Consider the following 137588-nt stretch of genomic DNA (forward strand, 5'->3'; position numbering starts at 1 on the left):
CGAGCGGTATCAGGTTTGCAGCACCGACTAATCAACTGGCTCCGGGCTCATGCACACGAATTTGAAGGGCATTCACAGTGGCTTGCTGGCCCTCGTGAAGTGAATACCGGAAGGCGGTGGCATAAACGTGACGCCCGATTCTTGACTTTGCTCCGACCGGTAACACGACGTCGCGGACCCCGGACATTCGTTCCCACCACCACGTTTCTACCAGTGGCAGCAGTTCCCTCGACACACATCGAAATCGACATCGAAAATAGAAGGCTTCGGCCTAACTGCTTCAGCGGACACGCGGTGGTGCAGTAATGATTCAACCAGCGCAACACCCACAATGAAAGACACTCAGTCGCCACTCCCGGCGGCAGTTGACCTTGAGATCGTCAACTGGCAGCCACCGTCATGCGTCTGTCCGTCGCTTGCAGCGCTTCTGTTTGGACTCGTCGTTTCCACTCGGTTTTTCGAAGCCGAAACCACAGTGATCACAAAAGACGACTTCGTTGCCATTGATTCACAGGCTGCTATGGGCCTGCTGCCGCATTGCTATTTCTGCCGCCAGCTGTAAAAAAGTACGAATCGAATAGGAAGCGCTGGCTGATGCGTCATTATCTTACAGACAAATGTCTTCCACTCGTGGTTGAGATGTGCTAATATCATGAAGAGGACGCACCCAGCGTGCACACCATTCACTAACGTTTGATGCAGCGGCGTTATTCGCTACTCTGTGGCCTCTCATCCTTGCGCTCACCAGGACAGCCACGTCTAACCCTTTACTCGCCGGTAGTCACTTAGAGGGTACCACGTGTCATCCCGTGGGTTCTGCGAGGACATGCTTCTGTGGGGGCGTGAGGAAAGCTTACAGCGTTGCCTGCCTTGCTCCCGGGTACAACAGCTAGACCTGCTTCTACGTCCGCCTGTGAGCACCGTGCACAACACAGGCGTCCAGATACGGGGACGCTGAATACAGTTTGGCTAAGACAATCACATCGAAGTAGCTCGTTTACTCTCCCGCCTGTGAGCACCGTGCACAACACAGACGTCCAGAGACAGGGACGCTGAATACAGTTTGGCTAAGACAATCACATCGAAGTAGCTCGTTTACTCTCACCTTGGCCTTGGTGAACTCGTTCATGATCATGTGAATCGTGGCGCGATGGAACAGAGCATCGACACTCCGTGAGCTGCACGATAAAATAAAACACAGTCGCCAGCGTGTCACTTCACCTGCCGCTGCGCAGCAACACGGGTATCCTCCCCCTTCCAACAAGCTGCCCCTGCTTTGTCTAGAGGCAAGCATGTTTCGACTCCATCCTCCCGTCCTCGTGCTGATCGCCTACAGGACAAGGGCGGCGTCGCGTGTCAGTAGACAAAACACTCTTACTCGATAGCAAGAGCCTTGTTGCAATTGTCCAGCGCCTCCTTTAGCAGACCCAAGCGGTAATCCACCGCGCGATCCTCCGCGGCCTCTGCAGTCTGCGCTTTGGACAACTGAATGTAGTTCTGCAGTTGAATTTCGGTCACTGCCGTTCTGTCAATGTCACTGGCACTTCGGATGTTAAAATTAGACAGGTAGTCGAGACTTCGACCCGCCAGGTAAACTGACAGGTTGGTTTGACCACCTACAGGGGAAGTAGCAGACGTACTATCTTTTCAAATATATCCGGAGGATTGGTAAACGGAACGGCCGCGAACAGGCTCTGAAGCAATCTGCCTGCGACACCTATGGGCTCGAAGACTACCGCAGTCAACCGGACATTACGTACCTGCTAATAACCTTGCTGCCTCTTTGGTGTCGTGCTTGGCGCGTTTCACCAAAATGTCATTGGGAAGTTCTGCCCGGCTGTCATGGTCAAGCTGAGCGACAACTATATCCATCAGCTTTCTGGGATCACTTCTGTTTCGCCCCATCCTGGCGGTCCTCTCTGACTCGATTGCTTCAAAGAGTTTTGGCTCGGAATTCATGAAGTAGGAGCGAAAAGCGTTATACTCTTTCCTCACTTTCTCCAACGGGACGTCTTGCAGAGAAGCTGCAGAGGCATGGGCTTCGTTTATCAACTTCTCGGTGTGCGCCGCATTCTGCACCAAATGTATTTTCGTGGTGGCTACCGCCTGGTGCATTTGGAACACGTACGACTCCAGAGCTGCAAGAACGAAGCGTCTCTCCAACTCACGGGCCTCAATCTCCTTGATGCTAGCATCCATTGCGGTCATTGTCTGTAAGGAACGTATTCACAGCAGCAGATCCCCGAGTATGGGGTTTACAGTATTCTGGCACTTACGCCATAACCCGCTACGATCACTCGAGGACAGCAGCCGTCTGGGCACTGACGAAGCCACACGCGACGCTCGGACGAATAGAAAACTGATTATGCCGAGATGTGAGTGCGCTAAGCACACGTCGCTGTGAATGACAGAGACTTCTTCGTACGAGGAAACATGCTGCCCGTGTCTTTTCTTCCCTCCTCACACTCACCAGCAGTTTATCGTTCGAGTACGGGGGATTCTCGTCAACCAGATTCTCGACATATTTCTTGTTTGCCGCCCAGTACGCAGCTCCTAACGCAGCCCCTGCTCCCCCATCTACGACCCAACGAATCCTCTCCAATTGGGCGTTCTGATCCTCGCAATGCATTGCTTTGGCAATCGTAGATCGCATCCAACTCGTCCTAGCGAGGGAATTGAAGACCTCGACAACTGCGACATTCGTGCCAGCGAGCCCTGCCTTAACCAGTGTATCACCAAGGAGAGATTTCAGCTGCGCCTGAACACAGATCCATGCTTGCAAGCCAGCCTTCTTTGGTCACTGTCACTGCACCATCCCATCGCTTCCCCACCAGTAAAATGCATCCTCGCCTCCTTTGAGGCGAAACCACAACATCCATCTTAACACGTGAGAGCTTCAGAGCGGCATTCACATGTTTGATCCACTGAATATGGTGTTACACGATCGTAGCCGCTACACCCCGGCAGGAAGTGATGCCGTAACCACCTGCGTCTACGGGTAAAACGTATAAGCACGCTTACCTGGAGCGGCGCACACAGCTGAGTGAAATGTTCCCTCGATAGTTCGAATCGTACGTCGGCATGCTCGACGACGAAGTTGACGAGATCGATCGAAGCATGCTCTACGTCGCAGAGGGTACGTATTGCCTTGGTGCACTACAACCAACATCCAAAGCATCACGGTAAGAATCGCTGTCGCTTGATTTCCTTGCGGCAGCAGCCTCCACAGCTTCGAAGCTTTGCTTCGACTGGAGCTGCCGGGACCACTCCGAAAAAGCTGAACACGAATGAAGCCGTTTCTTACCCACCAATGCGACCGTTCTGGCGAAAGGTGGCATACTTGCGCTTGTGGCAAATCGTGATTGACGCCCTGCCTGAGCAACATTCCCGGACAATGCCTTGCCGGATTCTGCCTCGCATAAGCCGCAATCACGTTCGACTGTGATACTCGAGAACGAGAAGTGGCAATTACAGTAGTCAACCGGACGCATGAGAGTGCTACAGGCAGGCTGCTCACCGCCAGAGACATTCGCCAGCAATGCGCTGAATTGTCCCGAATATCTTCGTGGTACTTCTTCTTGATATAGTGTCTTAATTTATTGGACAATACATTGACGACCTGTGGAAATGGGGTTGTACCACCACCATCAGCACACGCTTTGGTGTGAGTGAAGCCGTAAGACTACCCGCGCGCATCAAATAACTTGTCGCATGGCTCGGAATAATTTGTCGCACGGCTCGACCCGCACTACTATTGCATGTAGTCGTCACGCTGCGCAGCAGGTGGACCACTCGTCAACGCTACCCAAATGTTCCGCCCTGATCCATGCCTCATCGCTTTCCCTCTCCTGCGTTAGTGCTACAGACGCCTTGATGGTCGGGTTCGCGCACCCACCAACACCTACAAACTCGACCACTCCCCGGCTTTTTTCTACCTATGATTGCCAAGTGCGACACGAAATATCACTACGAACGACATGGCGCGCGCCGCACCCACATCATGATCACAGAATACGACTGTATCCGGATCTGCAAGAGGGAATGCCTACGGAAGGCTTCTTGCGCCCTTACGTCTACAAAGCCGAAGTCACCAGCGGTTGCGGTCGCCAGAAGTTTAACGGAGATCTGCTTCTGTGGCTGGTGTACAACTGCGGGGTCGCCCTCTCCGTCTGCTTTCCTGAGTTCAATTACTGCCATTGAGGTCTCTGAGAAGCCGAAGTCCAATAATGCAACGTGCACCACTCCTGCCTGCGTCAGAGAGAGCCCGGGTGAGGACTGCAGTCGAAGAAGAGCTTCGTATTCAGATGGAAGTTTCTCGCAGCACCACCAGTTGACGAGCGCTGAGATTCTGGAGAGCATTGGCAATGGCATTTTGGCCACACCTTCAGCAGCTGTCAAAATCTGCAGGTCTTTCGGCGAGAGGGAAGATGGGACAACCAATACTCCTGCATGGGGTAGACGAGGATGTTGTGCCATATGGCGCACCAAGTCATAGCCCGACAGGTCCTGGTGCTCTTTTGCGCATGAACTGCCAAGGTGCAGCCCCACCTCCAGAAGACGACCCACAAACCCTCCAACAACTACCGGTAATGGAATCTGCAGGAAAATGCCGGAGATATGGATGAAAGTGTACATGGAACCCAACTCGAAATTACGCTCGACGCTACGGTTATACGGGAGAACTTCGATCACTACATTGTCAAAATGTACTCCTGGATGCTGTACCAACATGATACGCATGAGCAAATCTGAAGCTTGGACCACGTGCCGTCCTTGTGACAGATACAATACACACAGACATCTTGCTAGCACTGCCATCCCGTCGCACTATACCAACATACCGCCATCCCGTCGCACTATACCAACATACCCGCGTTGACACAAGGAGACGTTCGTATTCTCACCTTTAGCTTCTGATTGTCAAAGTCCATATGGAAGAACAGCTCCCCATGACTGTGTAACCCCACTTCAACGGCGGGGCAGAAAGGTAGGCGCGACTCCAGAGTCTTAACCTGGTGTGTACTGTGTATGGGGATCCACATCGGCAGCCGCTGAACAGTGACAAACACGAAAGCGCGAGGAAAGGAACTATCTCAGCACCAGTACCGACGTTGGACATCGCGGTTTTGCCGAAGTGCTTGAACATCGAAAACTACACTCACTGCCCTAATGATGCTGGGGCCACTTGGACTTTCCGCCACCATCCGGCACCTGCGGCCGGTATGCCCTTGTTGGATCACATCAAGCCAGCGCTCGTCACCATTTTCAAGAAAAGGCACTCTCTCACTGACTTGCATCGGTTCTGGCGTGACGGACGTACCATGATTGTATCGCTGGAATTAGCGTTGACTCTCGCTTCCGCTTCTTCGCCAAATAGTCTGCAGGCCATTACCCGTATCAAAAAACTAACGTAAACTTTCCACGCTCCGTACAACGAGAGAGTCTGTTTACGAACTTCCAGTAAACGAGCGCGGAAAACAGCTACACTTGCAAAATAAGTAGTGTAGTACAGAGTGACGGATCCTCCGCTTCCACCGCAAGAAACGGTGGGCGCGTTCCAGGAGGGCTGTACATGTTGCGTGAACGAGTACGGCGCTGTTCTCAATGTTCCACGTCACACATACCACATGATACACAGCGGAGGAGACCTCCTCTAATGGATGGGTGGGGTTTGGAGTGTTGCGTTCTTACGCCGGTAGCAGGGCCTGTATCGCGGTCGGAAGGAAGCCATGGCGGCACCATCCTCGCCACCGGACACAGAACACAGAATCACTCTTGGCCGGATGATATGCTGTCGTTGCATGAAATAGAGCCTGGAGTGATCCCGTACCATGCTTGGCTGGGAGGTTAGTGCGGACACCGGACGCGGCTGCTTACCGAACTCTTCCAGCGTAGGACATAGACGACGGCATGAAATGCACTCGCACGGCCCTGCTTAGACCCCCGTGATTGACCGACTTCTCCGCGTCTTCACGCGTGCCTGTGGCGACGGAACTCATCTGAGCACCCAGCTCCAGACCAAGGAGCACGTCGCCACCTTTGGGAAGAACCGCCATGACTCTGGCCGCCGAACACCGCGTCGTGCTACACGCCTGTGATAGAACTTGTGGAGCCTCTTCGAGAAAATCCGACAGCTACAGCCCACGCCCGTTGCTGGCGAGGAGTAACCCCAAGGCCACACAAATGAAGGGGGACTCTTCCGCACGACCACGCTCGTAACGAGGCAGGAGGAATAGATCTGATGCCCGCACGTAGCGCCCTCATCTAACACAGGGGTAAAGTCACCTGGTAAAGAGACCCCTCAGCAAGGTTGATGTGCTCTTTTTCACCTGATTAAGGCAGACTCGAAGTCGTTACCGACTTCTCTGACGAAGTTCCTGAACCGGAATCAGCTCACAGCGAAAGAGCATGGAGTTAGAGCGCAAAGCTGATGCTCCTTTGCCTCGTTCCTGCATTTCACTCTGTGTAGATAGATGAAACGAATTCCGCAGCAGCTTCTGAATCTAATGCAGAATGGGTCCGGCTGACAAAGTTAGCTAATGCGGAAACAGCACCAGTGGATGGCAGGGCCCGATCCCGTGGCCACTGGTTCCTACAAGGGGTGACCGGCTAGCGACGGGGGTTCGCCGACGGGCGTGGGCCCAGCTTGTCACCGGCGTGGCTGTACCCAGCCGCGTGAAGTCCGCACCAACACCATTCCGGCGTTACATCAGGAGGCAACAAAGTCACGTGCTGTTGAATTCCTCAAGTTGACACTCCGCGTAAATACCTTTCAAGAGTATGCGACGATATAGTTGCCGCACGGGCAGGAAGGGGTTTAACTCGTTGGAAGTCGGAGAAGCCAGCAAAATGTCCGCGATATCATCGCAGAAAACTCGCACACCAGTTTGCCGAATGTGTCTATCGCTAACGCCTACCCTCGTGTGACTGCAGAAGTCTTTCGAGAAAGTTGGCCTCGAGAGTACGCCTGCTAAAACGACACAGGGTTCCACCGAAGCATGGTAGATGACAAACAGGCTGGTACCCTAACAGGACAAAGCGTGATGCCCTCTTGTCAGCCAACCAGTTCGCCAACGCAGTTGGCTGGCAGGTGAAGCAAGTAACGACACGGGGGTACGTGGTTGACAGCAGGATGGCCGGCGAAGCTCGTCCGCAGGTGTTCAACGCGTTGGACTACAGAGGATCTACCTCTCATATGTATGCAGTTGACCATAGGTGGATGGAGACGCAGATCACCCGTTACGACCTGTTCTCCATCGACAGATGGATGCAACGCAACCGTTCCTTTGTGGAAGGGGCGACGGGGAGAGGTTGCTTGTGGTCGACGAGTGCCTCGTGTGCCCCATGCGAAGATTCACTTATAAAAAGAGACATTAAATTCTCTTCGTACGACTCTGATGGCGCTTTGCACGCGAGGCTCTCCTGCCACATCGGGCACAACAAAACTATCCTGGGGAGCACGGGTATGAATCGTTAGAACTCGGGGACGGGGGGGGCTGAATATGTGTACGACAGCCAAAGTGCACCATATATCCTACCCGTGAGCCTGATCGTTTCGATGCAACCACTCGCTCCATTTAAATGCCACCAGGGCGCGCGCCTGGTCGTACTTCTGCTGGCGACGCGAGTGTGGCAAGCGCGACGTGCTTCTGCCCATCCCGTATAATAAGTCTACATCAAATGGGGGAATACACAACTTCATGCTGGCTAGATGAGCAGCCGCTTTCTACGCCTTTCGTATCTACGCTGGTGATAATAATCTGCTAAACTGCAGCCGCAGGTGCCACTCCGACACTCCAGCATAAACGAAATGGGGCCACAGAAGTCCAGCGCCCAAGTGGCGAATAGCTGAGTCACGCAGCTCCGTAGCCACTCTTTTTCACCACAACCTTGCGTCACACCTCGTCCACTCAACAGTTGGCAGAAGCACCTGAAGCCACATCCCCCGTCGGATCGGACTGCAGCCGCCCAGAATGCACACTCGCACGAAAGAGGGGCAAGCAACTCCTGAGCGACCATAATTCACAAACACTCACAGAAACATATCACATGCGTATGTACGAAGAGCGCAGCCACCTCCCAACCCGAAGGCGCCTCTAGCGAGCCGCTCAAAAGATGCATAAACCAACAATAGATGCAACAGTTCCTCCCATGGCTGCGAAACTGGCCACCACCCTCCCGTTCCTGGTGTTGAGGTGGCTATGCGACCAGAAAAAACAGCGCCACATACTCATGTCTGCTATTCTTTGTGGGAGCACGACAGAATCAGATGAGAACAGCCGACAGCTGCACCCATCATGGGATGACACGGAACGGAGCCTTGGTAAAGTGATTGAAGAAGGCGGTTTCGTGCCCGACGTCTTGTATCACGCTGTGCACTTGATGGCAGTGCCGGCCGCTCGCGGTGTGTTTATTTTCATCGACGGAGAATCGACAGCGCGCAGGCCTATAGAATATTTACCCGGCCGCACCGTTTTAATTGTCGGCCCATCTCTAGGCCAGTCCACGGGATCGGATCGACGCTTCTCGGCGAAAATACATTTCATCGGCACATCCATGCTTATGGGCGGATGCGAAGCTTGATCTCTTCTTGGATCTGACACGGGAAAAGGAGCGGAAGTTTATCTTTGGGCATCCATTACATGAAAGTAACATGTGACGAACACCATGGCTGGAACCGGCGCTCGGAACAAAACATGTCTCCGCTTAAAAATATTCTCAATCAAAACCCACATCGCAGAATGCACTCGTGAGAGCGATACCAGCGGTCTTGTCTCCTGGCCCGGTCTTACAACGACAACCGGTGTAGAAAAAACTATCAACGGAAAAGGTACGTACGGCCCATATGAACATGAAAGAATCTGCTTCTACCTGACCTTGAAGATAATGTCCGCTCCGTGGGGGAGCATTCAAGCGACACCTTGGCTATCGACACCATTCAGACAGGTGCCTACCTTTTTCAAGTGGCGGTCAGCCGGCGCTAGAAGTTCACCAGACTTCGCATCTTCCTGATGGCCAGCGCACGCATATTCATGAAGCATCCTACATCCGAAAAGTCACGAATCGTTTGCTCATCTCGAATAAAGATCTTTAAGAGGAAGCTGAGGTTCACCCACGACGCGTTACAGCGCCACTCGAAAAAGCGAGAGTACCACTCCATTTGCCCTGCCCTCCCAGCTCCGCTACGACAGTACAGCTCAATACTTATCTTACCGAAGCCTCTCTATAATCACCCAACTGTAGGTGTGCCCTTGCACGATACAAGTAGGCCTTTTCGCGTTTCGTGCTGTGACAGAAATCGCATGCACGCAGGATCGGCCCGCACAGTGCTCGGTACACGAAGTCGCAGGTGGATACTGAGCATTATGGCACATGCAGGCGGACAAGCTGCCTGACCGGGTACACACAACGGAAGAACACGCGATGGTATAAACCCTCACATCCGAAGACTCTCCTATCTGGCAGCCAAACGAAGTATCGTTCAGCGACCGCCGTAAGACACGAACACGCAGAAAGCTCGTAATACGCAGCGAAACCTGTCTTCCGCTGACGTCGCGCAGAAAATGAGCAAAGCCTCTATCGCAGCGAAGCATGACAAACAGCTCCGGCAGCGCGCTGCCTCCAAACCCTGTCTTTACATATCTGCCCATGCGCCTTACTCCAACTCCAGTGCCTTCGTACAGTTCTCTACTGCGTCACGAAGCAACTGTTCCCGCGCATCAATCGCTCCGTCCTCGTCCGCCTGAAAGCATTCCGACTTGGCTAGTTGGACATAAATTGAAGCTTTGAGCGCTGATATCTCCTTGACATCATCATCTTTTAGATCGCTGGTCTTCACCCGATCGAGAAAGGTCAGACCTCGCTTTAACAGATAGCCGCTCAACTCAAACTGCCCTCCTGCACGAAGACGACCATGACAAGTCAGACATTGGGCATTCGCCCTGCTCTGCTAAATAAAGCATCAGCGTCGAAAAAAGCGCGTCAAGAGCCAAAACACGGGGCCGGAGCTGGTTGTGTGCTGTGAAGTCAGTCCGAATTACACCTGCCATCCTGGGTGCACGAGGAAAACACCGAAATTGGTTATTGGATGCCTAACGGAATACTGTCCCTGCACACGAGCGAACTTATGGCGTAATTAGACGTCTATATGAAAAAGCGGTGAAGCTGCAGAAAGCATCATTTCATGCGGTCAACCACACGATTAAGCTAAATGTCTCAAACCAGTACCTTCGATGAAGTTCAGTGCTTCTCGATAGTCTTGGTGTGCCCGCCTGACACAAAGCGTGTTGCTCAACCTCTTCGCAGCATCTCCTTCAAGCTGGTTTAGAACGTGAATCATGTCACGTTTATCTTGCTTCCCACCTTCTTCGCCTTCCCCTGTTGCCTTTCTTTCCACGATGTTATAGACTCGCGAGTAAGTTCTCTCAAAAAACGACCGAACCCGGTCGTAGATTTTTTTCACCTCCTCATACGGTTCAGTGCTGATATTCGCTAAGAATGCATCCGCGTCCTGGAGCAACTTGCTGCTCTCTTCGTCACGTTCAGTTTCATCCCGCTTCGGGCTGTCCACTACCGCACGCAGCTCATGCACGTACAGCTGTAGCTTCGCTTTCATTGCCCGCCGCCTAAGTTCCTTTGCCTCTATCTCAATCATTTCATCTCTGAGCGCTCGCATCTCCTTAGAACAAGCCACACGGTAAACAGCAACGTCGCATCACTTGCCGCTGCGCATATAATATGCCTGCATGTGCTAGCCGCGATGCCGCCAGTGTGACTCCATTGATCACTTCATGCAACGTAAAATCGTTCCTGAATACGCCAACGATAAATATACCAATCACTCCAAGCAGGTGTGGGAGTGTTTTTCGGCATGATGCAGGCGAAGTTCGGGGACAGGAAATTACGACGAAACCATTTCCCCGTAGTTGAAGCATTCGCTACAGGTGTTTCAGGCCGGCGAATGCGGCATTGTCTTCCCACGGGCCTGCTCACCTCCAGGCAACGCACCCCGTAGTGTTCGAATTTCGCGCGGTACCCACAGTCGACCGGTGGCGGAAGGTGTACCCCCACACACCTTGAATAGTGTTGGAGCACACGACCCAGGAAGCACTTACATCTAGCCGCACCGTGCTCGTGCAAAGTACATACGCGCTTGTACGATGTGAAAGCAGTAGACTTTTAACCGATTCAGAAGCATCCAGAGACTTGTCGCCATTGACATAATATTATCCGCTCACCCGCAGGTCATCGTCGTCATACGGCCCTAGTTGAGTGTTATTGACAAGAGAGGCAACGTATTTCTTTCCTGCACAGAAATATCCGGCGCCGATTGCGGCTGCTGCGGAAGTGTCAATAGTCCGCCGAACCTTGCAGTTGCTCTGGGGGTCGACTCCATCATGCGAACCAAAAAACCGTTCAATAAGATCCGTAAGCCATGGCATTCGAGCAGCGCCGGATACACCAGTGAGGTCGACAGCCACGATATTCTTTGCGTCAATGCCTGCGCTGTAGATCACTCTTTCAAAAAATTTCTTGAACCGCTCCTGTCAGCAAACGCGAAGTTAGACACACGCAAGCTGTGAGAAAAAAGTCGCTCACCACATTATGTGAGCCTCGCACCACGGCTGCTACAGACAGCGTCGAACTAAACGACGCTACGTGAACTGAAACCCGTATCACCCATTGCCTGGAGATACGGCGACGGATGTGACGCCACCGGTGCAGTATACCGTCAGGTGCGGTTTTGGGTAGCGTCACCGATTGTCGTGCATGACCTTGCGATACACCCACAGCTTACTTTCAGTGGCTCGCAGAGACCTTCAAAATGTTTGAGGGTGCAATCCATTCGGAGGTCGGTATTTTCAAGAATGAAGTTTTCCATGTCGATGACAGTCTCTGGCAGGTCGTTGAGCTCCCGGATGGCTCGAATACACTGAGAACGACAGATTGCAGCACGACACCCATAGACCGTTGCGAGCGCGGCCGTCTGGTAGTGAATGTTTGACCAGCTCAAAGAAACTATACCATATTTATCTTTGCAGTATTCCCTGCTGTGTCCTGAAACAGAGGGAAGTGGCGGTGCAAAGCCATAGTGTGTCGTTTGTAACGTGGAGAGCGACTCTTCATTCGCCGTTCCCAGCTTTGGACGGAGGTGTAGTTCAACCAAAGAAGAATGTATCAGTGATTATACAGCAATCAACTCCCTGATACAGCAGGATCAGCGGTGGACTAGGCGACCTGAGAGCCATTGGCACCATGTTATGCAAGTACCCAATCTCTTGCCTACTTTCACATCATCATAAAGCTGGATTCGCATGCCCAAAGCCTTCGCCTGGCACATGCCTCCAGTCATGTGGACAGGCTTGAAAATTTTCTTCATGCCCTCGCACCACCGTAACGACGACACGCTTACCGCGAGGTGCAGTCTCCAGCACTTCTTACTGTGAGACCGTATTTGCGCATTGTACTTTTTCTCCACATGCGCCGCAACATGCGTCGCAACAGCCCGGATGACCTGTGGGACAACAGCACTCTCCACACCTACTGTACTGTCCATCACAGGCCAGTCTCAAAAGCACATCGCACCCCTATCTATTGCTCCCACTCCTGGGGTGAGCCGCTTACCCGCTGGCTCAGCAAATGACTCCCACTCACGAAGGATGTCTAATACGTTGTACTACGCCTCCGCTGCCCTGACTGCCGCTCTGCAGACTTGCGCAGCTCGAATCTACCAGCCATGCTTCAGAAAACCCACGTTATATGTTAGCGCGTGCTAGCTTTGCTGCCGGCCTTTCGGAGAGCCTTCCACTGCAGTTTGTGTTCAACATCGAAAATGCGCTGCCTCCCGTATTTTGAGTGAACGGAGTCACTCGGGCCCGAACAAAAGCAGACTTCTGATTTTTAGCATACCGAAGGAATCGAGCTAGTGTTGTTCAATGCATCTATTACCTCTACAAAACCCAAAGCACGGTCGACGTCGTTAGAGAGGACTTTCAAAAGCACTTCTTTCTGCGGCTGATGTTTTGCCTCCTCAGGTGCAGACTTGGATAACTCTACGACAGCCATGCTTGTCTCCGCAAACCCAATGTCGATAACCGCAAGCCGAACTGCCTGGTCGTCTTGAGCTCCAGTATCAAGCCTTTTTTGAAGATCAACGAGTTTATGGTATTCTTGGGGCAGCTTCTCGCACGCCCAGAAGTTGACTATCGCGTCAATGCGGCGTAACATGGTGACGGTTAGGCCTGCCATTTTAGCCGATACTTCCGCTTCTCTGATCGCCCTGGCATCCACTGAGGACGGGAGGACTATAGCTGCCATCTCGGGTGGGCGGATGATGCCATCGGCTGCATCACGACTGAATATACGGAGACTTCGGCTGAAGCCTCTAACCAACGGTAAGATCTCGTTCTCAGCTGAAGTGCTGCGCGCCGTATTCCCTTTCTCGAGTAGATGCTCCAAGAAAAACCCAATCGCTAGCGGCAGCGGGACCTGCGGAGACAACCCACAAAACAAAGTTGGCTTCCACACGCCGTCAACACCGTGGAGGCGGAGCTGGAAAGCCTCAGAGACTACTCATGCACGTCGTTGTACTACAGATAGCGACGATCGCTGCCCCAGAGAAAAGCAGGGCATCCAGCAAAAAGTATGCTACACGCCAGACCACACACGCCGTAAAAATTTATATTCGACCACCGATCACACGCATACAGGCCCTAAAAACAGACTGTGCAGCCCATGGGTCGACATGGGGTGACAACACGTACGCATCGTCTGCCCAGTGGTAGCTGATTGGTACCCTTCAGGACGAATGACAGGTGGGCCATATTTAACAAAACCTTCGCACATTCAGGGAGCCACAGCAAACGGCTGCGGCCAAAGGAAGAACGCCTCCACATGCACGGCGTGCAACATGAGCCCGAGTTATCCAGCGGCACGCTTACGTGCGTCTCCTTGTCACCAAAGGCCACTCTGAAGAGCACCTTTCCCTGGTCAATAGTCACGTGAGGGTAGGGACAGAAAGCAACCCGGTCTTCCAGCTCGCGAGCCGTTCGAACGTCATGGACCCCGAGCCACATGGGGATATTCTGGAAGGTCGAAGAGACAGAAGAAAATGATGGAACCATATATCTGCTGAAGAAGATTTTGAAGCAGGAAATATCGTTACTGTCACTGTGTATTCACCAAGCTATCGCTAGACTCCCATGTACAGAGCAAAAAAGCTACTGTCTGCCGCTCCGGCTGTGGCACCCGTCACGAGGTACAGAACGTCCTAGCCACCGCAGGACTGTCACTTCAAAATAATAAAACATAACCCACCAGCCAGACCATCCACTCACTACGCCAGGTTTCCTCTCTGCAGACGCAGTGTCCGCGTTGTATTGTTACGGCACGTTCGATCGCAGACGAGGGTATGCGGCACAAATGTGAATACTGATGTACATCGTCGACCATTTTCCAAGCCTCCGGAGCCACGGATTCACGATGACAGCACCTTACCATCACCAGGTTCTTTGGCTCGTAGTTCACTCTAGCTTCTGCCTCTGCGCCGTAAGTTCTGGTAACAGACATGTTGCACAGGACCAGTCATCCCACGCTTCATGGGCGAACCTAGCTTTGCAAAGGCCCTGCTTCAACATGTTTTTCGCAACCATCCGACGATGCTGTAAGCAATATAAAACCCTACAAATACGTGGCAGTGGCCCCACACGTGAACCCGAGAGGAGAGGACCTCTTCAGCGCTCTATTCAAAGAGGAATATTAAAAAAGAGAAGACCGAACGCGTCTCCACAGATGAAATTACTGTCTGGCAAACACAATCGACTGCATCGGAGAGCTCTCAGGATCGCCACCACACCGGTAAGGCTACCTCCTCAAGCCACCACGAAGACGCCGAATTACAGTTATACGGATAGGCGTCAGCCTGCGGATGCCAAAAGTGGCAGTGTTGACCTTTTCTTGGCACTCATTCATCCAGAGATTAGCGTTCCTTCTACACAGAGAGCAACGGAAACGAGAGCTGTCTCTTCATCCGCCCGTCCCTCGTGCTCACATGCAGTATGCACAGTTTTGGGTTACCGCGGAGGCGAGCGCAGAAAACAAAGTATCAACAAAATGGATGCATAGAAGTAAGCATCCATCTGAGTGCCTAATGGTCGTATAGCACCGAGCCTGGGCGCGATCTACCAGCTGTCGCCGTTCCTTACTCTCCTTTCTCCGTCCCTTTGCCTTTTGCTTACAGTATCTTATCATCGAACGAGATACACGACGGAACGTACGCCTTCTTGATCCCTGAATTCGTCTCTGCGCTGTGGGTCTCATCAAAATTTGCAAGCGCCCCGCACGCAAAGACGCTCAAATGAGCGCCAAGGTCGATACCCATCACGGCTTTCGAGTCATCGACCATGGTGGCCGAATGAGCTGGGCTGCCAGAGAGCGCCATCGTGGAACGCCTTCACCGAAACCCCAGATTGTGAGCCTTCTGCAGTGCTTGACACTCCCTTAAGAGAAAGGAGGAGCGGCGGCTATGTTCTGAACGGTATGTGCCTGGTAACAGTAAATAAACATCGCTTCCCAGACTTTGGGTTGAGGCTCGATGACTGTGATGCCTGTAGGGAACACAGAAGAGATCAACCTTCTTTTCAGATATAGGCGAGTGTTTCGTACTTAATGCAGAATGCGACACAATCAAGTAAAGCTGCTACTACGCACATCTGTACTCATAAAGATTCCTGGGCAGCGGGTTAACTTTTGACACCAAGCGACGCATTACAGTCTGGCTCGTTGGGGGGGGGTCATCCAACAAGTCCATGCCAGCCCAGTCGGTGGAGCGCGGCGCGCTGCCGTGGAAGTCGATTTTTTGACAGCTAGCTCACATGCACCGTCGTGGTTGGATCACACTCTCCTGTTCGTTGCTGTTGCTGTTGCTCCGGAGGTAAACGCATTAACGTGATGGTGGCCTGAGGCGCAGGGGGGGGGTAGGAGGACCCCCGTACGGGAAAGGCACCGCAGCCTTCGGATTGGTGTGGCGCGTTCCCCCCCTCTGCGTGCTTGCCGTGGAAACAATCGTTTGCGTTTTGCTCTCGTCTTTTTGTTCGTTCTTCGCCAGCATTGTGGACTCTTTTCTCTTCTTTCTGACCAGACGAGTACACGTTCCAGTTGATTCGACCAGTAAAACACATGCCTAGACGCGTGTCTGCTGCTGGAAGAATCTTACTGGCGCTTTACAGAAAATGCAGGCGAGGGACCAAAATAGTTTGATCAAAAGCATGAATGTAGCCTGCACTACTTAGTACAGAAAAGTTTTGTCATTTAGGTAGCAGGCAGCGTGGTACTCTGGATTATCAATTTGACCATATGTTGTCTCAATGGCCCTCATGAATCAGCTTTGTATGGTGGGTGTGACTCGTACAACTGGTCGTGGGAAGTCTTTGGGAAGTGCGCATGGATTAGAAGAGGGCGCGCAAGCTGCGTTCATCGCTGAAGCGGCCCCGGATGGTGGTTGTTCCAGCACACTGTACACATATAAATATGTGGGACCGAATGGTCATGTGATGGCGGGGAACGGATCGACCCTTTGGTCGACCCGTATCACTATAGCTTCGCTTGGTCCCGGCTTTCCGGTGTGTGTCTGACACACTGTTGTTAGCACGGGTGAACAGAACAGGACACAGCGCGAACCCACCGCACAGTTTGAGCGCACACCTCATTCTGGCAGCGTTCGGCCCGCACAACCCCCCGAGAGAGAGGATGCGTGGATTGACACATGGACGCAGGCCTTGCAGAAATCGGGTCGACCCCGAATGAAGGACAATAGTTGCTTGTGGGGTGTCACTGCCAATAATAGGACCATTTTGTTGTTACGCGTCCTGATCCATCCTCTGACTACATATCTAGCCACAAAATAATGTATCGACACGCTGGTATTCGAAGCTCCAATTTCGGAAAGAGGAAAGCTAGTGAGAGCCCTCACACTATCTACGGTCGCGTGGCGGCTCGCTCCAGGAAGTCCCGATCGGGTTTATCTTTCGACGCATACAAAGCGTACGACAGAATTGTTCAACCGAAGATGACGGCATTTCAGAGCTCATGTCTTATTCGAGCTTCTGCGTACCTACACTGGAGTAACGCTTACTCATGCTACGCGTCCAGTTTTGTTGAATGCAGCGGCCGGTTGCTCGCCGCTCAGGTCCCTGAAACAGACTGAGCGATGTATCTGTCGCAATTCCCTTGTATTGGGGGACCTGAGTATAGGATTCTGCACACTCCGGTTAGATCCGGAAGGACTGAGCGAAGGATAGGCGATCTTCGAAATCTTCTCTTCTTTGTTTCTGTTGAAAGGATCGGTGACCCAGAGGACGGTGAACCCATCGGCCACTTGTTCGGCGCACCGTGTTGCTGCGTCTGCGCACGTATTTGCAACCCAAAAGACCTCACCTATTCCCACATACCGTTATTTTATCCCTCTTCGTAGCACGCAGTCGGATTTCCATGGCCCGCTGAAGGTGCTCGTCCCCTGCATTCATGCGCAGCTCGCCGGGGATATTTTTATTCGACGTTGTTCTATCACAGACCGGGAAGCGAATCGCACGCCGCGCTTTGGCCATGAAATCAAGAAACGCAGTAAGGAAACTGCACTGCTCACGCATGCCCCGTCAATGTGCATGCCACCAGCACACGTTTCATGGAGGGAGATACAGTTCGAACCTCTACAAAAAACCTCAGGGCAAGCCACACCCGGGAAGGACCTTGGCTCGAAGGTTCATACGTGGGTTATGCGCTAGACGTGCGTTGCTGGAGAGTCGGTTCGCCAGCCACGTTCAGGTCAGCCACGTTCAGGTCAGCCACGTTCGGGTCAGCCACGTTCGGGTCAGCCACGTTCGGGTCAGCCACGTTCGGGTCAGCCACGTTCGGGTCAGCCACGTTCGGGTGAGCATCATACTCGAGACTGCTTAATACGAAAACATCTGCGCTACCCCAATACACGCTGCTGAGTACCGGAAAAGCTCAGACTTCCACTTCCGTTACACAATGCCTCTGTAAACGAACACCCGCTAAGAACATGCTACTCGTGCACCGGCGCCGGTCGTACAGCCCTGCCAAAAGAATGCTCTCCGTGGCATGGCATCTGAGCGCGTGTTATGGCGAGCACCTTCCGTCCACCCCGTCCAATGTGATGACGAGGAGCTTCTCCGACGCGAAACCTGAAAACTTGTCTGCCGCTTCTGAGCAATATAATCCGGTACTTCATAAAGTAAAGCGGCCGCCAAAGCGGGTGGTGCCGGCTAAACTCTACCGTATACCCCCATCTGGAGCAATTGAACCAAGAAACTGAACACCGACACGCCAGGAACTCGTAACTGACGAGAAGCACGCTCGCGACCCGTGGCTGTGGATGACGCACTCCCGACCTCGATACAGCTCACTTATACGGAAGGAGCGCTCACTCCGATTTTCTCAGCAGTTCTAACCGAGGCGACATCGCAGTTATCAGCACACCGCGGTGCTTGCACTTGCCGATGTAATAGCATACCCTAGTTCTGGTGTAGCAGCAACCCTGGGAGACCCAGCTTTCAAGCTGCTTTGACCCTTCATGATGCTCACTCCTACGGTATTGTCGCAGTAAACAATTCAACAACTGATCTTGCGGTGGGATTGGGTTCCAGCCGAGCCGTGCATCTCTCTTGAGGACATCTGCACGCCAAAAATGACCGCGCAACTTTTCCCATATGCTGGGAGAGCCGTGACGTAGTGGGGGCAGGAGCCATCCGCTTCAGATGTTGCGGGGGAGAAACGGAGGCAGACGGCCGGTGCAGCTGGCTGGGGTCGGTCCAAACACATCGGTATCGAGTTGCTCACCGGCCACTTGCCATACGCGCGCTACACAACGAGAGGGACAAAGAAGGGTGGCAGCGAAATCCAGACACTGAGGTGGGAAGTGGAAATTAGCTTGTTAGACAAATTTTGTCTGATGAATTTGTTCCTAGTGTGGCAGTGGGGTGAGGAGAGTGAACTGTTCTCCGCTTTTGACAGTGCCTCAGCGTTTGAGAGGCATGCCACGTGAGCTATGTTGCAGTACGGGGATGCTGCGGTCAGGCCACTGGTCGGTGAAGTTACTAGACTCTTGCGAGGTGCTCCCGCTTACACGTGTATAACATCGAACGTTGTATTGTTTGAGTGCTTCAAAGGATCATCTGAGGAGCGCGTCATCTGCTGTAACTACGAAGCCTACGCGCGCCTTGTTCGCTTCGTTAAGTTGGAATACGGCGGAAGAAGTCCTTTCAATAGTTACTGGGCGATATAACTTTAGCGGAGCAACCACGCTGTGAGCGCTTCTTCACTTTTAGAGAGACATTTTTGGCTTTTGCGGGGTACCAGTCAACTCCGAAGACGAACAGCATATCTACGACGAACTAGGGCGTCGCCTTCAAGGGTGGACCGTGATGTCAGCGAGACGGAACAAGCCACCAGTCTGCGGCCAAGGTGAAGCCATGCGTTTCACCACGTCGTCGTACGGTGCATGTTTCAATACTATATGAACTCACGAGCTTTCGATGGCGTTGGGTATCGCTTTCTGTACATACGCCAGCAGATTAGGAGCCCGCCCAGAGAGTGGGTTCGCACACCGTGTGCCCCGCATGCGACAGCGATCCTCGTCAGTCTCGAGCCCCGTGCTGAAAAAGTGTTTTCTTCTAAGAAGCGACGTTTATTTTCGTGAATCAGATATCCGGGTCTGGAGGCCTTGGTGACGTGCGGCAGACTGTTTTGTCGCGTGCTGCAGCGGGGAGTGACGTTTTTTATCGATTGCCGGAGCCGCTGGATCTAGCGGCGTCACACGCTGCCGAGGGGGCGGCTGTGGTCCTAACGACAGTAAGCTGGCGACGAACAGTTTGAAGCGTGCCGCAAACAGCGGTTAGTGCAGTGATTCTGCAGGTGCGTGCGCTTCCGAAATTGCTGAGCTTTCCAGAGTTAACGCCAACCAGCGCACTGGAACCATAGTTAGTGGAACAACATCGCTGCTGGGACGCCGAACACGTGTGATCCTCTGGCAGGTCTAAGGCCCGCTGCAAGCCTCGAGGGAAGGAAGCAGGCGCAAGACCACCCCAGACGTTGGAAGACGTTGTGCGTCCTCCCGTGATGTCCGTCTTCTTGCGTACTTTCTCTTGCAAGGGTGGGAAGATGAGTTGTCGGTAAATAGCTGTTCAATTTACGCAGCCTTGCTGTAACCCGAACTACAAGGTGGGCGCCATTCGAAATTGCTGTGATACACCACGATCATGGAAGTGCCGGGTCGCGGTTCTGCGACGAGACACGGCTACCATAAGGACAGCGCAGTAGACCGTGTGTCCTATCCGTGTCGCGTGTGCATCGCGGCGGAACAGCAAAGCCAGCATGTGCGACGTTTGCTCTCCACTGGCGTGAGTCAGGTTATCGCACTGTCGCGTCACCCCTCTGAGTGCTAAGAACGCGGATGGCAATTTTGTTGAGCTTCGTTCTCAAAATTGCTAGCGGTAGAGGCTGTCCGAATAACTTATGAGGGGATCATTCGTCAGTAAATGTGTGAATGGGCCAAAAGCGCTGTAGATGCCAAATGCAAGGTAACAGCGCCGTTTCGTGACGCCTCCAGTCGGAGACCCTGTTTACATCAGCGACTCTCTCAGTGACGTTTTCCGATTTAGGCGGAAGCGGATAAACGGCTTACGCGGGAAGGTGCAAGAGTGCGTACGTCAGCTGGCGGCTGCTTGTTTCTTTTTGCACGCTCTGGCGGCGACGTGCGCCGTCCAGTCAAGGGGGACGCGAGGTCTTTTGGCGCTGTGCGGGGACACGTGAATAGGTGGATGCTTAGAGGTAGGTGGTCGGGGTATCAGTGCGTCTGTTTGGGGTTTCGTTTGCGGGAGAGCTGCAGCGACGGGACTCCTGTCAGAACTGTGCGTGGGGTGACCGGAATTACCTCACGCCACCGATGCCTTTTCAGTCGCTGGTGTTGTTTGTGTCTATAGCTGCGTTCAGAAGTCTGTGTTGATTGGCGCGGCATGACTGTGTACAGCCAGCGCACACGTGTCCCCTTCACGCACAGGCGGCCTATATTTCATGTGCTCGATTAACTTTACCCCAATAGGGTGGGGCGTAACGCTGCGTCACCGGGGCAGGAGCTTGTGGCAGGGCGAGTTGCTTCTTGATGTGCAGACCTATCCTCTTGCCCTCCTCAGTTCCCACATTTGTGCGGGAAAAGGATACGGGTGCGCACCCACTCTGGCACCCTGCATGGGCAGCGTTTCTTGACAGGAACGGGAGGACGCCGCACCTGCCCACGCGCGTGCGGGGGCTGTTAGTACGGAAGCTGGCAGGCAGTGCTGGACGGTGGGCGGACGTTGTACTTGCCGCGACGTGTTTGGAAGTTGTCCGGAGTAAGGATGCCAGACGCTGAAACGGGCCCCGCGTCTTGGCCAGCTTTGGGCTGGTCCTCGGTGACTAGCTCATCAGTGCGCCTGAAAGACGACAAAAACCGTACCAGGCCTGAAGCAACAATAACTGCGGGAAAGCACATCACGCAGTCCTTGAAAAAACACGCGTGCCGGATTCGGACTTCTGTCTCGAGTGTGGCAACCATCGCCACGGCACGTGTTCCATGGCCAATATCCCGCGTCAGCGGGGGACAAAAGCGCGATGGAACGAGGTGCAGAAAGGGAGGACCGGGATCGGTGGAAGGAGGGCCGGATATATCAAAAGACTGTAGCTCAGTTCGTTCGACGTCATCATCGTCGTGTTTCTCAGGCACGCCTCGCCACGAGCCGTGCGTCGGTGGTACGGCAGGGCTGTTGAGAGGGACCCGCTGTGGGTACGGGGAAGGTCGCTTGCGTAGTAGGCCCTTGCGGAGGCCTGAGGAAAGAAACGTCCGGCGCGATTTGAGTTGCAGCAATAGTGGAACTGATGAGTACAAGCAATCATGCGTTCTTCGTAGACTAGCGGTATCTCGCGCCTCAGAGGCCAGAGAGGGGGCGCGGGGCCGGAGCTCTGAAAGTTTCGGAAGCACGCCGAGCCTAGTATCAAGCTCGTGTCACAACGACAGAGCTTCTGGGCTTCGCATTCGCACCCTTTCGGCTCGGCTCCGAAAGCATGCGGGGAAGCTTCCAGCCATGGCACTTCGCAGACTGGACAGACCGCCTGCAAAGCAGACAGCAGATGGCTCCTGGGCGTCACCGTTAGCCGGCCTGCTGCATTTCAGGAAAGCTGCCTCATCGGGCTTCAGTGCAGCACGCGGGGCGACCGCGCAGGACTCCTCCATTAGTACGAAGTGCATGTCACAAGGAAGGTCACTGGACATGCAAAAGTGCCACGTGTTCCATTCCGTCTCTTCCGGAGAAGCTGCACGTGCCCGTGGCTCGGACACGACAGCGTCATTTGGTGCCACCCAGTGGGGTGTCACCCCGTTGCGAGGGGCATCAGGGTGCGCTTGGAAGAAGACCGGTAGCCAAACCTTTGTCGAGGGCAGCGTCAGTTCCAGAAAAGCCCCGCGTGATGGGGCAGATATCAAGAAGCGGGGAGATCGTGGGCACTATTCAGCTTATGACGGCCCCCGCAAGCGTGAGCTCCCTGAAGCTGCGCCGAGCGATAAAGTTTGGCTGCGCTGCTCGAGAAACGACTGCGACAGTGTGTCAGGGAGCGGTGATGAAGGCAGGGGAAGCTCAGCAGGAGCCATCCGATCTGACGGCAGTTCACCAGTGGCAACGGCAACAGGTGGGGTAGGATACGTTGGTTCCATTCGTGCAGCAGCATCAGAACATCTATCGCTTCTAACGAAATGCCCTCCCTTGTGGCCAGCACTGCTGCGACTGACCAGCAAGCCTCGACAAGACGAGAAGGTCGTATGCCGAGAGCTACAAGTGTTAACTCTACTAAGGCAGGCGGCTAGCAGCATGACCAAAGACGTTGAAGAGCTTCCTCCACTGTGCCGCGCTCACATTCACGTTGCCCACTTTATGGAGGACGACGTGCTGGTAGCTCTGGCCCAACATCCTCTCCAGGATGAGGTAGGTGGCCATGACAAGAAGATAACATAAAGACGCTCACGGAAGTTGGTACGAGGGAGGAACCGTGCAGACCTTCTATTTGTGCTCACACGTTCGAGTGTATGTTGTAGCTCGTGCCACTGACGCTTTACAGCCTCCGTTTGCATTGGCGTTACTACACCTGCGCTCTACCAGTTTACGTCGTTTGCGGGCTGTTCCACTGGCGCCTACGTTGGCCCACACTCTTGTCCACGCAGGCACTGCATCTGAAATGGCGAGGCATAGCGACGCGTCCGCTGTTAGTCCATGCGAGCTTGGAGATAACCAATGATGACGTTTGCGGATCGGTAGCTGGCCGCGGAGCGTCTCTCAAGGTACGATACGAGAGCAGAAAGGCTCATGGTGAAGTGAAGTGGACAACTGCGTTGCTGAGTCCATGCATAGACAGCTATGCCACATGCCCTGTAACGGGGCAGGAAAAGCGATTGTTACGAGCTGGGTAACGTCGAGCCCTTCAGGCCCTCGTGCTACGGAGGACAAAGCTGCGCACCCGTGCGGAAGGCTTCTTGATGCGTGCGTTTCGCTCGACACGCTCAACTTATCTGTGTGTAGTGCGGCGGGGGTGGACTGTCATCATTCAGGTGTACGACATTGCTCTCGCGGTCACAGGCTCATTTGCAGCCTTGCGGTTGAAATGCGCAGAAGGATGGATCACTGCAGAATGCGTTGACATGTCCGCCTGGCAAGGCTGTTGCCAGTGTCGCCGTCGCAACTTCTGTCACATGTGGACCCGGGAAATAGAGTGGGAGCGGAGGGACGAAGAATGCTGCAAACCGTTGTGGGGGAGCAGGATTCGTGCGTCTCGGGGACCAAGACGAGTCCCCCATACTACAGTAGCGGCGAAATCGTGTCATAGAAAGCAACCACCTGGAGCAGCCGACGCCGTTGACGTGGCTCGTCGGGAAGCATCTGGTCGCCGGAACGACGCCACACGTAAAAGCGGGCCGCGGGCCATGTTAACAGCTGTTGGGGTAGACTTCGAGGGAAGCGTCGAAGCCGATGAGGAAGACCGTACAGAGAAGGAGTGTGGACGACAGCTGCTGGTTGGTGCGCAAAGGAGGACACACAGAAAAGCCGTAGGCAGCTTTTTGAGGCTCAGATCAGGAACCAGAAAAAGTTTGAGTGTCAGCAGCGATAGTGAAACCGCACGCAACAGAAGATCTCGAACTCTCCCCGACGGGCACGGGCACGAGAAGCCCGAAACGGTTGGCCGCGTGAGAGATAACTGGGATGACGGCAGTCCCCAAAAGTTTCGCCAGACAAGCGAAGACGAGGAAAGAGAATGCAGCGAAACAGCCGCATCGTCGCGGAGACTCGTTTCACAGCTTCTCGGATGCGGGGCCGCATGCTCTGTGGCCTTGGGTGTTCCAACGGGGGGGCGGTTGAGCGGATGCCGTATTTTCAACCGTCGCCGGCGATCCGTATCCACTGTCAGACGGAGAGAATCATCCAACCCTGTCCAGGCCATCAGAGTCAAAGAGCGGAAGTGCAGTTCGTCGTCCATTAGAAGTGAGACAGCCAGCGAGAGAGGATGCGTTGCGGGATTCGCTCGGAAAGGCCGGCGTTGTGGCCAACCTCCGACAAGACATAGGGATGCCGGCAGTGTGGGTGTCAGAGACATCCGCCGACTACGCAAAACGTGTGGTCAAAAAGGTGGTCTGCATGGTGCCTGTCGCCTTTTAACTCGGGAAGTGGTTCAGGTTTGGGCGAGAGCGGAGGAAGGCTGGTACCGTACGGACGATGAGGCACGCGTGCAGTTTCCCAATGGGCAGCCTGAATGGTGGAAAGACGCCGGCATCTGGGGTAATTACCGACGTCACAACAGCTCATGCTACTTGCACGACTGTGAGGGCTCCCAGGAAATTACCCTGGGAAACTCTTCGGGCGCGTCCTCCCAGAGCAGCGAACAACAGTGTTGGTGTCATCGCCGATGCTCGCGACTGGTGGAACGATGGTGTCGCGGTCCTACCAAGAGGACATTGAACAGCTGCTCGGCGTTTGATGCGGCGCCTTACAACAGAAGACAAATGTGTAAGCAGGGGCGAATCAGACGCTTTACCTGTGGAAATGAGCCATTGCCTAGTCTCCACGGTGACTCCAGCGGAGAACAGGAGGGGCACGAGATCTCAACTTCTTCGACCACTACGGCTGCTTTAGGCAGAGGACTAATGAGTGATGACGAGGTGCGAGACCTTTCGCGTAGTCAGCAATCCAGCAGTGGTGTTGGCAATCGCTCGAACCACCGATCGCCGGGGAAGATTGGAGTCACGCTACCAGCAGGAAACGCGGGGGGCATTACGCCGTGGTTACCAGCAGTATCGGATGGACTACGAGGAGATCCAGGCGCAAGCGTAAAGGCTTCAACTCTTGGGACGCATCGACAGGGCGAGGAGGCGCCACGTCCGTTCAGACAGAGATGGTTGTTGTACCGTGTCTGTGGGCGCAACACCGTTCCAGTCGGGTGCGTGACTCTGTCGAACTACAGAGTCCCGATTCTATAGCAGTGGAAAACGTTTCCTTACGTAATAACAACATGTAGTGCCGAGCAGTTATCAACAGAATGTTTTGCGGCGCACAAACACATGCATGCCCATTGTGATAAGACAAGTCTTCTGCCAGCGCTGCATCGGTCCCTACCATGGCTTCCAGCACCTCCGTGACGGGGCATTCATATGTATGCATGGGCAATTCGTCTTGCCACTGCACAGCATCGCATGCCGAAATGCGTCGCCGGTTCAGTGTGAGTGTCGGCAGCGACCTGTTTCATCGCAGCTACCGCCGCACGAATGCTTCGAAGTAGATTATCCTGTTGTCCAGACCACTAGGCGCAGTGCACTGTCCTGAGGAATTGCTGTTTGCGATCGATGATGTATGCATGTGTGAATTCAGGGCATCGATCTCCCCGTTCTCGCCGACCATAGGCTTCTTGAACCCTGGACAGGTCGTCCCCATTTTCGATGCGGCATTGGCGGTTAGATTCTGCTGTCGTGATTCCCCTTCCTTTCACAAAGAAAGTGCAGACTCTGGGCGATGTTGCAGTTGCTGCAACAGGCGACAGAGGCGTGGCGCACATGAAAGGATCCGAAGGGGAAAGCTGAGTTTTCAGGCGGCATGTTCTAGACGTCCACGGTCAAGGCTCATAGGCGGTGTCCAGTGGCAACGGGTCTGCGGCGCCGAACAGCCCTACCATTTGGAGTATCGCACTGGTGCTTCGCGATTGGCCGCATTTGGCAGCGTGCTCAGTAGGCACGATAGAGAAAAACATGTGGAAAAGGACGGTCGCAGGAATGCGCCACAATTAGGAGCCGTGCTGCGCGCTGCACAGTGCTTCTCGTTCTACAGTAGGACAAGCACTTCCACGGCACAGGCACTGACGGCAAGTGAGCAGAAAGGAGATGCAAGTGAAAGCGGCACACCGAGCAGCCCCGGCTGTCGCAGCACAGACAGCAGCCTACCAGCTCCTCTGAAGAGATCCACGGAACGAGGCGAGGCCGAGCCTTGCCCCCCCAGGCGTGCTCCCCGTCAGGGGGCCTCGACTATGCGACGAAGCGCAATTCATCTTGAAATGCGAGACACAGATTCCGGGGTGGATGAATCGCCAGAGATGACGGGGAGAAGTTTGGCCTGCCCTCATTCGGAAAAGCGTAGCAGAGAAGGATCGAGTACCCATGTGAGCAGTTGCGTCGGGACAGGAGGGAGTTGCGCCTGCTGTTCGACCTCTTGCCGGATGATTGTGTTAAGGCTCAGAACGACCATCGGTTGGGTGAGTATGCGTCGTCTCAGCCAGGATGGTAGAGAGAGAGAAATTCAGTTGGAAAAAGTCGACGAGGCAGAGGAGATCTTCAAAACTCCGCAACTGTATCAGGTCATCGGTAGGTCCTTCACTACGTGTGTGACGTATTGCTTGTTACTTGTGGCGTACTGCGATGCTTGACCTTCATTCTCACAGTGTTCCGCGCGTGTACACCTGATTTGTACCAGATCGCACCGCACCGCAGGCTCGTTATTCATAGAAGATGGTAACACATGCTATCGACACTACCGATATGGACGTTGAAGGCGCTCGTGTGTGCGTTTGCTCTTTTGAGATCGAACCTGCAGCTGCGATTGACTGTGACACTCTAGCTGGCTGCACACCGCTCTCAAACAGATACCGAGCTGCTGCTGACAACTAACTTCTCGATCACGTAGTAGTAGCAACTTAGTGTATGGACTGACCCCAAACTGGAACGCGTGAGAACAATTCCGCTGCAACCAGAACCGCGCAGCAAAAGGAGCGGCAAGATTCGTCTAAGGGAGACGGCGGGTGAAAGTGCTTGCACGTTTTTCGTGAATGACTCCGAGGTTACCAGATTCCTGTTGTTTTTGACCGCAGCCGACGGTTATTTGCTGAACGTGCGCCAGGGACTCGAAATCGAAGGACCGGTTGTCCGCACGCTCCCACCAGCTACTCAAGTGGAGGTGTTCGAGCGGCGCATGAATAACGAGGGGCTGATGCGGCTCAGGTAAGCGAACCCTCTCAATGATACCGGGCAGTACAAGTGCCAAGGGATCGAGTGTCTCGTGCGAAACATTTTGCACTAACTAGAGAATGCGCTCCGCGGGACCGTGAACCTTTCTTGCGGTGCGGCTTGTACGGTGTGCGTTTTGCTTTATTGCTTCTGTAGACTAAGCGATGGGTGGATCAGCGAGCGCCGCCGAGACCCTGATACGCCTGTTCACACATTTACGAGCGCCCTCGCTAAGCGCTTTTCGGCCAGCTTATTCGGTGCTTCATCGTTCAGCTCATGCGGTGCCGGCGTTGGCGGTAGCGGAGCAGATGCAGGCGGGAGAGGAGGGAGTGTCGTGCCGACCGGAACTGGCCGCCTGTTCGCTGTGCGGGTTCGCGATACCCGCGAGATTACTCGGAAGCGGCAGCTTCTGGCAGCTCTTGCCGCCGTAGGAACCTCCAGTGTCGAGTGCTCAGCTCGACACGTTGAGCTCTCACATTTTCTTAGCTCGTGCTCTGCAACGTTCCCATCATCGGCCGTTCTGTCCGTGCCACTCGATCTCTCCGCATCTGTGGCAACGCAGGATGGAGCGCGCCAGCGGTGGCGGGAGAGTCATTCACCGTGGTGCCGCGTCAACAGCCTTTTCCAAGTGGAGGAAGTAGGGGAAGGAATCGGAGAGCTGTGCGAAATACGTATCCCGCGAAATCTCACCTGTGGGGGGTGCGAAAACTCCGCTGGTCTCGACAGTAGGACACTCCCACGCCGCAACAACGGCGACAGATTCGCGGACAAGATAGGGTCACACCGTGCTGAGCCGACAGAAGAGTCACAGTCCTCAGGTTATGGGAATTCCTCGGAACATGGCACGTGGGGCCGCAGAAGTGCGCTGGTCAGCGGGTACAAGAGGTTTTGCAACCACGTTACTCCTGACACGGCGGGCTGCTGTTCACCGCGTCAGGAAGAGCCCGCTGTCCGGCAGAGAACGCTGAAGTCGAGCAAGGCGCACATCAGTGTGGACAGGAAGCGTCAGATGGCCAGTCACGACCGGTCCACCCACCGGAGCATTGGGGAGAAGCGGAGCGCCAGCGACGAGTGTAGGCGAGACATGCGCTGCTGCACGAAGTATCCTGGCAAGCCTGAAGCCTGTGGAAGAATTCTCGCCACCTCGCTTTCGTCACAAGGGCGGCGATCGTGGTCACGCGCAGAGAAACGTGGCATCGCGTGTCCATGCTCTCTCGTTGCTGGCGACGGTGCACCAGGATTCCAACCTCACGACGACGTCATGGCCTCAACTACTAGTCAGAGCCTGAGAGGGAGTTACATCGACTTCGGTGAGGGAAGCTGCAACATCTTGGATGTATGCTTCCAAGATGCTTCGTGTGCGGAGACTGCTCCAGACTCAAACAGGTTCTCGTCCGTGACCCGGCGAGTAGCTCCAATGCAAGCGTATTCCAAATGTGCAATCAGCAACGGAGCAACCGGTTGTGGACAATCACTGATAGTCACAGACAACGAAAGGGATGGGCCAGTGCTGCATGGCTTATGTTACACTCCCATACAACCGTACGCGGCCCGCGATTCGGCCGACACTCTCGCGTCGGCGTTCGTGGTGAACTCTGTCCAGGATTCCGTCCGAGGCGAACAGCTACCGGAAGCGCAGCGAAATCTGGAAACTGCTTGTACGGGAAGGCAGCATGGAGAGCGGACACAGAGATCGAAGAACATCCTTCTCAACGGACGCAGCCGGGGCAGTGGTGATGTCGAAAGTTTGCCTGTTGTTCCTGTGGCATCGGATGATCCCGGGGTCCAACTGGGCAATCGGGGCTGGGAGGTCACACAGGGGACAGACACGGAACGAAGGGCGATGTTGTGTGGGCGGTGCCACTGGACAGTTCCGGTTGCAGGATTGAGCACGGTATCAGGGGAGACACAGTTTGGCTGGGACCCTAGGGAAATGAAAGAAAATGGAGGTGGCGATGCAAACTGCAGCCCTCAGCAAGAACGAACGAACGGCTCACAAAGCTCGCATGCGCACGGTGGCGTCTGGCATACTGACGATGACGGCGCAGTGAACTCGTCATCCTCCCTGGCACAAGCACTTCGCACTCTCTTTTCTCCGCTGGCCTTTATATCTCTGTCTGGTCGTATTCACCGAACGCCCAATACTCGTGTTGCTGTCGTTGCGGGGATGAACATCACGCGAAGTGGCGATTCAGGCCATTGCCACGGCATGCGCCGGCAAGAGCACGCAGGTCTACCCCACCACAACCTCAGGACTTATAAAAGCCAGATAGGCATTCAGACTGACTGTAGAATTGGAGAGTCAGAAAGGATTGTGGGCGTAGTGAATGGAGGTACGCCACTGGCTTCAGACACCGTCCGCGTCGTGGACGGAACTGAGGGGTTTCTGGAGCGCCCCAACGATACCGGGAAAAGAAGCTTGTTTGCTTCTGAGGTGTCAGAGATCTTTGGAGGCTGCGCAGGAATTTCTGACGCTGAGGAAGAGGTACCCTTTGGGCTATGCGCGTGGGCCGGTTCAGGTGTTGGGTCGCCTGCGGAAAACCCCATTTTCCGTGATGGGAGTGTGAGAGCTATGACCACACGTGTTATTGGGCCAGCGCCTCGCGATCGTTTTTGCCATAACACAGGCAATCGATTGGCTGCGGAAGCGGCTTTCAATTTCCTCTCGGGGGCCGGAACGAGGCGCCGGCTTCAGTCTGTTGGTGGCAGCCGTACTACACCAGCCGTGTCGCTAACTCGAGCGTTTTTTGACCATGAGGATACTACAAGCAGTCCGCACGGGATGAGGCACCCCAGTCAAAGAAGATGCCGGAGTTGCGCGTCGCACGCTGCTCTTCCGTGTCCCTCGGGAGGAAGTGGAGACGTGACCTCTCGCCTCGAGGCCTCTGATGTTGTTGCTGGGGAAGACGCTGATGATAATAATCGGACAACGCCGTCTGGTGCAGCTGTGGGTAACCGACAGGATTGCTGCCGGTCAGCTGCGCGCTCGCTCAGAGAGCCAACGGAGACACAAGCGTCATGCGGTACTAGAAACTATGGTGAACACCCTTATACATACACGGATTCGTGTGATAGCAGACCAGTCACTGCGGAAAGGAGGTTGCATGGGCCGGCCCGCATACGAAGAACAGCACGCGAGGAATCTGACATCGGCGGTGGTGCGAGCCAAGAGGAGCCAAGCACCTCAGAAGAGAGAGAAGATACCCCGCGTGGAAGCGTGGAAGCCCATGGGGGTATCTCTATAAGCTGTCAGGATGACGGGAGGCTGGCGGGGAGTGGAGACGCCACTGGAGATGCAGGCGCGTGGGCGGAGAGAGCACTGACGGGGGTCAGTCACTTCGACAGACATGCATGGCATGAAAGGCTGAGTTTGATTGCATGTGGGGGCGAATCTTGTGGCACGATTCGCGCAGGGATACCGACGCACTGCAGGGCTCTTATCGGATGCGGCTGCGCAAAGGGAACTAGCATTTTTTGCCGTGTCGTGCGCGGGGATCCACTCAGGAGCAACGAGACAAGCACACACACCTGCGCATCGAGAACGCAGTTGGAACGCGCATAATCTTACAGTGAATCGGTCGTCAAACGCGAACCTCCGCAGAGCAGGGATCGTAGTCAGCTCAGGGCAGGTGTCCATATATTGCATTTGGTCGCGTTACCTTCTTGTTACATGTGTGTGTGCCTTTCAGGATTTTAGTTGCTCCACAGAGACGCCTTCGGAATTCAAGTCGTATGTGTCATACGCACGAATGCCGAGACCCCTTGTGACTACGGTTAGGCATTCGTGTTTTTGCGACACCTCTGCCGCATCCTCCATGATCGGCGCAGCAGACGGCTGCCGATGCTCGTGTAGTGTGCAAGGAAGCAGCTCATCCTGCATCCATTCTGGCCCACAATCGGTCTGTGGGGCGACCGGTTATCCTGCGTGTCGGCTTGGTGGATCATTGTGCACCAGTTCACACAGTACCTGCGGTGGGCGGGCGACAGATCAGGCTGTTTTTCTCGGCCGGGAGGCAGCGGCGTCGGTAAAATTGTTGACAGAAGTCGCCTCAGCGCTCCCGCATTATCCTCGCCACGGGCACGCGCTGGCCGAGCAGCAGCTTTTGCTACTGGAGCGGCAACAACGATTCAGATGTGCAGAACATGAATCGGAGGAGGCTGGCAGCGGAAGTGGAGACGGGAAGTGGTGCGTGGGAGCTGGCGCATCACCTGGATGGCGAGGAGGCGGAGGAATGTGCTCAAACACAGCGCTGTCGGGGGTCGCGCGTGGGATGGATAAATGGGGTTGCAGCGAACGAGCCGGGTCGTTAGGAAGAGCGTCTGGTGAGAGTCCGGGGCCTGCTGCTATACAGCAAACAGGGGGAATAGAGAGGACAGCCGGTAATGATGCAGGCGTGAACCAGTCAGAACGTGGGCGTCTCGTAGGAGGAATGTGCGGTTCTCTTGGATCTCTCGCCACCAACCTCGGGGTGTACAGAGAGGTGCTTAAACCTGGCGACAGCCACTACAGTTTCTGCCTTGTTGCCGTAAGTCGACATGAGCGACACTCTGATCAGCAGGCCAGTGGCGGTAATGTACGAGGGACGGCTGCCGCGGAAGCGGTCAACTGGGCCGCTCACCGCGGTCACACATGCCTGTGGGCGTCATCCGATCCCAACTTTATTTCAGGAGTCGCGTGTCCTTTCCGGACAAAAGTAAGATGTGGTCATTCTGTTGTACGGTTATTCGCTTCTCCTAAGCATGAAGCACTACATGTGGTTGGCGGCCGGGTCGAGGGCTTCGAGCACAAGTTGCCACATGAACGCGTAATATATGTCTTTCTGTACAGCTACTTTCCTCTCTCGCGTCCCATCGAGACGCTGCGTGGACGCGTCCCGCCGGAAGTGCAAACTCGGCAGGTGCGTCTTCCAGGTGCCCTGCACCTTCCATGAGCGCCTCGACTCCAGGACCGTTACCCGCTTACGGACCGGGGAGTATCGGCACATTCCCTCTTAATAGAAGCAAGGGCGGTGCCTTCGTCTTCCACCCTCCCCCGATGCTCAGGGTAAGAGTGCACTAGTATCTTGGCTTGGGTCGTAACGGAGAGTTATGCACTGGCTTCGTGGTGCCCCGAGCTGGGGTAACTTTACAGTTCAGACTGCCACGTATTCCTTTGGCAACGCTGCTTGGCAATTGTATGCCCGTCGCTATTCGTGTCTAAGACACCCGCTATTTTCTTGCGAAACAGACGCCAAAGCGCGTAATTTCCTGGCTGTACTCAGGTGTGCAAAATAGAGCGTCTACACAACCCACTGCTTCTCCAGCGGTACCTTCACGAGAGGGAGTCGATGATGCTGTTCAAGGGAAATCGCGACTGCGCCAGTGTGGATGACGTTATTGGCAACCCGATTTTGCGCGTCCAGCCGGAGCACGCGGGAACGGTGCGATACCAGATAATGACCAGTCTCAGTGCAGGCAGAATGTGACACGTGGGGGTTTGGATTGGATGTTAACAACGTCTTATCATAGCATCAGTACGTGAAACAATCGGGAGACCGAGGGAGAAGAGGCGCTGCGATTTCGTTAGAGCCGCGTGCTTTATACATGCACACACGGTAACCGGTTGACAGAAGGTCATATGATTCGCACATCTGCACGTTTCACACCTCTACTAACTAACTGTGGTGCAATGCGTCTCACAGGAGTGGATGCATTGGTTCCTGCTGCAGGTTAATCTGAACGAGTTTTTTCTGTTCCATGGATGCAAAGCCAACCGCGCTAAACTGATTGCGGTTTCGGGTTTCGACTGCCGCCGGGCTGGCGAGAATCGTGGTGAGTAGGGAGCGGAGGCGCAGTTGTTTTCGAGACAGGCGAGCGCCATTTAGCGAGGCTCGAAGTCAAACGAGATACGAGGGTGAACCTCTGAACAAATGTTTCCGTGCTGTGTAGCATTTTGATTCCTAGTCGGTCATGGTGCGTACGGTTTGCAGGCAAGCTCTTCGGCGTCGGCACGTACTTCTCTCCCTTGGCAAGCAAGGCAGATCTGTACTCACGGTCTCCACAGGACTCCTCAGCTCCTCCAATTACTTCGCCCAAACCGCCACACTGTGGGGGGTCTGCTGGAGCAGCAGGATACAGCTCTTTTGCTTCGCCGTCGAGAGCAGGCGGTGTCACGAGCTGGGGCAGTGGGGGTGGTGCAGCGGCCTTTCAAAGGAAAAGAAACGCTTTATCCGGCGCGAGCGGACACGTGGCGTCCGGATCGACGAGTATGGGAATTGGACGTCGAGCACCGAAGACGCCAAAGAACGACAAGCGAAGGAGCAGCGTGCGAGGACCCGGCGTTCTTGGGTTTGCGTCGTGTGCCTTGCAGAAGGCCGGTTCAACAGGAAAGGCCAAGGAGAGTGACCCGCGCCAGCTTGAGTGCTTTTACCCTACCATGTGTAGCCGTCCAGTTGCCGGGCGGGGCGAATGCATGGCGTGCATGAGGTCGTTTGCATCAGTGGCAAGTGGAAACTCTGCAGGATTCGACTCGTGCGGAGGCGTCTTGGGGGACTTAAGTGAAAGCTCAGGGGACGATTCTCGAAATGAATCTCGCGGCCGTGCACATGCAGACGAAAGAGATCTCAGATCGGGTGGTGGACATCTCCAGACCGCAAGCGACACCAGCGTAGATGGAGGTAAACACGGTCGTGACAGAACCCAGGAACAACCGAAGACGGTTGTTCGAACGCTTGTTCTCAGTCGGGTTTGCCTCGGCGAAGTTTACAAGGCTACCCGAGCGATGCCAGAAGCACGCATGCCTCCAGCAATGGCAGACCCTGGTCTTGACTCCTGCTCGGGGGCGGGAGGAAAAGGACCAGCGTACATGTTAGGAGGTGGCGGTTGTGGAGCGGCAGCAGCGTCATGCACTCCGGGGGATGTGGCGGGTAGCACTGGAATACCTGGGGTCCCGCTCAGGCAAGAGCCACAGCTGGTACCTTATGATTCCGGTAGGTTGAATTGAGGCATGTGTCGCGTTGCTAGTATTGCCAGATGTTGCCAAGTAAGCCGGTCGTTCGGCAACCATGACGTGTGCTTAGTCGTTTGCCAATCGCCGCAGTCTTAACGTAAGCATGATTTGAAATTGCATAGGAGAACTGTTATGTATAATTCAAACCCCTCGGTTTCAAGGGTGTATAGGCTCGTGTTTGATTGTTGTGCTTTTTGCAAGGAGAAAGGGCCTCAGGTGGCACATGCCGATAGCACGCGGGACGTGCAGATCCGGGTCGCACGTACACTGGAGTTATTTAGCTGTCCTGTCTTAAGTGTGTCATTGCAGCGCCGCAGGCGCGTAGCGCGAGTACCAGACACGGTTCATTGCACTAAGCGTTCCACGTTTTGTTTGAGGACGTTGCATGTGCTCGATCTCAGAGTCGGGCCGAGACTCAGCACGGCCGCTTTGGAGTCTGCACTGGGGTTGCAGCCCCTGATGGTGATCATCTGAGTGCTGCGTTGTTGTTTTGTCATTGCGCAGTGATGGCGGAAAGCAGAACAAAAGGCGGCGTGGTCGACAGCGTTGAATTTGTTGTTTTCGAACGAGGTCAGGCCTTGCCCTTGTACTGCATCACATACACTCACGACCCCGCCTGCTGCTGCGCGTCCTGCTATCGGTGCGAGTGAACGCTGGACTTCCCAAGGGAGACAGCCACGTGCTGCAACGGAGACCGGTGTGTGGCGGAGTTATGCGGGATATACGGGCTCGGGGCGTCGCCTCTACAGATCTTTTGTTAAAGCTTGAGCTGTATGACAGAGAAATCAGAGTCTGTGCTGAGTTACCCATCGCTCGGCAGATATTGGAACTCCACCGTCTCATGATACACAGTTTCCTCTGTAGCATGTGATGCACGTGCGTGTTGGCGAGGAGGGCTGCGCCAGGCAGCTCGAACTAAATGGGTATTTTTAGACCTGCGTGCTTCAGTTCGACGGGAGGGCTCGAGTGAAACTCCTTTACATGCTGAAGTCCAAAATTCACGGCGCGTCACGTGGCGTTTTCAGTGGCTAAATGGAATGACGTTTGCAGGGCGCGGTCACTTAGTCGTCGGTCGAGGAAACACTGTTCTTGGTGGCACCGAAGCTTGAAAGGGCTCTGCTGGAGCACAGGAACATGCCCATAGGGGCTCCAATTTATCTGCCAACATACCAAACTGTCACGCTGCTGTGCTCAGCAGCAAGACTCGCAGTGGTCAAAAAGTAGTCCAACCGTGAGTGACTTCCCCAGACACACTGCACAGCCTCCTCCTCCGCGAATGCATCACGTATCGCCGTGGTCTGAATACGGCGTTGGGACGCTTTTGGATTGTCTGCAGTGCCGTGGAATGAGGTCCACCTCTTAACGGGTATAGTCTTGTCTCGATGCGGATGCCGCTGCCGGCATAACATCGCACGCGCCTGGGATATGAGCATGAGTGACGTGCGCACCCTCTCTTCTGTGAATTGGCGGACTACACGAAGACAGACTGTGCCAGTAATTGATTCGCATCCATACCGTATGGTGAGCGGTGATGGAAGGCATGCGCGCCACACACGCGACTGAAGTGCATCTATTCATTTCCCTTTGCCGGTGCTAAACATGGACAGTGGTAGTTTCAAGGGCGGACGGTCGACCCCGCATCTCTATCTCTTTGTCCGAAGGCTGCACCGTGCCTCCGGCTCAGGCCATAACATGACCTGGATTTACACTAGTAGGAAACGACAAACTGAGTGACGAAAATCATATGCTATAGAAAGAGCGTGCTCGCACAACTTGCACTCAAATGGCGGGCGACCAGATACAGCCCACGCCAGAGGCGAGCGGGTCCGCAATCTCTGCAGAAATCAGATGCGGTTTGGAGGTTGAGAAGGCTGCCTTTGTTAGGGGGACTGTCCGGATTGCGACATGTGTTGGGCGACCCGTTGCGCGTCGTCTGTCTTCGACCTGTGGTCGCACAGTGAAAGATACGGATGGATGGCCCTCCTAGGACCAACGCACGGATTAGACGTTTAGTAGAGTTTGCTGCCACTGGGCGTCAAGAAGTGGACAACTTTACAAGTGACATTAGGCAGCTTTCACGAAGATGACTGAGGAAAACACACCCAATGGAATGCTTGTATACCTGAACTTGGACTCACGCATCCACGGCCATACACGCATGGTTCATACATTTGTTTCGAACCCAAGCGGTTCTCGGTTCGTACCTGGAGACCTCATGCGCGGCACCACTAGGTGACAATCGCTGTGCCGCGCGCGACCCGCGCAACTTCTGTTGCTGCATGCCTAGCCGACGGCTTCCGTCAATTTTTAATGCGTATCGCAACTCAGCTGCACTCAGCCGTCCCAGGAGAAGTGGTCAGCGATTGTCAAATGGAGCCTTTTCATAGATTCCGGTACTTCCAATACACCTCCCCATGCGATCACACACTGTAGCCAGATACGATGTGTGATGTGGATTCCCGTGTTTAACAAATATTCACTTCGTCGAAATAAGCACGAACCGTTGTGCCGCTCTGCGATTTGCTTCAACGTCTTGAACATCTGCACCACATCAAGAAGAAAAAAACCCGTGCAACCCATTCGAGTTTGACACGCTTCCAGGCAGCCTCACGACACAGCAGCACATCACTGTCGCCTCCACTCGTGCATCATAGACGCAGGAGTTGCCTGCCATCCGCACACAGGACAACGGCTCGGAATAGGAAGAGGGCTTCTCACCGTGTCAGATGTGCGTACGACCAAAGACGTTACTCGGTCTACCATGGATCTAGGCATCATTCCGGTGTCCCTCCAGAATGAGGGTAGCATAAAAATTATGAACTACAATCCGCGTTTCAACGCAAGGTGCTTCAGCACGACCATAGTGGGTTTTGGTTCAAGCCTCACGCTGAACCCGAGTTCTTGTCACTCTCCGAGCATGGTGCAGATATAGTAGCTGCAACCACATCAACTATACCTACAGGCGCGTCGGTGGGGCTGACTCTACATGGTAAACCGCCATCCACCCCTATCAGTCAGCGTTAACGACCTCACTAGCTTCGACCTACCTGCTGAAGGAGCGCGCAAACCGCGCCTACATCGAGCTCGTCCACTGGCTGCTGCCACACGATCTCGTCTCGATTCACAGTGACCCGCTGCCGGTACTCCCAAATGAAGTCCGCTAGGTTGATCTCAGCCGAAGTCGCCTTCCCAATGGAATCTCCTTTGGACCTGTGATACAAGCACAAAGGTGTTAGAACGTTTTCACTGACAACCGACATTCAAAGAACTCGAGAGGAGAGGCTGCAACCCTGGATTTTCGCAGACTGGATACAATAAGAAACTGAAACTCTCTCCACTGCCAGGCATGGAGGGAGGCCAGAATACTGCGTAGCGAACAATGACCACAGTGCGTACATGAGCAAGGAAATGTCAGTGCACATTGTCTACCCCCCATCTAGCAGCATAAGCAACCGGTCATTAGGGCCAGCAGCAGAGCGCCACGAACAGCCGAATTGTCCGAGAACGCCGCCATGACTGGAGGTGCTGAAACGAGCTAGTATCGATGAATGCAGTCAGGCTGCTCTGTGCGGTCATACTGCGACGTGGGCGTCACTACTAACGCGAACACCATTGTGAAGAGTATTGACTCTCGTGTAGCATGCTTCCGTAACTCACTGGCTCTTTTTCCAAAGATGGGGCAAGGGCTTTTCGGCTTCCCTGAGGCTGATCATATCGTGCGGAAGTCGATCAAGTGATACGAACAGAGAACTCCGCATGGCGTCTGGGGTGACGGGAACCATCCACTCAGCGGCTTTCAGCGCGTTCACTGTCAGGCCATACCGCAGGCGATTCAGTGGTGAGAGGCGGGCGGCCACGCGGCAGAAGAAACTGACTATTTGATAGACTGGAGAGGGCAGAGAGAAAGAGAACATACCATTTTACAGGCAATTTCACATTTCACGGTAAGATCTGCGCTCTTCAAAAAAAGAAGTCTGTCCTGCGTCAGGGATCCCCCCTAAGGGATACACTCATCACCCCTTTCGCTAATGACAGTAAAAACAACACTGTCACGCTAGTTTCGACAGTTATAGATTTCACAGCTTAATTACACGTACACCGAACACACGAAGAAATGAATACCGTTGTAACCATCCACACAAATGACTTACAGTATCCAATGTCTGTCCGCTCCTGCTGAGCCTGTAGGGGAAGGCGGTAAAGCCGCTTGGCAAGATCCATTTCAACGGCGCGATATGTGAGCTTGCTGCACTCGCGAAAGCGTACGTAACTCGTGGAATCAAAGAATCCAAACATGTACGAGAGAACGCGGTGGTGGCTGAAGATGTCCCCTTCTTTCTCCATTGGAAGCAGGATGTCGGCCAGCCAGCAGGTACCTTTTGGAATTGTCAGCTCTGAAGGAAAGGTGGAAATTGTAAATTCAAAGAAATGACAAGCATGTCGACGGCAGTCTTCTACAAATACCTCGCTGCTGAGGCAAACGCACACGAGAGGCTTGTCCCGCTGCGAACACGTGGTGGAGCGATGATGATTGTCGGATGCGCACTATACGTGTGCGTATTGCTGGTGTCCCGTCTGCACGACTGTTTAAACTACGGGGAACATGCGTTCTCGGGGCTTATGGCATATTTGCCATTGCCTCCCAGAGCGAGGCCGAAGCTCCTGCTCCATCACGGCAAGCCGCTATTTTCCGTGGCACCTGAACAGACCTCGCAGCCCCACGTGCACCCGCCACGTGCCTGTGAGCGGTTCCCGCGATAAAAACAGTATATAGCTCACGGATGACGACGATCATAACGCGCCGGGAGTTTCATTCACCATCATGTTGAGGCGGCTCTGCAAAACACGAAATGTGAATAGATCTCGCTCATATCATTTTGTACTCTCTCACTTACGTGTTTCCAGCTCGTGAGCGGCACCGGCGAGAATCGCGTAGCTATACTTGTCTCCCAAGGCCGCTGCGATCTTTGACATTGCATCGGTAAACAGCTTATCCCCGTGTGCTTTCAGGGACTCGGGTGTATCTGCACGACGGGCTCCAAGCCCCTGGCGCTTCGCGACGAATCCGCGGAAACCCATGAAGGCTGGCCCTGCAGCACCCACGCCCGCAGGCGCAGCTCCCGCGGCTACGGTTCGTGCCCCGGCGCCGCCACCTGCAAATGCCCTGGTGGTGGAAGCGGCTGTAGGCTTCGCTGCTGTTGCTTTTGGCTTCTCTTTAAACTTCGGAGCGTCTATGATGGCTCTGGATACCTCCGGCTCGTTCTCGAGATACGTACGCAGATCTGCCACAGCTTGGTGGTGCGCTGCACGAAGCACACCCGGGTGACATGCGACAAACAAGTAAACAAGCAAGACCAGCAAACACCTCGCTGAGGGGCAGGAATCCGAGAACAAAGGTGCTCAATCAAGCCATATTACTTTAGATTGCATGACCCCACATCACGCGGGCACCCAAGTCCGTCGGAGGCCGGCAGAGCCGCCCCAGAGCGGGTTCCGGCGTCTAAGCCCGAGGTCCAGCATAAAGTGTGCGGAGCCACTGTGTATTCTAGAGGCAACAGCACGAGCAGAGTCGGAGGCAGGAGAGGACAAACCGTTTCTCGAGAGTTTCTATCCCGACTTCCCTCTGGAAACGTCCCTAGACGCCAACTCTCTGCGTGGCACACGCTGCACCTCCATATACGCGGTCGGGCGAAAGTTCCAGATATCCAGCGTATACTGACACCCTTACCGGCGACTGACTGGAGCTCAATCAGAAGGTTCCGGGAAGACAGTGCGGCTGTCTCTTGCTTGGCTTGAATCGAACTGATGATAGGGTTTGCCAGGGATCCAAATTTCGCGGCATCCCCGAAAGGCCCCGCTATAAGATCTTTGTACGCGATTGCCTTGTCGTTCTTCAGACTCTCAAGAGCGTTGTGAACGGCGACAGCACTTGCTATAAACATGCACACAAAACCCGAGGAGAACGAGCAACAAACTTGGACTTGTGCCCCTGGACCATCAAAAACACCCCTCGTGGCGTCCCGAAACTCCAAACACACATTGCAACGGTGAAGACGGGCAGCGACGGGACCAATATCCGAAACCCGGCACAGTACAGGTCCCAAGGCCCCGCGCGACGAGATGCGCGTGGACACACGCCGTTTCGACCGATGCGGCGCGTCTATGCCGGCAACAAACTCGGTTCTCCTTTGCAACGCACGGACCCTTGTGAGTCTGCCGAAAACGAATAGCAATGCGCAATTACCTTTTATGTCTTGCGCGAGAGCGATCCAGTCTCGAGCTTCCAGGACTTTCGGGTTATCCTTCAGTACTTCTTTGGCAACTGGCTCTGGCCCCAGCTTGCCTTCAATCAACTCTGCTCGACTTCCGGTCCACCGGGCATTAAGGAAATCTCTCAGACGTCGTGACGCGATGTCGCAGTCTGAGAAAGCATCAGTGGCAAGCCAGAAACATGACAGAAGACAGTGAACCAGGCCGAGGGTGACCCATGCTGTGCGCCAGACGCCCAAAAATCCTCGTGGGGATGGATTTACGCAGGGGCAAGGCGGTGAGGCTATGGCTCGCACAGATATATCATAAAAGAGATGAACGGGAAACGAGGCGTTGCTGAACGTCCCGCGTAGGTGCGCCTGAATAATACGTATCCTTAGTCTGGACTTCTAGTCGATGGACTGACGCGTATATGTGTCTTACTGAAGGCGAGCTTGATTGCCTTCTTCACAGCTTCTTGATCCGATGGGGACGCCCCCACAGCCTGCGTAACCTGCGTGATCAAATTCTGAGAAACCTCGGCCGCTTTCAATGTTTCGTCATCTTGTGGAATACTTTCGGGGTTCTGCTCGAAGTAGGATTTTACTTTGACAGAAAGAGAATCGTCTATGGGCGAATCATCCCCGGATGGAGCCTTGGCTGCCGTTTGACCCAAGAGCTCCGCAAGGGTGCGCTTCGGTGCCGGCCCTGCCTTGAGCCCGTCCCCTCGCTGCTTCAAGAGGCCTGGAACGGAAGGGCGCTTGCCTTCCTCCTTCGCCTGTCCGTCCCCCTTCGGTGCGAGCGACTTCTTTGCGACAAGCGATTTCTTCTCCGCTGGCTCAGGCTTGGGCGCAGGAGCTGCAGCGGGCTTCTTAAGACTTTCTGAGCGGAAGGGTGTGGATAGGGGAAAAGACACCACATGAAAACCAATGCTAGTGAACCAAGGAGAAGCGCTCCACTGAATGAAGTAGGCTATAGCGTCACAACTAAGGCGGTAGGCTACCCGAAAACAGATGCTGGACGGACTCCGGATAGCGGGAATCGGCGGTCGTACTGGTCTTGCAGTCAACTGCAGCTCGTAGGAGCCGAGCCATCCCGTTCACAGCAGGAGTAAGTGCACAGCAGAATGCGACACGGTTAAGGAGAATCCGCAGGTAATGTGGACGCCTGAGAGATCCAGCACATCCATACATCATGCGGCCAAGGCAGAGAGGCCGACCACTGCCGGTATTCCTCCGTGTTGCAGAGCACACGAAATCACCACACGTTCAAACAGGACAGCACTGCATAGTGTGTGGGTCCGTCGGTCCACGCCGCTTCGCTCCTGAACGGTTCTTCAGGTCAAACGGCATCTCTCAGTGTTCATCTTTCTTTGCGAAAAAAGGTTTTCAAACCGCAGTGCTGTGCTTACCTGCTGCCTCATCTGGAGCAGCAAGCGGTTTCTTGGGCACAATTTCAACTTTTTTGACTTCAATTTTCTTGTCCAAAAGCGGTGCCCCAGGAAGCTTCTTCGGCTGGATTGTCGGAAGCGGCTTTTTCGGTGCAAGTGCAAGGACGGCGGGCCCTTTTGCAGGAACTGCAGCCTCACTAGCGGGCTTCTTGAGCGGCGGCAGCCCAGCAAGAACTTTCGGAGCCGCAGGGGGGGAGGCTGCCACCTCTGATGCTTTCTTTAGTGGGGGGGTTGTGCCAGTCTTGGGCAGCTCCTTGGCTGCCGGACTCGGCGACGGTGCCGGCCCCTGGCCAAACCGCGGCTGAAACTTTGAGTCTCCCGCACCAGCCGGCCCAAATTTCTTTCCGACCATTTTCCGAGGTTTTACAGCTTCGAACTTGGGAGGAGGTTTTTTCTCTGCAGATTTGGCAGTCTCGACCGGCCTTTGCGGTTTCCGCCGAAAGAGACGTGAAAAGAAACCCCAGCCGCTGGAGCCCTTCGCGGATGCGGCCTCTTTCTTGTCCGAAGCTCCCGCCTTCGCCTTTGGGTCAGCGGCCTTTTTCGCAACTGTTTTCGCTCCTGCGACGCCTTTCGGGGCAGCAGGATTCGCCTCCTTGCCCACAGAATTGGGCAGGTTGTCCTTCTTCGCCGAAACTTTTCCACCATATACGCCCTTTTTCGGCGCCGCGGCTGCTGCCCCGGCCTTCCCTAGGGCGACTGGCTTCGGAGCTGGTTTGACGAAATCTTTCTTTGCTGCGGGGCCGGGATCTTCACCCGGGAGCTTCTTCGACAGCGGTATCGGCTTCGGCGGCTTCATCGCACCGCCATCTCCTGGTTTCTTTGGATAGATGGCCGCCCCCGGTTTCTTGACACCCGCTGCCGGCGAAACAGGTATCAACGGTTTCTTGACCGCGATATCCGGTTTCTTTATCACTGGTGGTGGGATGACCACCTTTTTCCCAACTGCCGCCATGTTGTTTGAGGGCGCCGAAGTCACAAAACGAGTACTGAGTGGAGTTCAGAGATCCCTTTGGATCCTTGGGGCGTCCACTTCGAGCGGATCCACAAGACACAAGCTCCAGCTGCAAAAATGACCGTCCAGCAGGTCACAAGGAACTCAGTGTCCGTGTGTCCATGGTCTCAAGCTTTGTCCTACTGAGAAGTAACCTCTCGCATCCCCTCAGCGCTAGCTCCAGGTTAGACAGTATCGAGGTTGCAGCACGAAATCAAAGCTACTCACAGGCGACACGTGGTTAAACGTTTCGCCGGTAGAAGCGCCGATTAGTATACTCCCTGTCTCCGAGGTGCTTCACCCTATGCAAAGGATACCAGGGCGATGCATGCCCTCCAGCAATCACGTGGAAGCAGTAGTCTGACTCCAATTATTGAGGAGTGCGTCGCGAGTCTAGTCGTGGGCCACCGTGGCAGATCTCGACACACGAGGCTTGCAGATGGCGGGACCTGCCTTGTGGTGCCGAGGATGAATCGGAGAGACAACCATGAAGTAATGATGGAGACCGAAGACGTTTGCTCAGCATGACAACGGCAGAGAGAGCGGGATGAAGGCGGCGCCCTTGATGCAACATTGCCACCGTCCAATGGCTAGGACGCGAGACATCCCCCCGGACGCTAAGCTCAAACGTCAGACGCCATACGCGGTGAGTCCGTCTGATTTTTGAGACTAGAGCCTCAGGTGTGCCTTAGAAGAACTGGAACAGAAAAGCACAGGATGATGAGCGCGAATCCGGCCCGAACTAGTGGCATGCAGCTACTGAAGAGCAATCCCAAGACGACAGCGGTACAGAAAAACAGATGCCAGAACTTTAGCATCTCCTGTGCACATGCTGAACCATGTGCAGTGATTTTCCAAGAAAGAAATCGACTGCTAATTCTTACTTGTATGGCAAGGGGATCTCTTTCGATCACCAAGAGAAGCTACGAGGTTGGTCTCTCAGAACTTCATGTCTGGTAGGCACGGCTGGGTCAACAAGACGCAGCAGACGGCAGAGTTGGTAAGTGCTGGACAGGTACAGTCTCTACCATGCTCCAAAGTAAAATCGTATCTATAACAAAGGAACTGGCCAGTTCTACTTTTGATCTGTTCCTGTGCCTAGACTCCGATCGCTTGAAAAGTGTTTCCGTACCGTACGCGGTTTGTGTCCGGCACGGTGTCCTCAGCGGCTAACTGGCGGGATAGCCTCGAGCGACCCATGCCATTTCCCGAATACAAGCCGCGCTCGCGACTGCGTTTCTGTGTGCGTGGGCGACCGCCTGTGCAGATCGAGATGACTCCATGAGTTCTCTCACAGATTACGATGTGAAGATGACGTAATGGTATTTTGACTCGCTGCGACATTGCATTTTTGCGTCCTTTTCAACGCAAGACCACAGGCGAACGCACATAATGAATCCAAGGATATGCAACCTGCCCGTCTCCCAGCCCCAAGCCGGTTTTGAGTGACCCAAAACTTGAGCTTGCCGACCGCAACCCCTCCCCTTCGCTTGTGCCCGGGTCTCCAGGAGCCTAGCCGCTCGACCGCCCGTGCCTCGCAAATTTGGAATCTGCAGCGAGCATGCCAAACCCTCCGCAACCCCAAACAGTGTAGATGCTCGTTGCTTCTGAGTGAATAAAGCACCAACTGAACGAGCATCATCTATACGTTTTTGAACAAGTTCTTCCCTGCATTATCTTTGCGTATGGCCGCTCCGTCCTCGTAACCGACGGCGATGCGCGGCGTTTCTTCACGCACGCCCCGTGCCGGCTAGAGCATGCGTGGTGCATAGTTGTACAGGTTCTCCGTTCTGACCAACTTCTCAAAGGTAGTTAAAACTACGACTAGGTCTTCAATATTCTAGTGGCGAGTCAACTGTGACTCCCAAAAATCGACTCGTAGCAGCGCCATCGGTATACAAGTCGTCGGCGCTGCGCCTCCTCTCGTTCCCCAACCGCCCGATATTCGACATGGCGCCAGCGCTCGCCCATGTTCGCCGCAGGCACAAAGTTGCTCTAGCCACCTTGGCTTCTATCGTGTCTGTTATTTCTCCTGGCGGGAATCTTATTTTTGAAGCAGGTGTCGGTCCACTAACTTCTCCTCAACCGGGCCACCCACTGTGTTCACGTATTTGCGGAGCAGAAGGGGCTCCTTTACAGAGTGTGGAAAAGAAAGTCGTCGAGCAAGAGGACGAAGCAGACATTGAAGACGACGAAGATGACGATTACGAAGACAGGGAGACTCTCCGGCTCTCGAGAAGGCCGAAGCGGAGTGTCCGAAGCCTGAAAACCACCGCCCGGCGCAACGTTTTGCAGCATCCGGCTGCGGCGGCAGCCCTGGGGCTTACGCTGATGCTGGTTGGGGTGTCTGTTGGAGCAGGGGTAATGTCTGTTTTGCAGCGCCGCCAGCAGAAAGAGAAGCCAGTGGTGGACCCAAACATCAAAGAAGCGGTGAAGGTGCTGGACCCCGCCCAGATGCAGAAGGTGGTCGTGGACAAAGGTGCAATTCAAGAGGGCGACTCGCTGCGCCAGCTTAAGGCAGCTCTGAATATCGTTGCTGGTACGCTGGTCAGTGGCTTCGTCTTGCGTCTCATGTCCGCTTACAAGGCTCCCTTCATGTACACCAGCATGCTCGACGCCGGCACGCGTGCTGTCCTCCAGAACCTCACTGCAAGTTCACCGCTGATGACGACCGTGCAGCATGCTCTCCTGGCCATGGGTTCGTCGGCGCTGACACAGTATTTCGGTATCATGTATTTTCTCGCGGTGCCGCTGGCGCTCATTGCGATGCAGCAGCTTGGTACCCGCTGGTTCAAAGCAGTGCCCACGAAGGACCGAGAGAAACTTGGCGATCTGTTCGTGTTCACCGCCCATCACATGAAGCATGCCTTGCAGCGTGAAGCTAAAGACGACATCGAGGGTAAAGAAGCGGTAGTCAAACGGTACTTCAGAACGATGAAGAAAGAAGCGATTCAGAGGAAGTTGTACGACCGTGGAGCAGAGAAGGCGCTTCTTAGAGCACAGGCAGATCTCATATCCGAGATCAAGAAAAAAAAGGAGGTCGAGGACTGCCTCGAGTATGCACAAATGCAATTTATGAATTACATAGGGGTTAAATTCAGTTCGAAACAAAGCCTTCCGTGAGCGCGCCTGCCGGATGCAGATGCCATTTAATCTCACAGCAACCAATATCTGGCCTCACGGCTCCGTCATAGTTGAGTGTTTTGCCGACGGAGCTCGACATGAGCAGCATAGCCGACGATCTGCCAGCAAGGAAAGAGGGACCCCCGCGGATGCGTAGAGATCGAACGGGCGAGTAACGACCTTCGCAGGTCGCTTACAATCGTCCTGCTCGGAGACCGGCCTCGATTTATGCAGTATGCGGTTCGTGTGTAGCGTTTTGCACTTGCATTCCGCGTGTGAACATGTTTCAAGTGGTCAAGCAGGCCTTTTCTCGGATGGCGAGTTTTTTTTGCCCTGCATTTTACTTCCCGTACGTCTAACACTGCTCAACTTGTAGTTTGTAAAACACATCGTGAAATGCGTCTGCTTCGGTAGGTGCATAATCGTCAGGCCTTCTGCGCGCTCGTCGTACCTTTGTGAGTCTGCACTAAAGCACATGGAATGCTGGGCGAAGTCTCTGGGTGACACCCCATTTGTGCTGCCATTGTGGCGAGCCACCGTATCAGGTACAAGCTTGCACCACCTGGTAGAAGTGGAGAGGGTAGAGTCGAAGAGACAACAGAGTAGCGACGGATTTAAGTAACCACCTTAGCAACCGTGAGAAAAAAGTTTTCGGTGCGAGTCGGTAGCAATTAGCGGCGCTGCGCAAAGGCTATACCAAGGAAATGCCCATTCAGCAAAGCGTAGTGAGCGGTGGCAAAAATGGCGCGGTGTCTTCAATTGATTGAGAAAAGGAACACCTGTGGCTGAAAAATTCTTTTACTGAAGACTCGCCGCTCGTATTCTACCGACCTGGATTTGACAATCTTCAGGTTAGTACGGCAGATAAAGAACAGCCGACACCTTGTGAGAGCCGGCACCGTCAGCACAAGGTTCGGGACCGCTACACTGGAGACCTTAATCGTAAGTATTTTGCCGCATGAGGGGGGGACGGTGTTTTTGCTTGCCAGCCACAGTGAAAAAAACCTGGGACGCTGATGTTTGTAGAGTTGGACCAACTTGTCGAAGAAAAACCTGGAATGCTGATGTTTGTAGAGTTGGACCCACTTGTCAACGCGTAATCCACCAGCGCAACCACTACAGAAAAGACGCTGACGAATCGAAAGCGAGATATAAGCGCGGTTACGACACAGCTCCGCCACTTGCCTGAAACTTGCTTGAATTTGGCGCCGCGGTTGCACCACACGGGGCCAGCTGTTCAGTATTCACATCAGTAGTAGGGCTGTAAACCCACTCAGACTCCTCGTTGAATAGCCGCTTTCATATCGGTTTTACTGTGTGGAGGGTGCCCAGCTGAAGGGCGATCGTGCTCCGTGCAATGCCGCATGTATCATGTCATATTCTGAATAGAGCTGATGCAGCTTCTAAGGCACCGGGGTCTGAACACCCCAGCCGTTGGCTTTATAACAGTTGGGTGAACGGGCACAGGCGTACGCACAAGCTTACAATATCAGCACGACAGTAGATCGGCAGGTGAACGTCCGGGTGACTACGTGGGATGACAAGCCCCCAACAGTGTCTCAACATACAAGTACTGGAAAACAATACACTTTTACATTTTTCATGCATTTCGAGAGAGGTTGCCATACAGAGAGTGCTGCCACACTCTGCAGGTATACGCTCGTCTCGCTCGACCCGCATGAAAAGTATAGTGCTTCCGAGTAGTTAAGTGTTGAAACGCGCTTAAGCTCCTACGGTTACTGATGTGATGTGCTTCGGAGGGATCTTTACCAACGGTACAGCCACTGAAAACAAAAACAGCCAGATGATTCTGCGGGCACCGGTTTGTGTTACGTGCAGCAGACTGAGAAACGACTACTAATCGTTTTGGTACAATTATGGGGACACATATGCGGAGTACGATCGTCTCTATCTTTACAGAACATCGTTGAAGGCCAAGACGGCTATGTGAAAATTCTCCTGTGAGACGATGAAAGCCTTCTTGCGCGCGCATTTTACCGCGGTGCAATTATCAGAGAGGAAGCTGCATGAGCGATACCAGCACTCCAAGCTCTCGACGAAAACTCGGTCGAAGGGACGTTGTCCTCGCAGTTGTGCTATTGCTGGTGAACCTGGCCGCCTGTGTTGTGACGGTGTCTACACAGTTCAGAATTCATCTGTATTGGCGGGCTACTCCGAAAAAGGTGCTACACCCCCTTCTGCCTACTAGTTCCCCTCCGGTTGGAAAACGACCGAAAACGCCACCGTCAGATTAATACTCCTCAAATTTTTTTAGCCTCCGGTGGGCGCTTGCAGACCTTCCGAGTTGTGCGGGCCCAATTCAAAACATCTCACTGCCAGGCAGACGCTATGTCATGCTGATTCGAGGTATAGTATTGCATGATATACTGGTTATGATAGAGCGGCATCACGGCGAGACGGTGGATACAGGACGACGAAACATTAAATACGCTTATTGCCCCATCCTCGTAGTGACCACCCATACAGAGATATATTCTTTGCGCTGCTGTTGCTGAACCACATGTCCTTCTCGATCGGTAGGATCACACGTGTGCACAGAACGACAAAACAGCGTGAGAGTGACTTTCGAAAACCTGGTTCATTTGTGTGCCCATGCTCACCTGATACTGAAAATGGCGTCTTGGCCACGCCCAGCATATAATGGCACCTCCGCACATACTATTAGGCTATCAAGCGTAAGCAGGACCTAAGATTCCACCGGAAGATCGAGGCTCCCAACTTCTATTGGGTACCAATACGCGAGTTGCGGTATGCGTGGTAGTTCCATCCTGTGCTAGCGGTCCGCAGATGTTCCTCGCAATAACATGCGCTTGCACGTGACGACGCTGTGACACCTTTTCTGTAGGCTGTCCCCTTTTAGAGAGCTTGCGCATCAGCCTATAGAAATTGCCTCTTCGGGCGCACCGAAACACCGGACACTTGCCCAAGCACAGGTCTGGCTAGGCCTAAGAGACCATTTCTTCTACCTTGCCACATCTAATCCGGGAGACAGGACGATTCTGACTGGGTATCCTGCAGTGCTCCTCATCATAAGTGGAGAGTTGGAAATTCTCAATTAGGGTGCACATGCGATGCTGGAGACACACCAGTCCCGAGTATGATGTAGTTCGGAATCAATCACGCAGGGACGCCGGGCGAATAGCAGCCCGGCGTTTGGATATAACGAAACAACTCTCTGAACACCATCGAAAGATATTCTACAAGTAACTTCACAAAATCCATTACCTTCTACTGCAGCGGGAATGTTTCTCGAACGAAGTAGTCATACACACAGTCCTCTACCTAGGGTGACTCGAGCCGGGGGAACACAGCGTGGAGAGACCTGCGTTTCGCGCGGACGGCGGGTGGCATGCGGACAATTGTTTCACTCGAGACAGCAAACCGCCGTTTCTCTATCTATTTATCGGCTTACGGAGCATTTTCTTCAACTACACACACATCAATGGGGAACTGGAACTTCTCTGCTTGTGTGGTGCTCTCATGAGTCGTTTTTCTTGTGCCTGTAAATACGATTACTGACTTTTCACCGACACGCTAGCTCCTCTGGCGCTTCTGAGAGGCATGCAAAGCTGGCAAATGCTTGTGCATTCCTCGCGCCAAGTCAACTATGCCTTTTCCGTTTTTTTCAGTTGCTTTGCGAAGGTACAGCAGTCGAAAGTCTTTCTTTTTCGGAGGCCACTGCCATCTTTACCGCACTTCCGTGTCTCGGTGGAGCCGTCTCTCTGCCCTCTCCCAGGTCATAAGCCCCTGCATGTCTTGCACTTGACGTGTGCCAAAAGCTTCATTTCTGCGGCACGTAGCGCCGCGTCTTGTCTCTTCCTCCTGATCTCTTTCCACTGCTTTTAGCGTTTTTCTCGCTGGCTCTGAGACTGCTGCCTGCGAAGCGGCTCTGGCTCTGGTGCTCAAGAACTCACCTTCCACCGCTTGAAAAGAGGCCTCGTTGTTTCGGCGTCTCAAAAGGCGACGATCACGGTAACGCCGATTCGCTCAAGAGAACTGCCCCGTACCCACGTAGACAAAGAGGTCAGATGAGGAGGAATATGACCTTTGCGGTCGTAGGGAGCAAGCCAGAACCACCACACTGGGCAACGAAAAACCCGTCTTGCGTTGCGGAAAAGCATCGATCTGACTGGATTTTTCCTCTCTTTCAACCAGGGCATGACGCATGGGGGCAGCTGAGCAGTCAAGCGTCTGCTTTCGAGCACCAATTTCTGTGCGGATGCAGCAAAGGCAACGCTAGCAAGGACTAGGGCTTGTTCCATGGGCAGGGCACCTCTCTGAGCACGGTATTCTCATGCTCGCATTTCACGGCAGGCGCATGCCTTATGTGGTTCTGAGCGTTGCTAGCTTGGTTTCGACGCCCGAAATTCGGCGGTAGAGTTGGGGGCGGGCTGGAGACAAGGCGCCGAGGGAGGCGTTTCAGCGACCGCGGAGAGAACTACTGGGGACTTCCACGCGACGCAGAATGCGCTGACGGCTGCCGCCGCGCTTCAGCAAAGCCATGGAAGAGCCTCGCTTCCACGCGTCGGCCGTCGAGGCGGTAGAGGGACGTGGCAGGGCCGGTCGCCGAGCCGAAGGAGACGGACGAGCCCAGCCGGCAGAGTCGCCGCGGCCAGCCCACGTTGGAGGCGCCGAGAGGCGAAGTCACAGGAAAGAAGAAGCAGAGCTGGTTCACCTTGACGGAGAGGCCGCGCAGAGCGGAGATACAGTCGAGGACTTTCCGGTGAATGCCACACATGAAGGCGAGCGCGCAGAGGACGGGGAGGCGGCTGCCGCGACCGCGGAGGTGCCGGTCGGTGGAGACCTCGGCGTGCTTCCGGCGCCAGATGACGAGGCTTTTAATGACTTCAACGTGGAGGCCTTTCCGCCGACGCCTCGGGCAGGCGAAGCTGAACACGCAGACGCGCAGGCTCCTGCGGCGTGCGACTCGGCGCCGCTTCGCAGACGGGACCCGAGCGGGGCGGATGCGCTACGCGAGCGCAAGAGTCCCGCGCGGCACGTCGGAGGAAGCGCCGACGAGCGGAGACAGGTGACGCACGAGGTAGATCCCAGGAAGAGAAGCGTGACCGTTCCTGAGACGGTAGAGGACGCTACGGAGACGGCCTGGGCGGCAGATGCGACTCCGACAGCGCGGCCGCTCGCCGCAGCCGTGGAGAGCCGCGAGTCTCGTCCTACGGAGCGGCCAGAGTTCTGCATCGAAACGAGCGAGTCTGAGTCACTCGCTTCCGTTCTTGCAGACACTCAACGCCATTCTTCAGCTTCAGCCCCTGCCCCAGGCGAGGCGCAGCGGAGTCCACTTGCCGAGGCCTGCCAGGAAGGCTTGGCTGAGAGTGTTCCTGCGGGCTCCGCCGCACGCGTCCCCAGTTTGGACTCGCCGGCTTCGAGTCTCGCGTCGGAGCCGCTTTTTCCTGACTCCTGTCGTTGTCCTCCTTTCGCTTTCCTGAAGCCGTTCCATGCACCACGTTCGCCCTCCGGGGCCTCTGGCGCCTCTTATGTTTCCTCTCCTTCGTGCTGGGCGCGTCCCGCTTTCGCCGCCTCGTCCCCAGCGCTGCCCACACCCGCGCCCGCGCGGCGTGCCTCGCTTTCGAGCTCCTCAAGCTCGCCTTCGCGCTTGGGTTCGCCTGTCTCTTCCTCCGACTCTTCTTCCGCCTCGTCTCCGCGTCGCCGCGACTCGCCGCGGACCCGCCCCTGCAGCGCGGCCGCGCGTCTCTCTCGCGTCAGTCCAGACTTGTGCCCCTTCCTGTTGGAGCACGAGGGCGCGCGCGTGACGGCAGTCCTGTTGAACTGCCTCTCGCTGGCCCAGTTCGAGTTGGCGCGGGCGATTTTGCGGCAGCTCGTCAGCACGGATCCCCGCCACGCCGTCGCCCTCACTGCCACGCTCGTCCTCCACGGGCCGCCGCCCTCGTGGCTCTGCTCGCCCAGTGTGCCCAGCAGCGCCCACCTCGCCTGGCTCTGCGCACACGAGCTGCTGGCCGCCTGCGAGCGACAGCGGCGCACGCCGGCGTTCCCTCACGACCGCCGTGGACCGCCCAGTCGCAGGCCTCTCTCTCAGAGTGCGCGGCGTTTCCAGGCGTCTGTCTCGGCGCCGCTTCCCTCCGCCGCTGTGTCTGCCGCGGCGCGGGCCGCTTTGGGGCCGCAGGCGGCGCTGCCCGCGAACCGCCTTCCATTCTGCCCTGCGTTCCCGCTTCCGCTGCTCGCGATTTTCCCGGCGTGGCTCCTTCGCCGTCTGCACATGGACCTGCTTCTCGCGCAGGCGCTGCTAGACTCTGCGGCGCATGGCACGCCGGTTTTCTCGGCCGAGGTCGCCACGGAGCTGCGCACGCTCCACGCGGTGCTGCTGGGGATCCCCCTCGAGGTAGCTGAGCAGGGCGATGCGCGGGAAGCCGGCGGCGCGGTTGGCGCCAGAGCGGGAGGAGTCCAGCAGCTGGAGGCCCAGAGCGAGCGCCCAGGCGAGTGGCGGGTGTCGGAGGTCGGCCGAGGCCTATCTGCCTGTGAAAGGGCGGCGAGGGGCCCTCGCGAGCAGCTCGAGGGCGTCGAGGCGAACCGCGGAGCTGGGGAGATACCGCAGGAGCAGACAAGCCTCCCCTCAAGAGAGGGGAGGAGGCCTGCGGACGGCAGTCGCCCCCCGCCGGTCAGGAACGTCGATGAAGGCGCACGCGAAGGCGAACGCCAGGGCGCAGGGACGCGCTTCCATCCGACGCCTTCTGGCGTGTCCTCGTCTTCCGCGTCTGGAGCCCAGTCTCCGTTCTCGTGCGAGTGCCCAGAAATTATTCACCTGCCGTCGCTGCTGCTGCTGCCTCTTCCACACACCTTGCCGGCGTCGCTCTCGCGCCTGCCAGGGTGCGTCGTCCCTCGGAAGGCGCGCCTCGCGAGCTACCTCCAGGGGACAGCACTTCTCTCGCTCGAGGCAGTGAAGCAGCTGTCGAGCTTTCTCAAGTCGCATCCTGCGGCTGCGGCCGCACTCTTCGAGGCGCTTGGATACGCGCCTGCGACGGGCTGGGGACTGGAGGTGGGGACGGGTCGAGTTCCGCTGACGCCGCTCTCGCCGCATGCGGTGCGAGGCTGCGAAGCAAGCCAAGCACGTGGCCGCGCCTCGTCGTCGATCGCGCCGCCCGCTGCGCAAACAGCAAGGCGAGAAGGGCCGCCGCCGCGAGACTTGGAGGCGCGTGGCCTGGAGGCTGAGGACGAGGAAGGGCTACGACAACGGGCGGCGTGGGCGTGCAAGCTCGCCGTGGCGAGCGTACGGTGGGAGGGGTGTCGGGGGTCCGGGGAAGCGCGATTTCTCGTCGATATGTCTTTTCTGCTGCGCGTGTTTTCATCGCATGCCGACGCCGCGTTCCTCCGCGTCGCCTACTCCGTCCCACGAGTCTTGACGCCTCTTTACAACCCGGCCTCGCTCTTTAGGAGCTTCACGAACCTCCGGCGCAGCCGTGAGTCTGCCGTCCCCTCGCTCGCGCTTTCTGCAGCTCCTCCGCGTGCGGACGACCTGCCGCCGGAGGCCTGCGAGGAAGACGAGTGGGTGATAGCCGAGTCTGATGCGCCGCCGAGCCCTTCCTCGCCCCGCCCGCGGCTGGACTGCGGCGTCTCCGCGTCGTCGAGGCCGCTTGCGTTTTTCCTCTCCTTCCGAAGCGGCGGGACAGCTAGCTTCCAGAGCGAGCCAGGCACCTGTGTCCCTGTGTCTAGCCTGAAGGCGCTCCGCCCCGCCACGGTCGAGGCATTGACCGGCGCGGTGCGGCTCCAAGTGGTCAGGAGACTGCAAGCTTTGCACATCGGCGTGGCCTCGGAGTCCCTTCTGCGGATGCGCCGGGAACGCGAGCCGTTTTTCGCCTCGCTCGGCGGCGTGTCAGACCGAAACTCTCTGCAGCTTGCCAGCCGGCTCCGACCTCCCGTCGACCAGCCCTGTCTCTTTTCAGGACTCGAATCTCTCTGTGCGCTCGCTCCTGGCGACCGCGCCTTGGGGCTGGCGAGCAGGCGGAGGAGGCTGCGGCAGCGTTTCGTCGCTGACGCCTACTGCCACCTGCGGTTTCTTGACCCCTCCGCGGGCCTCCTCGCTCTCCTCTCGTCGCTGCTGCAGCCGCAGCTCCAGCAGAGCTACGCCGCGGCCGTTGCGCAGGCTCTGTGCGCCATTCGCGAGCTTTGGCAGAGGGCGCGTCGCCCCGGGACCGACGGCAGAGGGAGAACTCGCGATCCTGCGGCGGAGGCGGGGGACGACAGCGAACGAGAGGCGCGCGAGCCACACGGTCTGCAGTCACCCGCCCCGAAGGCCTTGAGGGCAGCCAGCGTAGAAGGTGCCGCCGCCAGCGGGTCGGGAGCAGGCAAAACAGGGCTGCGGCCGGCTGAAGCGAAGGGAGGAGGGGCCCGCGGCGATGCAGCAGTCGGAACCGGGATGCGAGCACAGGGTGACGCGCCTCCTGATGACGACGTTCAAAAGGAGAAGAGCTGCACTCTGTGCGCCGCTGCGGACTGTCCCCTCCAGATGGTGACTGTCGTAGATCGTCTAGGGCCAGTCCGGCGTGAGCTTCTTCGCGAAGGGCGGAGTGCGCTTTTTCTTCTTATCAGCCTTTTTGTCGCGTTCCACGATGATGCCGACGCAGCAGCGCTCCTTTTGCCCGCGCTGCGGCGATTCCTCGCCGAACTCGCCACGCAGGCGACCGCGTCTCCGGTCGTCCTCGCGGGCCCGCTCGCGCCCGCTGAGGCCGCCCCCGCGCCGGGCGGGCGCGGCTCGACGCTGGCGCAGTCTCCGTCCCCTTCGCCTCCCTCGGCGTCTTTACCCTCTTCGTCTTCGGCTTCTGGCGCTTCGGCGGCGTGCTCCCCGCGGCAAGCTGCGGCCGCGGGTTCGTTCTCGTCGGTGTCCGCCTCCGCTTCGCGTCCCGAGGAGGGAGGAGAGGCTGCCGGTAGAGAAGATTCCGCGCTGGAGCAGGCGTGGGCTGGGCGAGGAGTTCTGGAGAAGTGCGTGTGGCTCGACTTGAAGGAGGGCCGGCGGTGCTTAGAGAGGATCTTCGAAGCGTCCCTGGTTCCTCTGCTGCAGGCTGCAGGCAACGAGTTTCTCAGCAATTCGCGGTCGAGGGCGTCGGCTCCTTCGTCGTCAGCCTTCCCTCTCGCGTGGACAGGGCCGCACAGAGCTGCAGCTGGAGGACTGGGGTCATTGCGAAGCGGCGCTGGAGGCGATTCCCACGTAGACGGCCAGCGACTCGTGGTCTCGAGCCGATGCGCCTCTGCCTTGCAGAGAACTGCCGGCTTTGTTGGATCTGTGTCTTCTCCGGTGTCAGAGACTGGCTTCGGAGACGGAAACGCAGCGTTGGGCGACGGGCGACGAGCTGCCGCCGCCCGCAGAGACGGACTTGAAGCCGTGGACGCGAATGACGGCGACGTGTCTAGACACCACAAACCCGCGTCGGCAACTGCTTCGCGGTTTTTCTCGAAATTCCTCAACCAGCTCACCTCAGCGTCGACTGCCGGCGAAGGTGCCGCGGCCCGCGACGGAGGAGGGAGAGTCTCGCCGGCACTGATGGCTGAGCAGAGTCAGCGCCGGATGAGCGTCGACGCACGGGGCCGCGAAGGCGCAGAGCAGGAAGGAAGCGACCCGCCGCATGGTGCGCGCAGGCCGGCGCGCGATGCGCACAAAAGTGAGACCATCTCGTCGCCGCGTACGAGTGTCTCGAGGGAGCGACGCCCGGCGGAAGAGCTACCGGCGCGCCCAGGCTCTCTCGCCCTCTTGCGCGCCGAGTGTCGGCCCTCTGAGGTATCTCAGGATGCGCGGCCGTACCCGCGGGCCTCCCCGCCGGGTCAGGAGACCCGCGAGGAGACCCGCCGTCGGGGGGGGGCGTCTCGGCGGAGGCTCACGCAGGGAGCGGAAGGGGGCACTGAGGAAGCCGGGCTGCAGTGTGCGAGCTCGCCTCGAACTAAGGACGCGCGTGAGAAAGAGGAGAGGGGTGGAGGCGAGCGACCTCGCCAGCGGCCGCCCAGCAAGCAGACAAGGCAAAGCGTAGGGCACTCTCCGTCCTGGGCACCTGACAGCCGCGCGCTGTCTCGCGCTCGCGAGTCTTCCCCTGAGGCCGAGGCGCCACACCCGAGCACCGCCTCGCGGCTGCAGCGGGTGGGCAACGATGGGGAAGACGCAGAAGAGGCACAGGAAGAGGCGAACAGAGGCCGCCGCCACGCACTTTGCAGGGATTCTGCCCATGACCAGGAGGACAGTGACACAGAGGAGGGGGCAGAAAGCCGCGGCGCTGCGCCCTCCGAGGCAGAGGCCCGAGGGCGGGAGCGAGGCGGCCGAGGGCGGGCGCGGCTGCGCGCCGAATCCCAGGAGGAGGAAGTCAAAGAGGCATACAGAGCTGGAAGCCATTTGACGCCGCAAGAGGCTCGCGAGGGGGCCTGCGAGAACAATCTGAGACGGAGGAAGAAGCTCTGGGATGACAGCCGCATAGGCGTTTACGGGGAGTGCCCCTCCAGGTACGCTGAGAGGTTAAAAACACGCGCCAACGTCTGCACGTAGTAGGCGAGTCGGCAGGCTCAAGGATATCGGATATCTGCGTCAGTATCTCCGCAGCGCAGAGACCCCCAACAGCAGCCCTGCGGCTTCCTGCATGTGGCTCTCTGCAGCTGTTTCCACCGCTCTGCCCGCGATGAGCCGACCTTGGTAGCCGTGGCAGTCTGGTTCCAGTCGACACGCATATGCACATGCATGCATGCGCCAACGCCCAGAATGCAATCAATGCTTCACGTTCGTCGCTCTTCGGCGCGGGCGGTTGTTCGTTTCGGTTCGTGTCTGTCGTCTTCCCGTCCTTCCGTGATTCTCTCTGCGTGCGCTCCAAGCGCACTGGCTCGCTGGCTTCCGTCCGCTTAGGTTCCCATTCTGCGCTTTTTCCTGCCTTTCGCGCAGGAGCGTCTTGTCGCGCTTGCCCGTCTATGAGGCCTTCCTCTCCCATGCGCCGCTCACAGCCTCCGAGCCGCTTGTGGCGCCTCCCGTTCCCTCCCTCGCGTTGGCGCGGGGGCTCTTCGGCGGCGACGCGAGGGAGGGAACGGCGGAGCGCTCTGCATTCGCGTCTGCGTCACTCCTCGCACCTTCTCCGCCCGTCTCGACAGAGCCTGAGTGCTCGCCCGCGGAGCCGGCTGCGGCTCCAGTCGCTTCGCAGTTTGCCGCGCGAGCTCCGGGCGAGAATTTTCTGACACTGCAGCTCTACGGTCACTTGGACGACCACTGGGTCCGGCTGAAGATGGCCCACTTGGCGTTGCCGCCGGCGTTCGATTTGATTTCGTTTTCTGCTGTTTCGACGGGCGCGGCCGACTGTGTTGAGTCGCCGCGGGTGCGCGAAGCGCGCAGAGCGTATTTCCAGCGAGCTGCGTCCCTCCGCAGCGCCGGGTCGCCCCCCGCGTCCTCGCCGGCTGCCTCCTGCGGTTTCTTCGAAGACTCCAGCCACACTCCGCATAGTCTGCCTCGCGGGCAGCGCGGACGCGGCGACCCTCGCCCGCCGCGGGGACTCGAAGCGGGGCGAGGAGGCGCCGGCTTGGGCGCCGCGGCCGGGGGCGCCGAAGCGGATTCCGACCGCGCTCTGGCGTGCATGAACCTCGACGAGGCCTCCGCAGTCGCTGCGGAGGATGAAATGGCCTTTTCGAAAGCCGCAGGCATTCCGCTTCCCGCCTTCTGGGACAGCTACTACGCCTGCTTGCGCGTCGCGCAGGAGCACTGCGTCGAGTTTCCGCTGAGGAAAGCCGTCGAGCTCGTGCTGCAGAGGTACGCAGGTCGCGAGAGGGATTCGGGCTCGAATCCGTTCGAGTCACGCAGAGTGCAGCCAGCGAAAAGCGCTCGGATGCGAGTGAGATACGCAGCATCGTAGCTGAAGTGAGCCGCTCTGAGGCAGGTGTGTCTAGAGGCGACGTCTGGGGAACATATCCCGCGAGTTGAAATACTGAACTAATTGTGTAGCTATTGCAGTGAGCTGCGCATCACGAGTAAACGTATTGACGGCGTCCTCACTGGGAGAGCGCCGCGGCGCAGCGAGACGGACTGCGCTGCGCGTCGCGGCCGCAGGTCTCCATCGCGTCTCGGATTTGGCGCCGCACTCCGTGAACGCCCATCTATGCAGGTTGTCGCCTGCCTCTCTATGAGCGTCTGTTTTTAAGCTGTCTGCGTCTCCCCTTCATTGCGCCTGCCTCTGCTTGAGTCTCACGTGGACGTTCCTCTCGGCGCTTCGGCGCCTCTCTCGCCTGGAAGGTCTTCAGCTGCATGCGCTTGTTCACTGCGCAGCCTGCGTCCTTTACTCAGTACGAATGCGACCGGAATGCCAGTCTCGTCGTAAGCTTAAGCGTAAAAACGCCTCAGTGTCTATCGATATGCCTCTTGGGCAGAGCGCCGCTTCTGCGTCGCTGAGTGCGTCGGCGGCTGCGGCGTTGTGGCTCATCACCCTCTCCTTCCTGGCTGCCTGTGTCGGTGCGTCTCGCTCAGGCAGTTTGCACTCGCCTCGCGGCTGCTGGCGCCCTTCCCCCAGCTGCGTGCGCTCGTGGCGCTGCTCTGCTGGGGCGCTTTTGCGGGGCAGATGCGCTCCCGCCAGCGGCTGCTGGACAGCGTCTGGCGCGGGTTCGACGATAAAAATGGCGGACGTGCATCGCCAGCAGAGCCCGCAGACCTCGCTGACGGGCTCACTCCGCGCAGCTGCAGAGACGCCCCGCCGCGGCCCTGTGAAAGAGCCACCCGCGCGCAGGGGCGAGGCGCAGGAGGCAGCCTCGACTGGAAAGAGACCGCCGCGCCCGGCCTGAGGCCGCGCGACGGAGACATCATAGTTCAGCAGCACGTGCAGGTCGGACGACGTAGAAACGAATCTGAACGCGCCGCGGAGGTCTGCAGCCCCGACGCGACCCGCCAGCGGCAGCCAGGCGGCGGAGACGCCGGCAGGGCATTTGCATTCGAGATTCATTCTCCATCGTGCATCGGATGCCTAGGCCTTTAGGCCCAGACTACCAAGTGTCCATGAGTCTATGCCGGGCACACTTCGTCTTTTGTCGGTGTGCGCTCAATCAACATTCATATACTAACTCTGGTTTCTTAGTTGCAATTGCATTTGTACTCGAAATCATTGCGGGTAATATTAATTACTTGCGAGTCACCGCAGGCTCGCTCACTCACTGCAGGCGGTGTCAAACGCACTCTGGGCTCGACTGTGGAATGCGTGGCTGCGTTTCGTAGGTCCTCGACTATAAGACGCGCGCGAGCTGGTGGCTGGCGGCGCTGCTGCTGTCACACGGCGCGGAGTCTGAGTCTGCGTCTCCCTCCCGACTCTCGTCTTTGCCAGGGCCGCAAACGGCCGCCGCAGAGGCCTCACCCGTCGTCCTGAGCTCCGAGAGGTCGGCGCTGTTTCGGCGCTTGTCCGCCAGGCAGGCGGAGTGCGCAGCCCGTCGCCTGCGCGAGGTTGCCCGGCGCTCCCACCGGCCGGGGACTCCATTTTCCTTCGCTTCTCGTGGAGAGCGTGCGACTGCGGAGGCCCTCGGAGACTCGCCGCAGGGGCCGCGGGACGGTGGCGACTGCTGCGAGACCGCGAGCAAGCAGCGGGGGGCAGGGCGCGGCGCCGCAGAGACCCTCGAGGGTGAAGGGGCGCGCGAAGGCGACGCAGATTCGAGTGCCTCGCGCGCGCCTGCCGCGTCCGCCGCACCAGTCGGCGCAGGCCGAGACGAAGAGGGCAGTGACCGACTCGTGCTGGACGAGATGGAGCCCGAAGACCGACTCGCGGCTCTGGCGGCGGAGGTGTTCGATGAGCTGCAGACACACTCCGCCCTCTTCGTGGTGAGCTGCCGCGCCCCCATCTTTGCTTGCTGACTCCCAAACGAAACAGACAGTGCTGACAAATCCGCCTCAGGTGGGAGTCAGTTTGTCAGCGGTCGAGCACCTACTCCGCTTTCCGGTTCGACTTGTATTTGTAAGCATGCATTTGCGCATCTATCTGTCTATCTGTTGGTCTATCTGCATTCGTGACAGCTGTCCGTGGAGGGGAGCGGAGTCGGGCAGCAAAGCCTCGCGGCACGCAGCCCCCAGTCTGCAGCGAGCTGTTCATCCATCCGCGCGGCCGGGTCTGTTAGACTTGCACTGCGTCGCGAGCTCACGCGCCACCGCGATTTGCTGTCGCAGCGAGCAAGGAGTCGCTGCGCACGATTCTCTTTGCAGCGCATTGAGACCGCGCCCGCCGTCGGCTCTCCAGCGCCGCTGAAGTTTGGTTGTCGCCCCCGTGTGGACATGCTTTTCCGCTGTTCAGCTGCGCGCGCGCGGGTGCCTGCCGCGCATCTCGCCTTCGACGTTCTTCGCAGGGCTGTCGAAGCTGCCGCCGACGGCGCGGCGCGCGACGACGGCCGAGCGCGAGCACGACGCGGATGTGGCGTACCTTTACTTCGCGCTGCGCGCCGCCATTCACCTGGTTGAAGCGAGCTCCGCAGCCCCCGCAGCCTTCGCACCGCTGGTATTGCCCGCTCCGCAGCTCCCTGGCTGGCCGCGCCTGCGTTCGAGGCAGCGGCTGCCGGTGCCTGGGGGGCCCGCTGACGCGGGCGCCGCGTGGGCGCGCGGGAAAGAGAGAGAAGGCGGCGTGCAGCTTCGAAGCAGGGAGCGCGCGACCCACCAGAAGCACCTTGCGGGCACCGCGGACGACGCGTTCGAACGCGACCCCCGGCTCGGTCCCGGCCGTCGCGCGAGTGCCCTGTCCGCGCGACAGCGACAGGCAGATGGCGGCGCCTACGCCGCGAAGAGAGGCAGAAGCTCCTCACGCGGCGAGCGAGAAGCCGCAGCTTCCGCGGAGCAGACTGGTAGTTTGCGAGAGGATGCGGAGAGCGGGCGCTCGTGGAAGGGCAAGGCGCATCCGTGGGAGACGTGCGAAAGGCACGACGAAGAGGAGGCCTCGGGAGCGTCGTGTGCAGACAGAAGAAAAGGCGCTCGACCGCGAACTGTGTCCAAGCACAGAGCCGACCTGCAAGCGACCGCTGACTCTACAGAGGCGAGGATGCAGCCCCCTGAGGCGGCGCACGCGTCTGTGCCCTTTGCGTCCGTGGAGCCCAGCGCCGCGCAGACCGGGCGCTGGGTCTGGGGCCGCTTCGCTCGCCCTGGAGACAACGCGGACTTGGCTGTGGCCGCGCGCAAAGCCGGACGACAGGCAGACGTCTTCCTTCTCCTCGACTCTGAGGCGCCCAGGCATTCGCGGCGGGAGCTTTCTCCTCTCCAGGCGGACAGCGTCGCCTACGTGTCCGCGTCTCCGGCGCAGGCCGCCGGCGCGCTCAAGAGCCCAGAGGCGAAGAAGGCCGAACGTGCCGGCGAGGTCGCCAGCTACGCCGAGGCTGGAAAGCTCCCGGCGCCCGCCGGGTCGCAAGCCTCCGCGCAGCGGCTTGAAGCCCTGCTTCCGCATCTCAGCGACTTGATCGGGGCTGTCCGCCGGCCTTCGTACCGCGTCGCGCTGCTCCTTCACCTCTGCAGTCTCTGCTTCACAGCTGTCGCCGACGGCGGCCTCTCGCAAACGCCGGAAGAGATCCGCGACGCCCGCGCGATGGAGAGGAGACGCTTCATCGTGCCGCCCAACGTGCTGCTGTCTCTAGTCATGCTCATCAGGTGGGCGACAGGCGACAAAGGAAACGCGTTGCGCATGCCGACCGAGGCAGGGACCTTCCGCTCGCAGACGACTGCCGGATGCCGCCTGTGGTTGTTTATATTTGCCTTTCTATCTACCCCTCTCTATGGATCTATCCATCTACGTATCTATATGCATGCACGTAGACTGGCCACATGCTCTGTATTTTTCTGGATTTCGCACGCGCGTCCGGCGCTTCACAGCGTCATGCCGTCGCCAGGGCTGTGAGGCTGCCAGCCCTATGCATATATACTTCCTCAGTGCCTGGATTGCTCGCTTCGGCGCGTTTCTCTCCGCATTTGCCTCCCCTTGTGTCTCCGCCTGTGTCGCAGAGCTCACCTGGAGCAGCTGAGCGAAGAAGTCGTCGGAGAGGCAGAGTGGGAGGGCGAGTATGGGCGGTCAGACGAAGACCGCGAGGAGTCGACTGGAGAAGAGAAAGAAGACTGGAAGGAGGAACGGTTCGCAGGAAGTCGGCGAGAGGCGGCAAGTAGAGGCCAGCGGCCTGCGGGATGTCGAGGGGAAGCCAGGCAGAAGGCGGAAGGAGAGAAACACTCGGGCGAGGAAAGAGCGCACAATGGCGTGCTGCTTTTCATTCGCGCTCTCGACTGCTTCACTCAAGTGAGCAACCTTCTTCGGCTGGCAGCGAAAAACGGAGCTGGAATGGAGATAAATAACGGAGGAATCAAAATCATGTGCCGCTTCGGGTTTTCTGCACTCCCCGGTCCACAACATAGACATTTATATGTTTACATATGTATCTGTTGATGTATGGCAATCTATGTAGCAGGTGTGTTAAAGATGCTCGCCAGCAGACGTCTGCCGAGGTCAACGACGGAAACGCAGACACATTGACGCGTCTACATTCATGCGCGATAGCTCAGAGAGAATGCAGCTTTCTATCTGTACACTAGCCGTTTTGTGAACTACTTTATTTTCCTGTCTTAACGGCGAGCGAACGCTGCTTCTCAGACGAAAGTGTGGGCAGCGGCAAGGCACTCACCCTGTTGCAAGCGTCAGCAGAAGCTTTGCCTCAGATATCAAGCGACAGACGCCTCAAATTCGTACGCCGCGGCCCGCCACGGAGGACGGAGTGGCGTGCCTGTATCACGCGTTGATCTGCGAGTTTGTGTGTGTTTGCGTCTTTCAGGAACTCTTGTGGAGAGGTCAGCTCTGTCTGGAGCAGTTTTTCGACGGCGTCGCGTTGTCGGCGGCCCCCCATGCTGGGAGTGCATGGCCGCACACGACGGCTGAGCCTGGCGGTGACAGCCGCCCGCGCGTGGCTGAGAGCCTCGGCTCTCCGTCTCCCTCGCTCGCGCGCTCTCCGTTGCCCATCTTCCTCGTCGACGCGTCAGCGCCGCGTTTTGCCGCGCGTGCCAGGCAACGAGGCGAGCGACAGAGGCGGCCGTGCGAAGAAGGACAGTCCCCGAGAGGGGCGGCCGCCCTTACGCCCAACCAGGACGCAAGCTCCTCGGGGGGGCCTTCCCTGGCGGCGCGTTCCTCCTCGTCAGACACCGAGCCGCGGGCGCCGCGGAGCGGGCGGCCGCGTGCGCTCGCGTCTGTCGTGTTGATGCCGCAGTGGCTGCAGCGCTGCCGAGAAATCGGCGCAGTGCCCACGCTGCCAGCCGCGGCCTTCCAGTCTACGGCTGGCGCCGCATTACTGGACAGCGGCAGCGACGCGGAGGGCGTCGGGGGGAGAGGCCGAGAGAGCGGCGGAGAGAGGAGAAGAGACGCGGCGGCGGAGGCCGCGAGGGCGCCGGGTGATGCCGGCGGACGCACGCGTTTGCAGTTGGCGAGACGAAGCGAAGGGACGACGGGTTCGCCGAGCCGGGCGGGGCGAAGGCTAAGCCCTGCGGCGAGCGACGGGAGTCAGGTTACCTCCAGAAGCCTCGGGCAGACGCGCGTAGGCAAGGCGCTGAAGCGGTTCACGACGCCGGTCGCCGGACAACGCAACGGCGAAGGCAGACTCTCCCTCCGCGCGAATGCATTCAGCTTCCACCTTCTCTCTTCGCCTTCCCTCCTCGTCGCCCGCACGCTGCAGCTCAACGACTTTGCCTTTTGCGCGTAAGTGGCTTCCACGTAGCGAGTCTGCAGTACAGGCTTCTGCGTGCCGCGTGGCGCGTTCACTGTGAAGAAAGACGCGCGAGCCTAGTCTCCAGAGTGCACCACATTAGCGTGCGCGTAGGGTCGTCCAAGTCAACGTAGACAGACGGCCGCTGAGGATCCGCGTCGCTTGCTCAGCTGCTGGATGGAGATGGCGACGCCGCCCGCGAGCGCCTGGGGAGATGCGAGCTTCTCCCGTTTCTCCTATTTTTAGTATTGTCAGTGAACTCTTTGGGTCTGATTCTAGGTGCGCAGTGAGCTCTCTGCATGAGCGGCAGGAGGCGCGCGAAGAAGTCCGCAGGCGCCGGTCTGCGACTTGACTGGCGGTGTGCAGGCTTGTGCATGGATGTCGTTTCCTGGTCGACGAGAGTGTGAACTGAGTCTGATTTCCCCCTCCTCCCACACTCGTGGAGGGATTTTACCAGATTGCGAAAGAAGCTCGCAGAATCCAATCGAGCGCGCGCGAGGTTCCGGTTGTCTGTTCGCTGCGTTGCCGCCCCAGGCGCTTGCTACGCTACTTCGACTTGCCGCAGAGTCTGAACGCCACGGTCGCCGTGGCGCGGGCCTTCGCAGAGCTGCGGCGCGCCCTCGGGAGAGAGGCCGCCCTCGAGAAGAGCCCCGCAAAACGGGCGCGAGCCGCAGGTGCGCTGCTGGAGAGCGCGCCTGCGGAAATTCAAGTGGCGGCAGAAGAGGCCGTGATCGCCATGACCAGGTGCGCTGAAGCTATTCGAGAGCTGAGGTTCCTCTAGAGAGGCTGAAAAACCTCACACATGCCCCGCGGGCACCACCCGTGTGTGTGCTTCCAAGCAAACATGGTCACCGTGATATCGAAACCCGACAGTTTCTGCTGTCTCAAGCGGGTGTCCACATTGGCGTCCGCAAGAGTCTACGACGCCGGTGTTTTGTAGAAGACTCTGGGAGGACCAAGCCGCGAAACGCTATTTTCTACATATATATATTTGTCTATATATGTGTGTATGCAGAGGCTGATGTGAATGTATCTGTATCGCGCGCGTGTCTCGCGCGAGGTGAGGAGTCTGTTGTCTGTGCAGGGGACATCGGGAGCGCGGGCTCTGGCGTTACTGGAGGCGCTCGCAGGCTTTTTCTTCTTTGAACGGCGTCTGGTTCAGATCTTTTCCTCTGCCCTCTGCGTGGGGTGGTGCAGGGCTTTTCCCGCGGCCTCTTCGCTCGCGCCGGTTGCGGCGTGGCCGCTGGCGCTTGCGCGCGGCGCGTCCTCTGCTGGGGCTGCGGGACCGCTGGGCGCTGCAGCCGTGTCGTTCTCCGCCGCGTTGGTGGATTGGGCTTTCCTGCTGCTCATCCAGTGGCCCCAGCTGCTGGCGCTCTACGCACACGTGGATGCGGCCGTCTCGTGCGCAGCTTCGCCACCCGCGTGCGCGCTGCTTCTTCGGCGCGCACTCGACGCCCTCGAAGGCTCGAGTCCCCTCGCGCCCATTGGCGAGCGACGCGCGGGTGAGGGCGCGGAGGGCGAGGCCGAGCCGGCCGCGGCCCTGGAGGGCGGAAACGCGTCGCTTCCAAGCGCGCTTTCATCCTTCTTCAAAACTTTCGTAGACAGGTAGGGAAGGGAAGGGGAAGAGGCGGCGAGTTCGGAACAGGCGGAAGGGGTGACCAGTGACCGCAGAAACGGCGAGAAAGAGCTTAAGACGCGTCCGCTTGCGGGCCTGTTCGTTGTCGAGCGGCCTGCGGGTCTCGACGAGAGGTGTTTTGCTGCTATAGCAGATGCAGGGGGAGGTGGACGAGAATGAGAAGGAAGGGAGCGAGGTCACACTCTGCGTATGCCAGTTTTTCTCTTCGTTCTGCCTTCAGACTGTCGGTCCTTCTGGAGGCGCGGAACCCCATGCCGACCTCCTGGCGGCCACTCGCCGGCCTGCTGCTCGACGTCGAGGCGCTGCCGACCGAGCCCGCGCTGCTGCGCTCTCATCTCTACTCGCTGCAGAAGCAGAAAACAGCTGTGGCGTCGCTCGTGGAGACGCTGCAGTTCATCAAGGAGGGCAAGCGGGCGCTGCGGTCGATGCATGCGGCGCGACTCTACCTCGCCACCGCCGTCACGATTCTCAGCTCGGAGCTCGGCATAAAGTCGCGGAAGCCGGACGCGAGTCTCGCGGGCGACGGCAAAGCACTCGCCACAGGCGGGGCATGCAGTGGAGACAGCGCCCGGGATCCACGCCACTCCGATGCGGGCGCCACGAACGTCTCTCTCGCGGCTCCTTCTGATTCAGCCGCGGTCTCGTCTGCCTCTGGGGCAGGCGCAGAAGCAGAGCCCGGTGTGCGACGCACTCACGGCGCCGGCGAGGAGAAGGAAGCGACTCTGAGCTCTCAGCAGCTGACCGCGGTGGGGGACGTGGCCAGCGCAGATGCGCCTGCCGGCGACGCGGCGGAGCCCGGCGGCCGCGCGTCTGCGCAGTATCTCTTGCATTTTCTTCAGTACTTGAGTCGCATCGTGGAGCTAACTGAGGCGGCTACCCACAAATTTCAGAAGAAATCGAGCGCTGCGCAATCCTCGAAAGGCACTTCGAACGCGTGCGCCTGCTGCGGTCTCACTGATGGATGCTTCTACACAGCGTGGGGCTCGCCGCCCCCGCCCTCGGCCTGCCCGGTGGGATCCGCGGACCCAGGGCCCCTCAGGGCGCTCGCGGACGCCGAGGCGGCCGCGAGCCCTGCTTCAATGCCTTTGTCTGGCGAGCCTGCGACTTCCGGCGCTGCGGCCCGCGGCAGCCTGGCGGTCGGGGGGCCTTCCCGCGCCCCTACCTTCGACTTGTTTGCGGTCCTGTTCAGCCGGCCGGAGGCCACGATCGCGCGCGTCCTCTTCGAGCTTCGCGGGCGCGCCGAGGCACAGAAGCTCGCTGGGCTCATGGACGTTGACCTCGTTAGTGTTTTGATCCAAGCTGCGACGCCCCTCCAGCTCTTCCTTCTCCGCGGCTTCGAGGCGACCGGACGCGCGGATGCGCGCCGAGGAGAAGCAGACTCCGCGCCTGAAGTCCCGGCGGAGCGGTGTCGCACCCTTCAAGCTGAGAGGTCTCTACAAGCCGGACCCGGCGACGTCTCTTCAGTCCCCTCCCTCGGCGGTCGCTCCGGCTCCGCGCCCGCCTCCGCGACCCAGGGCTTCGCGAGTTCGCGCGCGTGGCGCGCAGGGGGCAGCCCGCCGGCGGCGCTCGGCGCCTCGCCGTATGTGCTGTCGATGCGGACCGGCCTGCTGCTAGCGCAGCTCGAGCAACCCCTGAAAAACGCGCGCGCCAGAGACACCTGTCTCCTCGCGGCGCTCGCCTGCCTGGAGCGGCTGCCTGAGCGCTGGCCATCGCGGAGCTTCTACCAAGCGAGTCTCGCGCTGATTGGCGACGACCTGCGCCCGCTGCAGCGCTGGATAGAAGAGCGCATCTGGTACTGGGAAGCACTCCGGCAAGGCGCAGGCCCAGGCGCAGGCGCGCAGGCCTGCACACGCGAGGCAGACTGTCTCGCCTGCGATGGAGCGGAAGAATCCGAACGCGCCACACAGAACGGCGACGCGAGGCTGCCCGAGCCGGAAGCAGCCGCCGACTCCGCAACGGCGGCGGCCACGCGCGAGAGGAGAGAGGGGCGCGGAGAATCCGAAGTCGAAGCGGATCTGCTAAGTAGAATCGAAACGCAAGGATGGACGCCCGACCAGCTCGCGGCGCTGCCGCCACATCTTCGTGTAAGCTATTCGCTCCTCTAGAGGAGGGCCTTCGCAAGCAGGGCGAGAAAGTCAATCAGCTGAGCCCTCGAAGCTTGATTGCAGAAGCTTGACTATGCGCGCCTCCGTATGAGTGTCTGTGCATGGGGACTGCGTTCGTACACCGAGAGCTATGCGTGATTCGGACTGTTGCGTGGGAGCGGCCTCGAAGGGGGGGGGGGGGGGGGGGAGAATGTCTCGGCTTGTTGTCCTAAGCCGAAAACGCTAAACGTGTTTTGATCTCGAGGTCCTTCTGCACGGACGACCGCTTTGTTGCGGCCCTCTAAGGCTTGTCTTTCGTATCTTTTTGGCTGTTCGCAGGGGCTGCTTCTCGCAGTTGCGGACGACCTGGAGGTGAGCACGGAGGCGTGTGCGCGGCGGCAAGCGACGGGGCTGATGCGCCGTGGAGAGCTGCAGTCCGCGCTTCGCCTAATCGACCGCACTCTGCCAGGAGGAAGTCCGCTGCAGAGACGCATTTTGCGTCGTCTTCTGCGCAGCCACATGCGCAGTGCAAAGCACAGTCCCGCCTCCTCGCCAGCAGGCGCGAGCGGCCTTCTTGAGCGGCCGCCGGCGCCCGCCGCAGAGGCTGAGCGCGCCTTCGAGGGCGGGGAGCGATCGGCGCCTGATGTCCAGCTAGCAGCAGCCGACCCGGCGGGCTCGACGCACGCGGGCACGGGCGGGCGGGTATCGCGAAGTCCCGAGGAGGCCCAGGGGGACTCCTGCGGAGACGACCTGCCGCTTCCGGGCTGCATCGCGCGTGAGGAAGACGCCCTCCGGGCGACGGAGGCTGCGCTCGCGCTCTACCGATTATGGGACGTGCGGACTGTGCAAGAAACGCTCACCTGCTGCCTGCGCCGCCTCCGCGCAGAGGCGCACGCCGCGGCGGCGACCTGCGCAGAGGAAGACGCTGACACGGAGACCTCCTCGGACGCAGAGAGAGACAGCACCTGCACCACGAGCAGCGCGGAAGAAGAGGAAGAAGACCTGCGCGAAGAAGGAGAAGGGACGGCAGCGAAGACCAGTTTGAAACGCCGCGTTCCCCCTGCGACAGCGCCTGTCTCACACGCCCCGCAGGCTGAGGCGACCTGCGAAGAACGATCTGAGCAGGAAGCGAGCGAAGACGGTCAGAGGCCGCGCGACGCGCAGTCGTGGGCCTGCTGCGAGGTCTCCTCTCTCCTGCCGTCGACCGGGGAGCCAAGTGATTCAAGTCTCGCCCTAGACCGGGAAACGACTCCGAGAGAGAAACCGACGCGGCGCGAGCGACGCGAAGGCCTTATCGCTCGCGTTGAGCAGGTGCTCACGCAGGTGAAGACCTTCAGCCGCGCAGTGGAGCTCTGCGGAGAAATCTGGACAGTCTGGCATGGCGTGGAGGCGGCCTGCCAAACGGCTGAGGGCGTCAGCGAAGTCGTTCACGTGCTCCTGAGCCACAATGGCCACGAACTCGCCAGAGAAATCACCGAGGTAAGGCTGAGTCGTAAAGGGCAATGCAGAGATGGAGGCGCGGTCTTGCCTTCCGTGCCGCTCCGCAGCATCCAGCCTGGCCGGTTAAGATTAGGGCTTGTGTTTTAAGACTATTTTATTGCTGGCCTCCTTGTCTGTCTATGCCTCAAGGTATCTGTAGATCTTTACATATATATATATATATATAGTCGCGTAGTTACGCATGAACGCGAACGTATGCACGCAGGTATAGACGGCGAAGGACTACGCTTCGAGGCCGCGACTCGACAGGGGCGGGGGGCGGCGGAGAGTTGAGGCGTTGAAGGCCGCCCTGCGGGAGCCCGCGCCGGTCTCCTCCGTGCGCGGAGGCTGTTTGGCATTTCATCAATTCCTTTGTCGCTCCCTTTGCTCAATGCGTTGATTTGTTCAGCTCTATACCCCTGCGGCGGCGGCGCTTCTTCCGACGGTCCACCTCTCTCATCTGCTGCACCTGTTCACTGTCTGCGACGACAAGACGAATGCGGTCAAGGCGCTGCTGGCCAACGCACCGCGCGACGCGGTCGCCCTCGGGTTTCAGATGCTGCCACGCTCGCACAAGATCTCGGATCGGCTGCTTCTCTGCAGCGTGATGCTGTCCCCCCCGCTCGGCGCGGCCTTGACGGCGGCGGAGCGCGCTCGCGTCTCGACGCTCTCGGCCTCGCTCCAGCTGCTCGAAACCGTCTCAGCGTGCGTGGAGCCGCCTCACGAGGACCTGCTCCTTCATCCGCACCTGCTGGCTGAGTCGCTGCTCATGAACGCGCGCAGCGACGTCCTCGCCCCCTTCTTCCAGCGGTGGCCCGAGCTGCGCGACGACGACCTCATCCTGCAGTACGCGCGGAAGGCGCTCTGTCTTCCGCACGCGGCGCGTGTCTCCGCCTCGCCAGCCGCTGCGCTGCCGTCCGCCTCTCTGCCGTCCCGCACGGCGCGCGAGCTGCGCCTCCCGCACGGCATCGGGGGAAGGTGGAGCCTGACGGGCGACGCTTCGCAAGATGCTTGCATTCGGCGGATGCATGCGTTCGGCGTTTTCCCCTCGCTGGACATCGCGCTCCAGCTGCTACACTTGTGTCTGCCGTCCTCCGTGCGCAACGCAGAGGCCTGTCTCCGCATCTGCGACGACCTGTCTCTTCGCCTTTACGCGTCAGTTCCTGTGCACCCTGTCGCGGCGCACCAGTCTCCTGCGTGCTTCCTGTCGTCTTCTCCGCTGCTGGCTTCCCTGCCCGGAGCTCCACCGTCGGGTGTCTCGGCCTCGTCTCCCTCGCTGGACACGCCCCGCTCGGCGCTGCCTGCGCCAGCCGAGCTGCCGCACGCTTCGCCTCCCGCGGCTGCTCCATTGGCGACTCTGGCGGGGGGCTGCGCCGCAGACGCCAAGTCGTCATCAGCTCCACATCAGCTCGTCTTCGTCCCAGCGCCTCTCGAGCCGCCGGGCGGCCAAACCCTAAACCCCGCTGGGGCGCGGCGGGCGCCCTCCGCGCCGACGAAGCGCCTCCAAGGGACTAAGGGGGGGCAGGCCGCCGCCGCGAGCCTGGCGCTGGTCGCGCAGCCTCCGCGCGCGAACACCGCGGGCGTTTCGCCGCACGCGCTGTCGCCCTTCAACTGCTTCGGGGCTGTGCATCCCTCGCGCTCGACCTTCAAGGCCGTTCAGGCCATCACGAGCCGCGCGGGGTCGGTCCGGTATGTCTCCTGCTTGCCGCTGCGTCTTCTGCTGCCCTCACGAGCTGAGGCGCTCCACGCGACGCCGGCGCTCTCCGAGTCCGACGACGCATGCGACAGATGGGGCGTCGGGCGGCAGCCTCGCCTCCTCGCGACTGGATCTCGGTTTGCGCCTTCGGTTGCCAGCGGGGGGGACGGACGAGGCGAGGTCGCTGGGAGGGCTGCGTCGCCAGACACCGCGTTCCAGTCGTCGGCTTGGTGGCTCTCTCCCTCCTCTTCTTCCTCTGGCTCCAGCTGCTGGTCTACATCGCCGTCTGCGCTGAGTGCGCAGCCGCTGGTGTGTATGATTCTGCAGCTGCTGCATTTTTGCCGCGCCCACTTCGCGGCCTCGGTGCCTGGCGTGAGTGCGGCAGTGCTTCTCGGACAGGAGCTGCTGCCTTTCCTCGTGCACCTCCGCGAGCGCACCGGCCGTCGTTACTCGCTGCTGAGTCTGATGGCGCTGGACGAGGGAAAGCATTTGCGGGACTCGCTTATCCGCGCTGATCACCTCGCGCTCGCCGCAGACCTCTGCGGCTGCTACCAGCGCGCTGCGGAGAACCTCCGCGATACTGCCCTCGCTGAGGCGCTCGCGACGCTGCGAGTGCAGCACGACCGACTCGCGCCCGCCGGCAAAGACGGCCGCCGCGCTCGACGACAGGACCCGGTCCGCGAGCGAGGGGGGGGTGAAGCCACGCGGCGGGACGCCAGCCCCGCCGGTGAGCGAGGCGGAGAAGGCGCCGAGGCGCGCGGCAGTGCGACGCAGAGACAAGGCAGGCACCGCGAGGCTTCGGCTGACAGGCACTCGCGCGTCTCTTCGTACTACTATTCGCCCTCGCGCGTCCTGCGGCGCGACGAGGAGGCGCCGCGGCCCCCCGGCCTCGCTTCAGCCGGCTCGCGGGGGAACATCACCAGCTGCAGAGAGAAGGGTGAAGCAGACGCGGAGTCCTATGCTTCGCTTCAAATCGGCGCGCTGCGCTCCCTTGCGCCTCTTCCGCTTTCCGCCGCCTCATCGCCGCAGGACGTCTACGCCTCCGGCGCGCACGCCGTGGGATGCCGTGTGGGCGACGCCCCTTCCTCAATTCTGACGGCCCTCAGCGCAAATCCGAACGTTGTACTCAGGGCGTATCCTGTCGGAGAAGTGAAGACTGTCACCCTCCTTCGCATGGGCGACTATGAGAAAGCCGGGCGCGAGATGGAGGAGGCTCTCGCCGTCAACCAAGTTCAGCTGGACATACAGCGCGAGCTTCAGTGGCTTCTGCACTTTGCATCCTTCTTGAAGAAGCGAGAAACAATCTCTGGAAAAGCCGCCTCGCGAGATGACTCAAAGAGGGAGACACAGCTCTTCCAGCAGCTCTATCCTCGCCTCGTCGCCCTCCAAAACGCCGCCTCGCCCCGGGCTGCACTGCGCACTCGGCCTTCGTCGGTCTCGCTGCGGTCGGCGGGGTCTCCTGGCCCCGCTGGGCCTCCCGCGGCGCCCGCCGGCGGCGCCGCGAAGGGCGTCTCTTCGACCGCAGTTGGCGGCGAAGGCACTTCTGACAGCAGCAAGGGGGCAGAGGCGCAAGCCGTAAAGGAGGGCGGAGCGCCGACGAACGATCCTTCCGCGGCGCCGTCATCGCGAGCTGGGGCAGCCTGCCACCCGTCTGCGTCGACGTCACCGACCACCGCAAACCGCGACCCTGGAGACTCCAAGCTCGAGGCCGAGGAGACATTTTTAATGTACCAGACTGCTGCGCGCTCGTGGCGAGCCTCAGCTGTCATCCGCCGCACACGCGAGTCGAGACAGAAAGCGGGAAAGCCGCGCCGGGAAGACGCAGGTGCCTCCGCTTCTGCACCGAGAGCTTCGCAGACCAGCAAGGACGAGCAGGGCGTGGGTGCAGGAGATCTTGGCAGCGAGGAACTGACGCAGCAGGACAGAGAGGAGGCAAGCGAAGTAGGGGCGAGCAGACGGAAGCAGGCAGGCGACGTGGGAACGGCGGACGCCACAGGGCCTTCACACGTTCCCGCGAGGGCGCGCGCAGAAGGCCAGGTTCGACTAGCTGTCAAGACATCGAGCTGGATAGCGCGGCTAGCCGCAATCAAACGCCAAAGTCCCGACGGCGAAGGCCTCTCTCTGCGACGAGTCACGGAGATGCTCGACAGCGAACGGAGACGAGTGAGAGGTGAGTCGCAGGAGGCAGAGAGAAGCGAAGGAGGAGACCGCGCCGCCGGGAAAGCAGGTGGGAGCACGGCATTGGTTGGCGGCGCGGATGAAGGAAACCGGGGCGAGGCGAGAAGACTGACCTCGAAGAACGCAGACGAAGACCCTCGATCGACCGCATCTGGTCGTGCAACAAAGAACGATGTATTCACAGGGGCCGCTCATTTCTCCTCGGCGTTCTCAGCGGTACAGTCTGAGCAGACGGCAGGCGACGCGTCGGCCGCGTTGCCAATGAGGCAGAGGAATTATCCTGTGGAGTCGTCTCCATCCTCGTCTTCGTCCTGCCCCGTGGCTTCGGCGAGCGGGAATCCCCCGCGGGCATCGCCCTTTTTGCGTGGCGTCCCCGCGGGGTCCGCTACGGGGGCGGGGGCCCTGGGACGTGACGCCCGTCAGAACGTGCATCTTTCTGCGCGGACGCTCTCCGCCTTGGAGGCGGGCATCAAGCATGTGCCTCTCTTTTCGCTCCCGACGCTTCAGGCGTTCAGCAAGCGCGTCTCCGCTGATGTTCTCCATCGGCGTCTGTACGGGCTTCCGCCACGCGTCCCGAATCTCAGCACGTTGCTCTACTCGCCGCTCGTGGAGAGGGTGGACGCATCTCCGGCTCCGCGCGCCGACCGTCTCTCGTCGAGCCCGGTCGAGTCGGCCGCGTCGTGGCTGTGCGCCTCCAGTCCCATATGCGCCGATTCGCTTCGCCGTCTCCTGCCGCCGGTGTCCGGGCCCTTCCTGCAGGCCTTCCCGCCTCTGCCCCGTCTGCCTCACGAGGCCGCCGCCCGCGCCCACCTCGCAGACGTGCGACAGGCCCGTCTGGAGTATCTCGCACAGCTGCCCTGCGTCGCCCAGGCGGTCGCTGGAGACCCCACACGCGCCCCTGCTGCCGGTCTGGCTGCGGTGGTCGGGCCCTCAGCCACGGCGACAGTTTCGGGCTCGCCTAGCCACGCCTCCAGCGGGGCGCTGTGGTCTGTGACCCCCGCAGACGCCTCTTTCACAAACTCGACCTTGGCGCCGCTCGGTCGGGCCGGCTCGAATAGGCAGATGTCGCCCGCGGGTCTGCTCGCGCAGTCGGCTCTGAGGGGCTCCGCCGTGTTTTGTGCCGGGGCGCCGGCGGTGTCTCCGCCGGTGGCAACCGGCGCCCACGCCACCAAAGCCGCGGGGGCGAAGCGTTACGCATCCCTCTCGTCCCCTGCAGGAGCGGCGAGGCCGGCGGGCCTGCACCCGGGCGATGGCCAGGAGGCGCACGAGAGAGCGGCCGCGCTGAAGCCGCGCGTAGCAGGCGCGAGCGACAGCACACCCTCGGCCCCGGAGGAGGGCGCGAACGTGCCTGCGGGGGATGCGTCGGCGGGGCCCGTGGGTGTCTCCTCGGCGCCCGTCGAGGCCTCATCTGTGGAGACATGGCCCGATATCGAGACGCTGCCAGAGGTCGCTGCGCAGATTCTGTCGACGTATGTGTTCAAATGGAACGTGCAAGCCCTCGAGCGCCGGGTGTTCCCTGGGGCGGTCGCGCCCTTCAGTCGAGGAGTCCCTTGTGGGAGCCTGCCCGCCCGCTGGGGCGAGGGCGACCGTTGCAGTCCGCGAGGAGGGGACGGCTGGGCGTTTGATGCTCCTGGCGGCTCGCTGCAGCGCCGAGACAGTGTAGGGGGGCTGCCAGTGGGCACTGACGAGCAGAGGAGCTTCGCTGCGGGGAACTCGACCCTCGCGGCGTCGTGGGCCTCGCGTCAGTCGGACCGCGCGTCCGCCGGCGGCACCTCTGTCGCGCTTCCGCCCTCTCCAGCTTTCTTCGCCTTCCCCCCGAAGGCGACGCAGAAGGCCCGCCCGCGGCCGCGAGCCACCAGCAGGTCAGGTGGCAAGAGGACATGGGCGCGCGCACGTGGCTGCCGCGCCCCTTCTCCGCGGGACACATGATTCGCGCCGTCTGCTCGTTCTGCCTCGCCGAAGCGCTGCCCTCGTGCGCCGACGTCCTCCTCGCGCAGGGCGCCGTTACCGCAGGCGTGCAGAACCCCTTGCCAGGTAGGAATCGCCCCGCGGCCTCTGTTCAGGTCTTACGCACAACGCAGCTGCAGAGGTCGCGGAGTCCAAGTTGCCTTTCGAGGCCCTTGCTTCAAGGTGTGTGTTTAGGTAATCGTAGTAGGCAGTAGAGGCAAGCGGCGGGGAAGGGAGGGATGAACGGCCGCTGCAATCACCCCGCAGGGCTCCCCGCGCAGGTGAGACAGTGAGCGAGGAAATGAGGCAGCCAAGCCTCACAAGAAGACGGTCAGCTAGCAAAGGCAGCGACGCATACAAAACTGGTGTAACCGTCATACGCATACATAGATGCCTTTGTCTCGTCACCGTGTGCTTTCGCGGTACGTAGACGCAATGCTCGCCCCGTGTGCGAGTGTGCGCAGAGGTCGAAGGCATCCTTCTGTACTATCACGAGCGCTACGGGGCGCTCCGTTCTGTGCTGAAGCTTCTTCTCGACTTCGGAGACTACGCGCGGGCGTTTCAGCTGCTGCTCGACGCGCCGTCGTCGGGCGGCGTGTCGTCTGTGCGGCTCTCGCGCCGCGTGTCGCCCTCGGGCGTGGTCCCCGTCCCCGCCCCCTTGCCTCCACAGAAGGCCTCCGCCTCGGGGCCAGCCGCAGCGGGCGCGCGCGCGCTGCCGGTCGCTGCGCAGTCCGCACGCAAGGCGCCTGCGAAGAGAGGCGCCACGGTGCTCGCGCGGGCGTTGCCTGCAGCAGCGGCGGCCTCGGCCTCCGCGGCCGCCGAGGGGGCCGGGGGTCTCTCCCGCGTCGCCATTCTCAAGAGTTTCTGCGACAGAGTCTTCGGGGCGCTCGCGACGCCGAGCTTGGCGCCGGCGGGGCTCGGAAGGAGCGCCTCGCCGACGGGCCCCTTCGGCGCGGTCGCGGCCGCCAGCATGCTGATTGAGAGCTTCGTCGCTCACTCCGTCGCCCTTCAGCGTCTGCCCGACGTGCTCAGGAGCCTCGCGCGCGCCGGGAAGGGCAGCCGTGGCGAGGCCTTCATCGAGGTACGACCCCCCCCTCCCAGGCAGCTCGCCGACGACCACACGAAACGCCCGAGGACTGTGCGCGGAAACCCTAGACCCTAAACAGAGCCGCAGGTTCTGCACGCGTGTGTGGAGGAGCGTAGAGCCTCCTAGGCTTGCGCGGCTGCCGCCTGCTGTTGCCGCAGGCGCAGCTGTCGCCTTTTCCAGGGAATGCGAATGCGCATGCATATCACAATGCCTTTCCCCCTCAGAGCATCGTCTGAAAGAGGTTCACAAATGTGTCGATTCGCTGCGGTTGGTCCTCCAGGCCGTCAAGCTTTGCCTGCGAAAACGCCGCGCACTCCAGACTCTCTACGCTATGCACGTGAGCTTCTGATCTGTGGGGGGCCTCCGCAGTCACGCGGACAGGAAAAACCGGGCTCAAATGTGACTAACAGGGGCCGCGCCAGGCAGCTCTGCGAGCTTAGATATTAAGCGTAGCAGCCTCAAGAATGGGCAGCTTTTTGCTTTCAGTGGTTGCTATCGTGGCTTGGCCTCCGATCTACGAGGTGTCTGCAAAGCATCCGTTGTAAGGTTTAAACACTAACTGCTCGGCTAGATTTGAATCATCAAACTCGTGCCTCAGATGCATTTTGAGTTTCACGAAGAAGACGCACCAGCACGCACATGCGCACACATGGACTGAGAGATCGATAATTTCAAATGTGATGAATATCCACTATAACCATGCGTGCACGCCCATCTGTCTACGTCGTTTCTCTGTGAGCTTCTGTGGGAGGTGCTTCGGCCTGGTGTGGCTACTTTCTTTGATTGACGTGGAAGCCTTGCTCTTGCTGCCTCGTGTCGCATGCCTGTAGACGATGACGCACGACTTCCTGAACGCGGGCATTCTCGCAGTTATTCTCTCTCTCGCTGCGAGCGCACGCGTCTCGCCGTCTCCTGTCTCTGCTCCCGGCGAGCGGCCGCGCGACTTCCGTGCTGTCTCCACGCCCGCCGTGCCGCGGCTCGCAAGCAGGACCGCGTCGGGCTCGTCGGCCGAACGCAGTCGGAGTCGGACGGCAGAGGGGACAGGGCCCGCGCCGCAAGGTTTCGCCGACAAGAGCCTCGCCGTTTTCGACGCCGCCTCCGCGGCAGGTCCGCCGCGGTGCTGGGATCAGCAGATGGGCTACCTGCAGGAGGGCGTACGGCTTCTCGGAGGCGTCTTGGCGGAGGTCAAGAAACGCGACAGGTACGCGCGAATCCATCCCAAAAATGGGCTTCAACTGTTTTACAAATATCAACATTTGATTTAGGAAATAATTGGATTTGTTTTAAAAATTTACTGAGAACGCATCAATGCCGACGACTGCATCACCTGCGAGGCTTGCATTCGCTGCGTGTCGCTCGTGCTCGTTTCTGCACTCTTCGGACCGCCTTTCGCATGCGCTTCGCTGAGTGTCTCTCTGCATCTCCTCAGGAGCCACGGGCCCTCGTCGCTAAGCAAAGAGGCCGGCTCGCTTCCCGCCACCCAGCGGCACAGCGCGAACCCTTTCGGGGGGCGGCCGAGCGCTTCTGCGTCTTCTGTTGCGTCCCACCGCTCGTTGCAGAGCCCCTCGCCAAGCGGCTCAAGTCGTTCTTCTCGCTCGTCTTCGCCATTCGCGCCGTCTGTCGCCTCCGCCGCGAGCTCCTCCGCGCTCGCCGAGGGGGCCGCCCCGCTTCTGGCGGTCGAGGCGCGAGTGGAGGGCGCTGACGCTGTCGCCGGCAGCGTTCCGTCCGCCGACCCCGCGGGGCGGAAGGCGCTCGTCTCGGCTTCGGAAGAGCGTGATCTCTCGCCATCTCTTTCTTCGGAAGAGAAGAAAGAGATGGCGAGAGATAACGCGCTCGACGGAGGAAAACATCCTGGAGGGGAGCGGGACTTTCAATGGGGGAGGCCTGACGCCCGCGACAGCGAGTGCAGAAAGACGATCTGCGGCGACGAAGTCGGCGACGGACGCGACGGCAGCGCCGCGGCGCCCCTCCACGGGGTATGCGAGGGCTCTGGAGACCAGGATAAAAGCCGATCCTCTCAGGGGAAAGAGGGGGCCGCGGGCGGGGATGTCCAGGGGAGACTGTCTGCAGGGCTGAAGGAGGCGAGCGACGTTTCGACGAGCGAGGACGCTTCGCTCTCTCGGTCTCCAGGAGACAGGGAGGGTGTGGCGACCAGTGCGGCGGAGAAGGACAGCGAGACTGATGGAAGGAAGAAGGAAGGAGAGGATTCCTCCAAAGAGGCAAAAAAGGCGGCAGAAGCCGCTCCATCGGGTGCCCCGGCCTCTCAGTGCGAGCTCCTCGATTTAGGCGATCAGCGAGATATCTCGATGGATGAGGTGAGCGAGGCTTTTCCTGTGTTCTTGTGTGTTTAGCGTCAGGTCTGCGCTTGGTTCCCCTCTCTCTTCCCTCATCCGTCTTTCTTTCCTGTGGTTTCTTGTGGATTGTCGTTCCTTTCTCTCTGTTTGCTCTTCCCACTTACCTTTCAGCCTCCCTCGCTTGCATGTGGTCGATTCAGTCGCGTACATTTTCTTCACGTTGGGGGTTTGCGATTTCCACCTTTGCCGCACCTTTTCGCTTTCGTGGGTCCTCTCTCTCTGCCCCTGCTCTCCGCAACTGCGGCTTCTGGGGATCCGTCGTTTCGGGTGTGCGCGTGCCGATGCCTTCGCTTCTTGCATAGTCCGCCGTGTCCGCTTTTCGGTCCCGGTTCCTTTCTCGGTCTTTCAGGTAGACGCGGAGTCGCTGGCGACGCTGCTTGAGCTGCTGACGCTGCAGCTGGAGTGCCTCGAAGCCTTCCCCTCGCTGCCACCGTCACTGTCGCTCTTGACGCCCCAGCAGGAGCACCGCGTGCGACTCTGCGCCTGCTTGCTCTTTTACGGAAAGTTCAACTGGGCTCTCAAGGCTCTTCGGCTCTGCAAACTGAACCGCGTCGAGGTCTTCCTCCAGGCCGCCACGCTGATCGCAAGCAAAACAAACAAAATCCAACGGGTGAGAGACACGTCCGCACCTGCGTCCGCATCCGCCAGTGCGACGTCTGTCGCTCTCTAGCCCTCCTAACGCAGCAACGTCATCTCCGGCAGACTCCGTGCTTTCAAGTTGAGACCAACACATGCATATATATTCGCGGTACAAGTATTCGGCTGAGTTCTACCTATAAAGGATGAACGAGACAGCGACTACGAGGCAGGGGCATTCGTGTGCCTGAGATAGCCCGATGAGAATTGCCCCTCTGCTCCAGTCCTCATATGCACACACGTATGGATACATCTATGCATTCATCCATGTGTATGTGTATTTAAGAGTGCATGCATATACGCATATATAATTGGCGCATTCGTACGGGCGCGTGCTTCCGCACACATACGTGGATGTGGCGGGGGTCGCTGGCAGCTGTGTGGTCGTTGGGAGCTTTTTTATGAGTTTGGAGTCCTGGCACGCGTTCGCTCGGCGTCTCTGCGGAGGCAAGCGCGTCTGCGGCGTCTGCGGCTGCATGTACGTATCTCGGGTGGCAGCGTTTCTGTTTCCGCTGCAGACGCACGAGTTTCTCACCAAGGTGACGGCGTACCTGAGTGCGGAGGATATGGACATGCTGGCGTCGAGCGCAGTGAACGTCTGGGCAGTAGAGCATAGCGCAGACCCCAGCCAGTGCCAACAGGCGATGTACCTGATTCCCTTCCTCTCCTCGCCCTACCGGCGCTTCGAGGCACACCTGCTGCTCTCGTCGCTCGCCTCGTACGCGCCGAACCTCGCGGGCGCCGACGGCTCCACGCTCGCCTCCGCCTCCAGCGTCTTCTGCTCGGGCGAGCACCCCGACGGGTCCGACGCCCTGTCCCCCCCGCCGCCAGTCGGAGGCGGCGGAGACAGGGCCCACGCCGGCGCGGCGGGGCTTCTCCACGGCGAAGGCGCGGCCGCGGGCGTGCCCTCGTCCTTCTCGTCGACTGCTTCGGCCTCTGCCTTCGCCTGCCAGCAGCTGCAGCAGTGCATGCAACTCGCCGCGCGCCTCGCGTCCCCCCAGCTGCTGCAGGCCTCGCTCGAGGCCGCGCAGGGCCAGGGGCACTCACAGCTTGTGCAGCAAATCCAAACGCTGATGCGCCAGCAGGAAAAACGAGCCAAGCGGCGCGCCGAGTAGCCGCAAGAACGCAGCGCATGCACCGCGCAAAGTGCATGATTATATATATACATATTTATACATATATAGTACAGATGTGAGTTGGCTGATAGATATGCCTGCTGCTATGTTTGCTTAAAAGCTAGCGCAAACGTCAATATAGTATCTGTCTTGCCTGGCCGCCGTAGGAAGTGGGCTGAGGCCACTCCACCGGCGCAGGGAGTTCCGAGCACATGTATGTGTGTGTTTGTGCTGCACGGGGATAAAAGAATTTGTATTTAGGCACCGGGTGGCTGTCTGCAGCCTTGTGTATCGAGCCACTCCGCGGTGGTGAACGTCTCGTCCTTCAGGGACGCTGGAAGTTTCAACGAGATCCAGTTTTCGCGAAATTCAGATGCGCGTGTGGGGCCCTCAGGTCCAGAATGTAAAGCTGGTGTATCTGTATGTGTGTCCCGTAAACCCGTTTCTGTTCTTGGTTCTCCACGAGAGCGCTTCACGAGGTGCTGTGGGCGTCTCATCCCATACCGTAGGGATAAACGATGCCTAGAGGGCTGCAACTAAAGGCTCACGCGACTCTCAGGTTTCGATGTGCGCGGCAGTGGCGCAGTCTGTTCCATGTGCGTGGCTCGGATGAGATACGAAAGCGTCGGGCAGGCCTTCCGCCATTCCACAGCAGACAGAAGGTGTTTGGAGCAGCGCGAGCGGAAGGGCTCAAGCGCGGAAAAAAACAACATTCCCGGCTGAAAATGGAGCCGCGTCCGCTCTCTTCGCGTCCCACAGCGTCGTATACGCTGAGGAGCCGAATCGAAAATTAAACCTGACCATGTGTTTCTGCGCACTTACATATATATATATATATATGCAACTACCCCAACGCATGCAACCACAAGCTGGCAAGCCGGGTCTACGCAGAACAGCGGTCAGGAGTGCTCCCAGGACATGTGCCGCACATACACGTGTACTTCTATGCTCGAACACATATCCATGCGCACAGATATATGTGTAGGAGACCTGGAAACAGTCCGAGCCCGGTTGCGAAGTTGAGGGCACTCCGTAGCTGCGCGGCAGCGCGTCATGCTGTCTTTGCCTCTTACTGGTATCAGGAAATCGCCCGTTTTTGCGGTCGCTAAGGCGGCGAAAACTGCAGCCTCTCATCGGCGTCCGCCGGAACTGCGTCTCCAGGAGAGACGGCGGCTGGCGAGTAGCTGTTCTGAGTCCGCAATAACAGAAACGCAGCAACAAAAAAGAGACAAGGCTCTTGCAGACTGCGCCTCCTCCGGTGCCCCCATGACGCGCTGCATGTCTCCAGTCGATCCGGCGGCGCTATTGCACGCGCCGGTAGAAGTATACAGAAACCGGTAGATACCATGCATGCCGCAAAGAAGCCAGAACGAACGCAGGTATGCAACCACAAACGAGAGAGAAACGACGGGCAGGCGGACCCAGACGGCACGTGAAAGGTGAAAGCGAGGCAGACAGAAAGGAGCGTGCATGCTGCGGATAGTCCGACGCTTCCAGAGGGGCGGCGTATGCGTCTCTCAGCGCGCCTGCATACTCACATGGGTACATGCCCATATACTATAGACTATGCTAGATAGGCAAATGGAGAGGGTTCAAGGAGCAAAGCGCCTTAGCACGCGTTGCTTTTTTTCGTGGAGCGTACGCGGATCTGTTTGACGAGGGTGTGCTTGCCCTCCACGTCGAGCGCGTCCCATTCACTCTGGCAGACTACCTCTACCCTCCAGCCGAGTCTGCGCAGGAGCCGATTCTGCATCATGTGGCCGCCGAGGAGACCGGGCTGAATCGCGGGCGTCAGGTCTCGCGGCTGCCGTGCCAAGTCAATCAAAACGACGCAGACGCGCGAGGCGCTCGAGGCTGTCGCGGACGTTTTGGGGGCCGCTGACGAGGGAGGGGGAGGACTCGGCGCGGCGCCGTCGCCCTTCAGGTCGACTAGGTGCAGGCAAGAGACGCCGCGCCGGTTGAGGAAGGAAAAGCGGATCTCATTCCTGAATAGAAAGCACGATCCACCGGGGCAGTACGACGATTTAACTTCGTGGGGTTTCAGAGAGGGTCGCCGCTCTGCACCTCCAGCTGCGCTGCTTAGCACTGAAGAATAAACGCTTCTGAAACGACAGCCGTAGGTTGGTAGCCGAGTCTGACGGCCCCCTCTCACCCGTCCCTGCGCCGGCTCTCATGAGTATCTGGCATACGCGTAGCCACGGCGAAGCACATACACACACGCATGTGTATGCAAACGTGTATGTACCTATACAGAGGTTGTAAATGTGTATATGTGTTGCAGCGCACGCGCCCGCTGGATGGAGATGGAGCAGTGCGCGGATAGCTCTGGCCGATACCGAGCCAAAAGGAAGGAGCCGTCAGGAGTGTGAGCCGCGGCTTACAGGCTGAGGAAGCGCTCGAACTCGCCGCGGAAGTGGGGGTGAGGCGACAAGAAATTCGAAGCCCAGGCGGGGCAGGACGGCCTCACGCAAGTCAAAATATCCTCCAGAATCTCTGTGCTGGTCGCAGAGAGACAGCTCCGCACCAGCGCGCCGTTCTCGCGCTGTCCAAACATGATCGCCTCCGCAACCTGCGCGGCAGGAAGGGAACCGAAAAACAGCGAGAAAAATGGGTGCACCGCGACCGCCGGCAAATCGACGCGAGGCCATCGGGCGCGACAATCATACGCGCCATACTGTCTCTACGCATGCGTACATGTATATATTATATATATGGAACAGCCTCGAGTGCTCCAGCAGGTGATAACGCAACTCGCACAAAACGCGGCAGCTACGCAGTGATACATAAAATAAAAATGTATATGCATTGAGGCTTATGTCGACACACCGCTACATCCCTACTACAGCTTGGTAGGTCGTCGCAGCATCCCAAGGCCAAACCCTCGCGGCTATTTTGTATCCGGACAGCTAGATCGCCAGCCGAGCAGAGAATGAGACAGATAAAGGGGGCGCCGCGACGGACGGGCAGGCACAGATGGACGGATCGAGAAAGAAAGGGGACATGCACACAGACAGATACACGTGTTGGCAGACAACCAAAGCGATGCATGAGTGGGCCGGCAGCGATTTACCTGGAAAGGTACGAAGGCAGGCGAGGAGAAGTTGAGAAGGTACTGTGCAGCGTAGTCAAGTCTTCCGTGCCTGCATGCGGCGTGGAGGACCTGCGGGAAGTCTTCGTGCAGATGAAGGTTGTAGAAGCACAGCGACCAAATGTACTGAAGCAGCCGGCAGCTGTGGCGCTCAGCCTGGCAGACAAAGAGCGTGCGGAAGGCTGCGTCGCTCGCGACCTTCTTCGCCGCCTCCACCACGCGATCAAAAATCTGAAAAATAAAAGAAGAAGGAAGCGCAGTCCGCATGGCAAATGGAACCTCCGTCGGCAACGCAGAGCGCAACGCCGAGATCTCGCAGGCGCGCGCCTCGCAGTTGCCGCGAAAAGGGCACACTTTGTGCGGAAAAAACCCAGTTCAAATGCCGATGATGGCGCGGCCTCTCCCGCAAATGGTAGTATCTTCTCGCCGCCCTCGAGGGCCGGCTTCCCCAGCCACCGTCTCGTCACGGGCCGCTGGGCCCCCACATGCAGGGACACATATACATCGACACACATGCATGAAAAAATATATATCTATTCATTTATTACACATTTAGGTTGATCACTGTCCACGTAAGCCTGTGCATGAGCGCATGGGGTTGTGTTTTCAGGCTTCCGATCTGTCTCTGCGGAGCACCGAGCAGTGTCTCACAATTTGGAGCGCGGGGTGAAAGCGAATCCCCATGGAGGCAGCGCCCGCCGCGGTGCGCGTCGCGTTGGCCAGCCACTGCGCTTCGTCTCCTGGGCAGTAGCGAGACAGGCGGTCGTCCGCCTCGCCGTCCGCGGGCGCCGCATCGCCTTCAGCTCCCTCCGCTTCCAGGACCCACGCGCTGCTGCCCGCAGGCTGTCGCGCGGGCTTCAGCTCAACCGAGGCGGACGCAGCGAAAAAAAACGGCGACGTGCGCGGATCAATCGAGAGAGTGAGGTCTAGAACCGCATGCCAAACTCCTGAAGCGCGAACGCACAGGCCGCCAGCGCCGAAAACATCAAACGGCAGGGCTCTTCGCTTCTCTGGGATCAAAACAGATCCCCTGCATGCAGATCCAGGCGTGTTTACACATATATATCTATATCTAAAATTTATATGAATATCCATAAATATATATATATGAACATGTTTCGCTCATCCATACACCGAGACATCGAGGGGAGGAGATCGGTAGATCTCGCGTGCTGAATGGCGCATCGCCCGCAGTGGTGGATTGATGCCCTGTATGTGCTATTTCGTACGCAGCCGCATCTATATGTGCGCAGTCATGCACATTCATGCGTAGTAGACCGCGGCGACTGTATGTGCTCCAGCTGTGCATGCACTTCTTTATCGTGTACTTCCACCCGTTTTCGCTTTAGCGTGGCTGCCGACCTACCGACGACTCCACACCGCTCTGCGATGAGGACTCTGGAAATGAACACGACAAGCGGGGGCGAGATTTTGACAGGCTCGCGGGCTTCGCCGGGCTTCCCGGACATCGGCTGCAGCGTCCTCTGCGCCCACTCCGAATATAAGCCGCCCGTGGGCAGCCGCAGCAGGCAGCAGTTATAGAGGAAGAGCAGCAGCGCGTTTCCCAGGTCGTGGCTCTCGAGGAATTCTCTCTTGCGGTCCTGTAGACGCAGGCAGCAGGGGCAAGCAAACGACGCATACGTCCAGGGCATAATAATCTTATTTTCGCGCAGAGCCGCAGCCGCGTGCGGCGCTGCCGGGATGTCAGTCCTCCGCACGGTTTTCTTCCAGTGAACGTCGGCGGCCACGGCGAACGCGCCTCTGCACATGCTGAAAATCGCCTTTCTTCTTTGCGAATCCAGTTCCAGCGAGTCAAGCCTCCTCCCTACGCCTCACCATTATCGACGCGTGAACGCGTTTGATCAGCACGTCGGGAACTGCGCCCTCGCCGTGACCTGTGTCGCAGAGGTCTCGAAAGTACCGCACCAGCGTACTCGTGCGAACGCCTCCAACCATGTCCTGAGCAGCAGAGCAAAAGGCTTTCTTTCAACGAGTTCGCACCCTAGCGTGGACGCACAAGCAGCTGCGTGCATCGAGAGATACCAGGGGTGAAAAGTAAACTGCAAAGAAGCGAATACGCAGATCCACACAATCACAAAAGTCGAAGAGATAGAGGCTAGGCAGGGAGACAGAAGCCCATACACAGACGTGGACGCGGCGCGCGCTGTCCGGTGCCGGGCGGCGCTTGCACGTCGATGAGGAGGCCTCGCGCGGGAGTGGGAGCCAGCCCGCAGACTCCGAGGGGGCATCTCTCTCCAGATTCGCTGTGTGGATGCACCAGTCCATCATCAGACGCCGGTACAGACTGGAGGCGAACTGCTGCTTTCGCGAGTCTTCGGAGCCTTAGCTGGGCTGAAGCACGGTGTGTCAGCTCGCTGTCTCCGACGCGGCTTGGCGAGCGGGAAAAATGCCTTACCCGTCTGTACAGCTCCTCCAGGAGCGGCAGAAGCAGATGGCGGTGAACCACCAGTTTCTGCCTCATCAGCAGTGCCTCCACGTGGCCGCGGAGCTCCAGCAGCTGCACCGACAAGCTCATAAAACACGCCACCCAACAGCAGTGAACTCCAGAGGGCGACGCCTACGCATGCGCGGCGACGCTGTAGGAAGTCGGTAGATGCGTGAGCACCAAGACATGTAGGATGGCAGCCAGTGAGATATATTCCAGACACATGCGCAAACACGCCCGCAACTATGCGTGTTCACCGACGAGCTCTGGGGCTTCACATTTCGCAGGCCTCACCTCCTCCTCTGTCGCCGCGTGAACGTGAGCAGCGATTTTCTTGTGGATGTCGAAGATGTCTGATTGACACTTCTCCATTTTCCGCATCCTCTCTGACAAGTCTCCCGACTCGCCCTCCTTGCACACCTCGAAAGCCTCTACAAGCTCGACGGCCTCCTCCAGCAGTCTCCCCACAACGGTTTTTACTTTTTCCCGCCGTTCTTTCACGTCCCGTAGCCTTGGCCGCGCTGCCTCGAGGCCCTCCTGCTGCCAGTGTCTCTCTTGTCTCCGTTCAGCGTCTCGTCGCCGCCTCTCGAGCCGCGGCCGTCTGTCGTGAGCACGCGGATCCCTCTCTGGAGCGCGTGGCACTTCTGTCGCCAACCGGTCGCTGTTGGGCTGCCTCAAGCCACTCGGGGGAGCGAAGGCGGCGAGAGTGTGGTTGGTTTCGCCGCGAGAATCTTCCGCCTCCGGCTCGCCCCACGGGCTTGTAGACAGCGCCGGCGCGCCGGCCGTTCGCCTGTTTCCTGTCCCCGCAGAGACACCTCGAGACTCCACATCCCTTGATCCCGCCGCGCTGTAGGCTCCACCACCCGCCCACGGAGATGCCGGAGGCTCCGAAGGCGCGGCAGCCAGAGACGACAGAGGAAAACTTGCGTGAAACTCGGGACGCGCCGAGCGCACAGCTGACGATACATAGGAGCCAGGAGAAGAGGACGGCGAAGTGGGAGAGACGTCAGGCAAGCGCAACCCGTATCGACAGAGCGACGCGACTGGAAGAGACGCAGGAGAGGCCCGAACGCCTTCTTGCGGCCGGGAGGGACAGTTTCGATTCACCTCCTGTTGGCGAGGCATCCGCCGGTCCGCGCCAGCGCCAAAATTGGGAGGAACGGGCTCTCGTTCGGCCTCTCTGCCCCCGCTAGATTGACGAGAAGTTGCTGTTTTTTCTCCTAGGCTAGATGGCGTCGGCGGAGTCCAGGAGAAGGGGAGATGCGGTGCGGAACGTCGGAGGTGTTGAGGCGGGTAGGAGGATGACAATCTTGTTTCCTCCCCTGGTCTGTCAGCCTGTGCACAATTGGCGGGTCTATCTGCCTCAACAGCGCTGCAGGACGAAGAGGTCGGAGACAGCGAGGACGGAAAAGAGGGAGTCGAAAATCGCCTTGACTCCCTTTCAGGTGGATTCGGCGGCTGTCGGTGCCCATGTTGCTGGGATGCGCAGCCGGGGTCGCCTTCCTTCCCGCCCCCGCCCGCCGAAGTGTACACACACCGGAATGCCCTCTGTCCGGACTGCAGGGGAGTGGTGCTCGTACAGATGCTTAGTGCGGACAGCTTGCGGATGCCTGGTGCGGCGGATCTGTCTTCTGAAGAGTGATGAAAAAAACGGACAGAGCGCTGAGGCGAATACGAAGGAAAGCAGTAATACGCAGCGACAACCGAAGAGAATGGAGAAATGGAAGGAGGAACGACGAATGAGCTAGAGGAAAAAGGGTAGTCGATGGGAAATACATAGGACACGGATTGTGGCGAGGCCCGTGACCGGAAGCGACGAGAAACGAGCGGCAGTCGTCGCCGTGCAACGGAAGAGTGTGTCGATGTCTTCGTGCAAAGGCGAACCGGCGCCGCCGGTTCAGAGGAAGGAGGGGGAGACGAAGAAGCGGACAACAAATCAGAGGCAGCCAGAGAAAGACTTCGCGCTCGAGGCGGCCGCAGCGGAGAGCAAGATGACATAGCAGAGGAGCTGGCAGAAGGAGAAGACGACCAACGAGGAGGCGCCGCATAGGGGGAAAGTTGACAAACCGGAGTACGAAGAGCAGGTGCCAACAGAGGAGGCGCGAGCGGCGGGGAAGACAGAGAAACGGGAGTAGGCCGCGACAGGGAAAAGAGAAGACGAGACCGAGACGGGACGCGAGGGCGACGCGTCACCTCGACGGCCTTACGGCCCTCCTCGAAAGCAAGTCCCCCACGTAGCCCCCTAAAGGCTCCCATGGTTATTCCTGGAAAGGCGAATCATCGAACTCGGACGGGAGCAACGTGGAAACGCCTGAACTTGCGTGCAAATCAGGCGCACTCGTCCATCGATGCGCGCATGCATGCAAGAGACGGTGTCTCGACGGACGATTAAGGAGAAACGGGAACAGGTCTCCCTGATCTTCGTGCCCAGATAACGTCCATCCTGCAACTTCCTTCGAAGCTAATGAGCTTCTTATGCCGATGGCGTGGAGTTTAGAACACGTCGGTTCTGGATGGCACGGACCAGCGTGTGACATTACACAGGTAGCGCGGCTGGACACCCGCGCAGAATCTAATCGTCGAAAAGGCTTCGACAAAATTGCACGGTCAACTGGGTTGAGGCCCATCCAGAGTCCGACGGGAGAAAGAAAGTGTTTTCTGCGTGGCCTTCCGCGAGAGCGAGTTCTGATATGCTCGGTGTACATAAACTTGCCTCATGAATAACGGAGACAGGACATCGATCAGCAGCATGCGCAAATGACCTAGCGAATCTGGTATGTTGACTAAAAGCGGCGCCATGCGATACACAGAGGATTTTTTCTCGATATTTGACCTCGCCGAAAGCGGAACGAGATGCCTCAATATGACTCGGATGCAATTATCATTTTTCCAGGTCTCGAGCAGCTTGCATGTGAATGACACAGGGGCAAAGCTCAGCTGCGAAAAGGAGCTGATGCCCGGACACGCTCGCCAGACATGTGTGACTCGTCCTGATATTCTCAGAATTGATGTATGCGGTAGAAGTGGAGACCCGCAGCATTTTTGGTGGCTAGTAATTCCGATGGATCGCGAAACAATCTTCTGCATGTTTGCATGTGCTTGCGTGACGATCAGGATTGCCACAGTCACCTTTGGGGTTGTACGCGTCGAGCACGGTTGCGCGACTCTCTTCTTGACTCGATACCCATGAACTAATGAGCATTTCTTCGAAATAAATTATGTATGATGACTCTCTAGGATCTGCTTAGAACAGTGTGGCTGTATCAGAAGTCCTGTGGGCAGCAGCGTTGTTGCCGGAAACGCCGGCGTGGTGGGGCCTCTACTCTTTCGCTGCTGAACCTGGAAACTCTGTCTCCACATCTGACACACCTGCGCAAATCTCCAATACCACACAACTGCCATGCTCCCCACTAGACTCAAACACTGAAGACATGAGTTTAAGGAGCAACGATGGAACCGCAGCAAGGCAACTGTTAACACGGCAAAACCCAGACTTAGCAAGTCTATGATTTTCTCTGTCCGTTCCGCGTGTGGCTGGCAGAACAGTTCTGCGCAGCTGTGGACAATTTTTGAACGCGTGTTTCTTCAACGATCAGATGTGTTGCGGGCGGGGTGTGTGGTGGTTTTTTTCTCACATTCGTCTCGCAGTGCTCCCTTTCAGCACACCGTAGATACACAAAACGCAGTGTTAAGGCAGTCATCCATGAGGCAAAGCAGCACCTGAGCTTTCGAGCATCCTAAAGGGCCTCTCCGCTTTAGTGTGGAATCTCAACCAAAAGCTATCTCTCCGCAACGCACTGCAACCGAGCCCTTTCAGGGCTCTCGATGAGTTAGCGGGACGCAGGACTGTCTTCCCTGGCGATTCCTGCGGATTCAGGCTGCTGTTCAGAGTATCGTCTCCCCTTCTAACATTGATGTGAAAATGTCTGCACAAAACAGATGACTTGCACACAGGTAAGTCTTTTCCACCAATTGTATGAGTCGGTTATATCTGCGCGAATAGGGGCCATGCTAGTACAAGCCATTGGTTCGTTACGCTAGCGCTGATGTAGGGGGTGTAAAATATCCCGTGGCGAAGTGTGAGGACAGCACTGACGCCAGTGCATCTCAATTATGCACATGTCCCGGACGTTCGCTCAGGGTCAAGTGACGATGCACTCAAGTCGTGCGCGAAACCTTAGGCGTGACGGAAAGAAGCAGCTTCACATCACGATGGCGTTTTTTGACTGCGCGGTAAAACCCGTGTCAGTATTCCGCGTGTTTTCCCGCTGGGTGTCCCAAACGCCTTCATGCCGAAAGTCCGTATCGAGGTGCCCCGGCGCCGAAGTGCGCCTGCCACTTTTTTCTGGAGGAACACTGTATCGTGGTTCGCTGCGCGTCGAGTCACTTCTTAGGTTTTGTCAATAAGTCCCAGCGTCTTTGTCTTTGGCCGTCCGTAACGAATTGACATTTGGCCACAGTCCCACACACCCTCGTGCAATAGTGCCAATGGGCCTGCCGTGTTCATTTCTGCAATCTAAAAACCAGCCGCAGGCTGCCACGTGAGCAACACGTTCCGTTCCCCACGTGCTAGGACTTATCTCCCCTTCACGGAGTCCTTGTTTCTCAGTTCTACATCATGGTGCCGAAGGCTTTCTCTCTTCTTGTCTTTACGGTCATCATGTCGCTGGTGGCGATGGCGACTGTCGCCGATCCACTTGCCCGGCCAGAGGGAGATGACGCCTCGTCAGATAAGGAGGTGCCTCAGAACGAAGCGATCTCCGAACGAACAGAAAGCGCCGAGGAAGCCGCAACGCAAGCGGAGTTACCCCCTCGCAGAGATCACGCGCAGGGTCACTCGCCAGCATTCCACGAGTCTGAAGGCGAGATGCCGATTGATACCGGGAGAATGGAGGCGACGGAAGGGGCTACGCAGCAAGGCGATGTTTCGGATGGAAGCAAAATCGTGGAGCCCGAGATCGAAGGCGCATCAGCAAGTACTTTTGTTAGTGCAATCTTGAACAGGGTGCGCGACGACACGGCAGCCATGCAGAACATTATGTTGAGGGAAATGGAGGACATTCGGCGGATGATGAATTACGACAGTGCTCTGGCGTCACGCATAATGCAACTGTTACCTGCTCTCGATTTACAAGGCACTCTTGACGCCATGCGAGCTGCTGTAACCAGACAAATTGCTCTACTCCAGGCTGTTGTGGGGAGCGGAGAAAATCTACCGAACAGTATCATATAGAGGACTGTGACGCGCTTTTCGGGTGCGCCTTGTTTTGTCTGGTCCCTTCATTTCGTACACGTCCCCACAGGAAAACGCAAGACGTTCCTGTCTATAATGTGTCGATGTCACCCCAGTTTGGGACCAAATCGGACTCATATATCAAACTCTGTCGGTACCGGTGTGTCTTTTCTTTCTGTTGCATTGGGCTGCATAGTACAGAAAGCATCCAGTTGTCTCAGCTTCCCCAGAGGCATTGTGAAAGGGCATACCAACGTATGCAAGAGTGAAACTCAAAGGAATTGACGGGGGCTCGTACAAGCGGTGGAGCATGTGATTTAATTCGATGTAACGCGATAAACCTTACCAGAACCGTGTAGTTTGTGTAGGCGCCTAGAGACACTGCGTCAGAAACAGCATCGTGCTTTCGACGCAGGCACACGTTGTTATCAGTTTAGGAGGCGGGACGTGCATGCCGTTGAAGTGGCAGTTCCTATTCTTCCAGTGGAATTAGTGTCAGCCACCCCAGCAAAAGATACCACCATTCGGTGAACTTCGTGGGCGGTGGATGGGCGATAGTATGTTATGAAGTAATAGCGACTGGATCGCTCTAATACACACCAGAGCGTTCCAGTCACTTTGCCCGACGCTATAGGAAAAAAGCAGGCAAGCTGACTGAGCAGGGCAGACACAGATTCCACAATCTTTTGCATCAGATAACAAACTGATAGCCCGAGAGTGATTATTGTTTCGGGCCGCCGAGCAGGAAGATGACTGTCGCGGCACGAATGCATAAGTTGAAAACCAAGACAAAGCGAATTAATGGGATTTGGTTGGTTGAGCGCCTACGCTGTACCTGTCAATCGTATCGAGTCGTGCTTCAGCCCTCTGTCACTACAGAGGTTCCGGCTTTAGTACCTACCTAAAGTGCAGCAGAGTTAAATGTGCCCTCGCTGAGTCACACAGTAGCCTCCACACAACACTGTGGACCCTGGACTGTTCCAAATGCATATATGTATATAGGAGCTCGGTGTATCAACTGGTGGTGGTGTACGTAGTGGTTACTTAGCCTCACAGCATATTCGCCCATTACTGCCCGCGGTCGGTATTCTTGCAGGTAATACATCAGCGTGGAGAGTTTGCTGCTGTCGCCTGAGATCTACGCAAGGGCTCCTCCGTCAGACGTTCCAGTCACTACCGACTTCCTTTCGGATTTCTCCGAGGGCGTGACTCCCTCGTCGAGGATTAAATAAGCTCGACGACTGTTAGGATAAAGTATTCACGCCCTTGAGTTACATCAGTCTTCGTAGCTCAGTTTGTCCCTGGGTTAGACACCATGAACGTGATTGCTAAGCGAGTTTTCCGTATTTTCTGACGTTTGCTATTCCCCGCACAAGTCTGTTATGTTGCGGAGGTGACTGATCGGTGTATGTCATTGCGATAACCGGAACAAAACGTTGCCGTCGTCGTAGCAGATCTCGTCAAATATGTTTGTCAGCTACACACCGCGGGTTTTCACTGACATGATGTGGTGGTATCACTGTCTGTCTACCTCTGCGACTCGCGTCCGAGAGTAACTCACCGCTCCTCAGGGTGCGGCCTGCTTGTGGCGAGACGACACAACCAAAGACAACTGTATAGTTCTGCTACAGTTCTTTTATTTTGGCGCTATCTTTTTTCCGGCGAAAGTGCCGCAGCAGGTTGTTGAACGGGCCCTCACCCTCCGACCAATTCCTCCTACAGCAATCTTCACGTAGAAACAATGACATCCTCCCGGCAATTCCTCTTCTGTTGTCTCGCGCTTTCAACATTGACCGGTGGAGCCTTTGGCGCCTTCCCTGAAAAGCTTCTGGGACGCGAAGCCAGGCCGGGAATCAAGGTGGAGGAACCCATGGAAGCAATGAGTGAAATGATGAAGGGTATGATGGAGTTTCAGCGAATGATCGAGAAAGATTCCATGGTCAACGCGAAAGCGCTTGAGGCCCTTCCCTCCGTTGACATGTCAAGCTTCCTCGACACTCTGCGCTCTCTAATTACGGCGAAGTTCGAGTTGCTCTCTGGACTCATTGGGGGTATCGGAAGCGGTTCCGATCTGGGAAGCATACTGCCTGGTCTTTTAGGTGGTTCTTTGCTTCCTAGCCTGCCCGAGCTCAGCTTTCCAGGTCTGCCTTCTTTGACACCGGGGGCTCAGACAGCTTGATTGAACATCAATGTTGTCTCCTCGGTGTGTGCTTGCCTCCATGCGGTTGAGGGTTCGTCCGTGCCTTTGTTCCAGTGATCTTGCCGTTCTGTCCTTGGCAATTGTTTGACTACCACAGACACTGTCAAAGCGTTACCATTTGGCGGACAATTCGCACTTCTGTGCGATTGAGCGGCATTGTCGCTGTACAACACAACGCGTTAGATTGCGTTTCAGCTTCCGGCCTACTGTATGCCTGTGCAGCCGTTTCTGGCTGGTCGTCTTTTGCTGACGACGGAAACATACGTCCCTCCTTGAGGCATCTTAGTTCGGTACATCCTGCTCCAGAAGAGGGGTCCCTTTACAGTAGTGTAAGCGGGGGAAACGCTTCAGGCCTATTCGGGCTATGACTCATTCATGGAACTGCAAGAAGCATTAGCTACCACGATAGGCAGAGTTGCGCAGTCGCTTTGTTGTGCGCCTGTCTGCCGTAGAAACAATACGTCCTCATGGCACTGAACTAATGATGGCCACGGACACATGGTGACAAATGCACGCAATCCAGTTTCGTTCTGTAATGGAGGCGACGAAATTATCGTGGCCGTAAGGCGCGGTGTTGCCTTCCCTCCGGTGACGGGGGGCTCCAGGCCGACTCATGTTTCTTTTTGCCTCTCAGAAGGCACCGTAATCTGCCGCCTCTTTCTCATGCTCCGTTGCTGGAATGGCTCGCTTGATGAAGATGCTGTGCGCACTCTTTATCCGCGTCTAACACAGGCATGGTGCTTCGAGCACCGAGGTGTGGCGGCACAAAGACGCACCAGGAATAGGGGAAATTCAAGCGTTGTACCTGCCACGGGTTCTGCAGAATCATGGCTATGCTAGTGGCGCCCACCACTCTTGGACACACTTTCAAAATCTACTATTGATTTCCAGAGTGGCCGTGCCCAGGACATCTGTCTGCGCTAGCAATTTTCCATTGAAACAGCTTTGACAGGTTAAACCGGAGAGAAGGCATGGCTGAAGACTGGATGTTTTGCATCCTGTATTTGGAGCCGTCCCACAAGTGCGGACGATGAAGTGTTTCTTTTGCGAGAAGAGGCCTCTGAAGCCATTCTGGGACGCCCCCAAGCGGCGGAAGCCGTTGGTACGTGTGCTTGATGAGTTGTCTGGTTCCGGCGGTTCTTCTCGCCAGCACGACCAGGACGAGCATTCCAGTTCTTGGAGAACCGTTAGCTGCAACAGAGACTCTTCCGTGTCACAGAGCAACTGTTTACAAACGCAGCACGGAAGATAACGGTGTGCGTCTGCGCACGGGCGTCGTGCGGTTTCGTGTGCTTTCTTGGGTTCACTGCCGCTGGGCCCCAAGTGTGAAACAACTCAAAGTGGCAATTAACGCATGTACATCCACACTGATGGGATGGATTACGCTTTCAAGTGACAGACGGGATGGGAGCACACGGGGAGTACCCCGTCACTGACAGCGGGAGCGGTTGTGAGATGTTGAGTAAAAGCCGTGTTTAGCTCTCAGCGCCGCTCGTTCTCCGTGGTCTTCGGGTTCCGAGGACGAACCGGGTTGCCCAGCGATGATGCAGGATTCAAGTCATCAGAACATCTTTTTTGATCTTTTTCCTCCGCCGTTGAGAACCTCCCGCGGATCATCTTGTCCTACGCTCATGTGAACGGTGAAGTTTGCTGACATCTGCGTCGCACGTACCACGACAAAGGCGAAAACCGCCAAGGGAGCTAGATTGACGCAGAGCATTTTGCCGTCTGACAACATGACGGGAAAGAACGCAGTTTTGCTGGCCGTGCTGTTGTCACTGGTGGTGGTTTCCGCCTCCGCGCAGGCAGAGGACAAACAAGGTCCGAAAGTTCAGGCCACCCGCCAACACATCGACGAAACTATGGACGCCCAGACCGACGCGGTGACGCCCCCATACGACGCGTTGGAAGAGTTCATTCAGGCCTTCCGGGAGGTGAAGAAAGCGGTTGAACAAGATGTGGCTGTGAACAAGGAGGCGATGCAGCGCGTAGCGGATTTCGACTTGGTGTCCCTCTTGGATGTGATACGAGAGGCCGCACAAGCGAAATTTACACTTCTCGGGCGCCTAATTGGAGATATTGCCAGCGGGATCGGCAACGGAGCCCTGGCTCTGATGGGCGACGAAGCCGCCTTTATCCAGCCGAAGAAACAGGGTCTTAAAAGAACAACTACGACGACCAGCACGACCCCCACGACTACCACCTCTACAACGTCCACTACAACTACCTCTACTTCCACGACGAGTACAACAAGTACAACAACCTCAACGACTACAACGACGACCACTTCTAGCTCGACTACTACGACTACCGCGGGATAGGCCAATGCACCTTGTCTGAAGTTGTGATGGTGGATGAGAGTGTGTAGGGCGCTGGTTCCCTCCTGCGTACACGGTTGGTGGTTTTCGCACGGTGTGCGATGCCTGTCTGCTGAAGTCAAAGTTGTCCGCGCAATAGGTCCCCGGAGAAAAAGACTTGTCTTCCCCAACATTGGCAAACATTGTTTGGCACCGTGAATTCAAGTGAATGGCGCTCCCTTGACCGGAGGTGACTCACCACGCACACGTGGCATTCGGTCAGTATTCCTGCCCGGATGTTTGCACGGGAAAGGCAACGATATCTCACCATCTCGGATCTGAAGGTCCACCGGAAGCAAATCGCTTTTCTTCAGAACTCAGCAGACTGCCTCGAATAGCGTGCGGATCCAAGCTCACTTAGCACTACCCTTCAACAGCGAATCCTCTCCTTTGTTAGTCGAGGAGTAGTAACGGGGAAGCTCCTCAGATATCTAAGTGTGAGTCGTAGGGTTGATACTGAAGCCCTTGTCTGACTGCTGCAGTCATACGCGTGACACACTTTATCCCGAGCACGGACCCTTCACGTATTGCGGATCTGGGCTGCCTGAACGGTAGAGATTGCAGCCAGTATCTCCTGATTTCCTATAAGCGCTAGCGTCTTCCTCCACGAGATTGCGACACACTGGAGCACCTCGGACGGCTAAATTGATCGGGCGTAGGAGCGAGGAAGATGTCAGTCGTTCTCGGGACGCTAAACGCCCGGCGGATAAGCATGGATCGGTCATGGAGACCTTTGCTTCGAGCCAGGACGCGCGTATACAGTAAACTACTTAGTCCTGCGGGTCACCCCGGCATAGCTTGACACGCTCTAAAACTAAGACGTGCTACCTGTTCGCGGCCGTGCTCGACGGAAGACTTCGTGCGGCCGGGTCAAGAGGGCTTTCAAGAGTTTAGACTCTGACAGATTAGGGGATTTGGGCACTTGCTTTGTGAGCATACACCTTTTTAGAAAAACTGGAGTCTGCAGGATGAAGCCACTGCAGTGTAGGGTGCTCTGCTGTATCCCTTTTGTCCTACTCCGGACTCACTCCCCTGACGGGCATCGACGCTTTCCCCGCGAGAACTGATGAACGACAGGCGCCCTGCTGCTGCGGCCGCTAGGTCAGGTCCACGCGGAGTGCTACTGTGCTTGATCCACTTTTTCCTCTGTTTTGCCCCGTTCTCAGGAATTGCGGAACGACCACAGCGCCAGCGATATGGACTGCTTCTTCCATACTTATTGGGGTTGCCACGTGAGCTGCATGCGCTTGGCAAGCGGCGAACGCGCTGACTGGCTCCATTGGCGCGCTTACCCGTTTCTCCCGCGTAGTTTGTGTTCTTCTTCATTTCTTAGTCGTTTTTTCCGGTTTTCACTTGCTAGTACCCCGCCCGCACACGCCACCATGTTTTCTTCGCGATCGTTTGAGTTGAGAGAAGGATTCCACAGAGGTTGGTGAGTCGCCTGGTCTTGTTCATGCCTCACGTATGGTGTGTCTAGGGACGTCCTCAGGGGGGTGGCGGCAGCAGTCGACTTGCCGGTTCTCGATTGTGCTGACTGCGAGCCTCGTGTGTTAGAGGGTGCAAGACAAGGAAGGGCTTTTACCAGTTCTGGCAGACATCTCCGCGCATGGTCTCAGCTGTCGGATTCTTCGCTCCTTATCTCGAGCGACTGACCTCGACTATCGGCATTCCGTCTTCTCGAAAAGCTTTGTGGCTTGGCAAGGCCGCGAGGTATTGTCCGCTGGAGGTCAGCCTGCACGGTTTTCATCCGGTATTTCTGTCTGCGAAAAGGGTCACCTCTCCTTTGTGGAAGACCGTTTCGGAGGGAAGTCTTGTGTTATTCCTTGGATTCTGTCACTGTGAATTCCGTTTTCCCTTGCGCGTGCGGTCCAGCTACCAAGCTGGCGTCTTTGGCAGGATAGTCGCCCGTGTGCCCGTTTTTATCTTTTTTTTCGCCCGTCCTTTTTTGGGAAAGCCGCCGAGCCTCGAAGGTTCATTGGAGGTTTCTCAGATTCGCCCGTCGTTCCGGCCGCGCGGTTGATAAGGCGTCCTCCTCTTCCGCTCGGCCTAGCCCTTCTCGTCGCTCCCCTGTCGCCGCTCTCATGGGGCACGGGACTCTTCCAACTCCCTGCGAGGGTTACCGCTCTCCCTCGAATTATTCTTCCTCTCGTCGTGTTTCTGAAGTACATGCGTCATGCTCTCTTGTTCCAGAGTCCTCTGCTCACGCTCCCCTGCACCCACCACTCCCTCTGCCTGCGGAAGTCGCCGACGGACTCTCCGTCGAGAGCTCCGCATGTGATGAAAGCGCGAGCAGACCTGCGCCTGGGGGCGAAGCCAACGGAGAGGATTTTCGGGACGTCTACGCCCCCGCGAAGGCAGACGAGCCGGCGGAATCTCTGCCTGCCGAGGGCGTAGACGCGCCAAACGGCTCGGATCCTCCCCCCTGCCCGAGCTGTACGTACACTCGCCCTCGTCGTCTCTCGTCCGCTGAACAGCTCTCTGAGCTCCTGCCTGCGGAGACGCCCAAGTCTCCCAGCTACTACAGGGAGATTCAGCTTCATCCTCTCTCTCCCCGCGCTTCTCCGTCTGCGTCCGCTTGCGTCTCCTCTGCGGATGCGCTGCTGTCTGTCTCCTTCGCCTCTGCGCCTTCACGCGTTTCCGTGGACGCCCTGCGAGCGTCGCCCGCTGCGTCCCTCACGCCTCTCGGCCAGCGTCTTGATCCCGCGGGAGAGATGCATGAGCGCTCCACGGCCGCCTTCGGGGCCAGGAACTGCGTCCTGCGGCCGCCGGCGCACCTGTCCCGTGGCGTGTTGAAGGCCGACGAACACGCCGAGCAAACCGACGCGCGCCGTCCCCCACCCGGCGTGGAGCATCCTGCCGACGATGAAGGCCACGAGGCATCTGAGCGCAGGCGCAATGAACGAGAGGGCCATGGACGAGGCGCCGCACCCCGCCCGCTGTCCCCGTCGCGCGTCGCCACGCTCGTCTCGCCGGCCGCCGCGACCGCATGCAGCCCGACGCCCTCAGGCGCGGGGCCTCGCGAGGAAGGCACGGACTCGCAGATTCAGACGCAGACAGGATGGAGAGAGCAGGCGCCTCCGCTCTTCCGCGAAGAATACCTCCACACCGCGCCCGCCCGATGTACGCGCGGGGGGAAAAGATGGGCGGGCGCGAGGGGGCGGGATGGGAGGCAGGGACAGCTTTCGTGCCTCAGGGCGACCTCGCGAGAGGAGGCTTCGCGCGCTTCTGACGTCTTGGCGTATTGGGATTGAGTGAAATTGTGGAAAAACACTCACTTTCTAGATTAATTCACACTGGTGTATGAGAGTGCTAGTGAACATGTGAGCATCAGTCTGGCCATCGTGTCTCGCGTTGCCCTCGATGCTCAGCTGCGCCGCTCAGCTGCGCCGCTCATGCCGCCACGCCTGCGCGAGACATTCTGTGCACGGTCACATTTCTTTCTGGCGTCCACCGTCCTCACCTGCGAGCCTGAAAAGCGCAGACCCCCTTGGACGCGTGTCTCTTCTCTGCTTGTACGCTGCTGTATTTTTCTTTGTTTTCTCTGTTGCGCTCTTTCCAGTTGACGACGAAGAAGTAGTGTTGAGGAAGGCCGAACGGGTCATAATGCAGCAGCGCAGCCGCCTGGAGCAGCTCTCTTCGCTTTTGCTTCGCAGTGAAAACGAGAAAGTCGCCGCGCACCGCGCTGCCCAGGAGGAAATTGGCAGGTCCGTCGCCCCCCAGCACCCTTGCATCGACGCGCCTTCTCTCACATCTACCGATTGACACGCATATACGCATATACGTGCATACACACATGGGTATATAGCTTCGCATGAATGCTTGCCGGCACACCTGTTGCGTCTCCGTATGTGGGTCTAGGGTCTGTAGAAATGCGCATGTCTCGTCTTTGAAAGTTCTGGTTTGTGCCTCGGAGACAGCCGCACGCATCTGGGCCTCTTCATCGCTTCTGCGAAGACGCGGATCGATCCGAGGCGCTCGGACGGTGTAGCAACACCTTGTTGGGCGGTGTTAGGCGCGTGTTCAGGTACGTGGAGGAGAACCGCAAGCTCCGTCTGCACCTGGATGCGGCGAACGGCGAAGTCGCTGCGATGGGCACTGTCACGGCCAAGCACGAAAAGATGCTTGACCAGCTCACCACGACGCTGGCCGCTGCGGAGAAAGGCATCAGCGACAGGGACCGGCTCCTCGTCTTGGCGCAGGTAGGGCGTCGCGCTGCCGCCTTTCTTCTCTTTCTTTTCTGCGTGTCTTCCGCGCGCCGCGCCAGGCTTCGCTCGAGGGCCTCTGCGACGGTCGCCCCTCGACTGGAGCGCCGCCGCGGCCAGTTTTGGGGCGGCGGCGTTTTTTCGGTCTTCACCCAAGTCGAGCGCGAAGGGCGAGGTGCTGACCAGCGCTGGCGGCCTGCGCGTCTTGCCTCCTCAGGCGGGGGAGGGGGAGGGGGGGCTGCTGTGGAGACTTCACTCGTTGTTGGTGCTGTCTTTCACGCTCTGTGTCTCTCCTTAGGAGCGCGACAAAACGACGGAAAATGAGCACCTGAAGGAGGAGATCCAACAAATGCGGTGCAAGATCGAAAAGCTGACGCGCGGCACAGCAGGCAGCCTCGCCGACGCGAGCAGCTCAGGCCCGAGGAGCGCAAACGACGTGAGAAGGGGAGAAGCGGGAAACTGGGGAATTCTGGGGGGGCGGGACTTTTCAGAAGTGTAGAAAATCAAATCGCAAAGCGTTTCCGGGGTCGCCTGTGGGAGTAGCGTGCGGAAAGGCGCCTCGCTTTCAACAGCGAGCTCATCATCCATAAAGCGTGAGTGGAGGCCGAAGGTGTTAGGCTTCACTTGCTTTGAAGAAAATAACCCGATTTTTTGAGGAAACGCAAGCGCCTGCGAAGCGCCATCCGCAGCCTCGGGTTTGAGACCGAGATTTATCTTGGACTTTCGCGCTATTTTTCGCAATTCTCTCAGGTCGCTGACCAGCTCGCGAAGGTCCAGCGTGAAATCGACCGCCACCGCGCCATGGGGCGGCAGCTTGGCAACACGACGCAAGGTACAACATGATATTATGAAAATAAAAGCTTTTCACAAACCTACACGCCACTTCGAGCGGATAGACTGCAGAGACGTGTCCATATGCCGCAGTTTCCAACAATGTATGTATGTATCTATATATGTATGTATATACTGATATGTGCATATCTGCAATTTGCTTGCGAGTGCTTTCGGGGCTCAGAACTCGCATTCGCTGCCTCGTAGCATTCTCGAATGTGTCCTATTCCACTGTGATTTCCTCATTATCATGCCGTGTGGCGCGGAGTCCATTCTCAGTTGGCGTTTTTTCCGTCGGGTTTCATCTGGCAAATTGGCGGCGTCTTTGCGAAACTCGACGAGGAAGTCTGTTGCGTTTTCCACCTTCTCTCGCGTGCACATGTCCACCCGTACTTTGAACGCGCCAGGTTCATATATCGGAAATGCTTACATATATATATGCATATACTTTATTTGAGTTTGCATAAATGCAAAGCTGCATAACTACGTTAATGCCATCTGGTTACGTGGCTCTGAATGCCTGTGCCGATTTGTGAATCGCGTGCTTCGTTTTGTTTTCAGAGCTCCGCGTCTCGCGCATGTCTTTGATGCAGTCTCAATCGTAAGTTGCAACCCGGATGCGGCGGCAGCTTCAAGTTTTGTAATGCCGCAGAAGTCGTTTCGAGTCACGTTTCTGGTGTATCCAAGTTCATAACCCTGTCTAATCGTAGTCTTGCTCGCCTTCGTTCCAGTTGACGTTTAGCGCTTTGCCTTTTAAGGGCAGTCGACCCGCGCTCTCGCCTTGGGTCGAGGCCTTTTCATTTTCAGCGGCGGCTCCGCGGCACAGTCTTCTGTTGCGAGTTCCTGCGCGTGCGTTCGCGCTGGAATTCCTGAGCTGCGGCGTGCAACGTGTCGTGCCACATGCGTGCAAAGAGACATCCGCTTAGATATCCATATCGTCGCGAGTGTTGACCAGCGGGTGATCGCCTGTCTTCGCATATGAAGTGCATACCTGCGTACCTTCGAGGCGTGTCGAGTTATGTGTATCGACTCCGGCGAAGCAACTCTGGCGGTTCCCTGACGAGCTGGGCGTGCGTGTAGTTTCAAGCAGATAAGATTTATCGCCGTTTTTTCTCTTTCTTTTCTTCCAGGCACCTTTTGGAGTCCCAGAAGCTCGTGGAGGAGCAGCGCGTCGAGATTCAGCGACTTTACAAAGTTGTGGGGCTCATTCGCCTGCTTTTCGCCTGGACAGTCGCATGCCCTTCCCACGCATGGGGGTTGAGACAGACTCCATCTCATTTTCAGCTTGTTTGTATCTCCATGCATGCAGTGTTTTTGTGAACGTGGAGCCCGGAAGGGCGTCTCTTCTAGATGCGCGCGCGCATGCCTTGTATAGCTCCTACGCGTCCAGATTCTCTCTATCGCATGCTCCACACTCAGCCGTACAGATATATATATATATATATATATATATATATATATATATATATATATATATATATATATATAGGGTTTAGGGTTTTATATATATATATATATATATATATATATGGTTATTGGTGAGCGTCTGCGTGCATGTTTACATATATATATGTATGTAAGCCTATAACGGTTTTTCTGTGGAGGAGGCGCGGGGTGAGTCATGTATTTTTTTGGTTTTTTCTTTGGTTTGTTTTAGATTGAGGCGCTGAATCGCGAGAAGTCCCTCGTGCCACCCGTCGTCGTCGCGCCGGCGAACGCGCTGGCAGTACGACGCACTCAGGAGCAACTTGATTCGCTGTCTACTCAGGTTCAGATGATTCTTGCGAGGACTGAGCAAGCAGGATCAGGTCAGTTTGCTTCTTTTCGCTGCCCCCGCGTTTCATCTGCCCTTTCTTCACCGGCTTTTCGCACGCAGCTGGAGCGACAGCCGCAGCGCCACCCGCTCTCGAGACGCCCGACGTCGTCTCGCAAAGTCTGCTTTTATTTCATCGCCAGCGGCGTGTTTTTGCCTCGTTAGACGTCTGCAGTCGACGCCTCTCATATCTGCGTAAGGAGCGACAGGCGTAGAGCGAAGCCTTCTCGATTAGGCGGGCGTGTGAGTGAGAATGCCTTTCGGGGTCGCATGACCCGGCGCTGTGAGGCTGCGTTTCGTTTTTCCTTCTCAGTTGCAGACAAATCGAAAAGCCGAGGCTCGAGCGCGGTCAGCCTCCGCATGTTTGAAGAACAGAAAACGCTGCTGGCCAAGTGAGACGGGACGGACGAATCTACCGCCGCACTCAGAGCACTTCCTATAAGCAAACGGTTGTCGGTGTACCTGCTTTGTACGCAAAACGCTCTTATCGCTATACATATATGTATATATATAAATATAGCTATCAGGCAAGCATTTTGTATATATATTTATATGTATAAGCGTAGGTGTCGGACCACGTACATCAAATGCGGTCTCGACCTTTGATATACATATGTATATATATATATATATATGCATGCTTGTAGAATAGAAAGCGCCTGTAGCTATATGAGCAGATGCACTGTGAGTGAGGGTGTCTGAATAACAACGAGTTTCATTTCTGGCGCAGGCGCGTCGTAGAGGCTCGGAGGCACGCGCGGGCCCCGCGGACGCTCAGGCAGCCCTGTGTCGCCTTGCTTCGGCGGGCAGGCGTTTCGAGTTCCGCGGTGCCGCTGCGTGGACATCCACATCTGTTTCGTTCTCGAGAATTTATCGAACGTTTTTCAGTAAAGCTTGTAACTGGCTGTCCTAGATATATTGGTTTGTTTCGTGAACGTATTGTGAACATTCACTTTCTTGAAAATGTACATGTAGAATCAATTTACACTTCACATCTGGCGCCTGGCGCACTATCTGGGCCTGCAGGGTGTTGGAGGCTCTCGAACAACTCGCATCGACGCGCCTCGCGGAGGAGAAGTCGGTAGGCTTTTCGGAGGCAGTTTCCTTTTGCAGTCGCACCACGCAGAGAGGAGTTTTCGTTGAAGCAGGCGAAAGCTAGAGGCGCGACTGTCTTCTGTCGCATTCCTCCACTCGAAATCTGTCAACTTATTCTCCTCTGTCTCTTCACAGAAACGCTGGGACTTGGAAAAGAACGTTTTCTTCGCAGGTAAGCCGCAGGTCTCGCGGGGCGGATTCTCTCCTCGCTCGCGGGATTCGGAGGTAGCTGACGGGATCATCGAAGGCCTGGCAGTACTAGGCGTAAGGCAATGAATGGTTCATTATATAGCTGTACAGCGTGGACTTTGTTTACAGCGTGCACCGTTACTTTTACGAGCATACCGTTAAATTTGATGATCTCATGTGTGCACACAAATTGAATAGAGAAGGCTTTTTGATTATCATTGGTAGGGCAGTGCATATGTCCATTTGTGTATAAGCCGTGCACAGATAAGCTGCGTGGGCGCGCGTTGTGTCGGTGAGGAGTCTTTCGGGTAGGTGCGTAGAGGCGACGCGCGTGGACGCGCACTTGTTTTTGCTGGCTGCTTCTCGCCAAAATTCAGACGCACGCATGAGTGGATATATGTCTGAGGCCTTCGGCGTCGCGTTCCACAGGCTCGAGCTCGGCATGCGTCTTTTTCTTTTCTCTTGGCGTGCTGCAGCCATGGTATTGCACGCGCAGACTGAGGAGCCTGAGGACTTTCCTCTGTACAGAGAGAGGTGAGGTGTTTGACGAGAGGCACAAAGAGACAACCGTGTTTTTTGTGCCTGCTTAAATTTCTTTTTCTGCCGTCTTCTCTGTCACCCTCGCTCCCTCAGGTCGATGTTTCGAAGGGGTTTCGTGGGTTCTGTTGCGTGCCTCTCGCAGGCCGCGCGAGTCGTTTGTCTTCTCTCGACCGTCGCTGCCGGCGTGCCTGTCTTCTTCCATGTGGGAATGCTTTCCCATGAGTTAGCTGCGTGTTTGTTATCGGACCGTTTTTTCTTCTTTTCGCTTTGCAGACTCGTGGCTGTGAAGGCAGCGACGCTCGCGATTTTCGAAGATCCTGCGGTGAGTCCGCGAACAGCTCCAAGCGCCGCCGCCTGCGTCTGGGCACTTTGGAGCGACCGGCAACCGCTTCAAAGCCTCGCTGCCGATCTCTCGTTGCGTATGTAGGGAACTTGTTTTTCTCGATGTGTGCGTGTATGTGCGTTGCCTTGCGCTGCTGTGCGGTGCATGCGTTCGCCGCGCGACGCACGTAGAGCTGTTTTCTGTGGTGCGTCGGGTTTGCCGCAGCTTTTCCTCTTGCTGTAGCTCTGAGTACGGCCTCTCAGTCAATACCGAAGTTGTTCGCGAGAGCCTGAATCTGTCCGCTCGCGACGGGATCTTAAGCGCTTTTAGGGATGCGTTTTCTTTCCTTTTTGAGCGCCTTTAGGTGTTTCCTCATCTTAAGCGCATTTACGGTGTGGTTTTTTTTTTCTTTTGCGGCGTGCCTCTGCAGGACGAGGAGCCACTGGTGGTGCTGCGCTCGCACAAGGTGTTGAACGTCCGCCAGGACACCGACGATTTAGTCTTCGAGATCGAGTACGAGGTGCAGCAGGGCATCGTCGAATACCACTACCTGCGCTGCGAAGAGGACGAAGACATGGAAAAGTAAACCCGCAGTCCGGTCTCGCCGCGAAAAATACGCAGCGACGCATCGAGAGACGCGCGCGAGCCCGAAACCGCGAGTCTCTTCGCACCTCGTGAACGCCTCTCGGCCCAGAAAGACTATAAAGTGCTTACCTACACACGTATCCTATATAGGCATATGCATTCATTCATGCATACGTGACATACCGTATATACAGACATCCATCCATCTGTCCATACATACATATTTTTACATACATATCTTTACATTTGCATCATGCATATATATATATATATATATATATATATGCATCATATATGCATATATTTACACGGACCCATATATATATATATATATATATATATATATATATTTGTATTCGCACAAGTGCTCTTGTTACTGAGGGCTGTCCCTGCTTTCTGCGGCTCACGCGACCTGGCGACGCGAAACACTGGCGGCTCAAATTCGAATGCTGGCGCTGCTGAATGGGGGTCGTGGAGACTGAATCCGTGAGCGTGGACAATGGATGTCGCCATGGTCATAGTACGGTACAAACATGGGATATCGCGTGTACCGTGACCTCTTCGTAAATCAGCTGCAGTAGGTTTGCGCGATGGGTTTTCGCTGCGTTGGCGCGCAGGTGGCTGTACGCGTTGCTCTACGCGGGCGTCATGAAGAAGAATTTGGTCGACGGCGTGGGGGGGCCTGCGCATGCGGAAGTCGTCGACACCGAGAACACAGTCACCTACATCGCTCCCTCGGGAAAGGCCCCCGGCGGCAAAGACATCCCGTTCGCCCAGCAACACGCGTAGGACTCTGCATGCACACGCAAAGAACAGAGAACGCCGCCACCCCTGTTAGCGGCTTACCAGTCGAGCCGAGAATCTTTCCCAGAGAGCGTCAAAGGCGACCTGCGAGACCAACTCCCGTGCACATAGCCGCTTCGTTATCCGTTGTTGCATTTACAACGCACTCAGGCAGTCAAATTTTAAATTTCGAAACATCTCTGTCTAAGTGACTGGGGCTGAGAAGGACTCTGCACTTGCACGATTCACGCGAATCTGCGCGGAGTTACATGCAACGGGAGAGTCCTGTGCCTCACGCGGCTCGCGCGGCCTGTGTGCGGCGCAACGATATGCGAAATCGAGTGAACTTTCTTTTTGTCTTCAGTGTCCTCGAGTACGACGCGGAGCTCAACATGATCACCTGCGAAGTTAAAGACGTAAGTCCTCCGGCGTTTGAATTCGTCATTTTGAGGCTCTGCGCAAGTCCCGCGCGCCGATGAGGTTTTTAGAACACGATGTCTACGTGGTCCAAGTCGCGAGCTTGAAATTCTCAGCGGGCGGTCGCGCGGTGCGTAGGCGGAGAGAGAGGCGTGTTTGCATTCGCGTACGCGGCGATTCTGCGTGTTTTTTCTTCGTTTTTCTGCGTGCTTGAGTGAGAGCTGACGTGTGAGTTGTGAATCTGTGTTGTGTTTGTTGTCTGTGTGCGTCTCTTTAGAACCCTGACGCGAGGCTGCGCATTCCGTGCAGCAACGTGACGTATTGCGAAGACCCCGAAAAACTGGCTTTTTCCTTCCGAGTGGAGCCGGTGAGTTCGCCTGCCGCGTGGGAGTGCTGGCGGCCTCGGAGGTTTGAATTCGCTCTTTGCGACGCGCGTTTGCCTTCGGTTTCGCCACAAAAAACGCCTATTGTTTGTCCGCACCGACGCTCTCTCTTTGTCTGCTGCAGGAGGGGAAGGACGTTTACATCATTCAAGCGCGAGAAGACAACTTTGATCAGTAAGCGTGAGCTGACATTCGAGCTTCGAGTACCTGAATGTCGATATGACAGCGTTTTATGACTTGAAATGTAGTCAGTAAATGAGTCATCATTTGGATCACACGCTCTCCGTTCACTCGCTAGCGCCTCTGTTTCTCAAGACACGCCTGAGAAACAGACACAAAGCCACGGCGCCCGCAGGGGTCGCTGATGGCTCCGCTTACGGGGCTTGTCGCAGCGTTCACTCACCCCTGCTCACTGGATGTGTATGTTCATGCTTGTTTCATAGGTAAGCGTTTCCGTATGCGTCTGCATGCGCGGCTACAAGCCCAGGACTGCCCGTCCCCCGGCACGATATGAAAACCATTTCTACTTACATGCATATATATATATATATATTTATGTACATACATACGTACATACATGTTTTCAGATATTATAACAGTATCACATATATATGTACAAGCATATATACAAATATTTACAAATATATATATATATATATATATTGAATGTATATGCATGAATATGTAGGCGTTGCGTGTTTTTTTTTCGTGTTTAGCATTGCCGAGGTGATTCAGCAGGGAGACTACTGCAAGGCGCCTAAGGTGCCTGCGTCTCCGTCGAAGAAGGCCGTGACGGAGAAGCGCGCGGGTCCAGGGGCGCCGAAGAAGAAAGCCGCGCCGCCTGCCGCGAAGCCGAAAGGCGCGCCGCCGCCTGAAGAGGAGAACGAGTGAGTCTCCCGAGTCTCCTCACGGCGCCGCGCGACGATCGCCTTCCCGAGAGGGGGTAGGAGAAGGGGGACGCCAGCGCTGATTGGAAGTGGCTTCGTGCATGTCCAACGCGGGCGCAGGAGGTTTCAGCGTCTCCTCGCGCGTGGGCGAGACCGGCGGGCACGTTAGAAACCCTAAATCCGCGCGAGATTACAGAGCGCGAGGCGCGAATTTGCGTGTGTGTTTGCAGGCAATTCATCGTGCGCGACGGGTACCTGATGCTCTTCCAAGCCGGCGAGAAGACGCCTCTTCTGAAGCTGTTCCATCAGGACTGCATCACGATTCCGAATGACTCCGAACGTGAATTCGTCATCCGCCACATGGTGAGTCTCGTGACGCCACATCCGCGGGAGCGCCGCGAATCCAGCGAGGAAGGAGTGAAAGAGAAAAGAGAAAGAAGAAACGCGATAAAGAGAAAGGGAGGAGAGGACAGGCGGCGACGCGGCCCTCTTCCCACATACGCACAGATGCAGAGGAATATGTACGCGGATGCGCTGCAGAGACGTGCGCATGCGTATTTATGTGGCTCCAAACTCTTGCGGTGGAGAGACGGGAAGTCAGGCGTCTCTCGAACGATTTCTAAAACTCCAGCTAGAATCGACGCGCGGTGCGTGCACGAGGGCGCGCGCATTCTTCCGGTTTTTTTAGTGTTTTTTCCCCTCAGCTCTCTCTTGTTCTTCTCGCATGTCTTACCCCTTCTTCGATTTTTTGTCGCGTATCCTGCCTTGCTCCCACCACCGGCTGCGCCTCATATATATATATATATATATATATATATATATACTAAACCCTAAACCCTATATATATATATATATATATATATATATATATATATATATATATATATGAGTGTGCGTACACCAAAATATGTATCGAGAGTTTTTGTATTTTTGGGATTTTTAATGGAATGTGTCTGTGTAATCGGATAGATGCATGCCTTTGCTAGGTATGGGTACAGAGGCAGATGCGTTGAGGTTTTCTCTTGTGTGCTTTTTCGTAGCCTGGAACGCCCGATGAGGAGACTTACGTCTTTGGATTCTTGACCGACGAGATTTACAAAGGGTGAGTGAAGGAAGAAGCCGGGAGCGTTGTATCGTGGGTGTCGCAACCGCGGAGGGTGGAGCGGCGGATCCTCTATCGTGGTGCGCGGAGTTGTCTTCTTTTTTCCAGGTGGTATCAGAAGCTGAAAGACAACGGCTTCCTGGATCGCAAGGAGGACGGCTCCGTGCAAATGAACCAGTAAGATCCCCAAGAGACGCCTTGATGCGGTCGAACCGAGATCAAAAGGAATCCTCCGTAGCGAACATTCCTCTTGATCTCTGATCAGACTGCCTCGCTCTCACTGCCTTCGGAGCGCGTGCACGCCCTGCAGAGTCATATATGCAGTCCTGTATGCTTAGGCATGCATATATATATATATTTCTATGCGCGGAAATATGTGTCTTCATTTCTGAAGTCTGTGCTCCTAGCCTCGAGCAAGCGCATGTTTCTGCGTTTTTCGCCTCTTGCAGCCGCACAGCAGCAAGAGGCTCCCCTCGTCACACACAAATGAGTATTTATATAGATGTGTGTAGGAGTTGATGGAAATCTGCGTGTGGGTGGCGCGTGTGTCTCTGGTAGTGGGTGCGTGTGGCGGGTTTCGAGATTCGTCTGTCTGCAGAGTCGGAGTCGTTTCGAAGAACGTGCTGGAGCTGTATCGCTACTACGGGACGCCGGGAGCGAAACCCGTACTCGAGATGCGCGCCGACCGCTGCAAGGCGACGGCGAGCCGAGAGAGAAGAGAAATTCTCATCATCCACACGGTGAGCGCCCTCTGGGATTCCGTGCAGGTTGGGCAGCTGCGTATCCCTGCCTTCGCACGAATTAAAATTTCATTCCTGAACGCGCTGCGTCTACCCCAAACGCATGCGGCCGGTCGCCGTCTCTCGCGCGGACAGCTTGCCAAAGGTCTTCATTCAGCGGCACTCAAAAGTATAAATTCTTATACATATATGTAGTGATGTATATATATATGTATACATATATATGTATATGTATATATGTGTATGTATATGTATAGATGTATGTATGTATTTTTGTATTCGTATCTATCTGTATATGTAAGTATAGCTTTATATGTACATATCCGTAACCTGTGTGAGTTTTCTGTTTTCAGACACCGTCAGGGAAGCGCGAGCGTATCACTCTCGATTGCGCGACTGTGGCTGAATTCGATCGGTAGGTCTGTCTCCATCAAAGCGGACTCTCCTCTTGATAAAATGACGCATTTATCTTCATAAACGCGCAGATATATCTTTGTGAAGGTTCTGGTACTCACAAAATATTTCTGCATGTATAGGTTCACTGGTTGGGGCGTTCGCTAGATATATGCGCGTAGATGTAATTCTGTCTAGAACTATATTTCGTGCTGCCTCTGAGTTAACAGCGACTAACTTTCAGCCTGTCAATAAAGAGAAAGACAGATAGATGTAGATAGATATATGTAGGTAGATATAGGGAGATAGACGATTCTTGTCTGCTTGCGTGCGCGTGTTTCGCGTTGCACGCTTAGTTTTATCAATGCGTACTGCGTGTCGTGATGTCGCGCACTCCTTTCTGTGGAGGTCTTGAGAGCACCCTCAAACCGAAGCATCGTCGCATCGAGTCTTTTTCTATAGATGATTTTGGGTCTGCGGAAAAGTCTGCATACCAAGCTTCGGCGGTTCACCGGAGGGCTCGATGCATCTCGCGCTGTGTCGCACAGGCGTCTGCCTTGTCTACGCACAGTTTTTCGAGGTCACCCGTTTCCAAAAGAATTTTAACTTTTTTTGCGAGTTTTCCTCAGGTGGAATGTCGCCTTGGAGTTCGGCGGGTTCCTCCAGGGACAGGGCGACGCAAACCCGAAGCGCAACTTCGCGAACCTCAGCAAGTGCGGAAACACGGCGTTTGAATCTTGGAAATCGGGGGGAAATTTCGGAAATAATCATGCGATAAACAATTTGCGAATTTCATCTTTCCTGTGCGAACTGCGTCCGTCGAACTTGCATGCAGAAGCATCCTTCGGGGCGTCTCCTGCATTGTTCCCGTTCGCTTTTTCCTGCTGTCTCCAACTTGTCGGCCTCTTCTCATGCGCGAGTGTGCTGTCGGGTTTTTCCGCCTGAATTGGGTTTCGCGTTGCGGCGGTCTGCTCCCAGTTCTGGTTGCGCTGTCTCCTCCCTCTCCCGTACGTTTGCGCCAACATTTGTCGAGTTTAGGTGTCTCCGCGCGGCGTGTAGACGCGTGCCCAGCCAGTGTAGTTTCCGTGTGCTGCCGTTTTCTTTCTTTGCAGATACGTCTTTCCCGTCAATCTGTTCGAAGACGATACCGGCGAGCGGCGGATGGCGCTTGTCATCAAGAGTCGGGTGATTCAGCTTTTCCCTTCGCCGGACGTGAGCATCAAACGACACAATGCGAAAAAAAGCGACAAGAGAAACCGCTTCGCGTGTGCTTTGTGGTGGTCTACCGAGGTAGCCATATGTTGGCATGGGGATGTATCTACAGGACTCCGCCTTGTCTCTAGATACGCGCGCGTGAAAATACTCTTCAACCTTTGTATAATTTTGCGTATCTGTTGCGTTTTTTTTTTCTTTGAGATTCGGTTGGTGAACGGCGTCTTTTTGATTTTTCTTTTTTAGGCGCAAGAGCCGATCATGAGCATTCCGGCGGACATCGCTCAGGTGCAGAATTTCATCGCGCAACGAAAGCTCCGCATTTACGTCAATGTAAGCCCCGGAATTGAGAGGAATTCTTTCATATTCTCTCACGCAGTTGAAAGCCAAAGATCCGTATGCATGCACTTCCGAATGCCGAGACGCATGCGGAGGGAAACTATGCTAACCGATGCGGCTATGAGCGCCATCTCTCTCGGCATGGAGCGCAAAAGAAGACGTGTTGCAGTCTACCTGCGCGTCTGGTTGACGCAGCTGGGCGCCGTCGCGTCCGCGCCGCTCGTATCTCTTGCGCGATTCTGAGCGTGGCCGAGAGACGTTTGTATTAGTCTGCATGCTTCATTTCTCAGCGCGACACAGACCGCGAAGAGCGCGTGGATTTCATTCTTTCTCTCGCGAAAGACTACGATCGGTAAGAGTCGCGTGGAGCATCAGGAGTGGAATGATTCGCAGCTTTGGCTTCTGCGAAGAGCGGCTCGAGTCGGCTTAGCCCATACGTACCAATCTCTGAAGTTTCGCCGCGAGGGACGCGGCGACCCTCGCAGCTGCAGCGGTGCTGCTCCCCCCCCCCCCCCCCCCCCTTTCACTCTTGCAGTTGTCTCCTGCCTCTTCGAAAGCTTTTTTCTTAGTATGCGGCGTGGATGCGGTCGCGTCGAGTTGACCTGGAGCCCAGCGATTTTTTTTTCTGTTTTTTTCCTTTTCCAGATACGCGTCAGAATTGTCGCGGCAGCAGTTTCCAGTTGCAGCGGATAAATCCAGAGGGGGGAGCAGGAAACCGTAAGTCCTCTCGCGGGGCGTTTTCTGCTGGCGCCGCGGATCCGCTAGAGACTGCAGACTCGCCACGAAACGCGTTTGTGCTCTCCTCGGCGGGGTCTCGCGGGCGCCACTGTCCTTCGTTGCGCTGCGTTTTGCGGAAACATCGCTGGGCTGGAGAGCTGGGGCGCAGTGATGCTCCCGGCGCACGCCCTCTGGACGCATGCAGCCAGCGCTGCGCGTCACAGGAACGAGATCGCACCTAAGTATCTCGCCAGGCGACCTGTCCGTTGTATCCTCTCCGCATGTGTCTAGATATATGCATATATGCAAACCTATATGTATATGTATATATATATATATACGTGTATGTGGATGTTGCATCCGCGACGCACACTGCGTATAAGCCCCGATGAGAAGTGAGACGCGTCTCCTGCGCCTTTACCATGCACTCCTGCTACGAGCGTACCTGTCTGCGCCGTCAGGTTTATCCTCTCGAAAAAGTCGCTTCTGGCTCTATACAAAAACAAATACGTAAGCTGGGGGTAGAACAGGACGAATCGTGATAAATCTATGCATATATATATGAGAGTGAAACCAGCACCAGGGCTCATGCCCTACACATGTATATGTATCTATATCTATCTAAATATTTATAGATATGCAGGTATATATGTCATTTGCGTGTTTGCATGTGCAAGCGCATGCGATGCATGCAACCCTAAACGAGCATGGAAACTCGGAGGATTCTTTATCGTGTTCGTCTGAAGAATTTTTCGAGACGCGTGTTTGCGTCTCTTCACGTGGATGCGCAGTGTGCAACGCGAATTCACATGTGCGCGTATCCTCCATGCAGATGCATGCTTGGGCGGATGCCCCAGATAGTCGTCGGCGCAGTTGCGTGTTTCATCAGCTGAACGCGTGAATGAATATGTATATATATACACATGTATGTATGTAATGTATGTATGTATGTATGTATGTATGTATGTATGTATGTATGTATGTATGTATGTATGTATGTATGTATGTATGTATGGCTCAAGCGTGTAAGTACAGGCATATATGCATGTGTAAAGGTTGAGTATGTCCGGAGGACATGTACCTGGAGGTGTAGGTGGCGTGTATTTGTGTGAATTTTCTTTTCGCAGCAAAAATCGCCCGAGTTTGTGATTGAGAAAGACATGTATGAAGCGGATATCTCTTCGCGCGTCATCATCTTCAAGCCCTCCTCAAGCGTGCCGGCAGCGAAGGTGAGGAGCGACGGGACTTCGCCGCCCGCAAATGCTCGTGCCGCGATCCGAGGAAACGGCTTTGCATGCGTACCAGCGCAGAGGGCGTTGTCAATCACACCGTAAAGTCCAGCGTTTTGGGGAACGTATACATGTGTATGTGTTCTAGATGTATTTTTCTATTTGCGGTGTCCTACATGCGACGGACGGGAGGGATGTAGAGCGCGGGGGTGTGCGTCCTGCATTCTTGCGCCCAGCATGTTCAATCGAAATAAGCATATATATGTGTGTTTACATGTATTGTTGGATATACATACGTATATATATGTTTTCTTTCGTGTGTGTGAATGTGTGCATTGCTTGGAGTTGGCGGGACGGCCGGAGGCTGAAATGGCCACGTCAGTCTGCGAGCGATTTCGTCGCAGTCAGTTAGCACAGGTTTGCGTTCACGCATTTGCGGCGGAAGAGAACTGCGATTTTCGTCTCGTTTTGCCGAGTGTCTCGACTCTCGACAGGTTGGCAACTACCCGGTGCGCACAGTGAGCGTCCCTTCCGACGAGCAAATGACCAAGTAAGCCAAATATGCGAAGCTCTCGCCATTGGAAGTTGCGTATGCGTGTGAAGAGGCGCGCTGTGTATATATTCATCTGCACGTATAGGTAGGTACATACATACGCGTATATGTATATATACTTGCATATATATACATATGGAGGAGGGGTTGCGTGGGTTGAGAACTGGAGATCGTCTGTGTCAGCGTGAGGCTGAAGACGCGCGATCGAGGCGGCAGATGACATGCAGTCACTCGCGGCTGCCCTCGCAGACCTCTGCGTGAGAAGCGTCCGACGCTAATTCTCGTGGATATTTAAGAATGTATAGGCAGGGGAATATGTACGCATCAGTCTACGGAAAGGAACCTCAGGCGCATTGGTGCAAGTCTGTGTCGAGTTTCTGTGAAATCGCTGCAGGTGGGACTTCTGCCTGCGTTTGGTCGGGTTCCGCGCCTTCTCCGAGAAACCGCCGCCGAAATTTTTCTTTCCTCAGATCATGTAAGGCCTCTTGTGCGTTTCAAGTTTCCGTCGTAGTTCTCCTCCCTTTTCGCGCCCTCCCCTCTAAGACGAGTACCTCCATAAATACATGTATTTAGATATATATGTATATGTGTGGGTCTGCTAAGGGGCAAGGAGATGCACATATAAGAGGGAGAGCGGTATGTTTGTTCGGGATATGCGTAAATAGTGTGCGCATGCCTCCTGAGGCGGGCTCAGTTCCTTCTGTCTCTGCGTCAGCTGCGAAAGTCTGAGTCCTACAGAAGAAGCTCGCATCTTTTGGGGGGATCATGTACGTCGAAGTTGATTTGGCGTTTTTCTCAGCTACGGCTTTGTCGCTGAAGAAGGTGCTGAGCTGAGGACCGGCGCCAACTTCTTCCGAGGCTTTCTGGGGGCGGGAGCGAGGGGAAACCCGCTCCAGGCTGGGATGGTAAGCGATACACTTGACACGTTTTTTCGATCGGTCTCTGCCGTCGCTGCATGCGCAGAGGCCTTTCCTCAGAGCCCTCGTCTGCCTAGATCAGCCTCGCATGCTAACATTCGGGCGTCACGCACGCCTCTGCCTTAGTGTCAATGTGACACCTATCAACTTCCGAGCGTAAAAATCCTTTGAAAGTTAGTTGCGGGTGGTGCGTTCCGTGTAGAAACGTTTGCGTTTGCGTCGCGCGTGGAGCCGCGCTCGCCAGCACGACGGAGCTGTTAGTGAAGTGCCTTTAAGCATGCACGCGGGTCTCGAGGTGCTGATTTCTGCCGAGGCGCTGCACAATTTTTTTGTGGCCGTCCTTGTTTTCTCTCTACTGTCGCGTGTGCTGCTGCAGTTCGACGATGTGTCTTCCGCCAACGCCGTCTGAGGGGGGAAGTGAAGTTCTTGGTCGCTTGAGGGGCGCTGCGAAACGTAGGCGGGTCGGCGAGCCAGGCGCACAGCAGAAGGGAGTTGAAGAGAGAACGAAGCGAGACAGAAGATGCACAGCGAGGGAACTTCGGGCAGGAAAGCCCCAGTGGAGTTAGGCAGGCAGAGCGTCCACGCCGAAGCATAGGATAAAAAGCAGGGATAGGGAAGCTACGCAACCCGTTTGGAGCTCCAAATGAACAGGAATGAAGGAAACAGAAGGCTCGAGTAGACACGAAACGGTTGCGGGTGTCTGTACCCCGTTGCTCGAGCAGAATCCATTTTTGTCTTCGGTGCCTGCCAGTGTGGAAAGCTAGTGCGAGTCTGCGATAAACGTGAAGCAAGCCAGTCGCTTGTTTTGACTTTTCCACGATAATTAGCAGTTGTCAAGAACACGTGATCGAACCGCAGTTTATCACTAGCGCAGCCATACCGAGGCTTTCAGTTCGAGGGCAGGGAGTCTCCGATTCAAACACAGAGAACTCGGAATCGAGGCCTTTCGCAGAGATGGACTCTCGTGCAACCGTTCATCCCGCTGCAGCCGTGGCACTGCTGCTTCATAGAGTGTTAGATCGACCGGAAAACGCAGAGAGGTCACCTTACTTCCGGCCCAGTCCGGCCTGTGGTTTAGTGGGCTGGAGTGCTGGCTCCCACAAAACAACTCAGCTGTCGCCGTTGTTAATTAGGAAAGACCTCTGCTGAGATTCCGCGTCATCCATGTGTAGAAACAGGCTTCTAAGCGGCAATATCATTGTGGGGGCAGAAACCCCGTACTCTCACAACGAACGCCACCGAGATGTCCCTTCAGTATGCTGGCGCTTGCAGGTGGACACACTGAGAAAATACAATGCACACGTCCAGGCTCGCTGTGTTCAACCATCCTGCGATATTTCTGCTTTAATTGCTTTGCCTTTTCTTCGGGGTAGTCCAGGCTGTCGTCGGAGTGCCGAGGCATCAGCTGTTAGCGCAGCGCGCGAGAAACGCCGGTCAACGACTCGCACGGGACGGTACAGGAGACAGCCTTGGTCGACCGCTGTGTGTGTAGAGGAACAGGACGGCGTTGTTAACATCAGGTTTTCCGCAGGCTTGCGAGCAGAATCGTGACAGAAGCAAAGCGAGACTCTCAGAATTGTGGGTCGATATTACTCGTGGAGTGAAACAGTCACGTACAGCCACAGTGTCTAAACTCACCGGTCAAATCTCATCGCGTGCAAGCAACAATCTGGGACGCCAGAGGGCAGAAAGGAGAACTGTCGAGCAGCGCCACTCTGCTTGGGCTTTCACCTTCGAGCGGCTGACCGAGCTGTGCCCTTCCGATGACTAAAGCCTGTCGTCTCTCAAAAAGGGCCGCGGCACCTGACTAGTAGGAGAAGTCCTTTCTACTTGGCGCGTTGTGACACCACGGTCTCGTCCGCACACCTCTGGACAGGTGAAGTGTGACGCTCGCCGTTGCACACAATCTTCCGTCGACTCGCAACACTTCTTTGCGTGTGGGAGTATGATTTTACGAACCAAAAGACTGATCAAACGCAACAGCGGGCTGGAACGCGGATTTGGGACCCGCCTTCCGGCGCGCTGACCGGTAGCGCGCCTGGGAGGTTTTTGCTTGAGTCGTGGTGTGAAGCACATAGAGAGGTTAACCGAAGGTCCGGTGAGTAGCAGAGTCATCTTTTCGGCGTATCGATTAATACTTTTGAGGAGATCGCACACAGTATTTTGTGCTCGCTACAATGGTTTAGCCTATCTCACAGTTCGCTCGTTTTATGCAGAATCTAGGCATTGTCTTCCCCCTCTGAAACCGGCAACACTGCGGCCAGGGTTGGTTACCTCAGTCTGTTGTTTGGCACTTGACTTATTCGCTCTTGCATTAACAGCGTTCTTCGTTGATATCACAGAGACTTCCAGGTTCGTGCTGCTTTCGCCCAAAATATTTGTACAGAGGTATTCATATTACTTTAAACTATATTGCATTGACTGTGCTTTCGGCTAATTGGGTTTCGTGTTTTCCTCCATTTTTTGGCTGACCACCGAGGCTGTACCTCGTAGATTTACTATCGGCGCCAACACATTGGCCAAAAGCTGGCGTCCTCGTGCGTTCACCCGACGAATTCGCTGCGCTAACTATCGTAGAGGGTCTGCCGGTTCGTGCGTTGAAGAGTGCATTTCGTATATAAGAAAATGCCGCTCTCCATTTTCGTCCGCTCAGCTGGGAGCCGGGCTTATCAGCAGCACGCTCCTATGCGAGCGGGAATCGCTGCTGCTTCCCGGTTTTCCTCTCGTTTCTCGATGCCTGAGGAAGAGACTCGGCCTGCGCAGGAGGCGAGATGCTTGCCCTTTAATTCGGTACTCAGGTCTCCCGAGCTCTGCCAGCTTCAACTGGCAAACCAGAGGAGCGGGGGTTTGCTGCCTTGCCTTGGCGAGTTTGCCATTGCGCGATGGGCATCTGCACCCAAATGCTCTTTTTCCGCCGAGAGTTCTGTTTCATCGGCGACGAACGTGTCCGCGACGAGCCCTCCCCAATTTGTTCCAAAGCCCAGGCATGTGTCTCTTGCACCAGACCATAAATACATGAAAGCGGACCTTATTTGCGGGGGACTGTTTGCGGTTATCACGTTGAACAGACCCGAAGCGAAGAATGCGCTGAATCAACAGGCCCTTGAGGAATTTGAGAGGTGTCTAAACCTCGTAGATGCCCACGCAGAAAACGAACCCGACTTCCGTGCATTGCTAATCCGTTCAGGCGTCGCGGGAGTATTCTGCGCGGGCGCCGACTTGAAGGAACGGGGGCATATGAGCATCGAGGCAAGCAGGGAGTTCGTCCAACGCCTTCGGTACGCCGCGTACATCTGCTTTGCGCCTCCACGATTGCCGGATAGGTGACATGCAGATTTCAGACAGGGGCAGCGCTGTGAGATCTGGTTATAAAGCGTGGTCTACGCTGTACTCGTATGAGCGCCAGAGCATTCAAGCACTATGGAGCACACTGTTGATTGAAATGGTAAATGCCGTGGGAAATCCCCAGGAGTTATTCATCCGCCTGCTGTATCGCACCTTGAGTCACGTTCTTCATGGTGTTTGCTTGTGCATATTCCACACTTGCCCCCACTTGTTCACCGCGCTCTAGATTCCACACCTGCAAGTGCGTTGGGAACCAGTTCATGCCTCTCTATTAAGCCGCCATTTTTCTCCTCATTCGGGCATTCGTGGGAGGCGTCTCTGTGTCTTCACGTTCCTGCGTCTATCTTGGGTGGCGCGGTTGACAGTAAGTCGTGAGGTTCGAAGGTTAAGCTATTCCGGGGCAACACAGGGAGCACACTAGACTGACAGCGGAACAGCGATGTCGTGGACATCGTCCTTCGTTCACAGGGTGTACGTTACGTCATCTTTCGCTGGGTCATTTCCCTAGCCCTGGCGTCCCGTTGGTCTCCTTTATTCTCAGTTCTTGTTTCCAGCGACTTTCTGAAGTTCCGTATCCAACGATAACGTGCCTGCACGGCGTCGTTTTCGGAGGGGGTCTTGAGCTGGCTCTCGCGACGGATTTCCGCGTGGCGTCAGTGCGTCCTCCTCCGTCGACGATCCCCCAGAGGGACTTTTTTGCGTGGGACTCTGCCGACGTGGCTGCATCGTCGTCCCACAAGAAGGCGCTCAGGTCGTCTCGATCCTTGCAGGGCGTCTCCGCTATATCCTCAGCGGATAATCGTCGCCAACATGCGCACAAGGGCGCCCCGCGCAAAGCACTTGAGCAGCCGAAAAGACCTTCGCTTTCCGGCAGTTCCAGCACCTTGACAGCGCATCTTCCCTCAAAGGGTTCCGGGGCGACGAACGACGACTCCCAAGAAATCCGTGCGGCGGAAAACGCGGGGACCGCCGGCTGCAGCCGTCCGGGAAAAACAGAGGCAGACGACGAAGCGTCGAACGGGGAACCGAGGCACAGCCTACCCATGAAGCAGAGCGCCGCTCGAAACAAAATCGCCACTAAGCGGCAGGTCTGTTCGTGGTATTCATCTCTGGAACTGTGCCTTCCGGAGGTTTCGCTGGGCATTGTGCCCGGTGCGGGTGGCACCCAGCGACTCTGGCGTGTGGTGGGGCCGCAGAAAGCAAAGCTTTTGCTTTTGACTGGCGGCAGCGTCGGCCCGAAGCAGGCTGTGCAGTGGGGGTTGGTGGATGTGATGGCGGGTTACAACGAAGACGAAGTCTGCCGCGTGTGGCGCTTTACTCAGGGACAAAGACGCTACAAAGCAGGAGATGACTACTACTCTCGCGGGGAGAATATGGACCGTGAGAAGCGGATTGCGCAGCAAATTGTGCTTGAGGCGCGAAGACACCGCCTAACGCAGCGAGAAGGGGGAAAAACCGTGGGCGAAAGTTGCAGTTTCGCAGACGCGGAGCGCGACCATACAGCGACAAATGATCTCTCTTTAGCTGGTGGCGACGTGCGGGAACAGGAGGAACTCAAGGCAAACCGGAGAACTCGCCATGCATTCGAAACCGAAATACCAGAAGCCGAGTGGGAAAGCGAAGACGCGTTCCGCGCCGGCATCCGGCTAGCTTGCCGCCTCGCGGATATGGCACCCCTCTCTGTCAGAGTCACGAAACGCAGCGCCGATTCTGCGGTGGAAGTGCCGCTGAAAACAGGACTCGATATCGAGAAAAAAGCATACGACACAGTTCTGGCAAGCAAGGACCGGCAAGAGGGGCTCCAAGCCTTCAAAGAGAAACGCAAGCCCTACTTCAAAGGACAGTAGCTCGTGAGAAAGGCACGACGCCACAGCCGGTCTCCACCTGTACCCTCCGTAGCGTCTTTACTTGCTCCGCAGAGGCACTCAGGTTTATGTCGTCAGCACATGCGTGGGCTTCTCGTCGCGAAGCCAATCCATATTCACTCAGATATGCTACCTTCATATAATAAATAGGTCAAATAAAATGAGGGAAGACCAAGCCTAGTTACCACGCGCTTCGGAGCACGGTGGTCTCGTACGAATACAAAGAAAATGCAGTGAGTATCTTCCTTTATGCAAGTTCGACTGGTTGTCGGGCTCCAGATCGACGTGCGACACGATCCGAATCTCCTCGGTAGAGGGAGTTCCTCTATGATCCACGCATGGTTTTAGTTTAGCTCCGTGGGAGCGGAAAAGCTCAGCGCGCGGGCGGGTGGTTTTGGCTGTCGAGTCGTGGCAGTGTGAGCCTGCCTCCTTTACTCTATTGGACGTTTTGGTGTCGAGTTTCGTTTTCCGCTGTTATATCGTGGTTTTAAATCCTCGCACTGGCTGCATCTTCCTAAGTCTGTGAGTGACAGTTACTTACATAAACGCTTGGCTATCTTCGCGATTCACGATTCCGTCGTCAAACACGCTTCGTCTGTATAGGACGGCAACTGCACAGCCTTATGCCTTAACAGGGACAGACGCCGTTCCCATGAAGCGCACCCGCCTCCCACTATATGCGTATATATATATATATCTATATGGATAGTCACAGACGCATGTACGTGCTACTAGTAATTGATGAATGCGTGTAGAGCATGTTCACGTATTGTCGCGAAGTCGAAAGAGAGACACACAGAAGTGCGTATTATGGATCTTGGAAGCAGGTGAAATACGTGTGGCGCTTACGCCTGCAAACTTAGCTTCTACAGTCGCAACTTTCCCTAGAGCCTGCGGCGGCGCGTTACGCAGCGTCTGACGCCTCGCGCTCCGGACAGTGTCGGAGTTGACGTATTTCTTCTCATTTTCACCTCCGCCGATTGCTTTTCGCCGGCAAATTCCCGAAAACCTGGGGGGGGGGGGGGCGGCACGGAGTGCAGCACGCGGATCCGCTCGAAGGGTGCGTATCGGCCAGCGGGAGCACCTCTCTTTGAACCGGAAAAAAAGCATTCACCCTCAGGTCTTACAGGCGATTCCCGACTCATCAAGGGCACTGTGTATAAATATATAACTATATATATAGGAGTATACGGATGTATAGATTGAGCACTATCTACCTTGTTTCCACGCACATGGCGGGACGCAGTCTCAACCGCATAAGGAACGTAAATAGCTATCCTGCGAAGACAGAAGCGATTCTAGTTTGTCGACGCGAACCGCACAACCCCCGCTCAGAGAGACAGCAAACCGATTTTGTCTTCGTCTAGAACTCGACTTTGACCTTGTACAGGCACACGCTCAGTAAATCTACATATATATGTCTAGATACATGCATAGGAGTTACACGTGTGTGATCACTACTCACACACGTGTCAGCATGTGCACACAGCTCATATATATGTATGGACGCCCGAGTAGGTGAACGCAGGGCTGTACTTGATAAAGTCACTTCTTCGAAGGTTTCAGCTTGTTACAAGAGTGCCAGAATCGCTCCGCTTAAGGCATCCAGCGCCAAATTCGTTTTCTCGTGGGCGGCTGTCGTCTCGAGGGCGTGGAGCGCGCGCCGAGCCAGGAGTCGCTCGGCGAGACTCAAGCTCCACAGAGTCACTTTGAGGCGCAGCAGAACCCACCATCTCTGAAAACACAACAAACATCGGGGGCGGGCGACGGCCCCACACAGAACCAAGCTCGGCGCGGGCAGCCTTCGCGAGGCGCTCTCTCAAGAGGCCGCTGCGAAGTAGCAGTTTTAAAAAAAAAAAAAACAGCAACCCGCACGCGTCCTGCTCCAATATAACGTGATCCTGAGCGAAGTCGCAAAGAAGGACAGCTTTTTTCGGCGTCTCGCGCTTACCCAAAACACCGACGCGTTTTGATTCCGGCGGAGCTTGCACTCTGTCGCCAGGAGCAGCGACGCATGCGCCACGGGAACCAGAGCCAGGCGCTCGTCTAAGCCGAGTTTCGTTTGAATCGCGCGCAGCTGAAGAGAAAAACGACATGCCCATAAGAACGTTTCCTGGAGCGCACGAGTCTAGGCACAAATACATTTGCGACGCCCGTCGGAATAAACCCAAGCCTAAAAAATATGACAGGGAAGGAGTATGGGTCACCACTGAGCGCGTAGTAAGGATGAGATGCACGCGAGTGAGCCACCCTCGATGCACACGTGCGTCCACACATGCATATATATGCACACATACAAGTGGGCAAATAGGTCCCTCTAAACGTGCATGTGCGGACAGCAGCACCATACTCGAGCTAAATCGGGTACGCGTTCGAACCCGAGCCGACGAACCACTTATTTAACAGCCCTCCGCGTCGCAGACAAATCACCTGATGCGGGGAGCCATTTTTGCACTTCACTCGAAAAACGACACAGTGGCATTCTTGCGCCCACTCAGAAGATACTCGTCTTTCGCGTCTAGAGGTTGAGGGGGAGCATCGCCCGCCTCTCGTCCCTGTATGATCGCCTTTTTTGCATGGATGTGTCGCTCGGATTCCGCCTTCCTCCCTCACACACACTCACTCTTCTGTCCGCTTTCGTGTTCACTACCCAAATCCCGACTTAGCGGATCTTACAAGGTCGTTCGTCTTTATCAGCAGCACGAACTCACGAGGCACCAACTGCAGCACCTCCGTGATGCGAGTGAAATACTCAGGAAAACTCGCTCGCAGCATCGCATCCTCCCTGCAAAAACAAGGCACGCACCCGGAAAAAGTACGGAGACGTCACATTGCATCGATAGAACCGCACATCCATATATATGCATATTTATGTAGATATATATACATGTGGGCATCCATATTTGTCCAGAGAACTCGCTATCTAGCGTCTTACTGTGCAGGCCACGGACCGCCATATGCGCAGGCACCGCGGTACTGGTTGCTGTTGCGGAGATATATAAATATATATATATATATATATATATAGGGCTTATTAGAGAGGCGATTTCACTGTCCGCGTCGCACATTCGTATGACAAACGATACGCGACGCACACGGCGCTCTGGAGCGTTTCTGTAAACTCTGCTCCGTGCGCACACATGCGCGGAACTGCGAGGCGAACTTCCTCACTCTCGCTCTGCAGCACGCGCTTTCCACACGAGTCCCCAACGAACCAGAAAAACTCGGCGGGCAACAGCCACAAAGAGAGAAAACTCAGAAAAAAACGCCAGTGGACTTACTCGACCGATTTCCTCGAGCGCGTGATGCCGCCCTCCAGGCTGCATACAAAACCCAGGCCGCGCACATTTGGCTGATGGGAATTCTATCAGGCACGTGCACGCGGGACCCGCGAAAACAAACCCCCCAATATATACACACATACTTGGCACAGACTCTGCATCACTCCAGTCTAAGGACACATACGCCGACGCACGCAGCCACACAGATGATTATGTGTATACAGAGAAAAATTGATAGGTACAGATCTGCAGGTAGACAGCTGACAATAGATAGACAGGTGGATGGATAGATACATAGGATAGAGAGATACAGGGGGAAAATGGTATGAATTGAGGGTCGGCACGATACATATGGTAACTCATTTGTAACGAGGCTCGAATGCGGTGAAGCCTCTGTCTCTGCGTTGCTGTGGTCACTTCAGGTCGACGTTGCAGCTCAACTGCGCACCAGAGGCCACTCCCGGAGCTCTGTAGGCGCCGTGTGATTCGCTGCGAGTGGGGAGGAGACACTTCGTCTCCGCACGTGCATGCCGAGGAATTTTCGAAACACATGCGTATCTCTTTTCACGTAGGAAAGGCACAATCTGTTTCTACGGTCGGCGTGCGCCCTCAGAAATCCGACTGCAGGGGTCACCGTCGCTGCACCGGCGCTCCGCGCCCTCTGCCGGCGCGCGGGTCGTCGAGCATGCAGACATCTGTAGATCGCTAAACATGCGTCTCAGCATAGACCACCCCATAAGGCCTGCTGCAAGATCCTCACCTGCTTTCAGACCTGAGAGTGAGGATTATCTGCAGCAGACCGGCGAGCTCCTCCACGCCGAAGAAGCGGCAGGAGGCCGCAGTCTCGGCGCGGTCGCCCCGCAGTACCCCGAGCCAAAGCTGCGCGTAGTTCTCGCGAAACGCCGGCGAAAGTTGGCAGTACAGCCCGTGATCAAGAATGTAAACCGCGAGTGTAGGGCACCCTCTTCGCGAGGCCCTCGCTCCGCGCCCGGCGTCTGCGGCCGGGACGGTCGCCAGCGGCGCAGTCGCCACCGCCGCAGCCGACGCCGCGCCCGATGCCGGCGCCGAGGCGGGAGAGGGAGAGACAACCACCGGCGCAGAGGTGGCGGCGGACGCGTTCTCTGGCTTGAAGGCGTCTCTCAGAGGCGCCGCGGGGAGCTCGCCGGGCGCGGCTTCCCGCTCGAGGTGAATCAGGACGTTGCCGGGGTGAGGGTCGGCGTGGACAAATCCTTCGCGGAAGACGAGGATCTCGTAGAGCTGATTCAGCGCCCGCGACACCGCCAGGGGATGGATGCCTGAGCCGCGGAGAAAAAGAGATAAACGGACACGATTCGTTTCAGAGGAGGGGGAAGCTTCAGCAGCAGCGCATCACGAAGGCAGAGTCGCGTTTGATGTGCGCAGTTACCGCGTAGAGGCCTAGATCTCCACCTCGCCTGCGGTGGCGGCGTGGGTTTCGAAGCGCTATTGCAGTCGTGGAGCATGTTGTCTCTGTCTTCCTTTGTTTTCCCAGCATACGGGTGCAGCCACGGCGACTGCCGCCGAGCTCGCGGCAACGCCAGGAGGCCCGCGCGTGGGAGGAGAAGAGAGACGATCTCTGCGAGTGCGGCCCCGCGCACTGGACGTGTCCGCGCCTCGCTGACCGGCACTCTCAGCGTCGCGTGTTGTTTGATAATACAACGCTTTCGTTTGATTGAAGTTGATTCTTGAAGAGGCGTACGCTTTACCTTGCTTGGTGATTCCTGCGAGGTCGTCAGCTGGGACGCCAGGGGCGCGCTCCATGATCAGCACGCGCGAAGTGGAGAGCTCGCGGTGAACGGCGGGCACGCGAAGCTGAATTTCGTACTCGTGGAAGACTGCTGGGGAGACCTCGTGATTCACGGTGTTCTCTTCGCCTGCGGAGAGGTGAGGCTCCTGTCGGCCTGGCTCCCGATCGCGCTTGAGAGGCGAGGCGCCTGACGACGGTGGCGTCTCTGAGGCTGACCTTTCCGGGGGAGGCGACGACGACGGAGAGGCGCTCGCAGGCCGCCGCCAGCGCAACCAGAAAGAGTCAAAAAAGTGAAACAGGGAGAGCGAAGAGACGAAAAAGTTGTACGTCACAGACGATGGGAGATCGTAGGAGAGAGATGCGTGACGACTCAGCAGCGAACTCAGCTTCTCGGCGTTCGCCGCCTCCTTCAAGAAATCAACTTCCTCCGGCAAGTTCTTCTCGACCAGCTCCGCGAGCCACTTCAATCTATACAAGGCGCACACATGCATGCCGATCAACGAGGAATCACGCACAACGCGAGAGCTTTCCAGGAAAAAAAAGAAGCCTAAACAGTTATCTAGATTTACACTACAAACTACATCGCAAAATTTAGGTGAGAGTAAAGAACCGAAAACATGCCTCCAACACCCCACCAAAGCCCCTCGACGTAAACAGGCGGCGACACGCGTTTCACATCTTCGTCAACAAGTTGAGAATGGCCTGTCCTCCTCTCCCCGACTCGAACATGTTCCGCTAAACCCTAAATGGAGAGCTTGACATGGCTAAATGGAGAGCTTGACATGGCGTTCATCAGCTTCATTCACAAGGCCCAACTTGGCCGCGTGCCGCGTCCATGTCCGGCAAGCAGGAACTTCCCCCCCTCGCCGACCCCCTCCCCCCGTCTTCCGCAACGTGTGCAGCCGCCTCGGTCATTCCCTGTTGCTGTCAAGCTTTTCCTCTTTTCCGTTCTGCCTTTCTGCCGCCCCCGCTTCTCCGCGTCTCGTTTTCGTTCCCGGCCTTGCGATCTCTTCGCGCCATCTGCGATGGATACATGTATCTTGGAGTGTCTATCAGCGGCTACATGTCAAGCAGACACGCAAAGTTGGCGTCCTCTCTCACTTCACTTGAGGAAAGACGCGCTCGGCGACCCCTTCGAGGATCTGCACCGCCAGCGTGTCGACCCGCGCGAGCTCCGCGACTTCGCGGTGCTGTACCTTCACAGCCACGGGTCTGCCGTCGCGGAGGCGCGCAAAGTGAACCTGTGCAAGCGAAGCTGAAGAAGCCGCGCGAAACCAGACAACACACAGAAGAACGGGCGTCGCGGCAGACTCGAGGGAGGGAATATACCAACGAGCCCTCCAGAGGCCTTCTCAGGGCCACAGGGACACACAGCAGTCGCGCGAAACTGCAAAACGAGGCTCACGCCCGCAGCTAGCTCACACCAGGAGGGCGAGGACAGTCGCCCCAATCCTCAACGTGAGACGGTTCGATATATGCACGTAGACACTGCGGCTACACTCTGGCTCTCTTCGCTGAGGCGTCCAAGAAGCCAACAAACGCCTCCAACTGGCTACCCCTTTTTCTCGCAGAAAAAGACGGCCAAAGAAAGACTCTCGCCTTTCGGCGCACCTGCTCCCACGGGCTGCGGGTCGAACTCTGAGAAAACCTCGCTGAGGTCTCGAACGCCGAGCTCCTTCCTCAAAACTGCAAACACGTCTTCCGGCGAAGACGTCGGAGCCCCTGCCTGCAAGCACGGAAAGAAAGCGCCACATCAGAAGGCTCGCGCGGTGCTTGATTCGCGTAGAACCAAGTCGCCGCCAGCCGTAACACCCCAACCCTAAACACTAAACAACAAATAAAACCCTAAACCCTGAACGCGGCCAGCGAGTACTACGAAGCAATTCCACAGGAAGACATCGAATAAGGTCCACGGCAGAGACAAGTCGAGCGAGACGGCGAGAAATGGAAACTAGATGGAGAAGCGCCGCGCAAACCCCGGGTCTCACCCCCCTGTCGAGAAGGAACGAACGATTGAGCGAACAACTCGACAAAATGCACGCCAGATCGGAAGCGTGCGCCAGCATGCAAAAAGGAAAGACACGTGGTGCTAATGAGGCCTCTAGATTCAGATTAGGTGAGCATGACGCCAGTCGACAAGCAGAGTCGCGAAAAAGCGAGGCTGCAGCGAACACCAGTGGGATCAGCGGAAAGCTCACGCTGTGTGAACCCTGAACCCTAGAGCCAAGATGTCACCACCGGAAAAGGCGGACATTGCGGAAAACCGGAGAATACAAAGAACGAAGAAGACACATCTGACCTGCAGGACGGCGAGAGTCTCGGTGTAGGCAGGGGGAAGGAGGTAAGACATCGCCGCCACATGCTGTCCGAGTTTGACGTACACGCCGCGGTTCGCCTCAGCGAGGCGGAGAAGCCTCTGCGCGGAGCGCGCATGGCACCCAGACATGTCGCTGCCGCCTGGATTTTTTTTTAAAGCAGAAAAACACGCAAAAAAATAGGATGAGTCGCTGAAAGAGACAATCATAACACTTATAAAGAAAAGAGGCGAAGACACGGTAAACCAACAACGCAGCCATGAACAGAAGCCGTCGCCTTCGCGTTTCGGATTTAGGCGTCGCGGAGAAAAAAGCAGGCGAGCCTGGTACCCGCGACAGAGCGCCAGGGGCGGGAGAGGAAGACGCAGACGCGCAGACGACGATCTCTCCCCCTGCCCTGACCTTGCGCACCGCCGCACGCTAGTCTCTCTCCAGTCAGCCTTTCTGCTCACCCCAGAGCTTGTAGTCCACGCAGATGCCTGCGAGACACCCGCCCGCGCGGAGGCAGCGAACGACTGTGAACTGCCGCGCCTCGTCGGGAGCGAGGCGGCAGACGGCGAAGAAACCAAGAAGCGAAAAGACGCCGCAGAGGAGGAGTCCGCGACCCACTCCGACAGCAGAGGAGCCGAGCAGAGAGGTCCCAACCGCGTGAGAGTCGCGAGGGAGAAGGGCAACCCTCGCAGAGGAGAAGAAGACCTTGCAGAAGCGCACCGCGCAGGGAGCCATCGACTGGTGCTGTAGCGGCACCCGAGCTTCCCTCGCAAGAAAAAGCAGAGAACGCGAAGCCGGGGCGGGTTTGGGGAGCGCCAAGCTCCGCGAAGGCGCGCGGAGGCAGCGAGGGCACGCTGGCGGAGCGACGTGAGACGAGAGCGAGAAAGTCCCCCAAGACGACCGAGGCACCAGCAGGTGCGAGGAAGAGGCGGAAACATCAGGTGAGAGGGAACACAAGGGAGACTCTGTCGAAATGCGCAAGGCAGATGAAGGTGCGAGGCGCTCGGTCCGCCGCAGAAGCGCGAGCAGGGCGCCGTGGCTTCTGCATCCTCTCATCGTGGGCGCAGTGAACAGAACAAGCCGCTTTCTCCGCTCCTCGACACTCCGACGCGCCTTCTTTCGTGCGAAATCTCAACCATCGAGACTGGATCTAGAACGCGGGAACGTCTGGCTCCCTTCCCCTCCGTCGCATCGCAAATGGACCCCAGAGCTCAAAAATAATGGTCAATCCAGATCGCAGGATCCAGCGAGCCGTGTGTCTATACCCTCAGCGCCCTGGACTCGCGCATGCGTTGCAGCGGCGAGCCTGTGCGTGCTGTATCGCGCTCTGAGAAAATTTGCCTGACGCAAAATCTCGACGCGAGGCACAAGAAAGAACGCCAGTGCGTTACTGTGGAAGAATCTCGATCCGTGCGGCGATGTGCAAAAGGTTTTTCGAGTCCTCTGCGCAAACCCTGAGGCACGCTTTGCGTGTCTTGCGGCGGGAACGCGCAGGCGGAGGTGCGCGAACAACAGAGGAAAACTCGGGCTTGCCTCGTGCTGGAAGAAAAGAAAAAATCAAAGAACAAGAGGTGTTGTGGCCTCCAGGCGACTGGCGAGGTCTTTTCGTCGGACTCTCCGCGCCGCCGTCTTGTCTCTCGCTGGCAGCGATTCGCCAAACCGCGCAATCGAGACCAAAACGCATGTGTCGCCTGATCGTCCTTCGCCCCTCTTTTCAATTCTTTGAACCTTCAGGATGCCCTTGAGCTGTTTTATTTTGAATTCTTCAGGTTTCTACTCCTCAATTTTCCCGCGGCCTTCGCGTCATGAGGCGCTTCGAACTCAGTGGGGCCTGGTGCGCCTGTTGACTGCATGCGGCGCGAGAGGAGAGCTCCGAGCGGAACTCAAGAAAAAGTAGAAAACGGAGCGAAACCAGGCGGGATCACAGAGCTTTTCTATTGAAAAGTGGCGAAAGAAATTTGACTTTTTGAAAGAATCGGGTGTAGTGCTCAAGAGTCTTCCTCCTTGACGCTGGCTTCCGGGCACGGAGACAGGAGACGCTTCGAGAGAGAGAGTCGGCGACCGCTGCGGCGACAGATTAAGACTCGCGCGTGTGGTTTGGTTTTCTCTCCTATTCCGCTCCACGCGTTTTCTCTCCACTAGCGGCGGGCTTCCTCTTTCTCTTCTCTCTCTCAGCTCCTCTTCGGCGTTCAACATCGTCGTTCGCCGCTTCAGCGCAGAGCGTTTCTTCCAGGGTCGCGTAGGGCGTGGTTTTCCTCTCTCTCGCACCATTCTTCGCCCTTTCCATCTCTGCCGTCACTTTTCTTTTGCTCATTCCCGGTTTCCCACTTTCTTTGGTGTTTTTTGTTTCGTCCTCTCTCGAGCGTGCATCGTCGTCCGCGAGCCGCTGGCTGTGTTCGCTCTTTTACGCAGCTGTCGAACAGAGAGCGACTTCTATCTCCGGAGAAGATGTTTCTGGTTTCCGACGGCGCGGCGGCCGCGAAGAAGAAGAAAAAACCTTCTTCCGCCGCCTGCTCGCCTTTCTCTCTCGCAACCTCGAGATGCTCCCTCACGGCGGGGCTCCTGGAGCCCATGACGGCGGCGTTCGCGCGCACGCTGCAGGCTCATCCCTTCAATCAGAAGGTGAGAAAAGTTGCGTGGGAGATGGAAAGCCGGCGCAGAACGGGGAGATGTACGGAGCACAACGAACAAGGGGAGTCCGCAAAGTAGCTGTGAATATTCCGCTTTTTTTTCAGGTCGTCATCCTTCTTGCGCTGGGCAATATTGAGGCGGACGCGGCGAGTCTCTCCCCCGCGGCCGCCGCGCCGCTTCCTCAAGCCCAAAGAGAGTCACAGCACGGAAGACAAGAGGCCTCTCAGTCTTCCGGTCCGTTCTCCTCTCCTGAGTCTCCAGCTCGTTCTGCACCGGCTGCATCGTCCGCTTTCTCCTCTTCGCCTTCGTCCGCGGCTGGTGCAGAGAATGCATCACTTGAGCACAGCCTTGTTGACCTGGTAAGCCACCCTCAGTCCTCACGCATCGAACTTGGAGTGGGAGTCTCTTCTTCTCGTTTGCAAATGTGCGCAACAACTGGAATGAGAGCGTGCAGACCTGTTCAGATGTCCATATCTACTTTATAGATATGTGTACGTAAATGTAGATATACAGAGATATCTGTATATAGATGTGAAGGCAGAGATTGCGAAAGAGATGGCGCAGCTGAAAGCGTAGACGGGTGTTGGATTTCTTATAGTTCCACCACGAGAAAAAAAAGCCCAAATTTTGGACGTAACTCGACGAGGTAGCTTTCTGCTGCCATGGGCGCTTCAAGCGAGAAGCCACGTTGCAGCTTTTTCGTCGCATCTCGCGAGGGCCTTTTCCACCGGGCGGAGCTTGTGCCCCACTCATTCACTGGTTTATATGTATATATATATATATATGTATTTGTATACATATATATATATATATATATGTATTTGTATACATATATATATATATATATGTATTTGTATATATGTCTGTGCATGTGGAGGAAGCGGCACCCTAGCGGAGCGCATGCTTTTGTCATTGGCGGAGCCTCATGCCACAGGCGGCGTCTGTTTGTTTCCTCGCAGATTCAGCGCCACAGCATTGGTTTTTTCTTCGAGGGCGTGTCGCTCGCTGCGTTCCTCTCCCTCCCTCTGCAACGCCTTCTCTTCGCTGAGCATGATGCCTGCCTCCTCTCCTGGACTGGCTCCTCGTCTCTCCACTCTCTTTCTCTCTCTTCTCCTTCCTCTTCTTCTCGCTCGTCCGCTTCCGCCTATTCTTTGCTCGCTGCTTCCTCACCGCGCGAGCCGCAGGGTGAAGCAACAGACTGCCATTTTTCGGCCGAGGCTTTCGTTTCAGACGTGGCGACGGGCGGCAACGCTGCGGCGATCACGCCTCAGGAGGGAGGCACTCTGCTCTTGCGCGTGAGGACAGAAAGCTGAAAAAATTAGGAAAACTGCGCTTTTTTCGTCTCGTGTCGGTGCGGCTTTCGCGGGGTCGATTTGTGCTTCGCAAGGCGAGGAAGGCACACGAGTCGGCGCGCTCGACGGCTGCCAGGCCGTCGCTGCAGCGAGTCTTCTGTAGTTTGCATGACCGTTTCCCTGTATCTGCGCGTAGGCTGCCCTTCCGTGTTCTGCCGTCGCTGTTGTTCTCTGCCGCGGGTGTCTCCTCTTTTTTCTGCTGCCGCCTCCGCTGCTTCCTGACTCCTCAGGGACTCGCTCTCGCAGGCATCGCGTCGTCCGAGCGTCTCTCGGGGCTTGTGGTCCTACCAGCTCTCGCGCGTTTTGCGACCTCCGCCTCCTTTTCTCGCTGTTTTTCAACTGTTTCATTCGGCGAGGTTTTTGCTTGTCTTCTCGCGTGTGCAGGTCGATGGATTTCTGTACCAGGTTCTGGGCATCGATACCGTAGCTGGTGTCTCCCACGCCATGAAGAAAGGTAAGCGATAGAGAGAAGCAAGACAGGGCTGAAGCTCAGCAGAAGAGGCCTCATCTCGCTGTCGTCGCCTTCCGCTGTGCGTCTATCAGCTTCTGTCGCAGTCTTCCGTGAGCAGACAGAGACACCTCGACGGAGGCACAGCCGCGGATGGGCGTGACAGCTGCAGACTCTGCCGCGTGCGAAGGCTTATCCGCCTAAAGTGTTCATCCGGTTGTCAAACTGAAGCCAGTCGAACAAGAGTCGGATCCGCGTATGTCCAGCAGGCTGACCTCAAGACGGCGACTATCAAAGTGAATGTCATGATATTCCAATAGCTTGTATACAATTGTTCTACATATTTATACATACACGCTGGATCCCACTATACTTCATGCACTTAACATGATGGACGTGAAAAGCGCGCCAGTAGTGGACGCGCAGAGAAAGCCTCTCGCCTGCATCGGCTGAGACCCGCGGGAATGCCCCTGGGCTGACAGAAGGCACTGCCTGAGGTCTTCACTCGCGTGCGCACACGCGCGCGTAGAAGCGTAAATATGCAAACATGGATGCATGTGTGACTCGCGCGCGTGCCAGAGGTGTCTTGCTCTCGTGGAAGGCCCTTTGTTCCATTTGTGAAGTTGTTTTCCCATTTATTCCGGTTGGGCTTCTCAGCACTGCCACCGACGACGCGTTTCCTGCGCGTGCCTCTAGCCCACCCCGCCGTGTTGCGTCACCAGACTTCGCTGCAGAGTGTGTCGCCGGCGGGCGCTTCTTTCGCTCCTGCGAAAGCGACGAGCGGCTGCGCAGAGGGGAAGCGAGCGCCCTCGAAGCTCTTTCAGAGTCTGCAGCGGTGCCTCGGTGTACGACTCGCGCCCGTCTCGTTCCTCGCCGCACTGAAGAGTGAGCTCAGATCTCTCCGGCGCAGAAAAACGCGCGGCGCGTTTCCCACCCTCGGCTGCTGTATCCGTCTGCGTGCGGTCGCTTCGTGCTGCCTCAGAGTGAATTGAACGCGACCCCTGAAGGCCATCGCGTGACGCAAGGAAACTGCGACTCCGTTGCAAGTCTGATCAGCAGCATCGTACTTGGAGTGACCGTATCCGGGAGAGGTTTATTTGCCAGCTTTCTCTGGGAAGTGTATACGACGAGTTGGACGACTGGTGCAGATCTTGGAGCCCTTTGCTGGACGCGGCGAGGTCGGTGGAACTCAGCCAACTTGTTTCGAGATCCTCCGCGCAAACAGTCCATTGACACTCGTGTTTGAGTGTCTGCATGCGCAGGCAAGCGGTGTGCCGCGTCTATTCCGTCTCAGCCGTTCTCTTTTCCCTCTCTTTTTCCATTTCTTGTTCCAGCGTCTCCAGCCTCCTCGGCCGAGTCTCCGCTCGCGCGCCTGCGGGCGCTGCGCTCCGAGTTGGAGGTCCTGTTGTTTGCTGGCAGCGGGGCGGGCTCCGCCACGCCTACGGGACTGACAGTCCAGCGACGCGCGTACAGGTCTTGTGCTTTTTCGAAAAACTGCGAAGGCGACAGCGAGCGCGAGAGCGCACTCTTCATGGAGCTCGACGCGGGCGCGGCGGGCGCGGCGGGCGGAGCCGCGGCACCTGCAGAGAAGGAAACAGTTTGGCTGCCCGCGTGGAGTGTGCTGTTGCCGCGCGTGCTGCAGAGCGCCGACACGCACTCCGCGTGCGAAGATGACGGCGCGAAGAGAGAGAGGAGGGCGTCGCGGCCGCCGCGCGGGTCCGCGGTCGAGGCGTCTGTTGACGTCTCGATGGGAGAGGAAGGTGACGAAGAGGAAGAAGACGAAGAGGAGAGAGCGGAAGCGCTGCCTTTTCCTCGATTGAAGCCGGGGTTCGAACGCGCGGCGCTCAGGCTGGCGGCGAGCGAGTTCGCAGGCGCCGTTGGAGGCGAGCGGACGACGCGCGGGCTTGACAACCAGTCCCAGAGGCAGAGAAGCGAATGCGCGAGAGAGGTCCTCGCCGATGAAATTCTTCAGGTGCTGGGGAGCTACGGACTGGGCCTGCCGCTGAGCAGAGACCGAGCGGAGGCGCATGCAGCGGAGGTAGGAGCGTTTGACATGCGGGATAAAGATCACTCTCCAACAGATAAACGAGGGACAGATTGACAGTGACACAAAAGGGGTGGACTGCTTCAAAAATTGCGGTCATATGCATGCTTGTACAAATGCGCATTCACACGCAGTCCGTGGGATACGGCTGCACTGCTTCTGCCACCTGCCAATATATATATATATATATATATATATATATATATATATATTTGCATATGTGCAGATGGCTAGATAGCACGTGGCGCCTTTCGCCGCACAGACTAGTTACTCGCATTCGCGGGAATAGATAGACATATGAAATATCTACATATATTTACAGAGAAAGGAGGCGAGAGGCTGATAGATTGACTGCGAGTGCGTTTCTGTACGACAGAGCTCGCCTCCGGCCTTTTCCAGTCTTGCTTTGCCTCGTGTCTAGTCTTCTGCGCGCACAATTTGCACAACCCGACTTGCGGATGTGCTTTTATTCTACTTTTTCTCTTTCTGTTCTCTCCTCAGGAGGAAAGCACCTCACCTCGCTTTGACTGGCTGAAGCCTTCTGGGCTCTCCGAATCTCCCGTAAGCGCCGCGAGAGGACGGAATCCGAGCTGGAAGACTCCAAGGCCTTTCCACGTGCATGGCGGCATTTAATCAAATATTTATAAATAGGTAGATACATCAAGATTTAGATATGTAGCAATGGAAATATGAATAGTTAGAAAAAACTGGTTGATCCATAAACATATATACATACATAGGTAAACGAGGGGCGTTGGGAAACATGACTAATATATATATATATATATATATATATGCAAATAGATGGATTGCCCTTGTTTGTAGCTGTTATGGTTTCCGACGGCGTTCTTTTTCGATTTTTTGTAGGTTTCTGTGTTGACGATCGAGGGCGGTCTGGTGCACTCTGCCGCGGTCGCGGCCGTCGTGGAGCGTCTCTCTGAGTAGGCCTGGGTTGGAGCGCGAAGAGGGAAAAAGGGAAAACAGAAAAGGACGATCGTAGCAGAGACGAATCGCGTTTGTCTGGTCACTCGAGGCCGTCCACTTTTCATTTGTTTTTCGTCCCTTTCTGCGCGCAGGCTGCTCCGCCTCAAAGAGCGGGCTGAGAAAGACGCAGGCGCCCCTCTCTGGTTTGCCGTCTCTGTATTCGGCGTTCCTGACGCGCCGACGCTCTTCGGCGGAAACCCACACGGTACGCTGCGTTGGGTCTTGCGAGGCCTTTGCGCCTCACCCTCTTTCACGCTTCCTTCTGTTTTTCCCTCATCAGAAAACAGTGCATGTACTTGCTGCAGGGGGTGACAACACACACAGCCGCATGTACCGCCCCGAAGGGTATATGATTCGACACACAAGCCTGTCCTATGTACTCCTAGAGCGTCTTCAATTATTATTACAAATTCAAGAAGATGCGCAAGATTCGTTGTGTATAAAATCCTTGATGTTTAAAGTTAGGTCATTGGTGTCCCTGGAAAAAAACGAGCAGAAATGTATGTAGACCTTGTCTTTAGCCGGTGGCTGTTTTGCTGCTGTACCGGTAGAGACTTGTGGGATGCGTATTTCGGTGTTGGCGCTTTCGTGGCTGTAGTTGGTGGCTGGTTTGCCTGCGCGTTTACATGCGAACACGCGCAAAGGCCTGCTGTGAGTCTCACGCGGGTTTTCCTGCTTTTTTTTTCTGCAGGCGCGGTGGATCTGAGCGGCGACAGCAGTTGCCACTTTGTCGGCTTCTTCGAACCCGAGCTGGGCGGCGCAAAGGGCATGAGCCTGCGCACAGTCAGCCCCGTAGATGCCTCAGTCTCGCTTCCTTGAGGACATGAGCATAAAAACTCAAACAGGCATGGAAGAGAAGAAGGGTGGGAGCTGAACGCCGATTCCGCTTGAGAGAGAGAAGGCAGATAGGAGAAGAAGAGGGGCGACGAGGAGATCGCACGTTAGAAGGAACAAGCATCTGGTGTACGCTGCCAAACTGATTGTCTTTCTTCCGTTCGTTTTCTGGTTTGACGGGTCCTGACTTTTCTCCTCAGTTGCCGGTTTCTCTCCGATTTCGTCGTGACGTTTCCGTCGTCGCGGAGGTTTTCCCTCCCCGTTTCGTCTGTTCTTCAGCTCGCTGTCTTACCTGCATGCGCTAGGGATTCTCGTTTCTAGACTCCTGATCTCCTCTACGTGAGAAGCAACGGCGAAACGGAGTCTTCAGGTTGCCTTATGGTGCCTGACTGCCGTCGAGCGTGCCTCTGTATTTCCTCCCTTACTGTCGTGGGCGCGCTCGCGGGATGCCCAAAGTGTTTTTTCTATCTTGTCGGTTTTTGTGGCTTTTTGCAAGGCAGTAAAGAGTTCCGTAGAGGACTGGATTCGTTTTGTCACATTTTGAAGACATGTGTTTTCTCAAACTTTCTTATTTAACTTCCAGCAGCCGCGGCTCGGGGCGCGACAGCGAGTGAAGGTGCGCCTTCGCGCTCTCTCTTAAAGAACGATATGTGGTGCGCCGTCAGACGAAGTCCTTCTTTTTTCGTATTCTTCTGCGTCCAAGGCGTAGTGCTGCCGTGAGATCTAGCGCAACGAGACACCTTAGTCTCCCAGTGCGTCTCTTATTCGCTTCTGCTCCCGAACGATTGGCTCTTTGGGTGTATCGTTCGCTTTTCCGTCTTTGAATGTGTTAATGAGCGCGTCGCAGCGCACGCGTGTCCGCTGCATGCTGTCCAGTTTGTCTGCTTTTCACGAATGCGAAACGGCGGATTGGAACCCTGAATTCAAACCCTAAACCCTAGGCGTGGCGAGCCCGCCCGCCTTCTTCATTTTTAAACACTCCGGAGACCCGAGGTCGGAGGGCAAAGGGCTGTGCTCGCCGGCTCAGGTTGGGCAGCCCGGAAGCGACTTTAAAAGGTTCAAGGGCATTCCGCGCGTGCCGCTTTAGACTACATAAGAACGCACTTGCATAAAATATCTCACTAATTCGTTCAAAATTCAAAAGACTGACTTCACTCCACGACGCGGCAAACCTCCCTCCCCCCGTGCTTGACTAAACAGAGAGTAACGTGCCGCTGTCTGCCCGACGCAAATCTCCCCGCGCAGCCTGATTCTTGACGCCGCGCGGCGCAGCACATGCGCGGACTCCACTAGACGTCCTCTCTCTGTTCGGGGGGCACATGCGGAATGAGGTAGCCGAGCGCGCCCTGCTCAGGCAGGTTTTCTTTTTGAACCTTGAAGGGGAAGTCCAGCAGAAGCCGGTCCGCTGGAAGGACGCAGAGGTTGAGCCGCTTGTAGATCTCGAAGCGGTGCGGGTAGTAGTGATGCAAAATGTTCTCCTGGCGGTTGGCCATGTGCACGAGGTAGCCGAGCTTCAGGCCCTGAAAAAGAAATAAAAGGAAAAAAGGAGAGTTCCAAGACGCACGCCCCGCGACCTGTGGAGAGAGCAGGCAGAGGAGTTTTAGGTGCGCCTGCGATGCGAAGGAGAAAGCGGCGATGGCGTCGCGCATAGAGCCACAGGGATGTGACGCGAGCTGAAACTCGCATTACGCCCTGCTGTTTAACGACATTTTGGCGTATTGCGGAGGACAGTACGCAGACACGAAGGCATTCCGCGCTAAAAAAGACGACCATTTCGGAAACCCAGGCAGGGCGCGTAGGTGTGAGGAAGTCAGCGGCGGCTGAGAACCCAAAGGATACTCCGAATCCGCACCGGAATGGAAGGGCGATCGGATGACGCCGCGGC

The 137588-nt window shown here is 56.8% G+C and overlaps 18 protein-coding genes across 18 annotated transcripts in view; 11 read left to right on the forward strand and 7 right to left on the reverse strand.

The window, feature by feature from the left end:
• Nucleotides 1-785: 785 nt before the first annotated feature.
• Nucleotides 786-6056, reverse strand: BESB_013910 (DnAK-TPR; the record flags this gene model as incomplete). The annotated part of the gene is made up of 11 exons (XM_029360121.1): nt 786-911; nt 1106-1178; nt 1379-1616; nt 1761-2211; nt 2471-2758; nt 3022-3156; nt 3518-3619; nt 4072-4596; nt 4905-5051; nt 5321-5378; nt 5878-6056. The coding sequence occupies 11 exons, from the start codon at nt 6054-6056 to the stop codon at nt 786-788; spliced, it is 2322 nt and encodes a 773-aa protein (XP_029216788.1).
• A 2504-nt stretch (nt 6057-8560) lies between these two features.
• Nucleotides 8561-15403, reverse strand: BESB_013920 (DnAK-TPR; the record flags this gene model as incomplete). Its single annotated transcript, XM_029360122.1, has 12 exons — nt 8561-8596; nt 8955-9008; nt 9214-9286; nt 9660-9897; nt 10228-10678; nt 11238-11543; nt 11798-11932; nt 12413-12514; nt 12949-13488; nt 13941-14084; nt 14497-14554; nt 15237-15403. The coding sequence occupies 12 exons, from the start codon at nt 15401-15403 to the stop codon at nt 8561-8563; spliced, it is 2304 nt and encodes a 767-aa protein (XP_029216789.1).
• A 2366-nt stretch (nt 15404-17769) lies between these two features.
• Nucleotides 17770-18591, reverse strand: BESB_013930 (uncharacterized protein; the record flags this gene model as incomplete). The annotated part of the gene is made up of 2 exons (XM_029360123.1): nt 17770-17986; nt 18530-18591. 2 exons carry the CDS (start codon nt 18589-18591, stop codon nt 17770-17772), a joined length of 279 nt encoding a protein of 92 aa, XP_029216790.1.
• A 3704-nt stretch (nt 18592-22295) lies between these two features.
• On the forward strand, nt 22296-25567 carry BESB_013940 (uncharacterized protein; the record flags this gene model as incomplete). Its single annotated transcript, XM_029360124.1, has 3 exons — nt 22296-23027; nt 23264-23380; nt 23648-25567. 3 exons carry the CDS (start codon nt 22296-22298, stop codon nt 25565-25567), a joined length of 2769 nt encoding a protein of 922 aa, XP_029216791.1.
• A 1226-nt stretch (nt 25568-26793) lies between these two features.
• On the forward strand, nt 26794-31139 carry BESB_013950 (uncharacterized protein; the record flags this gene model as incomplete). The annotated part of the gene is made up of 4 exons (XM_029360125.1): nt 26794-26938; nt 27442-27571; nt 27734-28004; nt 28140-31139. 4 exons carry the CDS (start codon nt 26794-26796, stop codon nt 31137-31139), a joined length of 3546 nt encoding a protein of 1181 aa, XP_029216792.1.
• Nucleotides 31140-31392: 253 nt separating this feature from the next.
• BESB_013960 (uncharacterized protein) lies at nt 31393-34559 on the forward strand (the record flags this gene model as incomplete). Its single annotated transcript, XM_029360126.1, has 4 exons — nt 31393-32271; nt 32839-32997; nt 33286-33388; nt 33547-34559. The coding sequence occupies 4 exons, from the start codon at nt 31393-31395 to the stop codon at nt 34557-34559; spliced, it is 2154 nt and encodes a 717-aa protein (XP_029216793.1).
• Nucleotides 34560-37190: 2631 nt separating this feature from the next.
• BESB_013970 (uncharacterized protein) lies at nt 37191-43216 on the reverse strand (the record flags this gene model as incomplete). The annotated part of the gene is made up of 9 exons (XM_029360127.1): nt 37191-37232; nt 37613-37775; nt 38223-38451; nt 38717-38959; nt 39461-39868; nt 40294-40497; nt 40810-40986; nt 41259-41696; nt 42226-43216. 9 exons carry the CDS (start codon nt 43214-43216, stop codon nt 37191-37193), a joined length of 2895 nt encoding a protein of 964 aa, XP_029216794.1.
• Nucleotides 43217-45205: 1989 nt separating this feature from the next.
• BESB_013980 (uncharacterized protein) lies at nt 45206-46378 on the forward strand (the record flags this gene model as incomplete). The annotated part of the gene is made up of 1 exon (XM_029360128.1): nt 45206-46378. The coding sequence occupies one exon, from the start codon at nt 45206-45208 to the stop codon at nt 46376-46378; it is 1173 nt and encodes a 390-aa protein (XP_029216795.1).
• Nucleotides 46379-50900: 4522 nt separating this feature from the next.
• BESB_013990 (uncharacterized protein) lies at nt 50901-80275 on the forward strand (the record flags this gene model as incomplete). The annotated part of the gene is made up of 19 exons (XM_029360129.1): nt 50901-56851; nt 57282-58133; nt 58845-59196; nt 59583-60176; nt 60643-61976; nt 62328-62613; nt 63143-64056; nt 64598-64807; nt 65261-65668; nt 65920-67783; nt 68123-69262; nt 69672-74877; nt 74958-75170; nt 75548-76164; nt 76451-76507; nt 77001-77371; nt 77600-78485; nt 78874-79134; nt 79679-80275. 19 exons carry the CDS (start codon nt 50901-50903, stop codon nt 80273-80275), a joined length of 22113 nt encoding a protein of 7370 aa, XP_029216796.1.
• Nucleotides 80276-81884: 1609 nt separating this feature from the next.
• Nucleotides 81885-88065, reverse strand: BESB_014000 (uncharacterized protein; the record flags this gene model as incomplete). Its single annotated transcript, XM_029360130.1, has 8 exons — nt 81885-82260; nt 82657-82844; nt 83346-83594; nt 84015-84310; nt 84730-84964; nt 85200-85322; nt 85780-85881; nt 86104-88065. 8 exons carry the CDS (start codon nt 88063-88065, stop codon nt 81885-81887), a joined length of 3531 nt encoding a protein of 1176 aa, XP_029216797.1.
• A 2404-nt stretch (nt 88066-90469) lies between these two features.
• BESB_014010 (uncharacterized protein) lies at nt 90470-91042 on the forward strand (the record flags this gene model as incomplete). The annotated part of the gene is made up of 1 exon (XM_029360131.1): nt 90470-91042. The coding sequence occupies one exon, from the start codon at nt 90470-90472 to the stop codon at nt 91040-91042; it is 573 nt and encodes a 190-aa protein (XP_029216798.1).
• A 1741-nt stretch (nt 91043-92783) lies between these two features.
• BESB_014020 (uncharacterized protein) lies at nt 92784-93221 on the forward strand (the record flags this gene model as incomplete). Its single annotated transcript, XM_029360132.1, has 1 exon — nt 92784-93221. The coding sequence occupies one exon, from the start codon at nt 92784-92786 to the stop codon at nt 93219-93221; it is 438 nt and encodes a 145-aa protein (XP_029216799.1).
• A 1757-nt stretch (nt 93222-94978) lies between these two features.
• On the forward strand, nt 94979-95563 carry BESB_014030 (uncharacterized protein; the record flags this gene model as incomplete). The annotated part of the gene is made up of 1 exon (XM_029360133.1): nt 94979-95563. The coding sequence occupies one exon, from the start codon at nt 94979-94981 to the stop codon at nt 95561-95563; it is 585 nt and encodes a 194-aa protein (XP_029216800.1).
• A 2117-nt stretch (nt 95564-97680) lies between these two features.
• BESB_014040 (uncharacterized protein) lies at nt 97681-115257 on the forward strand (the record flags this gene model as incomplete). The annotated part of the gene is made up of 35 exons (XM_029360134.1): nt 97681-98719; nt 99159-99303; nt 99624-99798; nt 100100-100237; nt 100552-100633; nt 101194-101233; nt 101763-101829; nt 102290-102440; nt 102759-102837; nt 103472-103526; nt 103676-103712; nt 104206-104263; nt 104543-104591; nt 105022-105173; nt 105794-105961; nt 106324-106375; nt 106654-106743; nt 106884-106933; nt 107476-107646; nt 107877-108009; nt 108687-108748; nt 108857-108925; nt 109347-109488; nt 109842-109903; nt 110511-110594; nt 110994-111093; nt 111340-111426; nt 111723-111784; nt 112078-112149; nt 112611-112659; nt 113277-113378; nt 113873-113928; nt 114326-114406; nt 114731-114836; nt 115051-115257. 35 exons carry the CDS (start codon nt 97681-97683, stop codon nt 115255-115257), a joined length of 4272 nt encoding a protein of 1423 aa, XP_029216801.1.
• A 2276-nt stretch (nt 115258-117533) lies between these two features.
• Nucleotides 117534-120040, forward strand: BESB_014050 (enoyl-CoA hydratase/isomerase family protein; the record flags this gene model as incomplete). The annotated part of the gene is made up of 2 exons (XM_029360135.1): nt 117534-118126; nt 118735-120040. 2 exons carry the CDS (start codon nt 117534-117536, stop codon nt 120038-120040), a joined length of 1899 nt encoding a protein of 632 aa, XP_029216802.1.
• Nucleotides 120041-121628: 1588 nt separating this feature from the next.
• BESB_014060 (uncharacterized protein) lies at nt 121629-128466 on the reverse strand (the record flags this gene model as incomplete). The annotated part of the gene is made up of 10 exons (XM_029360136.1): nt 121629-121793; nt 122010-122135; nt 122735-122843; nt 123340-123378; nt 124100-124634; nt 125064-125572; nt 126206-126359; nt 126716-126830; nt 127404-127561; nt 127872-128466. 10 exons carry the CDS (start codon nt 128464-128466, stop codon nt 121629-121631), a joined length of 2505 nt encoding a protein of 834 aa, XP_029216803.1.
• A 679-nt stretch (nt 128467-129145) lies between these two features.
• Nucleotides 129146-135688, forward strand: BESB_014070 (uncharacterized protein; the record flags this gene model as incomplete). The annotated part of the gene is made up of 11 exons (XM_029360137.1): nt 129146-129244; nt 129823-130032; nt 130146-130400; nt 131001-131336; nt 131778-131847; nt 132499-132726; nt 133176-133879; nt 134387-134446; nt 134753-134826; nt 134962-135074; nt 135561-135688. The coding sequence occupies 11 exons, from the start codon at nt 129146-129148 to the stop codon at nt 135686-135688; spliced, it is 2277 nt and encodes a 758-aa protein (XP_029216804.1).
• Nucleotides 135689-136992: 1304 nt separating this feature from the next.
• BESB_014080 (uncharacterized protein) overlaps nt 136993-137588 on the reverse strand; it is a gene marked incomplete at both ends in the record, with an annotated part of 8375 nt that continues 7779 nt past the window's right edge. The window contains one exon of the mRNA XM_029360138.1: nt 136993-137223. Within this exon, the coding sequence (XP_029216805.1) occupies nt 136993-137223 (231 nt within the window). The remainder of the gene's footprint in view (nt 137224-137588) is intronic.

The sequence above is a fragment of the Besnoitia besnoiti genome, chromosome IX (genome assembly GCF_002563875.1).
Source record: "Besnoitia besnoiti strain Bb-Ger1 chromosome IX, whole genome shotgun sequence".
NCBI classification, from domain to species: Eukaryota; Apicomplexa; class Conoidasida; order Eucoccidiorida; family Sarcocystidae; genus Besnoitia; species Besnoitia besnoiti.